This window comes from Monodelphis domestica, chromosome 6 (genome assembly GCF_027887165.1).
Source record: "Monodelphis domestica isolate mMonDom1 chromosome 6, mMonDom1.pri, whole genome shotgun sequence".
NCBI classification, from domain to species: domain Eukaryota; kingdom Metazoa; phylum Chordata; class Mammalia; order Didelphimorphia; family Didelphidae; genus Monodelphis; species Monodelphis domestica.
Genome location: NC_077232.1, coordinates 265,965,023 through 266,082,006, shown reverse-complemented (window position 1 = coordinate 266,082,006; position 116,984 = coordinate 265,965,023). Strand labels below are relative to the sequence as shown.

General features: G+C 38.3%; 1 protein-coding gene across 5 annotated transcripts; it reads right to left on the bottom strand.

Moving 5' to 3' along the window:
• Positions 1-7,983: 7,983 nt before the first annotated feature.
• On the bottom strand, positions 7,984-112,472 carry ABCG2 (ATP binding cassette subfamily G member 2 (Junior blood group)). 5 transcript variants are annotated; one of them, XM_056803169.1, is made up of 18 exons: positions 111,873-112,372; positions 109,200-109,389; positions 93,250-93,479; positions 92,204-92,434; positions 60,154-60,213; positions 58,315-58,429; positions 52,887-53,039; positions 49,456-49,613; positions 47,455-47,606; positions 35,822-35,926; positions 34,981-35,231; positions 28,341-28,423; positions 26,361-26,450; positions 20,724-20,848; positions 18,580-18,734; positions 17,695-17,784; positions 12,019-12,104; positions 7,984-9,597 (listed from the first exon to the last, which is right to left on the bottom strand). In XM_056803169.1, the coding sequence occupies exons 4-18, from the start codon at positions 92,416-92,418 to the stop codon at positions 9,450-9,452; spliced, it is 1,986 nt and encodes a 661-aa protein (XP_056659147.1). In that variant the 5' UTR covers positions 92,419-92,434; positions 93,250-93,479; positions 109,200-109,389; positions 111,873-112,372; the 3' UTR covers positions 7,984-9,449. The 5 variants fall into 5 exon arrangements, with proteins under 5 accessions (XP_056659147.1, XP_056659146.1, XP_056659148.1 ...); XM_056803168.1 differs by lacking the exon at positions 93,250-93,479 and having other exon boundaries at positions 111,873-112,472; XM_056803170.1 differs by lacking the exon at positions 93,250-93,479 and having other exon boundaries at positions 111,979-112,371.
• Positions 112,473-116,984: the final 4,512 nt, after the last annotated feature.

Sequence of the window (116,984 nt, the reverse complement as noted above, 5' to 3'; positions counted from 1 at the left end):
TGGAGGGGAAAAGGAGGAGAGAAGTTCAGGCAACATTGAGGGACTTGGTAGAGCAGAAACAAGTCCACCTCATGCAGCTTGGGGAAAAGTTCTGGCAAGGAAAAGCCCAGGGAAAGATGCCAGCAGAGCAGGGACCAGTCCTCAGCATTTAGCTGAGGGAAAGGAACTGATAGGGCAGGGATCAGTCTACTTCACAAGGTCTGAGAAAGTACCAAAAGATCAAGGATTAACTAACTCACTGAGTGAGATACCAGGGAAAGTGGCAGCCAAGGAGGGAAATCTAGCAAGACATAACACCTACAAGCCCCTTCACAGAAAGCTAGCTAGGGTCACACACACTCCCAAGTTTACACAGACAAAGGAACCTACATTAACACCAGAGCAGACAATACTCGAAGTTTGGAACAGCACTCCCTCTACACCAAAAGCAACATATAGGCAAGGTCACAAGAAAAAACCAACTGGAAATATGAACAAAAAATAAAGAAAAAAACCTGACCTTAGAGTTTTACTTTAGTGACAGGAAAGATCAGAATATAAACTCAGAAGAAGATGACAATGCCAAAATGTAGACACATGAAGCCTCAAGGGCAAGTGTAAAAGATTGTCAGGTCCCAAAAGAACTCCTGGAACTTGGAAAGAAGTTTAAAAAATCAAAATATTATTGATATTGAGAATTGATAGGATCAACAACTAAAGAAAAATTTTAATGAAGAAAACAACTCCCAAAAGACTAGAATGGGCCAAGTGAAAACAGGCAAAAATCTATCAAAGAAAACAATTACCTAAAGACTAAAAGACTAGAATTATTAGCCAAGTGGAAACAGAAGCAAAAAAAAAAAATGAAGAAAACAATTTCCTAAAGACTGAAAATGGCCAAATGGAAAAATGGAGGACAAAATAAACACTGAAGAAAACAACTTCCTAAGGTGGCAACCCAGGTTTTCCCAACTCCAATCCCAACACTCAGATCTCTGTGCCCTGATATCTCTTCTATTTTCCATAGAGAAATAGAGAATCCACTTCAATAGAGAATACTTTTGGAGCAAATAATGTACTTAATGTTACACTCATTCCAATAATTAAAGTGACAAGATTCCTAAAGCCTAACAAAATCTCCACCACCCCTACGAAAAACTGACTAACAGATCCATGAGAATATTGAAGTTGTGGGCTTCAACTGGCCCTATAGCTTACACAGTTCCTTTTTTTTTAATGGCTTACTTATGGTGGGGGGTTTTTAAACCAGTCATTTTTCAGTCTCACAAACTTTTTATATGGACAATGGTTAGTAATGATTTATAGTCTTAGTATAATGACTTAGTTTACCTCCCCAAAATGTAGACAGAGTTTTCTATAGGATAATATTACAATATTGTAACCATCTAGTCCAGATTCTCTGGCAAGAAACCTTTTCATGAAAAAGTATAGTTAAGCAAAAGGACCTGCACATTCACCAAGTCTGGCAATATGTTCCTCATTCTACATGTATTGTTCACACTTCTGCTAACAGGAAGCTTCTCTTTAAGAAGCTGTAGATTGTGCTGTGAATAAGATCAGACGGTTGTATCCTCATCTGCTACCTTTCCCCAAAAACAGATCGCCTGACACTTTTGTCTGCCTAGCAGATGGACCAGTTTCCTCTGACCTTGTGATTCTGTTCATAGGAATTCAGTAGGCTGCCGAAGTTCAGACAATCACACTGCAGAATTTAGCCACCCTTGTAAGTCACACTGTGGTGCTTTCATACTTGTTTCTTTCCCTTAATCTCCTTTTCCTTTTAGGGTCAGGACAGTGAAATGTTAGAATTGCTTTCTAACTCTTGCATACTGTACAGGAAGCAGATATTCATTTTCTTGGCCTCACTACTTATCTATAAAACAAAGAGAATAACTTCTTTACATATATTACAGGGATATCCCTACCGATTAAATAATGGAATCATCAAAAAATAGAATGTGTATTTGCCACAAACAAATGTAAGTTTCCCACAAACCTAGTATGTAGTACAAATAAGAGGAACTTGATCTAATTCCTGGCCAGATTTCTGAGGCCAGCTTATAACTTACTTCAGCTTATTCCAGGTTCCTTATGACTGTAGGTATTTGTAGTATGTATGTAACCCTGAAGTAGTGCTTCATAGGGCACAAAAAGCTACTCTCAGTCAGTAAGATCTGGGTTCAAGCGCTTCTACTTACATAATACTGACTGTGTGGACCTGGGTATGTCAGTCCCACCTTCTCAGCACTTGCAAACAACTCTTGAGACTTAAATTGCAAAGAAAATATCAAACTGCATTGATAATAATAATAATTAACATTTACACAGGACTTTGTGGTTTGCAAAAAAAATCATATGTACATTGTCTCATTTCCATCTCATTTGGTTAAGAGAACTTCTTTACTAGGAGTTCCCTATGAATGAATGAAATGTCTGCCAATTATAGGTATCCCACAAGGATCCATCTTGAGACGTCTTCTCTTCCCCCTCTTCACATGATCTCATCAGGACCCACAGATTAAATGTCCATCTCTATGCTGATAATTTTCTTACCTACTTATTCTGTTTCACATTCTGTGCTGACCTACAATCCCACATCCCTAACTGCTTTCCAGACATCTTGAATTGGATACCCAGTGGACGCCTTAAACTCGACCTATCCAAAAATTGAACTCTTCTTTCTCCCAACATTCCCCAGCTTCCTACCTTTCCTCTCACTATGGAGGGCGACACCGTTTTCCCAGGTCCTCAGGCTCACAGCCTAGGAGTCATCCTGGATTCCTCACTAACCCTCCACAACCCAGATCCATCTGTTGCGAAAGCTTACTGATTTCACCTTTTCAACATCTCTCAGACAGTGCCCTCCTCCCCCTATTCTCACCTCTGACACTACTTCCTCTGGTGCAGATCCTCATCAACTTAAACCTGGACCAATAAAACAGTCTGTTGGAATTTTCATTTTTATTATCATTGCTAGTTTAATAGGTATCAGGTAGAATGACAGAACTGTCTTAATTTGCATTTAATTCTCTATTAGTGGTTTTTAATATTTCCACATGATTTTTCTAACAACTTTTTCAAGGGCTTCATACTCATATATTGATTCCACTTACTTATTAGGAAATGGTTCTTATTTATATATTTGCTAGTTCCTTTTACATTTTGTATGTCAAGACTTTTCACCAGAAATATTTGATGAAAATGTTTTTCTATTTATTTCTTTTGAGGCAACTAGGTGGCACACTGGATAGAGCACTGGACCTGGAGTCAGAAGACCTCAAAAACTAGCTTGTGGGATGTTGGACAAGTCTTTTAACCTCTGCCTCATTCTTTAACTGCAAAATGGGGATAATAGCACCTGTTAAGTTGGGAGCATCAAATAAAATAATGTTGTTGTGAGGATCAAATGAAATAAAGTGCTGAGCAAATCATGTTACATAAATCCTGGCTATTTATTAATATTCTTTTCCTCTTTTGCTGATAGGCCTTTAAAAAGCATCTTAATTTCGTATTTACTTTTAAAAAAATATTCTTTATTTTTACTCCAGTAATAAATCTACACATAAATTTACCACGGTTACATGATTCATGTTGTCTCCCTCCCCACTCCTATAGCTGAGAAGCAATTCCACTGGGTTATACATCTATTATCACTCAAAACCTGTTTCCATATAACAATATGGAAACTTTTTTAACAATTTGGAAATTTTATTAAATGTTTTTATAACAATAATCTTTTAAAACTAAACCCCCAAAATATATACCCAAATAGACACATGTTTTCTTCTGCATTTCTATTCCAATAATTCTTTCTCTGGAGGTGGATAGCATTCATTTTCATAAGTCCTCAGAATTGTCCTGGGTCATTGTATTGCTGATTATTCCACAATGTTTCAGTTACTGGGTTCTCCTGGTTCTACTTATTTGACTCCATATCAGTTCATATAGGTCCTTCCAGTTCTTATAGAAATCAACCATTTCATCATTTCTTTATAGCACAATAGTATTCTATCACCATCATATACCACAATTTGTTCAGCCATTCCCCAATTGAGAGACATCCCCTCAGTTTCCAATTTTTGACACCACAAAAAGTGCAGTAATAAATATTTTTGTACAAACAGATGCACACCGATTTTTTTTTCATCATTGGGATAGTAGTGGTATTGTCTGATCAAAAGATATGTATTTTTTTAAAACCCTTTGGGCATAATTGCAAATTGCCTACCAGAATGGTTGGATCAATTCACAACTCCACCAGCAATGCATTAGTGTCCCAATTTTGCCATATTCCCTCCAATATTTATTATTTTCCTTTACTGTCATATTGACCAACCTGCTAGATGGGAGGTGGCATCTCAGAGTTGTTTTGATTTGCATTTCTCTAATCAGGAGGGATTTGGAACATTTTTTCCTATGATTATTTTTTTAACCCTTACCTTCCACTTTAGAAGCAATACTATGTATTGGTTCCAAGGCAGACAAGTGGTAAGGGCTAGACAATGGGGGTTGTGACTTCCCCAAGGTCACACAGCTAGGAAGTGGATGAAGTCAAATTTGAAACCAGGACCTTCCATCTCTAGGCCTGCCACTCTCCACTGAGCTGCCCAGATGCCCCCTTTTCCTATGATTATTGATAGCTTTAATTTCTTCCTCCAAGAACTGCCTTGTATTTAATTTTGAGATTTCTTTTGTTTTTATATTTTTATATGTTTTATTGCACCAACTCATTCCATTCTCCACAGAATCTTTTCCAAACCTTTTCAACTCTCTTCAGATTTCCCCATAGTCCTCTTTCATCCCACCCTCTTGGCTGGGAACTTTGCTCTATATTTTGCAGGGAAAAAAATATTGAAGCCATTTTCCTTGTCCTCCCTCTTCTCTCCTCTTCCTCATCTCATATCACTCAAATGCCTTCTGCCACTATCTCTTCCTTCGCCCTTGACATGAAGAGGTAGAACAACTCTTCTGTTAAATTCCTTTACCTACACAAGCAATCCAATTCCTGTCACTTCAATAAAATGCCCTCTTGTCATCACTATTCTCTCACTTGTCTTCAATTTTTCCCTATCTGTTGATTCCTCGATTGCCTATTAACATGCCATCTCCCTGCAATGTGACATCTCTCTGAAAAAGCCCTCCCTATCCTCCTATATCACTTCTGCCCTTTGTGGCCAAATTCTCTGAGAAGGCTGTTTGCAGTGGGTTATGTTTCTGCAGTTACTTTAAGTCCCACTGGCTCCCTTCATTCCTCACCCCAGTTTCCCTCTTCTCATTTGTTACCCCTTTCCCTCTGGGGTTTTATTAGGTTTTTTCCTCCTACATTTATCTGGTTTTAATTCTTCTCCCTTTTTTCTTCTCAGTCAAGTAGACTTCATCTTCCTCTCCTACTCTCCAACTTTTCCTTTTCATTAGTTTTTTTTTTTTGAAAAATTAATTCTCTACACTAGGTACACCAAGAATCAAGACTAAGGCAGAAGATCAATAAGGACTAGGCAGCTGGGGTCAAGTGACTTGTCCAGGGTCACGCAACTCAGTGTCTGAAGCCAGATTTGAAACCAGGTTCTCCCAACTGTATCCACTGTTACCTAGCTACCCTTTCATTAGTTTTTAAAATACATCCCCCCTCTTTTCAAAGATTTTTTTCTCACTTTCTTCATTATCCATCCTCTCTATCTACTCTACCTGAATTCTCTGCTTCATGAATCCCTATTATTATCCTAATGCTATCAAAGCTTCCAAAGCATCTATCCCGGGATCTCCCCTTGGGTGGTTTCTACCACTGCATTGTAGGACTGTCCCATGGATTTCCCTTTCCTATTGTATATCACTCTCAGAAAAATGCTAATCATTGCATTTGCAGTGAGAACATTGCTGCATGGTAAGACTCTTGCTCAACCTGTCCCTGATTATTAAACTGAACTATCATGTGTAACCTTGTTTTCTGGAGGCAATCGGTGAATTATTTCAATAGGCATTTCATTTTCTATGTTCAGAAGTTCTGGGCAGTCTTCCATTATTTCCTGCATTATGGTGTAATTGGAGGGGGGGGGAGGTTGGGGCGATCTATAATCCTTAGTTTATCTCTATACATCTTGTCTTCAAAAGCAGTACATTTTGCCTACATAGTGAGCATATTTTAAAATTAATTTTATTTTAAAATATTTTTCCATGTTTACATGATTCATTTTCTTTTTCTCTCCTCTTCCCTCTCCCCTCCCAGGGCTGACAAGCAATTCCACTGGGTTGTACAAGTGTTATCACTTGCTACCCATTTCCATATTATTCATTTTTGCTATAGATCAATCTTTTAAAAACAAAACCCCAAATCACATACCATATATACATGTGATAAGTGATGTCATACGTTTTGCTTTTGCATTTCTATTCCTATAATTCTTTCTCTCAATGTGGTTAGCATTCTTTCCCATAAGTTCTTCAAGAATGTCCTGGCTTGATGCATCGCTACTAGTAGCATATTTTTTTTTTAATTTCTCTTTTAAATTATACTTTAATTCTGTGTATTCTCATCAATTATTCTCTTTTCTTTCTTTGGTGAAATTTGTTATTGCAGATCCTAGTTTTTCTATTCTGCCCATTATTTTTGCTGAGAACATAAAATTTTGCTCTAATTAATTCTTATTTCTCTTTTAAACCTTTCAGGAATAGCATGTGGTAGTTTCTTGTCCTCAAAATTCTACATCCTCCATCTCATCTCATCTCATCTCATCATGTTAGATAATTTTCCTTTGTTCAGAAGTATTTATTTATAGATGCCTAAACTTAGTTACTAGAGCTAGAGGCTATTGTTGCCTTCTATCGTCCTTCTTTCCCTACTGACTTATCTGTTTATGATTCTTCTTTCTGAAATCTTTGGAAATCTTTTTTTTTATCCTTAATTTTTTATCCTTATTTTCCCCGTCACTCACTTTCTAACTCACGCTCCTCAGATTGCTGTTCCCTTTGGGACTGGATCTCAAAATGTCTCAGTCTTCTTCCATCCTGAGTAACCCACAGTTCACTTGGCTAGGTCGCTGCCCTGCGTGACTTTTGGGTGGTCCCAGCTGGATGCTATACTATTTCTCTCAGGCTGGATGAAGTGCTATGGCTTCCCATAACCAGGATGCTCTGCCCCCACTCCCTCTATCCCTTAGTTCTTTGGTCCAGCACTGGCAACATAGAGCTTTGTAGCATCGTTGCTATAGGGTTGTCTGCCTCTGGCATTGGCTCTGCTGGTGCTGTGGGGGGTTTGGCCCAGCACCAAGACCCTGTTGGGATAATGGAGTTGATGGTGTTATCACTGGAAGTTCAGAACTCTGCAGCATCATAGAGCTGGAGTCTCCGTGGAAAGAGGGGAAGGACTTGGTTGTGGGAGTGGGTTTTGCTGAACATCTATCATGTCCTTAACTCTGCTAAAGCAGCTTCACTGCCCTGAGAAGTGGGGTAAGGGGTGCTGAGTAAGCTCACAGGGGCTTGGGGTTTGTTTAACCTTCTTTTAGATTCTAGATGTCTGAGACCCTGGATGCAGCTGAAGTTGCTCTAGTCGGGGCACGTCGTTTTATTTTGGAAAGGCTTGCCAAGCTGTGAAAATCAGAGAAAATGTCTATTTCTTCATATAATGGCTAACCAAAGGCATCATGTCAAAACTAGGAATCTGGCTTGCCTTGTGCTTCTTTAACATGTGCCTCAATGATTTGGGTAAGAGCAGAGATGGAACTACGGTCCTTCCCAGTTTTATTATCATATATTGGAGATGAAAACCTTTTTTGGTTAACCTGGAATCGAGATGAATCCATACTGAGAGTCTCCTCAACTCTGAAACTTTATGATTTCATGATTTCTCAGGTATTGCTGACAATGACTATTGAGATTTGGGGGATCATGTTATGAGAGGAAAAGATACAGGTCTTATAGGAGATTAAAGTCTCCACAACTAGATTTTTATTATCCAGATATTGCTTCTCCAATGTGCGAGATACAGAGTCTTTGCAAAGATTTTTATTTTATTAAAGATTCAGTATAATAAATACAGAAACATAGCTTTTGTAAACTGAGGATCTTTTAAAATATATGTAGAAATTCCTGATTAATAAAATACAAATTCATTCAAGAGCATTAATCAATACATTCAACCTTTGGTAATATATATATTTTTTACCCAGTTGATAATAACAGCACAATTACTGTCATTTTGTAGTCAAAAAAAATTTTGACCACCTTCTCAGGAAAGTTGAAAAGCACCTAATTAGTCCTACTCCTTTCAATTTGTACACAACTGAGGGCCTGCAATGGCTGTATACAACAGTAAATAACAATATTCTTTCTCGTCATGTACTCTATGATTTAGCCAAAGCAGCCTTCCTGGTGATTTTGCACGCCTGTGCAAATTGCTGGCTGTCAGTCAAGTCTCACCTTTTAGTATCCCCAGCTTCCTTCAAGGCACAAATACAGTCTCCCTCAGGAGGCTTTGTCTCCTCAATCCCTAGGGTCTCCTGACCTGCAAACAAACTTGTATTTAATTTATAAATACTTATATGTGTACATATTGTTCCCCTCCAATATAGTGTAAATTTGTTGAACACAAGGGCTATTCACTTTTATCTTTGTAGCCACCGCACTTGGCACAAAGCCAAACTTCTAAAAGTTGTTTAATAAATACTTGATTAACAAGAGATTTTGGGAGCTGCTAAGTGTCTCAGTGGATAGTCAGATTGGAGGACCTGAGTTCAAATTTGACCTCAAACATTTCCTAGCTAAGCCCTAGCTTAGCCCCCATTGTCTAGCCCTTGCCCTCTTCTGCTTTGGAACCAATACAGAATATTGACTCCAAACCAGAAAGTAACACTTTAAAATAAAAAACAAAATTTGTACAACTCGTGAGTGGCAGAGCTAGAATCTCCATTCTCCTCCTCCCTATCTCAATCTCTTTCCACAATGCAACTCCTTGGCTACAGATTCGTTAGATATTATTGTTTCCTAGGAAAATATCAAATAAATTCTATTTGATTAAGTTTATTAAAGGACAATAATTTTGGTCTACTGTCATGACAAATCTAAATATATAAAATCCAGCATCCAAAAAAAAATCACCAAAAAGACCTAACTTCCCAAGACATTTCAGAGTTCCTAGTAAAGTAGCATAAATACATATTACTTATTTACTGATCAATGCCAGATCCATGAGTTATACCTAGTGTCTTCTCTACAAACTTACTGAGTATATGAACTGATAAATCGTGTAATGTCCTTAGCTTAAGTTGCTGTTTCTTTCATCATTTCCATACTAGCTTCATAGTGAATATAAACTGCAGAGACATAGTTAATCACAGTAAAATTCAATCCAATTTAACTAGGATTCATTCTTCAACAACAAAAGCCCAAACAACGAATATTTTTCAGTGATCAGAAGTGTTTTGTCACATGGAATCACACTGTATATCACGGGTGTTTTAGGAAAACTTCTTTAGAAACAGTAACTTCAGGTAAGCAATGGTCAGGAAGATGATGATCATGCAGGCTAAGGCGACGTGGTTCTGCCACAAGCCCCAGCCAGACAAGTCAATGCCTTGGTTTCTCAGAAAGTCTTCTCCAGTGCACCTGAAAGCCAACATCAACAGGAAAAGGCTTTGAGTCACCCGCAGAGCATCACTGCTTACCTCGCAGTACAACAAGGTTAATGAAATCAATTGGGATCAAGGCCCATTCAAATGGAACTGAGGAAATGTCTACCATCATCCACATACTGATGCTCCAACGATTCTGTATTGATATTATTAGCCTTCAAATGAGGAGAATGCAGAAGACGATGTTTTATTTTTGAGAAACTGGTGGATAATATTCTTTTTTTTAACTATTCTTTGCGCATGCATTTTTTTAAACTCTTACCTTCCATATTGGAGTCAATACTGAGTATTGAAGAGTGGTTAAGAGTGGTAAGGGCTAGGCAATGGGGGTCAAGTGACTTGCCCAGGGTCACACAGCTAGGAAGTGGCTGAGGCCAGATTGAACCTAGGACCTCCCATCTCTACCCAACTGCCCCAATAATATTCTTTTAAAATCAAGTTTCCCAAGATCTAGTGGAATTATATGCTAAGAAAGTTAAAAAAAAAACCCTTACCTAAAGATCCGTCAATGTATTTGGGGGGAGGGGGATGTAGGAATACTCGGTTACCCAAGCTCTTGGCAGAGGAGTAGCCACTCAAAGGCTTGATTTCCAGCTCATAGGCACAAAATCCTTCCAATCTGGGTCACCTGATCATTTCTTAGGCAGCCCAGCTCCCCAACCGCTCCATGCTCCGGAGGTTCCACTACAGCTCAGAACTTCTAAGCTCAAGAGGTCCAGTAGCCCAAGTCTCTCCAGTGCCAGGGATGAGTCACCACACCTGATCAATGTCGGTCTTTTCTGTTTTCTTTTGTTTTTTCATTTCTTTTTTTTAAGGCTTGCCTTGGAATCCCCGCATGCCCTGCCTCACAGAGCACATCAGAAACCAAAGCTGGGACACGGAGGCAAACCTTCCCATTCTTTTTCAAAAATGAGAAATGGAGGTGCTTTTGTGGCCACCCTCTAGTCACTAAGTAGCACTACGCTTGGGTTTCTGGAAGGTTTGCCACGCAATGGATGGATTCCTTCCTGGGCTCCAGTAACTATATAAATGAACAGGGCTTTGGAAGAGTCCGCTCCAGAGGTGAGGTCCAAAAGAGATGTGATGATAATACAAAATTCACACAGATTTTCTAATTTGATCCTGGCAATGAACCTTAAGGGATTATCTGAATTTTATGGACTCAGAAACCCTTGAGCACAATCGGCCCAGCTCAGGCCTGGATCTTCTCAATCAATTACACTTCTTGTAGAAACTCTTTGGATTCCCCCAGCTACTCCTGTGCCCCAGGCAATCATCACTTTACATTTATTGTGTATCTACACTTAAATGCATGAATATGGGCTTCTGGCTTACACCCTGAATAGAATCCCCAGACTAGAATCTGAGACTTCAAATCAGATCAGATCTACTAGGCAAGTCAATGAACTTCCATTTGCCTCAGTTTCCTCATCAGTAAAATTAGAATAATACATGCATCAACTTTGCAGGGTTTGTTTTGATGATCAAATGAGATAACAATTATAACACATTTCGCATAGCATGGGGTACACACAGTAGGTACTCTAGAAATGTTAGCTATCCCCATACCCTTAGGAACTCTTTCTTCTTTTGTTTTTGCCTTCACAATCTATGGCAAAAATAGGTGCCTAAAAATGCATGCTGATGGGCAGGTAAGTGGCTCAGTGGATTGAGAGCCAGGCTTGAAGACAGGAGGTCCTGAGTTCAAATTTGACCTCAGACACTTCCTAGCTATGTGACCCTGAGCAAGTCACTTAACATCCACAGACTAACCTTTACTGCCTTTCCACCTTGGAACAAATACACAGTACTGATTCTAAGAGGGAAGATAAGGGTTAAAAAAAATGCAGGGGGCAGCTGGGTGGCTCAGTGGATTGAGAGCCAGGCCTAGAGACAAGAGGTCCTAGGTTCAAATCTGTCCTCAGACACTTCCCAGCTGTGTGACCCTGGGCAAGTCACTTGACCCCCATTGCCTAGCCCTGACCACTCTTCTGCCTTGGAGCCAATACACAGTATTTGTCTCCAACATGGAAGGTAGGTTTAAAAAAAAAATGCATGCTCAAAGAATAGTTCATCTTACCAGTGTTACAGAGCAAGTTTCCATTCATTACCCTGTGCTACTATTGGTCTCTCTTGTGAACTATGTACTAGAAAGTAGCATCTCAGTACCTGTGTGTCCCTTTATATAACTAAAATACTATGAGTTATCAACAACTATCATATGCTGTAAATTACTTAATCAAATACATTATTTAATCAAATATTTAAATCAAATCTTAAACAGTGAAACCTCATATTAAGTGGATAAAAAGAGGGAAATTTTTTACTAACAAATGTGGATGAGATTTAGACTTTGGAAAAATATGATCTAATGGCAAGTAGCATACAAACTTACACTGCATATTCACAGGAATTATTTGGAGCTGTGGAGTTGAGGTTGGGACAAAAGTTTTGGCCAATAAATTCATTATGTTGCAGAGCCTGTGACATTAGAAAAAAGTAAAGGTTAAAGCAATACTAATTAATATTCAATATTTCCAAATTACCTTAACATTTACCATATTTTAACCATGAGCAGTAATATTTTTTGTTATTTTATTTTTAGTAAATTTTCCCCTTAATTACATAAAAAACAATTTTTAACCTATGTTTAAGCCAAATTCTCATCCTTCCTTCTCCCTCCTTCCTTTCTGAGATGATCAGAAATCTGATATAGATTTTACATGTGTAATAGCATAAAACCGCCTTTCATATTGGTCATAGAATATATAATCACATGAAAAATGCTTTAAATTGCTCTTGATTCATATCCCAAGTCTATCCCTCCTTCGAGTCCTTCCTCTACAAATTGAAAAGGCAAAGAATATACCAATTATACGTGTGAAATCATGCAAAACATATTTCCACATTAGCCATGTTGCAAAAGAAAAAAGGCAAGACAAATAGAATCTAAAAATATACACCAATCCATACTCATCAGTTCTCTCTCTGGAGGTGGCCAGTATTTTTCAGGACTCCTTTGATACTGTCTTGGCTCATTGTATAGATTAGAATAGCATCATCACAATATTGCTGTTACTATATACAATACTATCTTTTTAAAGAAAATCCATGCCTTAGAAATGATATTGAGTATCAATTCCAAAATAGGAGAGTGGTAAAGGCTAGGCAATTGAGGTTAAGGGACTTGGCCAGAGTCACATAGCTAGGGAACATCTGATTTCAATCCTGGGCCTTCCATCTCCAGGCCTGGCACTCTATCCGCTGAACCATTTAAGGGCACCATCCTAGAGCACCTCCTTTTAAGCTGAGATCTCCAAACAATTTTAAATCATGCCTCAAATTGATTTCTGGGGGAGCATAGCCCACCTGGGTGCAACATCAGTGATAGGATTTGGTGGAGCCAAGAGCAGTGGCAACAGGTTTGGGAGCTCTCAGCCAAGAGAAAGTAAGGGGATTGGGCAACAGGTCAGAAAGAGACTAAAGGGGAACTCCTGGGCTAGCACTTGTGCAGAACCAGATGATGTTTGGCAACTCCACTACTTATAGCCACTTTCAGGTCACAGTGTAAGGACAGAGAGGGGCACTTTCAGTCAAGAGGAAGCAGGGACCCTGAGGAATAATATCACTTGCAAGTGAGAGTGGCAAAGGAAAAACTGGATAAAGACATGAAAGTGAAGGAAGAAAATTATAGAAAGACAACATCTTGGTAAAGGGGGCACAAAAAATACTGAAGGAAAAGAAAGAATTGGCCAAATGGTAAAATGATGAAAATTCCTTTTTAAGGAGGAATTTATGTGGCTCAATAGACAGAGAGCCATGCCTAGGAATGGGAGGTCCTGGGTTCAAATCTGACCTCAGACACTTCCTAGCTGTGCAAGCCTGGGCAAGTCACTTAACATCCTCTTTACTGCCTTTCTACCTTGTAACCAATACACAGTATTGATTCTAAGATGGAGAGAAGCAGGAAGGGAGGGAGGGAGGGAGGGAGGGAGAGAGGGAGGGAGGGAGGAAGGAAGGAAGGAAGGAAGGAAGGAAGGAAGGAAGGAAGGAAGGAAGGAAGGAAGGAAGGAAGGAAGGAAGGAAGGAAGGAAGGAAGGAAGGAAGGAAGGAAGGAAGGAAGGAAGGAAGGAAGGAAGGAAGGAAGGAAGGAAGGAAGGAAGGAAGGAAGGAAGGGAAGGAAGGGAAGGAAGGAAGGAAGGAAGGAAGGAAGGAAGGAAGGAAGGAAGGAAGGAAGGAAGGAAGGAAGGAAGGAAGGAAGGAAGGAAGGAAGGAAGGAAGGAAGGAAGGAAGAGAGGAAGGGAGGGAGGAAGGGAGGAAGGGAGGGAGGAAGGAAGGAAAGAAGGAAGGGAGGGAGGAAGGAAGGAAGGGAGGGAGGGAGGAAGGAAGGAAGGAAGGAAGGAAGGAAGGAAGGAAGGAAGGAAGGAAGGAAGGAAGGAAGGAAGGAAGGAAGGAAGGAAGGAAGGAAGGAAGGAAGGAAGGGAGGGAGGGAGGGAGGGAGGGAGGGAGGGAGGGAGGGAGGGAGGGAGGGAGGGAGGACGGAAACTTCTTTTTAAAAAGCATAATTGGTCAAATGAGAAAAATGGTACAAAAGCTCACTGAAGGAAATAATTCTTTAAAAAGAATAATTGATCTTGTTTCCTTCTTTCTTTTCTTCCCAGCTCTTGGTCTAGGTTTTTGATTCCCTCTTACACCCTCTTGTTATTGAAGTCTTGCTTTGTATAAGATAATCACAGTCATAAAATCATAGCATGAGAGCAGGAAAAGACTTTAAGGGTCATCTATAGTCCTATTCCCTCATTTTACAAAAAAGGAAGCCAAAGTCCAAAAAGGCTCTCCCCAAGAGACTTATCTGAATCATCTACTCTTATCTTTAAAGTCCTTATTCAATCTGTTCTTTTCAAGATTATGTGTTAGGTTTACATGATGGGCTTGGACAGGTTTTATCCTTCCTGATCACTCACAAGAAGAGCTGAAAAGATGAAGAGTTTCAGGAACATTCCCTGGGGAATGCATGCATGCCTAAAGCCCTACTGAACCTCAGTAACAGATGCAACAATACTATTCCAATGCTCCTGTATAAAGACAAGTGCACAACAACTCACCCTTCTGAGAAGTCTACTACCAAGTACCCAGAATACCTATCACCTGACATATTCTAAATGATAAATAAATGTTTGTTGAGTCAATGAATGAAGAGACGGATAAACGTTGTAGGGAGGCAGATTCCAGTCCAAGAGAAGGTCAGTCTATCCTGCACGTATCCAATGAACACCACTACAAACGTTATGTGGAACTCCTAGGGGGCCCAAGGCACTGGTTCATGGGCCCTTCTTCCAGACCAAGGATAAAGGCAACTACTTCTTTGGCGAGTTGTTCTTGTCCCTAGCTGCCTATACCAACTAGCCCCACGCTGTGAACTACCTGTCAGAGAACCCGAACAAGAAGTTGGATATGCAACACCAGGATTCTCAGGGCAACACAGTATTACATTCTCTGATTGCAATTGTTGATTGACTGAAGAACCTCCAATTTATCACTGAGATGTACGATCTCTTGCTCATTAAGTGTACCAGAAGGGTCTGTGGTAATTAAGGATAGTCTTTTACCACCTGATGATGGCTGCTAAACCAGGCAAGATTAGGGTGAGTGGGCATAAAATAGACATTTACTGAGTGACAAAAAACCCCGCAACCTATATGTGGGCAAGTGGAAGTTTGAGAAATCAAGAAACAATAGAACGATGTCAAAATAATGAAAAAAAATTTAGAAGAAAATATGATATATCAGAATAACAACTTGTCTGGAAAATAGATCAAGGAAAGGTCATTTAAGAATTAGACTTCATAAAAACTGTGATAAGAGTCTAGATTTCAAGATACAAAAGAAAACTGCCCTGAAGTCCTAGAACCAGAAGTTAATATGGAAATTGAAAGAATTCACCAATCACCTCCTAAAAGAGACCCCAAAATTAAAGTTCTAGGAAGATTATAGCCAAATTCCAGAGCTACCAAGTCAAGGAAAAAAATATTACAAGCAGCCAAAAAGAAACATTTCAAATATCACAGAGAACAGTCAATAAAACACAACATTTAGTAGCTTCTATAGGAAGGCAATATGATATTCCAGAGGGCAAAGGAGCTGAGATTACAACTAAGAATAACTTATCTAGCAAAACTGAGTGTAATCCTTCAGGGGTGGGGAGAGAATGGATATTTAATGAAATAAAGAACTTTCAAGCATTCCTGATGAAAAGACTGGAACAAAATTTTTAAAACTGATCTTCAAATAAGTCAAGAGAAGCACAATAAGGTAAATATGAAAGAGAAATCATAAGAGACTTAATAAGGTTAAAATGTTTATAGTCCTATATAGGAAGATGATATATTTAACTCCTAAGAACTCTGTCATTATTGGGCAGTTAGATGGGCTCTACAGAAAAAAGAAGGACTAGAAATGAATCAATTACGTTGGGATGATCTAAAAAAATGAAGCAGTGGGAAAGAGGGATGTACTGGGAGAGGGGAGAAGAAGAATGGGGAAAATTATCTCATATAAAAGAGGAGTGCAAGAAAGAGCTTTTATGGTGAAAGGGAAAATGATGGGAGGAGATGGAGGGCAACATTTGAACCTCATTCTCATCTAAATTGGTTCAAAGAGTGAATGTATATTCATATATATGTATATATGAATAAATATATTGAATATATGAGAATGAGGTATTTAAACACACATTCTCTTTTCCAGAATCACTGAAATCCAGTGGCAAGACAAAAGCCAGTAACTGACGATGGTTTGGGATGTGATGAATGACCTTGGCTTATTCTAACCTCTAAGGTGCTCTACAGTACCTGTACTTCAGGGCATGTTGGAATAAATTGTTCTCATCCACTCCTTCCGTGTTAAAGAATTTTAGGAAAGTTAGATATTATAGACATCTGGAGAAAACTGAATGTAAATAAAAAGGAATATACCTTTTCTCAGCTATAGATAGCACCTTCAGAAAAAAAAATTACCATTTACAAACAAATGCAGATCACCAGAAATGTTAAATATCCTTTCTGGATCATAATACAATTAAAATTAAATTAAATAACCCATTTCACAATTTCTTTAGCCATTGCCCTACTGACGAGCATCCCCTCAATTTCCAATACTTTGCCACCACAGAAAGAGGTGCTCTAAATATTTTTGCACATAGAAGTTCTCTTTCTTTTTCTTTGATTCATGAGTATTAATTTTAAAATACATTGGGCTTCCTGAGACTTTGTACGCATGAAAAGTAACAAGTCAAATTTTTCCTCAGCCCAATCAAAGTCCATCAAGTGAAAAAAGCACTTCCTACGGGACTCCTTAGTTTTAAACTCCTCACTTCCTTAATGCAAATCTCATAAAAACACACTAGAATAATTCATACTGCCATTTCCAAAAGGAGAGCTCTATTTGTTCTCACACTCTCCTATTTCATCAGAACCAGTATCATACTGAGTAAATGAGAAGGTTCACCATGAGGTAAATGAATTCCTAAAAAGTCAATTTGCCTCAGAGAACTCAGTTGACTAATTAGAATTTACCATAATATCCAAGTCATAGATACTTCTCTTCTCCTGCACCCCCCTTTCCCCAGGGCTGACTTTCTTTTGTAAGCAGATGCTAGTATTAAAAATGGAGTTGCCCTGCATTTTTATTTGAAAACGAAAGCTTTAGGGAGTGAGTGATCTATTATCATCCATGTCCTTATTTACTCACTGAGCTAATACCTAGGAAAATCCATTCACCTTTACTTAGTCAACTCTCTCTTCCTTCACTTTCAGTTCTTTCCTATGCTAGCAGGCAGAATTGTGAGGCTGGTGGCATCTGATAGAAAAAAATGAGGTGACTATTGACCCTCGGCAGCATGGCCTGGACCATGTAGCACCCGCTCATCCTGACCTAAATGTAAAGAGAGAAGAGTCTGATTCCATAGGGAACAGCAGGCATTTTTAGTTTGTTGTTAGTGTGACTTCCTCGTTTCAGATTTCCTATAATCAGAGCCAGGATCTTAGTTATAATAAACAAAAGAAACACTTACTGTATAACCATATCGAGGAATGCTTAAATATTGGAGCCATGAAAGCCAGGGCACGATGGTTTTGAGATTTACTAACAATCCTGAAAATATCTACAAAAAGAAAAAGAGTCAGTCTTCAGGATGATGGCATAAGCAGCAGATTTCGGAAACTTAGTGGCTGTCTTTTCCTAGGGAATGGTCTCACCACCTAATAACTGTCTCCTGCTATTCTAATCATTCTGTTATGCCATGTGGTGTTTGCATGTAATAAAAGCTCCCCTTTATGTATTATCTTCTGTCATTAGACGATAAGGTCCTTGAAGATAAACCTCTGGGCCTAAGGAAGAGACATCTGAGTGGTCTCTTCATAGAGGTATGTTATATGGAGGATTCATGTTCAGGTACATTTGAGTGTCTTTCCAACCTTGAGCTCACAATTGCAAGGCAGAAGACCAAGAAGGAAAACCTCTGATCTCCAGATGACTGATACATTTTACAATTTAATATTAAAAATGTTAGTAAAAGGGAAAAAAGACAATCCTTGCCTCCATGAGATAAGATGAATTTTGTCATTTTTTAAGTCATGTGTGGAGACAATGGACAGCCTTGGGTTCCAGATGGCCGTGTTTAAGTCCTACCTCCTCTGCCACGAAAGCCAATCTCTAAAGCAGAGGTTCTGAACGCCATTGTCAAAGGCCCTAATTATGACTCTTCCCCACTAAAAAGTGAGACGGGAGCAGTGAAAGAAAGTGAGCTTGCTCTCCAATGGGCCACATTTTGCTTAGCCCAGAAGGAGCCGATCTTTCCCTTTTCTCCATGGTGCAGTTCAACAATCAGGTTCTACGTAACTGAACAAATGGAAACGCCCTACTGACAAGAGTCAAGAAACCGATGTTTCCCACTCACCATCATGAAAACAAACGAGATGGTCATGAGGATGTTGGCCACCGACACGACACTCTGACCTGCGGCGATAGCCAGGGCCATGGAACTGGCGGTGTACGAAACCATCATGAGGGAAAACATCATGATGAAGAAGGCCCCCACCTCCTGCTTCAGTCCTTAGCGTAGAAAAACAGTGAAAAAGGAAGCCAATGAAGCTGTTTGCAACGCTGCGGTCTTAAGAGAGAATGTTAGAATCAACACATGGGCACGAGCCTCCTGGCCAAGCCTTGTCTTCATGCTCAGACGGAGGCTTTACAATTGGCATGTCTGTAACATGGGAATGTAGAGCTCCATTGTAGCTCTCTCACAGAAATGAGGTAAGACTCAACTGGAACGACAATGTATGAGAAGCACTTCTCAAGCCACAGAAAAGTAGATAAAGGCCAGTCTAATCGATCTAACAGAATCCCTTACTTACCAGCAGAAGACACCGAGGGTCCACAGGTTTTATTTATTCAGGATCACATATAATTTAGTCAAAAAGCCAGAGATGGAAACCACATCTCTTAGCTCAATCCCAAATGCTCATTCTACTCCATCAACAAGCATTTATTAGGCAATTCTCTGCGCTAGGACTAGGTTTACAAAGTAGAAATGTATTTTTCTTTTGGTTTTTGCCTCTCCTTCCAAAGGGCTTACTATCTGTTTCATTTATGTCTTTATAAAAGGCATTTAAGAAAATATTTGTCTATAGGTTGATTTTTTTATCAAATATAACATACTACATTGGTAATATATCTTTTTGTGTTTGACCTCTTTTACCCTCTTAAGTATATGTTTATGTGCAAGAAAATTGTTTTTTCTGTATATCTTCCCTTAGTGCTTTACAAAAAATAAATTTGACAAAACTAACAAAAAGTGAAACCAATAAACCTATTCTCTCCACTGAATAAGAGGTACCAGAGATAAAAGTCTTATAGTAAAAACTGAAATTTCCTAGAATGAACATAGAATTAAGAAAGCAACTGTGAAGCAAATCCCTATGCTCTCCCAAATACTTCAGACTTTTTTATGTGCTAGTCCCAGCAAGGTTGTAGTCATGATTTCCCCATCCTCTAAGAATTAGGAAAAGTCTAGAGTATAGGTTTGGCATACCAAAAAGTCTAAAGGTAGCTAAAGGCCAAAGCCACTACATGGAAATGAATTTTAAAACATAATATCTCTATCAATCAGCAAATATTTATCAAGCACTTTTGTTTTTTTCAGTTGTTTCTTGTGACTCCATTTGGGACCTTCGTGGCAAAGACACTGGAACAGTTTTCTATTTCCTTCTCCAGTTCATTTTACAGATAAGGAAACTGAAGCAAACAATTAAGCGACTTGCCCAGGTAGAAAGTGTCTGAAGCTAAATTTGAACTCACAGAGATGTCTTCCTGACTCCAGCACTCTATCCCCTGTGCCACCTAGTCAACTATGAGGGGCAATAAAAGGCACTGGCTGTCTCATTAGATGTTTGGAGAATAGAAAATGATGCTTTGTCATCCATACCTAGGAAAATGCCTTAGATGCGTCTGAATTAGACTGGGTTATTCGTTCTTTTTAAAGAACTGAAAAGGACATAAATTGATACATTCTTCATTAAGTAACTTTATTCATTACTGCTTCAATATCTAATGGATTGTGATAACTCGAGTCTGGAGTCAAAAATCTAATAATAGGCCACACACTTACCTGATAGACAACTAGTCCAAATGACTAGGATTTTAATGGTTTTTTTTAAATCAAGTATCATAAATTGACCTTTCTTTTTTATTAGTTCAATATGTTAAGCATTAGTTCAGATAGTCTTATAAATAAGCTCTCACTAAAAAAGAAAAAAACTTGTCCAAAATTTAAAAAGAATATCTTGGCCCTTGCAGAAAGGCTCCAAACACCAAAGTAGGTCTACTTAAAAAGTAACTTTTTTATCTTCAGGATCAAAGTTTAATATTATAGTACATAAACAGAACATAAATCTTTTTGTGATATTATGCCTTTTATAGTACAGGGATGGGAGGGGAAGCAGGAGATACCTGGGAATTTTAATGTAATAAATAAATTTTTTTAATTAAAAAATAAGTTCAACTAATTGAGAACCTACTAAATCTTGTCTTTGTGTTACTTACCTAACATAAAATATGTTATACAAGTGAATATGATGCTTGGCAACATTCTCATAGGGAGTAAATCAGATAACACCTTCGCGAAAAAATATGAAGAAACTCTGTAGTAGCCACTGACATACTCATGTCTAAAAAAAAAAATAAAAACAATTATTTATATACATATGTACAGATTTATATACAGATATATAACATATATATATATATGTATATATATATAAAACAAGGGATAGCTTAACAATTTGGTTTTTTAAAGGTTCCATACAATAACATCACACTTTGAACAGCAAATTAGAAGACTTAATATTCAAAATGAGAAACTATTTTATTAAGCCTTCACCCAAGAAGAAATTCTAGAAAGGAGAGAGAAGAGAACAATATATACAATGACAATTGAGGAAATGAAGACAAAACCTCAAGGAAAAAAACCCCATGAATAACATTGGTACCAAATTATTCATGTCAAAGCACAGATCCTTCCTTTCTGCTAACAGAAAACTCCAAAAAGTGGCACGTGCCCTGCTATCAGACCCAATCATTTTAACTAGTATTTCCCCTTAATTGTTTTGGATTCAAGTACTTGAGGACACACATGTGGATATTTGTTGGAAAATGTAAACTTCACAATGTTCGCAAGAGAAAAGAAATTCTAAAGCACTAAAAAAAGAGTCATCAAGTAGCCTAGAGGCATTATGATATTGGTGAAAAAAGCAAAGTACCTGGAGTCAAGAGATAAGGAGGGAGCAACTAGCTGACTCAGTGAATTAAGAGTCAGACTAGAGGTCCTGGGTTCAAATATAACCTCAGACATTTTCTTAGCTGGGTGACCCAGGCAAGTTACTTAACCTTCATTGGCTAGTCCTTACCACTCTTCTGCCTTGGAACCAATACGCAATATTAATTCTAGGATGGGCCATAAAGGATTTTTAAAAAAAGAAAGATAAGGGTTCAAATCCTAGTTCTACTACTTATTTATCATGTGACTAATGAAGTTGGGGTGCACTATTTGTATATAAATGTACAACATATGTATATGTGATATATTGATAAATATATTTGTATAAATATACAAATGTTACATATTAAAGTATTTGTTTATAAATGTACATTAAGTGGGTTGGTTCAGACCTCAAAATTTCTTTCAAACTCTAAATCTAAAGAATGAAAAATAATTTTTTAAAAAATCTACCCCGTGGGAAAAAAATCACTATTTAAACTATTGTGAGTTATAACCACTGAATAATCACTAATTTTAAAACACAATATCAGTCAGCAAATTATTTATTAAATGCCTACTATGTGCCAAGGTCTGTGCTAGGTGCTATGGATAAAAGCAGAAAGGAATAAAAAAAATTCTTATATTCCCAAGAAGTTTATATTGTAATGAAAGAGGCAGTAAATACATATACAAGTATACACAGTATAAATACTAAGTTTATAAAAAACTTAAATACAAGGAAGTCTGGAAAGAGACATTCACAGTTTGAGAGAATCAAGAAAGATTGCATGCAAAAAATGGTGCCCCAGTTGTGTTTTAAAGAGAAGTGAGGCCGTGATGAGGAATTTTATGAAATGAAAACAAAGTGGGTGCCCATGGCTTTTTAATGTTATAAGAGGTATCCTGATAGGGAAAATTATATTCAGAAATTAATGTAACATAAAAATCAAAGGCATCAATAAAGCACAGTTAAAAAAACATAATTATGGTTGTTATACTTTTTTTTATTTTACCTGTCAGAAATATTGAAGTTTAAAAACAATTTATCTGATTTCAGCAGAAAATTTATGTGATATAATATATAATAATAATTTATCATTATCATGATTTTGTATAACCTTTATAAGCCAACAATAAAACTGACATTTTCTTTAAGACTGCCAGGTACTGACTACTAGCAGCTAAAGGGAGCTGTTCACTAAAACCTTCCAGGTGGGTTATCACTGATTTGAGTTCCTCCTCTTTCCCTTTGCTCCAAGGCTATTTTAGAGATTAATTATTTCTTTCTCCAGACTCCATTCCTCCTGAGCATCAGAGACTCCAATGGAGCAGGACCACCAACCTTACTGACAAGATTCCTTTTTCCATTCTGCTTGGATGCTGCCCTCCCCACCTAATATTAATCCCTGCAAAAAGGACTCCAAGATCCCTATTCCCTTTTGACCCTTGGTCCATGATGGCAAACCTATGGCACATGTGTCAGAGGAGGGCACTCAGAGTCACCTCTGTGGGCATGTGTGCTGTTGCCCCAGCACAGAGTTTGCTAGTTTGTAACTAGGAGGCCAGAGGGATGCAGGGCCAGGCTACTCCTCTCCCACTCTCCATGGGCACCCTGAGGACATTTCTCACATTACCCACCCCTCACCATCACTGCCCTAGATGGTATCCTAACCTTCTCTCCTTCTGAGAAGTACATAGAACTAGAACTAATGTAAATCTTGAAATTTCTCAGACTTGTGAATGTTAAAAATTTCCACATTGAGGAATCCTCCATTGGAACAAATTCCCTACTGGAAACATTCCCCATTTTGATGTGAGAACTCGCCAGGATCAGAAATGGGAGGACCTCTACTCCACCCGTACTTAAGACTGCTTTAGGGGAGAAAACTCCTTGCAATGGGAGGACCTCTACTCCACCCGAACTTAAGACTGCTTTAGGGGAGAAAACTCCTTGCTAAACAATGAAAGTACTTGGACCCATGCTTATGATGAGGCAAGGAGTTCTTTGAGCCATGCCTGTTTTTAGAATTGATACAATGGGATGCTAGGTACCTATAAAGGTCGGGTAGGTTTTCTCTTAATGAGATTAGTCGACACAGCAGCATTTTCTCTGGTTCAGACTTACTGAGGAGATTAGTCGACTTAGCAGGAATTCAGATGGGCAGTCCTTTGGAAAACGTCTACAGTGATTGGTAGATGTAAGGACTTAGGGGAGGTGACACAGGAAAAAAAAAACCCTATATAAGAAAAAGCAGAATCTCTTGAGGGAGACAATCCTTTTGGAGAAAGCTCTTATGAGGATCGCTTGGGAAGAATCTCTTGAGAGAGGTTCTGGAGAAGGGAAGCTCTTGGAGGACAATCTCTAAGGAGGTCTCGCTGGAGCTCCTCTGAGGGAACTCTGTCCCTCTGGAGGCTCTGGAGAGAGGCCCTTTGAAACAGTCTCTGGCTGGATCTCTCTTTGAGGAGGACTCTGGCTGGAACTCTCTCTGGTGAAATCAGCTGAGATGGAGCTGGCCTGGTGTCCCTAGAATCCTTGCTTAGACAGACCTTGTGGTGAGTGATAAAAGACTAACTGACTGATCTCTCTCTTAAGACTCAGGTCTAGGCCATGTTGGCTTAAGGCCCTTCATACTTATTTCCTTTCTCTCTCTCTCTCTCTCTCTTTCTTTGATTACTCATTGTATTATTAATTAAATTCTCTATAAAACCCAGTTGACTTGGGCATATTGAATAATTGGGAATATTTCCCTGGCGACCACCTTATATTTGATTTAAAAACCAAGACACTGTAGTGAAACATATTTTCTGTGGTCACAATTTACTAACCCTCTCTTATATCTATCACAATTTATATCTTCCACCATTTTAACTCACTACAGTTTACAACATCAACCATTTTAATTATTACAGTTTAAGCCAAACAACTATTTTAAATCTTACACTAATCATAGGGGCTGGATGAATAGGGAGTCACTAGTTGGTGTAAACCTCAAATTTCCTTAGACTTATAAATGTTGGAAATTTCACCATTGGGATATTTCATACTTGGAAAATTTCTTACTGATAGTCTATTGGAATGGGAACTCCATTGGCATGGGAGGTTCCTTCTCTTCCCTTCTTAAGATTACTTTAGGACAGAGACCCTTTGCTGAACAATGGAAAGGACTTTGACCTATGCTTAAGCATAGAACAGGAATTTCTTTGAGTCTTGATTGATTTTAGAATTGATACAATGGAGATACTTGGAATAAATCTCCACCCTATTCAGTCCTAATAGGATTGAGTAAGGGCTGCAGCCTAGATCAAAATTTAATTATTCCAATCTCTACCATACTCAAGTTAACAGGATTTAGAAAGGGCTGTAACAAAGGAGTAAAGATTTAATCATTTGAAAAATATGACCTTCAACAGACATGTGCAAAAGCCAGAAACCTCTGGGCGGTCCTGGGTTAAGCGAGAGCCTCCATTGACAGGGAAATTGATGAAGAGTGATTGGTAGATGTGAGGACTGAGGGGAGGCAACTTGGATGGTGTCCTTAAAGATAGGAGGGTCTGGAGACTGAGGAGGGTGGTTGAGTTTTTGGTCGGTGTGGTTCCGGGGCTCTGAGGAAGCTTGCTCTGAAGGAAGCTGAAGGTGGGGGCCTCTGAGACTGTTTCTCCATTTTGGACACGTGAGTAATAGGGACTGATCTTTTTTCTTTGCCCCAGCTATCTAAGGGCTTGGGCCTTTTGGCCCAGCCTAAACAGAAGGGGTATTTAAGCCCTATTCCCTTCTCTCCCCTTTCTCTCTCTATATATATCTCTAATTCCTTTCTTGCTCCTATTGTAATTAAACTCCAAAAAAGGCTGACGGCTGACTTGAGTTTTTCATTTAGGAATTACATAGCTGATTCCTTGGCGACCTTAAATTAATATATATCAGTCTTTAAAGTGATTCCCTTGTAACATTGGTAAGTGGAGAACCACTAAGACTCACCATGCACTCTGCCACTATATCCTGAGGTCCATTGGTCCTTACCATCTGCACTATTTCATTCAGACGTCCTGACATTGCCATCTGACCAGCTAATGGACTCTAAATCAGGCTCCTTTCCACTGAACCTACAACTGAACTTTTCTTGGTATGGTACCCCCCCTCCCCAGCAAAATGGGAGCTACTTAATATCAAATAATCAAATAAACATTTATTAAGCAACTATTGTAAAGGGCATGGTGTTGAAGGCCAGGGAGCAGCTCTGTGAAAAAAAAAACTGTTCACAAATTACCTGCAGTTGGTCACATTCCTTCTGTTAAATGATAGTATTTTGTATGTAAATGACAAAAGCAATAAATCTGATATCTGGATACAAAAAAAGACAATGGACTCTCTGCCCTCAAAGAGTTCATGATCCAATGGGGAAGACAACATGCAAATAAATATATACATACAAGTTATATTACAAGATAAATATTACAAGAAAATTAAAAAATATTATAAGAAAAACATTTTTTAAATTAAAAAAATATTAAAATATAAAAAATTACAAGACAAAATTTTAAAAAGGAAGGATTTTAAAGGGATTGAGAAAGGTTTGCCATAAAAGATAGGATTTAGTTGGAACATAAAAAAGCTAGGGAAGCCCAGTAGGTAGGGTGAAGGAGGATGTGTCTAAGAGATGGAATATCTTGTTAAAGAAAACAGCGAGGAGGCCAGTGTCACTGGACTGAGGAGTCTGTGGCAGAAAGTAAGATATAAAAAGACAAAAAAGGCAGAAGGGATCTAGGTTAGGAAGGGCTTTGAATGACAGAGAATTTTGTATTTCATCCTGGAGGCAATAGGGAATCAGTGGAGCTTATTAAGTAGGAGGGATGACAAGGTCAGAGCTACACTTTAAGAAAATCCCCTTAATGGCTGAATGCAGGCTAGATTAGAGGTCACTTACATAAACAGCTTTTTTTCCACCACCAAAAGCTCCACTGCTGAAACGCTGCTAAAACACTGGTTGTTGGTCAGGAAAAAGAGCACCCCAGCTCTATGAAAGAAGAAATTGTTAAAAAATTACCTGCAGTCAATCAATCACATGCCTATGTTAAAATGACAGGATTTTGTTTATAAATGACAAAAACTTAAATAAATCTGATTTCTGGTCATTAATAACCAACCCCTCATTCCACTCATCTGTGCAGCATCAAACAACACTAACCAAAACCTGAGTGAGAACACATCATTTCTGCTGTAGAAGCCAGATTGCCCCCATCTGGTGGTGTTTTTCTTTGTAGTAGATTTATAACACCCAGCAGCCCCAATCTTAAATTGAGATTAAGGTAACATTCCATGTATATGATGATATCTGGGAGATACTTCATAAGATTAGATTTTCCCGGTAATAAAACTTATTTATTCCCTTTACATAACAAAAGTTTTCTTTTCTAATTTTCAAACATTTTCGATGGAAATCTTGCTAAAAGGTTCTATGCATTTCCCCAACCTTCATAGAGTAAGCTTTCCTTTCCGGATGACCAATGCAATGATGTTAAAAAAATTACTGAATGACAGTTTGTCAAACGTGAACTACTAAGTTTTCTTGGCTTCTTAAAGAATTCCTTAACTTGCCACTCAATATCTGATGTGAAACAAAAACAAGAAACTTCCTAGAAGCATATCTAAGATTAGGGGAAAAAAGTAATGACTGAGAATTCCCCTATACTTTTTTTTTAAACCCCAATCTTCCATCTTAGAATCAATACTATGTATTGGTTCAAAGTCAGAAGAATGGTGAAGGTTAGGCAGTGGGGGTTAAGTGACTTGTCCAGGATCACACAATTAAAAAGTGTCTGAACCCAAATCTTAACCCAAGACCTCTTGACTCTAGGCCTGGCTCTCAAACCAATGAGCCACCTAACTGCCTCACCAAATAAAGCACTCCTGAACACAGCTGGGATGATATCTGTTTTTGGACTGATTCTCAAGTGTTTTTGCTGCTTATGTCTCAGCTGTGTTCCAAATAATTAAGGTTATTGGTTATATGATTGCCAAATAAGCAAACCATTATTGTGTAATACAGAAAAGTCTTACTTATCTGGAATCCAAATAACTTGATTTTCTTCCACAGGTAGAAAGTAAGGGAAATGAAATTCAACCAAGAGGATATAAAAGTCAAAAAATGTTCACAGAATGGGGGAGAATGTATATGGAAGAAGAAAAGAAAAACAACAGAGAAGAGGGGGAAGAGAGATGAAGGGGAACAAAAGGCAGATAAAGACAAAAAAGGAGGGAGAATGAAGGACCAAAGAAAAGTGGGAAAGCCAATACCATGCAGGGCAGTACACAACAGAACAGCAAGCCTGACAATCCTCTACTATAAACTCTAACCCAATCATCCTCCCATGTAGTTTCCAAAACCACCAAAGTGGAAATAAGGAAGCATCAAAGCTTTGCTAACACTAAAAAGTTGAGAAGATATTTGTGTACCACTGAAAAAGGTAAGCCCAGTAGTATTAGTGCCAAGAAATGTTTTATTTATGTCATATGGCAACAAAGCTTTAAAAAGGATAATTGATACAGTTCTTCCAGAGTTCTCATGCAGAGAAGAAACAAACAAAACTGTTTTGAACACTTTGCAGAACACTGTACTTGCTTTTTTTCTAATATAAATACAGTTTTTGTATTTTTAGGCTAGCCTGAATTGAAACTGGGCAAGAATCCCAATAATGGCAGTTATCATCCAATGAAGCAGAAAAAGTTGTCTATTCAAGTGGAACAGTAAAAAACACACAAAAAAAACGATGGAAAATTGACTACCAATTCTCATAATTCAATTTGCTGGCTCAGCTTCCTTCAACTCAGGGATGACATTTAGTCCTTTACATACTTGAAAAGTATTACAGTTCTTTCCCAGAGATACTGGAGCCAGGTTACTTACCTGTTCTGAATTCCAGTAGGATCATTCTTTAGCCCAAAGAAAATGCCACCTACAACCAATCCTAGGAAAGCTGTGATGATTATCTTCATAAGAAAAAGAGTAGGAAAGAAAGAATGTTGCAATTAGAAACAGAAACAATACCTTTTTTATTTTATATTTTTTCATTTATATTATTTAAGAACTGAATAACTATTTTGTCACTAAATTACAATAGTTTTTATAAAACATGAGGAAAATGTTGGATTCCCCCCCAAACTGATATCTATGACATTCTTCAAATCAGAGTACACTGTATGACCTTAACAGCATCTTGAATTCATGTAATGAAACGATGGGACATATTCAAACACTGGAAGTTTGGTGTAGTAATAGGGAGCATATCTCAGAGGCAGGGAGACCTTGGGTTTAAGTCCGGCTGAGAAAACAATAACAATGGACAACTTATTTGCTCCGATACTACTCTGTGTCCCAGACAATTTTTTCAGACTATAAACTGTATTGGTAAAGGAAGTATCCTCAAGTTCCCTGTACTCACAAAATCAGAGGTCTAGATAACCTCAAAAAATCATTCAAAAAGATTTTTAATGTTTTTAAATGAAAGAGAATAGATTTTTCTATTTTAAGAACTAGTAATCAGAAAAGCTGGGCTCAAATTTGACCTCACACACTTTCTGGCTTTTTGAACATGAACAAATCTCTTAACCCCTCCTTGCCTAGCCCTTGCTAGGATAGATACCAAGACAGAAGACTATAAAAAATAAACTAGCAACTATCAATCAATCAACAGGTAATTATTAAGTGGTAGTTGTGGGCTAAGCATTGTTCTTAGGAGCTGGTGATACAAAATTGAGACCTCAAAAGAAGTTACATTCTTTTGGGAGACAATATGTAACTATGCTAGTATACAAAGAAGAAATAATGTAGTTGAATTCAAGGTGGGAAGGCAATAATAGTATTTAAAATGCTTGACATCTCGGGCAAAAAGTAAGTGCAGATCATCAATTAGAGCTTTGAAAAAGACACCAAGAAACAACATTTTCATGAAAACAAAAACAAAACACCAAAGCACAATTGCCCAAAGGAACTCTGAAACATCTTTAAAGGTGTGGACCACCTCTCATTTCTGAAATGCAGACCTAGCAACTCATAGAGTACACAGCATATAAACATCCGATAAAACCTTGCCGATGTGTTCTTGGGGTCTACAATGTCATTGGTGTAGGGAATATTCAATAAAGGATCAGTAAAAATTGTCACCTGCTCTAACACTTACAATCTGAGACCACTGCTTGGGACACAGAGGTCACAGAGCCTTCTATCCAGAGGCAAGACTTGAACCAATGATTTTTTGACCCTAAGACAGACTATCTACTGTGCCATGCTGTCTTAGAACCAGAGTACTATAAGAATGTCCCGGCTTTAAAGTGCACTAAGACTTTTGGTATATCCTTGAGTGAGGAGAATGTGTACCACTTGAGTGAATTTTGAATAATGAAAGAGAAAGGTTACATGACCACGAGTTTCTCTGTGGATTTTGAAAATTGATGGTTGCGGCCAATTAGAAGGTGGTCTTCTTTATGAAACCCCAGTGTGAAAACAGGTTTTTCTCACTATTCTTTGCATGTAAAACAAGAGAGTGCCCCTGAAAATATTTAGAAGGGATTTTGTACCACACGGACATAAGTATCAGCTAAGTATCTGCCTCCTCAACCCACTGAAGGATCAGTGCCTCGAACTACACTGTCTCTGCCACATCTCTCTACCAGCCTTCCCCTGGAGGGCAGGAGAGCTCCATCCTGACCACCGATTCTCAGTGGAATCCTCCTAGGCAATCTGTATCCGCAGGCAGACAGGCAGACTTTGCTTCTTTGCCAATATCCCTCAGCCCTATCAAGCTTTCTACTCCTCCACAGACAAAGCTAAACAAATACAACAATGTATAACATGTTCGATGGGACAAAACATATGCCTTTTTATAAAGGGCATTTTCATGAGAAATGGCTTTAGGGACATAAAAAACACTTCAATTCATGTCACAGAAAAGCAGCAAGGCACAGAGAATTAGCATTACTTTTAGTCAGAAGATCATAGTTCAAGGCTCAGCCTTACCCCTTTCTAGATGACTAAAGGGAAATCACGAAGAACTTTTCTAAACCCAGTTTCAACTGAAAGATGGGAAAGAGAATCATGTTATCTTATTAAGAAAGTATTCTGTATTAAAGTTCCTTTGTTCAAGGTTCACTCCTTAGTCATTTCCTTCCCAGGCTGACCTCAATATGATCTTTTCCCACAGTCCCATTATGATATGATCTTTACCATGTCCCTCACTAGTATTTAAGGCCAAGACTAGAACTACAATGTCACTGGCATACAGAATTCTCATAGATATTTCCTCTACCACTATAGATCAGCAACCCATTCTGCCATCTTAAAAGAGTTCTCTGAGTCACCATTACTTGCCCAGAATCATGTAGCCAATGTGTCAAAAGGCTCATTTGGCAATGTCATGTGGCCTCATTAGATACTGTGAGCTTCTAAAAAGCAGAAACTATGTCCTGCCTTTCTTTGCAGCCCCAGAATTTTGCACATTGCCTGGCACATAGTAGGCACTTAACATGCTTATGACCACTTCTCCCCTCTCTATTGCTGCTATGAAAATGTGCAATTTCAAAATGTATTATTATTATTATTGAATCAATAGTATTTTTCTCCTTACATATAAACAAACAAGTTTGTTACAAATCATACAACAGAACAAAGTAGATTAATAAAATCTAGTACTTTTGACTTCTCTGTCTGGAAAATCATACTCTTTTGACTGTCTTTCTTTTCTTTTTTTATTTTTAAATTACATTTTATTTTCAAATAAAGATACTCTCTTTTTCACTTCCCGTACTTGTGCCCACATTTAGAAAGAAAAACAAAACCTCTGTTTCAATAAGTATGGTCAAGCAACACAAAATTTCTCACTGGGCATGTCTGAAAAAACCATGTCTCTCAATCTGCACTCTGAGTCCATCACCTCTATCAGGAGACAGGTGGCATGTTTTATCATTAGTCCTCTGGAAATCCTGGTTGCTCATTAATGATAAGAGGTTAGCACAACAACATTGTGTAACATTTATATGCTATATATTGTTTATCCATTCCCCAATTGATGCTTCCCCTCTTAATTTTCCCATTTTTTGCCACCTCAAAAAAGAGCATTAAATATTTTTGTACATCCTTGGAGTTTGTTTTGTTTAGAACTAATTTTCCCCTTAATTTCTCACCCTCTAATTCCTCCTCCTTACTTTTTCCCTTTTCCTCCTATTTCCTGTTGAATGAAAGGCATTTCTGGACCAAACTATATGTACATGTGGATATTCTCCTTTCTTTCGACCAGTTCAGCTGAGTGAGGTTAAAAAGCCAACTGCTTCCTCCCATCCTCCACTTTGCTTCTCTAGATGTGTACTTATGCACCCTGATGTGAGTTAATTTTCCTTGTCCTTCCTTCCCTTTTCTCTTCAATGTCTTCCATTCCCATCTCTTTCTCTCTCTTTCCAAAAATGTTCAAACATAACTGAAATACTCCCACATCTTGTTGTCTAACTGGACTCCCTCTATGAACCTTGATGATGAAAAGAATCAAGAGGGAACACACAGGTATCATTTACCCATATTTGAATGTAAACATTTTGTCTTTGTTTAGTCCTCTATCATTACTTATTGAGGTTTGTCTTTTTTATATTTATTTTCATTGCTGTGTTTATACTTCAAAGTTTCTCAAATATAGAGAGTCAAATTCATAAGAATCATTCTCCAGTTGATAAGTGTTCAAAGGATATGAACACACAGTAGGTGGCAGAAGAAACTCAAAGGTATCCATCAAATAGGAACTGGCCAAACAAGTTGTATTATATAATTAATACTATTGTGCCATAAGAAATGGAGATCAGTACTATTTTCAGAAAAGCCTTGAAAGACTTACATGAACTGATGCAAAGTGAAGTGGGCAGAACCAGGAGAATATTGTATATAGTAACAGTAATATTGTATGATAATTTGAATGATTTAGCTATTTTCAGAAATACAATGATTCAGGGTAATGATTCCAAAGGACTAATGATGGAAAATGATATACACCTTCAGAGAAAGAACTGATGGAATCTGAATACATTTTAAAGTATACTATTTTTCACTTTATTTTCTTCATGGTTTTTTTGGAAAGTGTATTCTTCTATAAAATGACTAATACGTAAATGTTTTACATGATTGCACATGTATAATTCATATCAAATTACTTACCATATCTCAGGGAAGATGGAGAGGAGGGATGGTGATAAATTGGAAATTGAAAAACTAATTTAAAAATTGTTTTTATATGTAATTGGAAAAAAATTAAAATATTATTGGGAATGCTTGGAACTTCTCTATAACACTAACAGTATAATTTTTTTCCACTATAATATTTTACTTAGTTTGCTATATAACTTATTCTTGGCTTCTAAGCCAAATCCTTTCCCTTCTATAATATTATAATCCAAGTTCATTCCTTTTAGTGGGGGTGCTAAATCACATGTGATTGTGACACATTATGGATCCTCCGTGTTTTAATTCTTTATTTCTGAATGAATGCAGTATTTTTGCTATAACCCATAAGTCCCGGATTTTGACTAGTTTTTTTCTGTAAGTTTTTATCTTGGGGTTTCTTTCAGGAGGTATCAAGTAGATTTTATTGCTAATTTACCCCCTGGTTCCAAGAGATATGGGCAATTTTATAATTTCTTGAAAAATATCTATGCTCTTCTTTTTTGGTCATGGAGTTTGAAGAGTCCAGTGATTCTTAATTTTTTTCCCTCCTCAGTCTGTTTTCCTGGTTAGTTGTTGATACTTATGAGGTATCTTACATTTTCTTTTTTTTTCAGCCTTTTGACTTTATTTTAGTATTTACTGTTGCCTCATGGAGTCATTGACTTCTATTTGGTCCATTCTAATTTTTAGGAAATTTGTTGCTCTAACAGGATTTTGTATCTGTTGTGGCAATTTTCCTTTACAATTCTTTTTTTCCATAGCTCTTGTTTCTGTTCTAATTTTTTCTTCAAGATCTCTCATTTCATTTACAAAAACATTTTAAACTCTTTTTTTCTAAATCTTCCTTCATCTCTTCTGGAAATTCTAGTTGAATTTGTGTCTCAGTTGTATTTTTCTTTAAGATAGTTTGGAGTCGTTCTCTTTTTCTGAGTTTGTGTCTTGAGTGACTATCACTATAATGGTTTTTGAGAAGGTTTGTTTTTGCCCTTTCGTACAGCCTACTTCCTCATTTCACACTTGAGGTTAGGGCTACCCAAGCAAGTGCTTCTAAAAAGAAAGTCTGGGCTAATCCTGTTGATATATTGGGAAAGGTGTGTTGACAAGCTAGGGGCCTGAAAGTTTTTAGGGTCCCCAGCTGTCTAATCCAGGACAGGATCTGATTGCTGTCGAATAGATTCTACTGGACTCGGGCCCCACAAGCCAGCAGGAGAGCATTGATCCCATTTCTCGTCTGGAATTTCCATCCTGGTTATTCCTCTGCAGGCTTGGCTACATATTGAAAGTGACACTCTACTTTGCCTGAAGTCCGAGCCACACTGCTGTTGCTGCTGGTTCCTGAACTCCCTCCTTTTTCAATAAACCACCTAGGATCTTCCTACCTGGGAATGCCACTGCTATGGGCAAGTTCCATTCTCATTCTGCCCTGGATCTGTAACCCAGGCCTGGGTAGAGGGGGAAAAACTGCCAGTCTTATCTTGTCTACATTACAATGGCCCAATATAGATCCGGGTTCAGTATGAGACCTCTTACTCCAGGGCACAATTTCTCCATAGATACTGGAGTGCTCCTCACCTGACTTTTCCCAGGATCCACAGACTTCTCTAGGTCAGTCTTCCTAGGCCAATCTAGGCTGGACAAATGACTCACTTTGACTTTTTATATTATTTCTCCATCAGTATTCAGTTTGGGACATTTTCTACATCTGTTTGCAGAGAGGGGAACTTGGCTGTCATAATTCATTTCATCTTGGCTCCATTCCTTACCCCACCTCTACCAGTGCCTATTTTTTTAAAAGCTGCATATAATCATCACAAATGCAGAAATTTCATTTTGACTGTTCAAACATGACTGGACACTATGTGGGAAACATAATGGTACATCTACAATAAGCAAGTCCAAGACGATCCAAATTTAACTTTTGTTTGTAATATATCAATCAGGGCCATCAATGCTGCTCTTGGATGGGCCCAATCAGTTTAGTAAAATGGCACAGTAGGAATAAAATCTCCAGAACTAAGGTAAAAGATACATTCTTCATGGCATAAAACTGTAGGAGAATTTAAAAAGGAGATAAAGAATAAGACTGATTTTTTTCACAAAAATTATAAGAAACACCCAAAGGAGTGACATCCTGGGAAATTCTAAAAGAGGAGGGAAAAGGAAAGAAACGGCATGAGATCAGGAAGGAGGACGAAAACCAGAATCTATAAAATCTATCAGTTATACTTCTTATTTTATGAGGACCGTAACTTTGTCTTATAGTAGAAATGGTCTCAAACAATACTTCACAATTTACTTAAGACCTGTTATGATCACGGCCATGCTTGAAAAGATGGAGCAACTTTACCTGAGCTATGGAGGCCTGTGGGCTACGCAGTAAATTTCTGAATGACCGTTTGGACACCCATTTGAGTTGATGACAAAAGGAGGTATTATACGTTATTTCATGGAAAGCAGTAGTCTTCATCTTTTTATACCCCGCAGAGAATGTATCTAGTGCTGCTTTAGTTTCCTTGAAGTAGGTAGAATTAATATAAACCTCTGCTAATTCATCTATAATGGGTTTATCTTGCTGAGCAGGTTCTGAATTTTTCTTAGCTTTGGATTAAAGAAAAAAAGCAAAGTTGAATTATTAAAAGTACACCCGATGTAAATAATTCCTCATTAGTTTCCCTAATATTCAAAACTTTACAAAAGGAAATTATTTTAAAGTTCATATTTAATTTACAAAAAATACTTAAACTGGATCTTCTCTCAATGCTCCAGAAGTGAAAGTTTATACTCTATTTTGGATGTTTTAATAAATCATTTTTGGTTATTTGCTTTTTGTTATGAACTCAAACCCTCATTTTAATATTTGGTCCTTGATATCAATTATGTGGAAACTCCAAAATCCTTATGCTCAAGTTAATTGTCAACCCCAAAACAAATTATCACCAAAACTAATATTCCATGCATATATTGTCATTGATATCTCAAATGGGGCACAATATAAGTAGCAAATATCTTACTGACCAGCCAGCTGGAACTACTGAAATTGAGACGGTAAAATTAGGTGTTTGTGGCTTATTTAACACCTATATAGCAAGACACAACCCTGTGTCTTCATGTTTCTTAACTTTAGGCAAGTAGTATGGATTTAATGCTAAGAATCTCAGAAATTCACCATTCACCTTCTTTTTCCTTACCTTCACCAGTTCCTTCTTCTCTGTTTAACTGCACAGCAGAAGAGTCTCCATTAATGATATCCAAGAAGAAATCTGCTGGATTATTATAGGGTTCACAGTGGTATCCTATAAAGAGAACCCAAACATAGTCATATTCAGTAAGTGGGGATAAAGTTAGGGAAGGGGAAGTAAGTTGGTAGTGATCTATGAGGATGAAAGGAATGACAAGGGCAAAGAGTCAAGGCGCACGGAGTTCAAAAATCTTGTCTTTCCCTTTTTATTTATTTTTCTTTCTACACAGACTAATAATTCAATAATGCAGATTCAATCAGTCACTCCTTCTTAGCCAAGCAATTCCACCCTACACTTGCCTATACACTGAAGGAGAATATTGGGGCATGAATATTTCTTCCTTCTGACATCCCCACATTTAAGAGAACGGAAACAGCCAGTGAAGTAGCTATCCTGAATCTGCTTCTTTTTCTCCTGACAACTCCTCTCAAATCTGGCAGGACTCACTTCTTGGAGTGAAAGGAAGAAATGGGGGGGGGGGGAGGGGAGGAGGGAGAGGGAGGAAAAAGGAAAAAAAGGAAGCTCCTCATGGAGCAGAAGGAGTAAGCAGAACCACCCTACCCTGGCCTGCCCTAAGGAAGGAGCAGATTTACCAAGCCACAGACATTGGGGTAGATAATATACATGTGTTTGTGTTTCTCTGTGAGTGCATGTGTTCACAAACACATATAGGTACATACACAAAACATCCTTATATATAGATTTTTCTGATATTTTCTCTCCTAACTCAGGCAAAGACACTGATATTGCTCCTTTTTCTACATAATCCACCTCAATCTAAACTCTATTTTTTCCTCCTCCAACACAGCCCCATATATGGATGAAATCAACTTAAAATGTCTATGGGAGAAAAAAAGGAGAGGAAAAGCACAAAGCATAATTCCTTCCATAATCCTTCCAGGATTTGCTTTAGGTCTTGTTGCTGATGAGTTGTGTCCTATTCTTTGTGACACCATTTGGGGTTTTCTTGGAGTAGAGTGGATTGCCATTTCCTTCTCCAACTCATTTTGCAGTAAAGAAGCTGAAGCAAACCATATTAAGAGACTTGCCCAGGGTCACACAGCCAGAGTCTGAGGCCAGATTTGTGCCAGGTCTTCCTGCTGCTGGCCACTGTACCAACTAGCTCCTTTGTCAAAGTCTACTTCTATTTAATATGATTCATTGATTCAAACATTTATGAAGGGCTTGTTATGAGAAGCTGGGAATACAAAGACAAGAATTGAAATAGTTCCTTCCCCTCAAAGGGCTCCTCCCTCAAGGGGTAATCATATATATATATATATATATATATATATATATATATATATATATTTATTTATTTATATATACATAAAGAAGAAATATACAAAATAAGGCATGATTGAGGAAAAGGAGAGAAAGTGCTCTAAGGATATCTAAGCAAAGAAAAGATACTATCAAGTGAGAATTCAGAGATCAGAACCTATTTCAATTTTATTATTTTGGAATATAGGTGCTTAATAAATGCCTATTGATTAACTGATTCAACAACAGGGGTAGGTCTTAAAGGAAGAAAGGGAATTTGAAAATTAGAGATCCAGAGTACATTCTAGGTAGAAAGACAATTTATGTAAAAGCCTTGAGGTAGAAAATGGATTGTGGATTTTGTGCAATAGCTAATAACTCAGTATGGCTGATCTAAAAATGAAGTAATATGAAAAAAGGCTCCAGAGCCAGATTATGGAGGACCTTAATGCAGGTTGAAGAGTTTGAACTTTATCTTAGAGGCCACAGAGAGCCACTAAAGATTTTTAGACAGCAGAATTGTTACATCAAGCAATCAAATTCTCTTGAGAAGAGGGAAGAAGAAAGGTTATAATGGGTGTAGGAAGGAGGTGATGGGAGGGCTGATACAGAGAGAAGGAAGTAGAGCTGATAAATGATTAGGAGTCAGATCTTAGTGTTACTACTCACTAGTTACATGACTTTGGGGAGAGCCCCTTCTTTACGGTACCTCCAAGTTCACTCACTCCGCAATCAACTATCATTCATCAATTGCTACTAAGGGAATTATATACATTTAACTTCCATAATATAAGAGAGAGAAAGAGAGAGAGAGAGAAAGAGAGAGAGAGAGAGAGAGAGAGAGAGAGAGAGAGAGAGAGAGAGAGAGACAGAGAGAGAGAGAGAGAGAGAGAGAGAGAGAGAGAGAGAGAGAGTACAATTTAAGTAGTACCAATAATTCCATCTGCTATTCTACTCTTTGAGCTGAAGTGAACATAAAATTGGCAGAAGATGGGACTTTGTTGCTCCCTTAGCCAGTCTCAGTTCCTGTATGTGTCTCACTATGTGGCATCAATCTAGATTTCCTCTTCATCCTACCTACCATGTATTCATTCTTTTTACTTGGGTAGGTAGAGCCAATGAGAGGGATATTTTTAGCTGGCTTTCCTAGCATTCCAGTTTTCTCTGAGGAGGGAGCCATTTAAGGGAAGGAACTACATCAGTTCTTGTCTTTGCATTCCAAGCTTCTCATAACAGGCCCTTCATAAATCTTTGAATTAATGAATTGTATTGAATAGAGGTAGATCTTGACAAAAAGAGCTAGGTGGTACAGTGGTCTAGAGTCAGGAAAGCCTGGTTCAAACCTTGCCTCCATACTCTACTGTCATCCCTTTGGGTCCCTTTTCCTTCATGGCCAAGGAAGAACAAACAATTCCGTGGTAATATGATCACCCTCTAATATAATAACATGTGTATAAAGCTTATTTTCCCTCTCACCAGCTCTTCTGACAAGTCTATGTTGGTTCTATTATCTTTGGTTTGAGTAAAAACATTAGCTCTTGCTGCCCTCCACATTAATAACTTAGTTGGGTTTGGTGAAAAATAAAAGTTGTATTCAATGAAACATGTTTAGTTATTTCCATAGGGAGAGTTGTGTAGTATACCTTCTTTTAAGGAGAAAAAATACCATGCTTTACTAAATCAATAATTTAAGGTACTTTTAAAAATAAATTCTTGGAATATGATGTATAGGCTTTTTAAAAATCATGACTTTCAGTCAGTTCATAATTTTTTAAGTAATATCTCTTCAGTCTATTTTCCAAGTAAGTCATTTTCCCAAGAAGATAGTTTACATTTTCTTCTGTTTTTTTTTTATTATTATTTCTTGATGTTTCAGGGAGTCATTACCTTCCACATGAACAATTTTCCATTTGGCCAATTTTGTTTTTTTAAGATGTTAGGTGCTTTTTAAGATTTAAGGTTCTTTGGTTTTTTCTTTCTTTTTTTACTTTTAATAGCCTTTTTATTTATTTTTAATTAATTTAAAATATTTTTTCTATGGTTACATGATTCATGTTCTTTCCCTTCCCACTCCCAGAGCTGACAAGCAATTGCACTAGGTTATCCATGCATTATTGTTCAAAACCTATTTACACATTATTCATATTTGCAATAGTGATCTTTTAAAGCCAAAACCCAATCATATTTTCCTCAAACCACATGATCAATAATATGTTTTTCTTTTGAGTTTCCATTCCCACAGTTCTTTCTCTAGATGTAGAAAGCATTCTTTTTCATAAGTCCTTCAGAACTGTCCTGAATTATTCCATTGCAGCTAGTAGAGAAGTCCATTATATTAGATTGTACCACAGTATATCACTCTCTGTGTACAATGTTCACCTGGTTCTGCTCTTTCCCTCTGCATCAATTCTTGAAAGTCTTTCCAGTTCACATGGAATTTCTTCAGTTCTTCATTCTTTTTCAGCACAATAACATTCCATCACCAGCAGATACCACAATTTGTTCAGCCATCCCCCAATCGATGGACACCCCCTCATTTTCCAGTTTTTTCCCACCAGAAAGAGAGTGGCTATGAATATTTTTGCAAATGTATTTTTCTTCATTATCTCTGTGGGGTACAAACTCAGCTGTAGTATGGCTGGATGAAAGGGCAGGCAGTCATTTAAAGCCATTTGGGCATAACTCCAAATTGCCTTCCAGAATGGTTGGATCAATTCACAAATCCACCAGCAAAGCATTAATGTCCCAACTTTACCACATCCCCTCCAAAATTTATTATTTTCCCTTGCTGCCATATTGGCCAGCCTGCTAGGTTTAAAGTGGTACCTCAGAGTTGTTTTGATTTGCAATTCTCTAATTATGAGATATTTAGAACACGTTTTTAATGTATTTATTGATAGTTTTGATTTCTTTACTTGAAAACTGCCTATTTGAGTCCCTTGACATGATTCAATTGGAGAATTACTTGATTCTTTTCTACAACTGACTTACCTCCTTATAAATTTGAGAAATTAGACCTTTGTCAGAGGTTTTTGTTTAAATATTTATTCCCAATTTGTTGCTTCCTTCTCATTTTGGTTGCATTGGTTTTGTTTGCATAAATCCTTTTTAATTTAATATAATCAAAATTATTCATTTTACATTTTGATTTAATGTTCTCTATCTCTTGCTGGTCTCAAATCTTTTCATTTTCCATAGATCTGACAGGTATGCTATTCTATGTCCACCCAATTTACTTATAATTTCCCTCTTTATATTTAAGTCATTTACCCATTCTGAATTTATCTTGGATGTCAAATGTTGATCTAAACCTAATCTCTTCCATACTGTTTTCCAATTTTCCCAGCAGTTTTTGTCAAATATATGGGTTTTTGTCCCAAAAGCTAGGACTTTTGGGTTTATTGTACACTCTCTTGCTGAGGTCTTTTTACCCCAAGTCTATTCCATTGATCTACCCTTCTATCTCTTAGCCAGTACCATATTATTTTGATGATCACCACTTTATAGTACAATTGAAGATCTGGTACTTCTAGGTCTCCATCCTTCATTTTTTTTTTCATTATTTCCCTTGATAATCTTGATCATTTGTTCTTCCAAATGAACTTTGTTATAACTTTTTCCTAATTCTATAAAAAAGTTTCCTGGTATTTTGATAGGTATGGCACTAAATAAGTATATTAATTTGGGTAAGATTCTAATTTTTATTATATTAGCTCATCCTACCCATGAGAAATTAATGTTTTTCTAATTTGTTAGATCTCGTTTTAATTGTGTGGAAGTGTTTTGTAGTTGTGTTCATATAATGCCTGTGTTTGTTTTGGAAAATATTTTATATTGTCTAGGGTGATTTTAAGTAGAATTTCCTAACTCTGCTGAATTGTGTTGGAAATATATAGAGATGCTGATGATTTATGTGAGTTTATTTTGCATCCTGCAGCTTTGCTAAAGTTGTTAATTATTTCTACTAGCTTTTTAGTTGAATTTCTAGGATTCTCTACATAGACCATCATATCATCTGCAAAGAGTGATAGTTTAGTCTCCTTATTGCCTACTTTAATCCCTTAAATTTCTTTTTCTTCTCTAATTGACACTACGAATATTTCTAGAACAATGATAAATAATAGAGGTGATAATGGGCATCCTTGTTTCACTCCTGATCTTAGTGGGAAGGCTTCTAATTTATTCCCATTGCAGGTGATGCTTGCTAATGATTTTAAATATATACTGTTTCTTATTTTTAGGAAAGGACCATCTATTCCTATACTTTCTAGTGTTTTCAATAGGAATGAGTGTTGCATTTTGTCAAAGGCTTATTATGCATCACTGAGATAATCATGTGATTTCTGTTGATTTGGTTATTGATATGGTCAATTACATGTATGGTTTTCCTAATATTAAGCCATACTTACATTCCTGGTATAAATTCCACCTGGGCATAGTGAATAATCCTCATGATAACTTGCTGTAGCCTTTTTACTAGTATTCTATTTAAATTTTTTTCATCTATGTTTATTAAAGAGATTGGTCTGTAGTTTTCTCTGTTTTTGGTCTGCCTGGCTTTCAAATCAGTACCATATTGATGTCATAAAGGGAACTTGGTAAAAAATAATTTATATAGTATTGGGATTAGTTGTTCCTTAAATGTTTGATAGAATTCACTTGTGAATCCATCTGGCCCTGGGGAATTTTTCTTAGGGAGTTCCTTGATGGCTTGTTCAATTTCTTTTTCTGAGATGGGATTGTTTAAATACTCTATTTCCTCTTTTCTTAATCTGGGTAATTTATATTTTTGTAAATATTCACCCATTTCACCCAGATTGTCATATTTGCTGCCATATAGTTGGGCAAAATAGCTCTTAATAATTATCTTAATTCCCTCTTCATTAGAGGTGAGATCATCCTTTTCATCTTTGATACTGTTAATTTGATTTTCTTCTTTCTTTTTTTATTAGATTAACCAGTACTTTACCTATTTTATTTGCTTTTTCAAAGTACCAGCTCCTAGTCTTATTTATTAGTTCAACAGTCCTTTTACTTTCAATTTTATTAATTTCTCCTTTGATTTTTAGGATTTCCAATTTGGTTTTTATCTGGTGGTTTTTAATTTGTTCTCTTTCTAATTAATTTAAGTTGCATGTTCAATTCATTGATCTCTTCCCTCTTATTTATTGATCTATGCACTCAGAGATATAAATTTCCCCCTGAGTATTGCTTGGGCTGCATCCCATTGATTTTGATATGTTGTTCCCCTCATTGCCATTCTCTTCAATGAAATTAGTAATTGTTTCTTTCATTTGTTCTTTGACCCACCAGTTTTTAAGAATTCAATTTAGTTTCCAATTAATTTTAAATTTGCCTTTCCATAAGCCCTTACTATGATTATTATTGCATTATGGTCTAAGAAAATTGCATTCATTATTTCCACTTTCCTACGTTTGTTTGCAATGTTTTATGACCTAGTACATGGTCAATCTTTGTATATGTGCCATGTGCTGCTGAAAATAAAATATATTTCTTTTTAACCCTATTTATTTTTCTCCAGATATCTATTAGCTCGAATTTTTCTAACATTACATTCATTTCCCTTCTTTCTTATTAATTTTTTGGTTCGATTTATCTAGTTCTGATAGGGGAAGGTTGAGGTCCCCCACTAGTATGGTTTTACTATGTATTAGCTACTTTAATTTCTCCTTTAGAAATCTGAATGCTATAGCATTTGGTGCCTATATGTTGAGTACTGATATTTCATTATTTATGCTGCCTTTCATTAAGATGTAATTACCTTCCTTATCTCTTTTAACCAGATCTATTTTCACTTTCACTTTGTCTGAGATCATAATTGATACTCCTGGTTTCTTTGTCTCAGTTGCAGTCCAGTAAATTTTGCTCCACCCTCTTACCTTTACCCTGTGTGCCTCAAATGTGTTTCTTGTAGACATCATATGGTAGGATTCTTGTTTTTAATCCATTTTGCTATCTGCTTCCTTTTTATGGGTGAGCTCATTATATTCATATTCACAGTTATGTTTACTATCTGTGTATTCCCCTTCACTTTGACTTCCTCCTTTGATTCTACCTTTTCTCTTATCCTTCTTACCTTCCCCTCTCCCTTTTTCATTCCCCTCTTACTATAGTGTTTTTTAAATGACTCCCCCCAACCTCTCCCTCCCTTGTATTGCTCCCTCCCACCAGCCCATTTATTACCCTTCTACTTCTTTATAGGGCATGATTCAATTCTCTGCCCTAGTGGATCTTTGTTCTTCCATCTCTGAGTCAAGATTTAAGTATTACCTGCCTCCAATCTCTTTTCATCCTTCCATTGTATTGATCTTCTCCCTCCTTTCCCCCATGTGCTTCTTTATGAAATATAAATTTACCCCATTTTATCTCTTTTTCCATTTCTCTTAGTATTAACCTTTTTATACCTAGTTTTTTATATATTTTTTACATTTTATCCTATACAGTTTGTCACTGTTCTCACTGTTCCCTCTAAATATGCTTCTTCTAGCTATCCTGATGATAATAACAATTTTTAACATCATCATTTCTTATAAGAATACAAATCATTTGAACTCATTTGTCCCTTAAAAATGTTTTTTTCCACCCTTCTTAATAACCTTTTGGTGATACTTTTGAATTCTGTGTTTGGGCATCAAATTTTCTGTTTAAGTCAGGTGTTTTCATTAGGAATGCTTGGAAGTCTTTTTTTTTTTTAATTAAATGACCATATTTTATCCTGCAAAAATATAGTTAATTTTGCTGGGTTGTTGATTCTTGGTTGTAGACTCAGTTCTCTTCCTTTCCAGAATATTATATTCCATTCCTTCTGATCCTTCAGTGTGGATGCAGCCAGGTCTTGTGTAATCCTGGCTGTGGCTCCAAGATATTTGAATTGTTTCTTATTTTAGCAGTTTGTAATATCTTTTCCTTGATCAGGAAGTTCTTGAACTTGACTTTAGGCATTGTCAATAGGGGATTTAATGCAGAAGTTAATCTGTGGATTCTTTCAATCTCTACTTTACCCTCTTGTTCAAGAATATCAGGGCAGGTTTCTTGGATAATTTCCTGTAGAATGATATCTAGGCTTTTTCTTTGGTCATGGTTTTCAAGTAGTCCAATAAGTCTTAAACTGGATCTATTTTTCAGGTCTGTTGTTATATCAATGAGGTATTTCATATTTTCCTCAATTTTTTCATTCTTTTGATTTTGTTTTATAGATTCTTGCTGTCCTGTGAAGTGATTCCCTTCTAACTGTTCAATTCTAATTTTTAAAGACAATTTCATCCCTGAATTTTTGACCCTCCTTTTCCTTTTGATCTATTTTTCTTTGTAGGTCATTGTTTTTATCTTTTACTTTCTTTGCCTTATTTTCAAGCTGGTTAATGCTGGCTTTTAGAACACTGTTTTCTTGTTTTAGTTCACATGCCTCTGTTTCCAGATGACCTATTTTGCTTTTTAAGTTATTTCCCCAATTTTATTCAACTTCTCTTAATTGTATTTTGAATTTTATTTTTTTTAAACCCTTACCTTCCATGTTGGAGTCAATACTGTGTATTGGCTCCAAGGCAGAAGAGTGGTTAGGGCTAGGCAATGTGATGTGCCCAGGGTCACATAGCTAGGAAATGGCTGAGGCCAGATTTGAACCTAGGACCTACCATCTCTAGGCCTGGCTCTCAATCCACTGAGCTAGCCAGCTGCCCCCTTGAATTGTATTTTGAGTACTTCCAGAGACTGAGACCAATTGGCTAGAGTTCCTAAGTTTTTGTTTGGTGTTCCTTGGTCCTCCTCTGCTCCATTTGTTCTTTGTTCTTTACTTGAACAGAAGCTGTAATTTCTTTTATCTTTTTCTGTTGCTTACTCATTTTTCCCTTCATTCCCCCTCCTTACTGTCTGTATTTTTGCTCCTCTGTTTATTTGCTGGATCTGTGATTTTGGGCTTTTCTGCCCTGAAGGGGCTTTTTCTCTGCTCTGCTGATTAACTGGATTAGGCTGATAGAGCTGATAAGTTGTATTAATGTACCCTGAGGCCAAACATTTCCCAACTGCCAGCAGAGGCTGAAGGTGAAAGTGAAGGTATGGAGGCTGAAGGTAGTTACCCTCAGTCTTCCTCTTTACTTTCTGCCAGCTGCCCAGTAAGAACCCTGAGCATCCCATGGTAGTATCAAGGTACTCTGTTGTGGTTCCAGCCTTCACCCTGGGATCACAGTCAGCTTGATTCTAGTGCAGGTCTCAGAGTACAGTAGTTGGGAGAGGGGTATTGGGATCTTTCCCTCATACCCAAGAATTTGACTTTATCTGCATACCTTCAAGTTGAATTGAGCAGGAGAAACCTGTGGCTCTGTCCTGGCTCTCTGTCCACTATTTATCCTTGCTCCTATGCTTTTCTGTCAACTCTGTGAGACTGAGCCCCTCTGCCCTCTGGAGATTTCTTCTCTGCACTATTGATAAGCTAGATTAAGCCAATTGAGCTGATCTGGAGAGCTGAAAGTGCCCTAAGGCCAAAACTTCCAAAGGTGGAGGCCTAAGATGGAAGTGTGGTAGCTGAAGGCTGTGACCATTCTGACCAGTCTGCCCTCTTCTCTGCTTCTCTCCTTCAGTTGCCTCCTTGCCAGCTATGATCAGAGTCCCAAGCTTCCCATACTTACACCTTCCTTATTTTCCTTAATCCCCAAAATTCAACCTTCTCTGCATACCTTGTAAGTTGAATCATGCAGGAGGGTCCCTCAGCTCTCTCTTCTTGTTATATTTAGTTTTCTGTCCCCCTTGAAGTCCTTTGTTTTTGATTGGTGTAGAAGGATTTTCACAGAGGAATTGACTTTTGCTGCTTTTATGCCACCATCTTGACTCCACCCCTTCTTTTTGGAATTTTTCTGTGTGAGCCTCCTTTATCAAGCTAATTGTCTTTTGATAGTTGTCTTACAACATTCTCATTTCTTTCCCCATTTTTTCCTCTACTATTCTGATTTTTAAAATAATTTTTTAGCTCTTCTATGAATTATTGATGGATTCATGTTCAATTTACATATTTTTCTTTGAGGTTTTGTTTGAAGCTATTTTGACAAAGGTGCTTTCTTTTTAACTTAGCCTTTATCTTCCCTATCACCATAGTAGCTTTTTAAGGTCAAGTTATTTTTTATTGTTAGTTCATTTTTCCAGCCTGTTTCTTGACTTTGAACCCTTTGTTAAAGTTGGACTCTATTTCTGGTGTTCAAGGGATGAGACACTGTCCTGAGCTTCAGGCTTTCTTACATTGCTGTATTCAAAGCCAGATCTGGGAGTTTGGAAGTTTTCAGTATGATCTGAGTAGAAATATGGTCACAGTTCTGGTTTACAATCTAGTACTTATTCAGGAAGAGCCCTTAACCCTTTGTAGCTATAAGCCCTATTGCTCCTCAGGTACCCTTTGTGACCTAAAATGTTCCTTTCCCTCATGGAACTAACTGCAACTCAGAAGTGAGTGTGAGCAATGGAGTTGCCAAACAGGTCCAGATCCACTATAATCACTTTCTGATGAGTTGTCCTATACCCTTACCATCTCTGGGCTGAGATCTCCAGAAGCTATTCCTGCTATTGTTGCAGCCAACCTCCAAGGTCTACAGCTTCTGTTGTCAACACATGTTCTCTGGGCCAGCTTCAACCCCCATGTACAGACCTAGCCTTATATTTAGTAAGTTGTCTTGGGCTGGAAAAATGCTCACCATGATTTTTTTAGCTCTGTTGCTCCAGAATTCAATTTTGAAATATTATTTTATAATTGTTTGGAGGGGAATGTGGAGAGAGCTTGACTAGGGGCAGTGCTTCTCCTTCTCAATTATATTGGCTTCTGGGTTAAGGAACTTTTAAGGGTTAATTTAAACTATGATTTTCACCTTATATAGTATATATACTATATGTAGTATATATGGTAATTATAGACTGTATGACATGATTCTACTGTATTTACAAAATACATGTTGGCATGAGGGGGAGGGAATATACCACAATGATTTTATCTCCCTCATTTCTACTATATAACCTGAATCAGGATTAATTATAGTAATTTTGAAGGAAGAAAGAATAGAGGATTAATAAGGGATAGCACCTTAATAGTAGTTATATTTTACTTGCATAACTGTGTTTGGGAAAAACCCATAGTAATCCCATACCACAGATTGATGACAATCTGGGAATTTTTTGTTTTATTACCACTAGTACCACTCAATTTTTTCTTTTATGATCCTGAGAATATAAACCATATCATGTGGGATTCATGTCTGGAAGGTACCTAAATCAGCTACTCCAATTATTTTCATGAGTGCATGAAAAAAAATCTACTATACCGGCATTAGCAAAGTATTCCAAGGCTTCCTGAGCAGGACCATGGAAAATCAATCTTCCAGAAGCCAATAAGGTCAGACTGTCAAACAACTTGAAGATGGAATATCGAGGCTGATGTATAGAGAAGATGATTGTTTTTCCCTGCTTAGACATCCTAAATTGAAGGTAGAAAATGGAAACAGTTAACCCAATGCAAATGTGTTTCCTTGAAGAGGATACTATTTTGAGCTTCTCTTCTAATTAATGAGAGTTTCCTCTTATCTCCTTCATACCATGCTTATTCTTTAATTTTGAAGCATATCTCACTAATAATATAAGAAAGTAAAAGCAGCTGGTTTCCAATTTTTTTAACATAAAGGTCAAGGGGTAAAATCAAAGTGATAAGAATGCACTATATTCATTGACATTTAATAATTTTGAAATTTGCTTTTTTAAAAAATTTGCTTATGATGCTTTTAATATACATTGTGTATTGTGTATTAGGGCAGCTTCTGAATCCTAAATTGTATTTATTTCCATTTGTTTACTTTCAACAGTCTCCCAGGAAAAAAGGATCAAAGGCCTAAATCAGATTCTGAGAAATTTATTTTAAATTTCTGTGCCATCAAGGAAGACTGCAATTGGAACTAGTGAAAAAAAAATGTGAAGGATGGAGGCCAAGTAGTACTAGATCTTAAATTGTACTATTAAGCGATGATCATCAAAACAATATGGTACTGACTAAGAGATAGAAGGGTGGATCAATGGAATAGACTTGGGGTAAGTGACCTCAGCACAATAAACACAAAGATCCCAGCTTTTGGGACAAGAACTCACTATTTGACAAAAATTGCTGGGAAAATTGGAAAACAGTTTGAGAGAGATTAGGTTTAGATCAACAAGAATGGGTAAATTATTTAAATATAAAGAGGGAAATTATAAGTAAATTGGGTGAGCACAGAATAGTGTACCTATCAGATCTATGGGAAAGAAAAGAATTTAAGACCAAGCAAGAGATGGAGAACATTACAAGATGTAAAATGAATAATTTCAATTATATTAAATTTAAAAGGGTTTGTACAAACAAAACCAATGCAACCAAAATTAGAAGGGAAGCAACAAACTAGGAACGTATTTTATAACAAAGGAAGGCTGCAATTATGATGACTATTTTAAGGCTAGATATAAAATTCATATAGTATTCCATATATCCTTTTACTATTTTACAAGTAATCATTTAAAACAATATTAATTACATCCCTATAATAAACCCTATACACAGCCAGTTTTTGCTCAACTAAAGTAGATTCTTCTAGTCTTCCCTTTCTCTTCATGAGGCTCTCCACAGCCAGAGCAGCTTCAGAACCTAAAGCAGAGGACCCCTGGCATGAAGTTGCACTATCAATGCTGGCACTACCACCTCTACCAGTAGTGCCTCCTGCTGCCATCTCAAGGAGCTGGGGCCAGAACCAAAGCTTGGGCTAATATGGGGTTCTGTGGTCCATTGGGAAATTTAATTTGCATAACATGAATCTATATAAAAGTGCAAACTATCTGTAATTGAAAAATTCATACAGTACCTCTACCAAAACAAATTTTTCCTATAAGATTAGTACATCAAAGATTTATTAAATACCTATCATGTGCCAAATAATGTCCAAGGGTTTGTTTGTTTGTTTTAAATCTTTACCTTTCATCCTTTAATCAATACAGTGTGTGAGTTCAAAGCAGAGGAGTGGTAAGGATTAGGCAATGGGAGTTAAGTGACTTGCCCAGGGTCACACAGCTAGGAAGCATCTGAGGTCAGATTTAGACCCAGAATCTTCCACTTTTAGACCGGGCTTTCTACCCGCTGAACCTCTGCAGGGGTTTTAACAACAAAAACCAAAAATTGCCTGCAAGAAGCTAACATTCTACATGGGGGGGGGCATTGTGTACACATGTAAATACAAAATAATTGTAGGGAGGGGGCAATAACTAACAAGTATGAGAATAAGGAAAGGCTTCTTGGGACAGCGACTTACCTCTTCAGTAGTAAAAGAACAGCATTCGCTGTACTGGAGTCTAAGCCAGTAGTGGGTTCATCCAAAAACAAGACAGATGGATCAGAAATGAGTTCCATTCCAATACTGGTCCTTTTTCTCTCTCCTCCAGATACACCACGAGAGAACGGAGTTCCTACCTAAAGCAAGAGTAAGTCATAATAAATTCAAACACTGAAGACAGTCTCAATTTGGTAAAAATCCTGTCTCAAAAAAAAGGTACAGATAGGAGAAAGAAAAGAAGAAAACATCTATTGTTTACCACATTCATAAGAGTTATTTACTTAAGGGAGGCAGCTGGATGGCTAGGCGTAGAAATGGAAGGACGAGTCTCAAATCTGGCCTAGCTGTGTGGCCTTGGGCAAGTCAATTAAACCTTTTTGCCTAGCCCTTTCCACTCTTCTGCCTTGGAACCAATTCATAGTATTGAATAAATTGGAAATTTTAAATTTTTATTTAAATTTAATTAGAATTAAAATTTTAAAAGAAAAAAAGAAAAAGAAGTACACCTTGAAGAGAGGAAAAAGCTTAACCTCAATGGATCAGAAAAAGCCTACCATGCCTATTTTTGCTTTTGTCTTTTGGGGGTTGGGGAGGTGGGCCTTGGCCCCTCAGAGAAGGTAATTGCAACCCAGTCATCTACAACAGGTACCATCAAGAAAATTCTCCTCAAACCCTTTACTCTTCAGATAATGCTATGGAATGGCTACAAATGCCCCTTGGTACATGGGCTCTATACTTGGGGCAATGGATAGCAAGAGCTTGGCTCTTACCTCTTTTTAAAAAAATCTTTACTTTCCATCTTAGAATCAACACTGTAGTAATGGTTTTAAGGCATAATAGTGGAAGAGCTAGACAACCAGGGTTAAGTGACTTGCCCAAAGAGGCCTGGATAGGAAGTGTCTTAAGCCAGGTTTGAACCTAGAATCTCCTGGATCCAGGCCTGGCTCTCAATCCACTGAGCCACCTAGCTACCCTTTCCCTTGCCTGTTTTCATTTTGGGTGGCATAGAGTCTTGCAGGATGAGTAGATAGGAATGTATTATGTATATCTCATTCTTCCTAACAAATCCATCTCTCTTCCAAATTTCCTTATTGCCATCACCAGTCTTCAATAGCTTCCAGGATCACAACTTCTGTCTCATCCCCTATGACTCACTCTCACTTGGCCTACATCTAATTGGTGGTCAAATCTTGTCATATTTACCCCCAAAACAACTCTTCCACCTGTTTTTTTCTCTATTTACACGTCTTCTTTAGGGTCTCATGGTCTGGACTAATGCAGAAGGATTCATTGGTCTCCCTGATTCAATTCTGCCCCCTTACCAACCCTTCCTCTAAAGAGCTGCCAAAGTAATCTTCTTAGAGCTCAGAATTGACCGTGGTACTCTTCTATTCAATAAACATCAGTGGTTCCCTATTCAGTTCCTTAGGTTCAAACATTATTTCCTTTTTTAGTAATCTTACCCTTTAAAAATGTGTATTTTTTATTCATAGCTGCGCTCTTTGTGGTATCAAAAAACTGGAAAATGAGGGGGTTTCCATCGAGTGGGGATTTGGCTGAACAAATTGTGGTATATGTTGGTGATGGAATACTATTGTGCTAAAAGGAATAATAAAGTGGAGGAATTCCATGGAGACTGGAACGACCTCCAGGAAGTGATGCAGAGCGAAAGGAGCAGAACCAGGAAAACATTGTACACACAGACTGATACACTGTGGTACAATCGAAGGTAATGGACTTCTCCATTAGTGGCAATGCAATGATCCAAGACAATTCTGAGGGACTTATGAGAAAGAACACTATCCACATTCAGAGAAACAACTGTGGGAGTAGAAACACAGAAGAATAAAAACATTTCCTTGATCACATGGTTCTATGGGGATATGATAGGGGATGTTGACTTAAATGATCAATCACTCTACTGCAAATATGAATAATATGGAAATAGGTTTTGAACAATAATACATGTAAAATCCAGTTGAATTGCTCATTAGCTCTGGGAACAGGGAGCAAGGAGAAGAGGGAAAGAACATCCATCATGTATCCATGGAAAAATATTCTAAATTAATTATTTAAATAAAAATGAAAAAATAAAAAAGTCTATTTTTATCTAAGATTTATAGTGGATGTAACTATTAGCATAGTAATAAATGTCCATAACTTCTAAATAAATAAACACATTGGCATATGATCTCACAAATTTGTTATGGATAGGACAAGAAATTGAAAAAGTTTGAAGCTTACTAGTCTAGACTATGAGACTGTAAATTTCTTAAGGAGTAAGATTATGCCTTTGAATGCTTTACTCTATAGCAGTGATGGTGAACCTTTTAGAGACAGAGTGCTTAGCCCTGCTCCACCACCACCACCCCTCAGACTGAGTGCTATGACCACTCCCACCAGAGATCAAGTGTGGCAAACCTCCACCTCACCTATCACCACCCCCCCCCCTTACCCACACAGGGGAGAGGAATTGCTCCCATTGGCTGCTGGACAGAGGGATAGGGGAAGTGAAGAATGTCCTCAGGTACATGGAGGAGAGGGGGAGGGGAGCAGCTCTGCCCCTCTGACTTTCTATTAAAGAACTCTGGTGGGTGACAGCAGGCATCCTTTTGGCACCCGTGCCCTAGGTTCATCATCACTGCTCTATAGCAGCCACCTAACTCTAGGCATGAGTTATTTTTTAGTAACTTATAGAGAAGAATATAGGAATACACAGAGATAAGAAAGGGAGAAAGGAATTGGAGGAAGTGAGATTGACCTAAAACAAAGGGAAGTTCATAACAAAACAAAAATTAATAATCATAAAGTAACTCTTAGAGACATAAACCTAAGACATTTGATGTAAAAGACAACAGAGTCAAGAAGCCATCAGGAATTCATATCATTAAAAAGGAATAAAAATCTACTCTTTGTTAACTTTGACAATGGTGATGTCATGGATACTGGAGATACACGTAAATCTCATTATTATCTATGATTTTAATCTCCTTAATAAAATTGTTCTTACTACTCACTGTCATTGAAACATCACACAAAGATGTAATGTGATAAAGCGTAAACACAAGTGCTATACATTATTATCATTATTTAACCTCTTTGTATTCCAGCTTTCTTATTTGAAAAATAAGGACAAATTTGTTCCCCTTACAGGCCAAGGTTGATATGAGGAAAATCTAAAAGCATTATATAAATGCGAATTATAATCACTAGTACTATAGCCTTACATGTTAATTAAAATTTTGATTTTAATATTATATAATAACTATCCATTTTATAAACTGGAATAAGTCATTTAAGAAGATCATATAGATTGTGTCACAAAAAGTCTAACTAAAAATAATGTAACTCTATAGATCGCATAACATTTGGTATTGACCATTTTCAGATTATCAGCTTGTAACCATTACCTTGGAGTCAGCTACTTTCTCCAAACCTAGCTCCTTGATAACCTTGTCAATTCGTTCATTCTTCTCATGGCTCTTCATGCTTGTGGGAAGTCGAAGTGCTGCTGAAAACTGTAAATTTTCTCTTACTGTGAGAGTGCCCATCACAACATCATCCTTATAAAAAAATGGATATTTGAAATTAATATCAGGGTTGTACTTCCCTCGGTTCCACAACTAATCAAAACTTACCATAGCTCCCAAAGTGTTAGCAGAAAGGACAAACAACCTAGAGTGCTTTATTGCTAAGTTGTCTTATTTACTCTTACTGTGCTCTGCATACTGGAGTCAGTATGGCATATAATATGCACCAGACCAACACTTTTTATTGAATCGTTTAACTTACTTACTCCCAAAGGAATGAATTTATCTTATAGAAAGAATGAATTTTAAAATGTCAACACGGCATCTAGTTTGAGATGTCTGAAAAGCAGTTGGAGATAGGTGAGTCTGGAGGCTGGGGAAGGATGTGGCTGGACAAGTAGACAAGAATAGGAAGGGGAAAAGGGTAAATTATTTCAGTTTTGAACATACTGAGTATAAGATGTGAACAGGATCTTTAACTTAAGATGCCTAAACAGCAGTTGGAAATGGGAGTTGAGAAAGGAAATGGCTGGACAAGTAGACTTGAGCGTCTTCTGCACTGAAAGGATAGTAGCAAATATTTGGGATTTTCTTGGCAAAAAACCTGGACTGGTTAGCCATTTCCTTCTCCAATTCATTTTACAGGTGAGGTAACTGAAACAAATCTGCCTAGGGCAACTCAGTTAGTAAACAACTGAGGCCAGATTTGAATCTAGGAAGACGAGTCTTCTTGACTTCAGGTGCCATCTATCTGCACCCCCAACACACATATATAGCATGAATATTAAGTTAATAAATAAAAATATATAGAAAATAGTTAAATATAAGGCCGTTCTAGAGAGACGGTTCTAAAAGGGGGCAGGGTAGGAAGGAGAGAAATCAGGAGTGGCTTCATGCAGTAAATGGTGGTTGAGCTGCAGAGATGAGGCAGAGGTAAGGAGGAAGTTGATTCCAGCAATAGGAGAAAGATAGGATCAGCAAAGTTCTCCTGAAGAATATAGCACCAGAGTTTTACTTTGAAGGAAGCGGGGTTCTATAAAGTGGAGGTTAGAAGAGAAAATAGCCTGTAGGTGGGGAATACCATATAATGCTATGAATAGGCTGGTAGGTAGAAAGTTTGAGAGAAAGTAAGAAGTGATCAGTCTTCAAAAAGAAAGCGAAGATTTGAACATTATTTGCTAGTTAAAGCAGATGCCCAGGTTGTGATCCCCAAATGGCTGAGACGGTAGTGACACAGGAGACTAGGCAAGTCTAGAAGAGGGATGGGTTTTAGGGAAAAGATAATGAGTTCTGCTTTGAGCCTGCTGAATTTGAAATGCCTATGGAACACCCAGTTCAAAATGTCCACTGGGTGATATGCGACTAGCTCAGGACACAAGTACCAGATGAAAAAATGTGGGAATCATCTATATAAAGGGGATAATTAAACCCTAGGAGCTGATGAGATCATCACATGAGATAATATAGAAGGAAAAGAGAACAGGTCCAAGGACAAGGTCTTAGGGGACATCCACCGTTAAGAGACAGAACATGGTTGATGATCCAGCAAGAGACTACTCCACCGTGGTCAGACAGTAGAGATATTTAAAAGAGAGTAATAGCATGAGAACCCATGAGGGAAGAGACACACTGATCAACATTACGAAATGCTGCAGAGGTCATCAATCAGGCACAAAGGCCACTAGATCACTAGTAACTTTGGAGTGGGCAGTTTTGATGGAATAAAGACAGAAGCCAACTTGCAAAGTTTGGAAGAGAGAAGAAAGGAAGTGGAGATACCAAGTATGGAGTTTTTTCAAGTCAAGAAGGGAAAAGACCTACAGAACAAACAGCAAAGATATAAGACCAAATGAGGGTTCGTAAGGATAGGAGGGACACGGGCATGTTTGTAGGCAATAGATATGAAAGGACTGAAGAGAGTAGGGATAAAAGGGCAATTTCCCTTGTAGAATAAAGGAAAGCATGGGGTCATAAGTACATGTAGTGGGGACTGGCTTTGCCCAAAATGGTGGCATTTTGAATCAGATATCTGAACACATGAGGAGATAATGAGAGAAGAGATGGGTTGAAGGGAGAGCTCCTGACTAATGACTTTAAATTATTTTAGCAATATCCTTGGCTGAAAGGGCAGAGGATTCTGTAGGAGGCTTGAGAAGCAATGACAATGCAGACTATAAAGAATGGGAAAAGGAATTGATTTGGGAAGAACAATGTTTGCCTTGCCTTGGTGGGAGGCACATTTGAGATTGATAAAATAGCAGACCAAAGAATTTTCAGAATTGAAAAAGAAGGAAGTGGAACACCCATGGGTGATGCCAAGATCAAGGACATAACTATCTCTCTATGTAACTGATATAGAGTTGGGGAGCAGGCTGTAGTAACCGAATGGATTGTTGCTTGGTATTACAGATGTGATCTACTGTAGAATATAGCCTGTGAAATCTACTTGTTCTCTATTAGTATCATCATAGAGAATGCTGCTGGATATAAACTGTCAGAAGACTTTGCTAAAAATGGAAAAGTAGGCATATTGGTTGGTAAATATCTGTATGTCCATTTTCTTCATTATTGATAAAACATGAGGCCTTTGGTATTTTCCCTTTATTTAAATACTTTGTGTATGAATCACTTCATGTCCTCACAGTTCTGTCCCTCCTAGCATATATTTTCTCTAAGCACATTTGGTCTGAATCAGATGCTGATCCTGTCTTTGTTCTCTTGAGTGTCAGTTATCAGAGCCTACATGTAGTGGCTCAACTGTCCTTGAAGTTTTATAACAGTTTGCTATAAAAATTTTCACACGTCATTTCCATTTTCCTTGTTTGTTGTCCTCTTTCCACTTGAATTCTGAAATGACCTTGGCATGGTTTTGCTTAGTTGGGTCTCATGCCAAGAAGACTCCCTTAAAATGGCTTCACCCTCTCTGCTTTGTGAAATAATATAGCTCATAATATTCCATTGTCCTTTATAAGATTTTATAAATAAGCTTATATTCTAAAATGCTCTTGCTTTTGGTTGCACCCTTTCTCCACCTGACAAAGAAGTTGGATTTTTGCTGTCTAGAGGGTCTTTTAGTCTCTTTTTGGCTTCCTAGTAACGGCAATTCATTTGTATAAAAATTTCTCTATTAAATTATTATTCATAATTAATGCAATAACACATTATTAATAGACATTACCTATTAAAAGACGTGATGATATCAACTATCTAGTACCCATTTTCCATTATCAATAACTTGTTTAATAGGTCAGGATTACATTGTTTCAACTGCATGCTACAGCCTTTTTCTTCTTATTCTATCTTCTAGCTTTGTATTATTTTTAGGTTTACACTCTCCTCTCTAGGTTTCTTTGCTTTTTTTTTAACACTACCCTCTCCTGGTTCTCCTCCTGTCTGAACTCTCCTTTTCAGTATACTCTTAACTCTACTGAAATTTGGCTTCCATCCCCAGCAATCTACAAAAAAAATCTCTCAATAGTCCTCTTCATTGAACAAATCTCTAATGGCTTTTCCCCCCATTCTCTCATCTTCTCTTATCCTCTTGGTACTATTTGAAACTCTCAATTACCTTCTCCTTCTGGTAATGCTCTCTTTCCTAAAATTTACTGTCTTGACTCTGCTGCTACTCTATCAGCTATTCCTAATGACTAGATTATAAGTTCTTCATCCTCTTAGCCCTCTTCTCTCTACATCTTACTTAGAAAACCATTCCTGTGACTTCAACAACCCTTTCCAGGCAAACGATTCTCAAACCTCAATCTCCAACACTGTCTTCTGAGCTCCACTCCTATCTGCCCTTTCAGACACACTGACATTTGCCTGTTCTCTCATATTAAAAACTAAGGATATTCTTCTCCCAGCCTCCCCTGGTCAGTAATAACCATTAGATCCTATCCATCCTGATGGCATGACATCTCTTCAATCAAACAAGAATTTAAGTGTATGCAAGAACAGTGCTGGGCATTTAACTAGAAACAGTTCCTGCTCTCTACTGTTCCAAGCTTATAGACCCTCATTATCAGACCTACACTTCTACAAAAGCTTGGTAAACTCTTCCTGTCTCTATTCTTTTCCCCTTCCAAATCTCCTCTATATTTCCGTTTAATTATCTTTATGAAAAGATCTGATCAAATAATCCTTCTGCTCAAAATCCTTTGTCTTTAGAGCCCACTAAATAAAGTTCAAACTCTTGTGTTTGATTTCAGTTTTCATATTTTTTTTACAATCTGAGAACAATGATATCATTCCACACTAATCTCACCCCACTTCTATTCGAATAAGCTCATGATGCTACTGCCAAATTGGACTTCTTTCTCTCTCCTGAACACACCATTTTCTGTTTTCCCGCTTCCGTGTGCTCACTCTATTCCTTATCCCTGAACCATCTGCCCTTTCCCCTCCTCTCTTTGTCTAATAAAATATGTATCTACACTTTAAAGTCCAACACAAATGTCCCCTTACTTCAGGAAGGTTTTTTCACCCATCTCATCATGAATGATCTTCATCTATCTTCTTACCCAGTGCCTCCCTCCAAAAATCCAATTCATAAAGTATAATTTCATAATATCTGTGTAAAAATCACATCTATACACTAGACTATAATCTGCATGAAGGTAGAAGCTCTTTTAGCTAAATCTTAGCATAATTTTTCTCAATGCTCTGAATTCAAGAGGTATATAATAAGTAGTGTTTTGAATTTAACTGAGTCAATAAGGTATGAGTCAACACATCACACAGTGATGAGGATGTGCTCATGTCCAAGAAAAAAAGAAAGGACGCAATTTCACATACAATCCTTTCTCTATACATTTTTGCATATGGAAATGTCCATATCTTATTGGTTTCTCAAGATAGTTTAAAAAAGAAAATGAAATTAAAAGGGAAAGCAAATACAAGAAGAAGTGAGAACAGAGGGGGAAGATAGTAGTAGTTAAATGTAATTTATCTCCTGGTGTTGATCATTTGATCATTATGTTTTCAATATCGGTTCTTTTTTTAACCCTTACTTTCCGTCTTAGAAGAGCAATAAGGGCTAGGCAATGGGGGTTAAGTGACTTGCCTACGGTCACACAGCTAGGAAGTGTCTGAGGCCAGATTTGAACCTAGGACATTCCATCTCTAGGCCTGGCTCTCAATCCACTGAGCCACCAGCTGCCCCCTCAATATCAGTTCTGTGCCACATAATCAACCAATGATGTCTCACTGAATGCCATGGCGGACTCAGCTAATGTAGAGATGACTCTAGCATAGACCTGGGAAAAGACAAAGAGCACAAAAATTACAAAGCACAACCCTCATCATTACTTACCTGTACAACATAGCCTGAGTTACATTTGAAATTAGCAGGTTGGGGAGCTCCATTTATTAAAACATGTCCAGACAGTCCATGAGGGTCTTTCCTAGCAGCTAAGACATCTAACAATCTGTAAGGAAAAAAAATTATGTTAAATCCAGGAAAACCTTTGGGGGAAGGGGGGCTTTAAAAATATAAACATAAATCTGGAATTCTATATCTAAGGCTAGATCAAGTTAGAAGATTCTTCATCAATAGTCCTAAAGCTAAATAGTATTAGGAACTAATAGAAAATGGAAATGTCTATTTTATTTAAATCCCCAGCTTCTTTTCTATTTGAATTACAACATCTCTGTATCACCTCCTAAGGCTACATTATGGCACTATAAAAAAGAAAAAAACAATTTCTCCCTGCTTCCTTCATCGTCCTTGTGTGGAGATGGGACCGGGAAGTTAGGAGTTTCCTATTAAAGGGTCATCAGCAGTATACTTCAGGAGCACAGACCCACAATCATCTGTAAAGGAAAGAGAGATGCAAGAAGTATGCAACACTACATTCCTGGAGAAACCTAGAACCATATACACAGGCCAGAGAAACAGACAGAGGAACCCTCCTGGGGGGGGAGGGATTTGTATGTGTCTAACAACCCCTCCCTGAAATTTAGTGCTCACCTCGATTATGAATGTAGGCAACAAACATTCTGGAAAGGTAAAATGGTTCATGATACAAAAAAAAAAGATTAAGAACCCCAGCTCTCTATAGTGAGTAAAAATCCTCAAACGGAGTTCAGAAATCTAATTAGTCATCAGAGAACCTATGAAGTAATCATAATTCACATTTCTTTAAAGTTTATAGAAGACTTTCCTCTCAACCACTTCATGAGAAAGGTAATACAAGTATTAACATCTTAATTTTATAGCCAAGGGAACAGAGGAACTGTTCAAGATCATGTAGCCAGTAACCAGTTCCAGACTTCAACTCCAGTGTTCTTTCCCCTATTCTATACTAACTCAAAGAAGACATTATTATCCTGAACATGGGAAGTTTGGAGTATCAGCTCAGCTCTCTTTATATGTTAGCAACTTCACGCCTAATTACGGAATGCACAAAATGTCTCTTTCTTTCAGGGTCTTCTCTTCTTTTACATTTAAAGCACAATTAAATGCTATTTTTGCAGAGTACTATTCTAGGTAGTGGGGCAAACACAGCCCCTCATGGTCTTTCCCCTGAAGAAACTGCCTTTCCCTCCACTCCCTCCTATTAGCAAAATACAAGCAATCAATGTCCTAATTGCTTCCCTGCAAAGCCCGTATAGGCCAAATCCTGGAGGTGATCTCCATCCTTATAAAAGAAATTGTTTATTGGATGGGAAGTAAGCATAACTCTAAATCAAGGATTTTTACTCGCTGGCATCTCCAAGATCAGACACTGGTGGGCAAACCCCTAAACTATGTCCACCTCCATCTATGACCTGTCCAAATTCCAGCCCTATTTTCACATTCAATCATTCACAATCCCTGCAGTAACAAACTTGCCTTGTGGCCCAGAATTGTTTTAAAACAAGTATAACTGGCACACAGCTAGATTGTCATTCAGCTTCTTTCCTTTCTTTTGTTCCTAAACTTCTCAAATGAGAAGTCAACATCACTTGCTGTTTCTTCAAATGCATTCGTTTTCCCCACTGCAGCTAGATTGTGAACTATTCAGGATTTCCCAGAACATTAGCCCAGTACTGAGCACAGAGTGTATATTAGACTAATACTTAAGAATTGAAGAAACTTCATTGTATTTTTATGTTAAAAAAAAGGAGTACTCTCATAGAAAAATGTAGCCTCTGCTTGTTTGATACTCACGAAGACTTGCCACCACCTGTGGGTCCCAAGATGGCATTGAGGCCTGGCTTCATGATCCCACTATAAAAAAGAACATAACATTGGTGGTTCACTACTTCATTGTAAGCATGATTTCATTAATTTTTTTAAATTGCATTTTGATAATACATATATAACCCAGATCAAATTGTTAACCATCTCTGAGAGCAGGGAGGGAAGGAATGGTGAGAGGCAATTTGGATCTTATAATTTCAGAAAATATGTTGAAATTTGTTATTACATGTAATTGGGGAAATAAAACATTTTGAATAAAAAACAAATAAATACAACACATTTAATAAATACAATGCATTTAATTATTAATATAAAATTATATTAAAACCCTGAAAACGATCTTAATTTTTTTTGGATATGAATACAGAAAACATATCAAAATGAGTAAAGCTTCTTTACTTTGAGAACACTATATATATTCTAACAAAACACAAGTAATAAATCCAAGTAAAAAGGCTTTCCCATAGAGTTCTTAGGAAAAAAAGTCAACACCATTACAATTCAATGATGGCTCCTACGTCTGCTATATAGAAGGAATGGAGCTTCTCCTAAGTATGGAGGTTCAAGAAAGATCAACAATAACAACAACAAAATGGAAACATTTCAATTTAATGAGTATTTGAACACCTTCTGCATTTTCAGCATAATTTCGAATGTCTTTATTTAAACTCTCATAGATATAGCATTCGTTTTATCAAGAAATATGGGGGGGGGTGTTCATCTGTCCCAGTAAATGTAATTTCAATGACAACATATAGCCAAAGGCATGTTTCCCCAGAGACTTTCTTTGGGTTAGAGGAGCATATGCTGAGAGATATAAAAGATTGCAAAGATATCTATAGCTAAGCCCAGGTCCTTTCATGGGTGGAACCCAGGAGGCTTAGATTAGTGATGCTTCTAGCCATAATGCTAAAACAAGGAGGACATGAAGCCTGAGGCGCCTTTGGTTTGCATAACTAATGGAAACCAGAGATTTCACTCACAGAACTCAGAAAGACAGTAAAAAGCAGAGACAGGATTCAATCATGAGTCTTTAAACTTCAAATCCAAAATTCTACAATTGTTATTATTTATTCTACTGTTCTGTTTTATATGGAAACTTCAAATCCACTATTTTTAAAAATACATATATGTAATATAATTGTTATAATTTATTATACTATTCTATTTTATATGGATATAATTATATTTTTTTAATCAGCAAAACTTTGCCAACCTCCTCATCTGAGTACTAAAGACAAACACCATTGCAAATATGCATTGTTAATTAAAACAAATGTCTATATCAGCCACATCCAAAATAAATCTTTTTTTGTCTCGATCTGCATTCTAAGTACTTCATCTCTCTATTCAGGGATTAGTAGTATATTTTCATCATTAGTCCTCTTGAATCACGGTTGGACATTGCACTGCCAAGAATTTCTAATTCTTTCATAGCTGTTTACCTTTAGGATATTGTTCTCCAGGTTCTATTCACTTCATCTTGCATTGGTTTATACAAGTCTTTCCACGTTTCTCTGAAAGCATCTCTTTCATCATTTCTTACAATACAATTCTATTACATCTCATCTATATACTCCATAACTTGTTTATCCTATTCCCAACTTATAGGTAGCCCCTCAGATTCCTATTCTTTACCACACCAAAAAATATAAATATTTTTATATATCCTTAGTTTGGGGGGAGTTATTTTTTTTGCTTAGGACTAATTTCTCCTTTAACTGGCCCACCTCTATGTTCTCCTCCCTCCTTCTTCCCTTCTCTTCCTGTTGAATGAAATACATTTCTATACCCAGTTAACTGGGTTTTCTTTTTTAACCGGTTCGGATAAGAATGAGAAGGAAGGTATAGTGTTAGCTATTCCCCATACACTCTTCCCCTTGTTTGTATAGATGTCTGCTTGTGCATTCTAATCATGGAAGATTATTTTCCCCACCATCCTTCTGCCCTACTTCCCCATGTGTTTTCTCCTCCTCTCTCTTTTCTACTCTTCTCAAGACAAGATAGAATCACATCCAGGCCTTGTCTAATTAAATTCAGAGAGGAAACATTTAGCATCTCCCTGGATTGATATGGAAGTAGTTTGTTCTTGTTTATTCATTTATCTTTGTTTATTCGTGTTTACCATTTCATGTTTTTCCTAATTTTTGTATTCAAACTTCAAATCTTCGACACAGTTTTGGTCTTTTCATCAGGAATGTTCAGAAGTCCTCAATTTCTATAAGATCAATTTTTCCCCCCTAAGTCATTATATTCAGTTTTGCAAGAATCTAGGAATTCTATGAATTCCGTTGTAGGCTGGAAGCCCATATCCTTTTCCAGAATATCAAATTCTTAGATCTCCACTATTTTAAAATAGTAACTGCTAAATTGTGGGTAAACTTGATCTTTGCTCCTAGGTACCTGAATTCTTTCTTTCTAGCTTCTGGTAATATTTTTTCTATAACTTTGAAGTTCTGGGTTTTGGCTATGATGTTCCCCACGATAGTCATTCTGGAATTTCTTTCAGGAGGTAACTGGTAGATTTTATTTCCATTTTACCTTCTGGTTCTAGGAGATCTAAGCAGTCTTCTTTCAAGATTTCTTTAAATAAGATATCATGGCTCTTGTTACTTGGTCAAGACATTCAGAGAGTTGTAAACCTTAAAATTTCTTAGACTTATAAATGTTGGAAATTTCACCATTGGGAAATTTCATACTTGAAAAATTTCCTATTGATAGTGGGAACTCTATTGGAATGTGAACCCCCTTGGCATGGGAGGATCCTTCTCCTCCCTACTTAAGACTACTTTAGGACAGAAACCTTTTGCTAAACAATGGAAAGGGCTTTGACCTATGCTAAAGCATAGAACAGGAAGTTCTTTGAGTCATGATTGATTTTAGAATTGATACAATAGAGATACTTGGAATGACAGAACCAGGTCTTGGAACTTACAATCTCCACCCTACTCAGTCTAACAGGATTTAGGAAGGGCTGCAGCATAGATCAAGATTTAATTATTTGAGAATATGACCTACAACAGACATGTGCAAAGCCACAGACCTCTGGGCGGTCCTGGGTTAAGCTAGAGCCACCATTGGCACAGGGAAGACATGGACAGTGATTGGTAGATGTGAGAACTGAGGGGAGGGAACTTGGATGGTTTCCTTAAAGATAGAGGGGTCTGAGGACTGAGGGGTGGGTGGTTGGAGAGGTTTTTTGCTCTGAGAGGTGGTGCTTTGAGAAGTTTTGCTCTGAAGGAAGCTGGGGGTGGAGGCCCCTGAGACTGTTTCTCCATTTTGGTCACGTGAGTGATAGGGACTGATCTCTTTTCTTTGCCTCAGCTATCTAAGGGCTTGGGCCTTTTGGCCCAGCCTAAACAGAAGGGGTATTTAAGCCCTATTCCCTTCTCTCCCCTTTCTTTCTCTCTCTCTCTCTCTCTCTCTCCTTCTCTCTATCTCTAATACCTTTCTTCCTCCTGTTTGTAATTAAACTCCATAAAAGGTTGACTGCTGACTTGAGTTTTCATTTAAGAATTACATAGCTGAATTCCTTGGCGACCTTAAATTAATATATATCAGTGTTTTAAAGTGATTTCCTTGTCACAGAGTCTAAAGATTTTTTTAAACCCTTGCCTTCTTTCTTAGAATCAATACTATGTAAAGGCAATGGAAGTTAAATCATTTGTCCAGAGTCACATAGCTAGAAAGTGTCTAAGGCCAAATTTGAACCCAGGACCTCCCATCTCTAGACCTGGCCCTCAATTCACTGAGCCACCTAGCTGCCCCAGTCTAGTGATTTAAATTTTTTTTTAATTATTTTTTCTTTTCTGGATTACATGTAGATAGAATATATCTTTAAACCCTTACCTTCCATCTTAGAATTAAGTCTCAGTATTGGTTCCAAGGCAGAAGAGTGGTAAGGGTTAGACAATGGGGCTTAAGTGACTTGCCCAGGGCCACACAGCTAGGAAGTGTCTGAGGCCAGATTTTAATCTAGGATCTCAAATCTGGCTCTCAATCCACTGAGCCACCCAGCTGCCCCAAGATACAATTTTTAATAATCATTTTCTGGCATTTTGTGATCCATGTTCTCTCCCTCCCTTTCTCTCTTTCTTCTCCCCAAAATAGCAGGTAACACGATATAGGTTATATATGTGCTATCATGCAATATGTATTTCCATGTTCATTATGTTATGAAAGAAGATGCATATTGCTTATATGAGAAAAAATTCATGAAGAAAATAAAAGGTGACAAATGATATGCTTCAATCTGCATTCATCAGTTTCTTCTTTGTTAGTCTTTTTCGTTAGTTCTTTTTTGTCACTGGCTCCCCCATTGCTGATAATAGTTAAGTCATTCATTCAGCTGCCCTACATTATTGCTGTTGCTGCATACATTGTTCTCCTGGTCCTGCTCACTTCACTTTGCATGACACAATAGTATCTCATTATAATCACACACCATAAGTTGTTCAGCCATTTCCCAATTGATAGATATCCCTTTGGTATCCCGTTCTTTGCCACTATAAAAACAGGTGCTATAAATATCTTTGTACAAGTAGATCCTTTTCCCCTATCTTTGATCTTTGGGGCATACAGACCTAGTAGGGCGATTGCTGGTTAAAAGGATTGCAGTTTTATGGTACTTTGGGCACAGTTCCAAATTGCTACACAGAATGGTTATAATAGTTCACAGCTCCACTAATAGTGTATTAGAGCCCCAAATTTCCCACATCTCCTCTAACATTGATCATTTTCCTTTTTTGTCAAGTTAGTCAGTCTGATAGGGGTAAGGTATACCTCAGAGTTGTTTTAATTTGCATTGTCTAATTAATAATGTTTTCATCATTTTTTCATATGACTAAAGATAGTTTTAATTGCTTCATCGGAGAACTGCCTGTTCATATCTTCTGATCATTGATCAACTAAGGAGTGACTTGTATTCTTGTAATTTTGACTCAGTTCTCTATAAATTTGAGAAATAAGTTCTCTGTCAGAGACATTTACTATATAAAAGATTTTCCTCAGTTTTTTCCCCTTCTAATCTTAGTTGCATTGGTGTAATTTGTTTTTGATTTAAAGTAGTAAGAATTATCTAATTCACATATCATAATGTTCTCCATTTCCTGTTTGGTCATAAATTCTTCCCTTGTCTCTATCTCTGACAGGCATACTATTTTGTGTTCCCCTAATCTGTTCATGGTATCACCCTTTATTTCTAAATCACATACAGTTGTTCCATATCTAATTCTGTATTGCAGAGTTACACTTATTGGGGCACATCATTGGCTTATGGAGTGAAAGGCGACCAACCACAGCACTGTGTTCAGTGTCCTGAGTACTGATGGGCTTGGTGACTACAGATTATTATTAAGAGTATGGGAAAGGTTTATAGGAGAGTGGGAAGGGTTTATATAACACTGCTATTTTGTGGATTTTCTCCTATTGCGGAGGTCTCTGAAACATAACTCCCATAATAGGTGAGGGATAACTGCATATTCATTTTGACTTTATTTTGGTATATGGCAGTTCAACAATTTAAAATTTATTTTCTCCTCTGTTTTCCAGATTGGTTCTTTTTGCTGAGATTGTTATTTCATTTTTTTCCCTTTTTTCAGTTTTTTGAATTATTTTGTTCTTGTCTTCTATTTGGCTCACTTTAATTTTCAAGCAGTTCCTTGTTTAGGAAAGGTTTTACTCTTATGCCAACCACCTATCTATTTCTTCCCAATCCTTCCTTTCATATTTCTCTTTTCTTTTCCATTTTCTCTCAAAAGTTCTCAGTTCATTTAAAATAATATTTTAAACTCTATAATTTGTGAATTATCTCTTCTAGATGTTCTGGTTGAGTCTAAGCTGAAGCTGTTTTTCTCCAAGGTTTTCCTTGTAGATGCTATGGAAACATTCTCTTCTGCATCTGTCTCAAGCATCCCTGCTGCCATCATAACTCATTATGGTAATCATTTATACATTTGCTCATTCTTCTAGCCTGCTTTCTGCCTTTAGTCTTGAGTTAGGCTCATGGCCTCTACCAGATTTCTTGGCTGGCTCTGTTGCCATCTTGGAGGGTATTAGTATTTTGTTATTTCTAGATCTCAGAGACAAGATAGGGACCGGTGAGCTTTAAATGGTCCCAAAGGGGTTTGATCCAGGACAAAGTCTGATTGTTGCCTGAAAGTCTGCTCCTGGGTTTTGGTCAGAACATAAGTAGACCCTGAGACCCGGCTAGGAGATTCTGAAGGTACAGAGTCATTGAACTTCAGACTCCACCATGGACTGGGATTCCTTCCTCTGAAAGCTGAGCTACATGCTGGAACTGAGACTCTGTTCTGGTTACATGGTTCTGAGCCTCACCTCTATTGCTTGCTTCTGAATCTCCTCCTTTAGCTCTATTTCCCTCTTCCTTTCTCAGTACACCTTCCAGGGTTTCAGGAAATTCAACCCTATGAGCAAATATCTTCTCAGTTCAGCCTAGATCTGTGACTAAGAACTAGGCAATGGTGGACAAAACTGTCAGTTAGCACCTATCCTCATAATGGTGGGGATATAGGTTTGGGTGCACTCAGTTTCAAGTCTGGGACCTCCTCTGCCCCAGTGTAGAGCCTCTCCCTAGGCACAGAGATGCTCCTCAGGCAGGGTACTCCAGTCCCAACCCAGTCCCCAGGGCCCATAAATTTCTCCTATCTATCTCTCTATGCTGGGATCTGGGCTTGAAGAAGGGTGCATTGTAACTTTTTCTGGGTTTCTCCATCAGAATTTAGTCAGGTACATTTTCTAGATTTGTTCAAAGGAGTTTTGTGGAGAGGAGCTCAACCACGTTACTTCTAGCTACTCTTCTACCCTCCTAATATCCTTTTCAAACTTCAATTAATGACAAATATATTGGAGAAGATGCAGTAATACAAAATCATTTCACAGTGCATATTACATAGTCCTGTGTTCTTTTTTAAAAACTTTTTCTTTATTTAAAGAAAACAAAACACCGATTAGGTAAATAGCACCTGAATTAGTATTCCCACTATTCAATGAAAAAATTGATGTTTAGAAAAGTTAAAGGGGATAATGACAGAGCAGAGGCAGCAACTGAGAAAAACTGGTGAAGTAATGAACTCGTCTAATCATTCTAGAGAACAATCTGGAAACATACCCAAAGGTGCCATGCTCTATGAAACTGTGCCCACTTTTCAACACTAAGTTTGTATCACAAAGAGATCAAAGAAAGGGGAAAGGACCTATATTTATAGCAGTTCTTTTCGTGGTGACAAAGAATTAGAAATTGAGGGAATGTCTATTATTAGGGAATGTTTTATAGTATGGTTGTGATGGAATATTTGAGCTACAAGAAATGACAATGACAGAAAAACCTGGGAGTAAGATGGCAAAATAAGATATGAAATTACATTGCTTTCCAAATTTGTCCATTAAAAAAATAAAAAATGACAGAATCACTTCTAAAAGCAGCAGAAATAGATGAGTTAAGTCTGACACAGAGAATTTAACTTGGAAAGATAGTCTCTCCCCTCACCTCCCTGAATTGCAAAATACCCTTGAGCAAATACCCCAGAATCAATAAACAGTTGTATAAACTAGCAGTTTTGTCAAGTTCCCTTGAGAGCCAGCACCCCAGAGCCTGATAACCAGTGGAGTCAACCAAAAAGCCCTGCAGTCAGCAGTACAGGCTGCAGCCTCTCCTTGAAGATTCCTACCCACATTCAGTTTGGAGAGTAGGTGGCTTGCCAAACACCACTCATTCCTGGGAAATGCTGGATGAAAAGAGAGCACACACTGGGAGTGCAACTGCTGAGGGCCAGGGCCTTGCTGGCTGCTGTCACTCCCAGAGCAACTGAGTCCCTGACTTTGGTTCCAGGGAATGGAAGTAAGCTGGGGACCACAGGAACTAACACCGTTTGCTTACAAGTGGCAGAATAGCCAGCTCCCCGGGTCACGGCACCTGAAGTCAATCACAGACTCGAGTGTGGAAAGCAGAGACTACATCTGGCCCTGGATAACACACACTGGAAGAACCGAGTGGGGCTCAGGAAACAACAGCACAAAACCCCGAAACTGAGACACTAATGCCCACACCTTGGGAATAGAGCCTGACTATAGGGTAGTCTACCAGATCCTAATTTTTTTTAATGAGTAAACAATAGAGAAAGACCCCAACTACAGACAACTCCTAGAGGGACAGAGAAGAAGAGTCTTTAAATTCAGAGGACAGTGAAGTTAAAACACTGACTCATAACATGCCAAAGAAAAGCATCAAATGTGAGAAGCCCAAAAAGGTTTTGGAAAAGCTTCAAAGAGACTTTAGAAACCAAATGGGCCGGTGGAGCTGTAGAAAAGGTACACAAACTCACCTGATCTCTACCAAATTACCCTCCCAACAACTATGCTATAACACCTCAAAATGAATTCTAGAGCAGCATAATCCAGAAAAAGACAGGGCAAAAAATACCCCAACAACTAAGACCAGCACAAAAGATGTATTGGACTACCGCAGAAGTGGAGCACAAAGCAGCTTGCCAAGGCAGGCTCCACTTCGGCAACAGGACTTGGGGATGGCAGAGAGGCTTCTGGAGCTCTTCTGGAGCTCAGAAAACAAGGAGGTCACTAGGCTGGCTGGGAGTACAAGATCTATATCACATTGACCATCTGAAGATTCAGGTGGCAATCCTGGCTCAAGATCTCAGGGTGAGGAGGAGCACTAGCACACAGCAGGGACCATAGTCACACTTCTAAGGCAAAAAAGGAGTGCTTGTAGTTACTCATAGACCAGCACACAGGCCACCTTGGAAGAAATAAAAGCAGATAGATCCTGAGAGCTAGCTCTGAAGGCAGATGGACAAAGAACCAAAAGCTTGGAATAGTGCTCCCTGCATCACAGTTCTAGAGCACTGACTTTAAAAGAATTTTAAATTAAAAGAAAAGAAAAAGGATGGGGAAAAAACAAACAACAACAAAACGGAACTCAGTGTAGAAAGTTATTTTGGTGACAGGGACAACCAAAACACAAACTCAGAAGAAAATAAAATCAATACTGCTGCATACAAATCCTCCAAGAAAAACAGGAATTGATCTCAAGCCCAGAAAGATTTAATTCAAAAAGGATCTTTAAAATCAAATGAGAGAGACAAGATGGCGGCTTAGAGAAAGCTGAAGTTCAGATCTCCGGAAAACCCTTCCCGACCGATCTCAAACTAGAAGCTCCTAAGGCACCGAAATTCAAAACGATCAACAGCACAGACCCTGGGAACCCTCCTCCTGGACCTGGACCCGGTTCAAAAGGTACGGCTCCCCTTAAAAGCCAGAACCCGAGATCCCTCGGACCTCAGGGGTAGGAGCGCAGAGTCCAAGGCTCCCGGAAGCGGCAGCCGCGCCGGGCTCAGAGAGCAGGGTCTGAGGAACAACAACCCTCAGGGTCTTCTACCCAAGTCCCAGTCCGGGTGAAAGTTACTGCCTGGGGCTTCCGCTGCAGAGAGCCGGTAGGTCCGGGTGAAAGTTACTGCCTGGGGCCTCCGCTGCAAAGAGCTGGTCGGTCCGGGTGAAAGTTACTGCCTGGGGCCTCCGCTGCAGAGAGCTGGTCAAAACAACAGCAACCCTCAGGGCGGGCAAGACAGCCTCACGGGCTGGATCCTGCTATCCAAGTCTCAGTGAAAGTCTGTGCTCTCGGAGCTTGGGGAAGCGGCAGCCCATCCCCCCGCAGGCCGACGAAACAGCCTCACGGCCAGGGATTCTGAAGGCAACTTCCGGAAATCGAGCCAGGGGGAGAGTGTGGCCTCGTGGTCCGACCCTTCCATTCCAGTTCCAGTGAGGCATATTCAGTTTAACCCAGGGAACGCTCATAGAACCAACATCTGCCCAGGACCAAAGCCACTGATCACCAGACAAAGACAAGAAAAGCCAATCCTCCACGTTCAGAGATGACAAATTCCACAGAAGCACAGAAGCCCCAAAACACCAAGAAAAATAAGAAGAAAGGGGCGATTCTGGACACATTCTATGGAGCCAAAATACAAAATACAGAGCAGATAGAAGAAGATATACAAGAAAATTCTCCAAAATCTTCCAAAGGAAATAGAAACTCTCCACAAACCCATGAAGAATTTGAATCAGAAAGGACCAAAAAGATGGAAGCCCTCTGGGAGGAAAAGTGGGAAATGATGCAAAAGAAATTCACGCATCTACAAAACCAGTTTGACCAAACTGTAAAAGAAAACCAGGCTTTAAAGCAAGAACTAATAAAGCAAAGCCAAAACACCAAGAAATTAGAAGAGAACATAAAATATCTCACCGACAAGGTGATAGATCTGGAAAACAGGGGGAGAAGAGAAAATTTAAGAATAATTGGACTCCCAGAAAAGCCAGAAATAAACACCAAACTGGACATGGTGATACAAGATATAATCAAAGAAAATTGCCCAGAGATTCTAGAACAAGGGGGCAATACATCCACTGACAGAGCTCACAGAACACCTTCTACACTAAACCCCCAAAAGACAACTCCCAGGAATGTAATTGCCAAATTCCAAAGCTATCAAACAAAAGAAAAAATCCTACAGGAAGCCAGAAAAAGACAATTTAGATATAAAGGAATGCCAATCAGGATCACACAAGACCTTGCAAGTTCTACGCTGAATGATCGTAAGGCATGGAACATGATCTTCAGAAAGGCAAGAGAGCTGGGTCTCCAACCAAGAATCAGCTACCCAGCAAAACTGACTATATACTTCCAAGGGAGAGTATGGGCATTCAACAAAATAGAAGACTTCCAACTTTTTGCAAAGAAAAGACCAGAGCTCTGTGGAAAGTTTGATACCGAAAATCAAAGAGCAAGGAATACCTGAAAAGGTAAATATTAAGGAAAGGGGAAAAATGTTATCTTCTTTTACTCAAACTCTCTTCTATAAGGACTACATTTATATCAACCTATGTATACTAATATGTGGGGAAAATGTAATGTATAAATAGGGGGTAAAGAAAGACCAAATAGAATAATGGTTCTCACACAAAGATTCACAGGGGAAGGGGAGGGGAAGAAAACTCCTATAAGAAGGAGAGGAAGAGAGGGGGAGGGGTTACTTAAACCTCAATCTCAGGGAAATCAACTCTGAGAGGGAAAAACATCCAGATCCATTGGGATCTTGAATTCTATCTTACCCAACAAGGGTAAGGAGAAGGGAAAACCAAGGGGGGGAGGGGGAGAGGGAGAACAAAAAGGGAGGAAAAGAGAGGGGGGAGGGGGAGGGAACAAAAAGGGAGGGACTAAAAAGGGAAACATCAAGGGAGGGGACAAGGGGGACTGATTCAAAGTAAATCACTGGACTAAAAGGTAGAGCCGAAGAAGAAAAGGTTAGAATTAGGGAAGGCAATCAAAATGCCAGGGAGTCCACAAATGACAATCATAACTTTGAACGTGAATGGGATGAACTCACCCATAAAACGTAGACGAATAGCTGAATGGATTAGAATCCAAAACCCTACCATATGTTGTCTTCAAGAAACACACATGAGGCGGGTTGACACCCACAAGGTCAGAATTAAAGGATGGAGTAAGACCTTCTGGGCCTCAACTGATAGAAAGAAGGCAGGAGTGGTAATCATGATATCTGATAAAGCCAATGCAAAAATAGACCTGATCAAAAGGGATAGGGAAGGTAATTATATTTTGTTAAAAGGGACTCTAGACAATGAGGAAATATCATTAATCAACATGTATGCACCAAATAATATAGCACCCAAATTTCTAATGGAGAAACTAGGAGAATTGAAGGAAGAAATAGACAATAAAACCATACTAGTGGGAGACTTAAACCAACCATTATCAAATTTAGATAAATCAAATCAAAAAATAAATAAGAAAGAGGTAAAAGAAGTGAATGAAATCTTAGAAAAATTAGAATTAATAGACATATGGAGAAAAATAAATAGGGATAAAAAGGAATACACCTTCTTCTCAGCACCACATGGCACATTCACAAAAATTGACCATACATTAGGTCACAGAAACATAGCACACAAATGCAAAAAAGCAGAAATAATGAATGCAGCCTTCTCAGATCACAAGGCAATAAAAATAATGATTAGTAATGGTACATGGAAAACCAAATCTAAAACCAATTGGAAATTAAACAATATGATACTCCAAAACCGTTTAGCTAAAGAAGAAATCATAGAAACAATTAATAATTTCATCAAGGAAAATGACAATGGCGAAACATCCTTTCAAACCTTTTGGGATGCAGCCAAAGCGGTAATCAGAGGCAAATTCATATCCCTGAAAGCTCATATTAACAAACAAGGGAGAGCAGAGATCAATCAATTGGAAATGCAATTGAAAAAACTCGAAAGCGATCAAATTAAAAACCCCCAGCAGAAAACCAAATTAGAAATCCTAAAAATTAAGGGAGAAATTAATAAAATCGAAAGTGATAGAACTATTGATTTAATAAATAAGACAAGAAGCTGGTACTTTGAAAAAACAAACAAAATAGACAAAGTACTGGTCAATCTAATTAAAAAAAGGAAGGAAGAAAAGCAAATTCACAGCATTAAAGATGAAAAGGGGGACAGCACCTCCAATGAGGAGGAAATTAAGGCAATCATTAGAAATTACTTTGCCCAATTATATGGCAATAAATACACCAATTTAGGAGAAATGGATGAATATATACAAAAATACAAACTGCCTAGACTAACAGAAGAGGAAATAGAATTCTTAAATAATCCCATATCAGAAATTGAAATCCATCAAGCCATCAAAGAACTTCCTAAGAAAAAATCCCCAGGGCCTGATGGATTCACCTGTGAATTCTATCAAACATTCAGAGAACAGTTAATCCCAATACTACACAAACTATTTGACATAATAAGCAAAGAGGGAGTTCTACCAAACTCCTTTTACGACACAAACATGGTACTGATTCCAAAACCAGGCAGGTCAAAAACAGAGAAAGAAAACTATAGACCAATCTCCCTAATGAATATAGATGCAAAAATTTTAAATAGGATACTAGCAAAAAGACTCCAGCAAGTGATCAGAAGGATCATTCACCATGATCAAGTAGGATTCATACCAGGGATGCAGGGCTGGTTCAACATTAGGAAAACCATCCACATAATTGACCACATCAACAAGCAAACTAGCAAGAACCACATGATTATCTCAATAGATGCAGAAAAAGCCTTTGATAAAATACAACACCCATTCCTATTAAAAACACTAGAAAGCATAGGAATAGAAGGGTCATTCCTAAAAATAATAAACAGTATATATCTAAAACCAACAGCTAATATCATCTGCAATGGGGATAAACTAGATGCATTCCCAATAAGATCAGGAGTGAAACAAGGATGCCCATTATCACCTCTACTATTTGACATTGTACTAGAAACACTAGCAGTAGCAATTAGAGAAGATAAAGAAATTGAAGGCATCAGAATAGGCAAGGAGGAGACCAAGTTATCACTCTTTGCGGATGACATGATGGTCTACTTAAAGAATCCTAGAGATTCAACCAAAAAGCTAATTGAAATAATCAACAACTTTAGCAAAGTTGCAGGATACAAAATAAACCCACATAAATCATCAGCTTTTCTATATATCTCCAACACAGCTCAGCAGCAAGAACTAGAAAGAGAAATCCCATTCAAAATCACCTTAGACAAAATAAAATACCTAGGAATCTATCTCCCAAGACAAACACAGGAACTATATGAACACAACTACAAAACACTCGCCACACAACTAAAACTAGACTTGAACAATTGGAAAAACATTAACTGCTCATGGATAGGACGAGCCAATATAATAAAAATGACCATCCTACCCAAACTTATTTATCTATTTAGTGCCATACCCATTGAACTACCAAAATACTTCTTCACTGATTTAGAAAAAACCATAACAAAGTTCATTTGGAAGAACAAAAGATCAAGGATATCCAGGGAAATAATGAAAAAAAACACATATGATGGGGGCCTTGCAGTCCCAGACCTCAAACTATATTACAAAGCAGCAGTCATCAAAACAATTTGGTACTGGCTAAGAAACAGAAAGGAAGATCAGTGGAATAGACTGGGGGAAAACGACCTCAGCAAGACAGTATACGATAAACCCAAAGATCCCAGCTTTTGGGACAAAAATCCACTATTCGATAAAAACTGCTGGGAAAATTGGAAGACAGTGTGGGAGAGACTAGGAATAGATCAACACCTCACACCCTACACCAAGATAAATTCAAAATGGGTGAGTGACTTAAACATAAAGAAGGAAACCATAAGTAAATTGGGTAAACACAGAATAGTATACATGTCAGACCTTTGGGAGGGGAAAGGCTTTAAAACCAAGCAAGACATAGAAAGAATCACAAAATGTAAAATAAATAATTTTGACTACATCAAACTAAAAAGCTTTTGTACAAACAAAACCAATATAACTAAAATCAGAAGGGAAACAACAAATTGGGAAAAAATCTTCATAGAAACCTCTGACAAAGGTTTAATTACTCATATTTATAATGAGCTAAATCAATTGTACAAAAAATCAAGCCATTCTCCAATTGATAAATGGGCAAGGGAAATGGATAGGCAGTTCTCAGATAAAGAAATCAAAACTATTAACAAGCACATGAAGAAGTGTTCCACATCTCTTATAATCAGAGAGATGCAAATCAAAACAACTCTGAGGTATCACCTCACACCTAGCAGATTGGCTAACATAACAGCAGAGGAAAGTAATGAATGCTGGAGGGGATGTGGCAAAGTAGGGACATTAATTCATTGCTGGTGGAGTTGTGAACTGATCCAACCATTCTGGAGGGCAATTTGGAACTATGCCCAAAGGGCGACAAAAGAATATCTACCCTTTGACCCAGCCATAGCACTGCTGGGTCTGTACCCCAAAGAGATAATGGACACAAAGACTTGTACAAAAATATTCATAGCTGCGCTCTTTGTGGTGGCCCAAAACTGGAAAACGAGGGGATGCCCATCAATTGGGGAATGGCTGAACAAACTGTGGTATATGTTGGTGATGGAATACTATTGTGCTCAAAGGAATAATAAAGTGGAGAAGTTCCATGGAGACTGGAACAACCTCCAGGAAGTGATGCAGAGCGAGAGGAGCAGAACCAGGAGAACATTGTACACAGAGACTAATACACTGTGGTATAATCGAACGTAATGGACTTCTCCATTAGTGGCGGTGTAATGTCCCTGAACAACTTTCAGGGATCCAGGAGAAAAAAAAAACACCATTCATAAGCAAAGGATAAACTATGGGAGTGGAAACACCGAGAAAAAGCAACTGCCTGAATACAGAGGTTGAGGGGACATGACAGAGGATAGACTTTAAATGAACACTCTAATGCAAATACTATCAACAAAGCAATGGGTTCAAATCAAGAAAACATCTAATGCCCAGTGGACTTACGCGTCGGCTATGGGGGGTGGGGGGGAGGAAAAGAAAATGATCTATGTCTTTAACGAATAATGCTTGGAAATGATCAAATAAAATATATTAAAAATAAAAAAAAAAAAATCAAATGAGAGAGGTAGAAGAAAATTTGGCGAAAGAAACAAGAGACAAGAAAATCATAAAAAAAGTCAATAAGTTGTCAAAGGAGGTGCAAAAAATACCTAAGAAATTAGTGCCTTAAAAAACAGAATAGGCTATGGGCAAAAAACTTAAGAAAGGGGAGGGCCTCCAGGGTTCATTTAAATGTGAATGAATCAAAGAGATTTTAGTCTATTTGTAAAACAAAAGAGTACAACAAATGTTTCTTGCAAGTTCCTACACAAAAAAGCCACAAGTTAGGTGACAAAAGGAAGATGATTGAAAATACCCCAAAACTTCCTCCAAGGGTTGTCTCTGATCTTTATCAGGTATCCTTCCTGACTCTCAGGATTTCTATTCTACTTGAGCAGATTTTGTGATCACTAGGAACTTTTCAGTCTGCCTGTCGCCTTTTCACTGCATGAAGTCCAAAGCTACGTGACATCTCTCAAAGGTTAAGGGAAGTTCAATTCCATAACCAAATAATTTCAACCCCAAACCAATTTCTCTTGTAGAAGGATTCAGTACAAATCAGGCACGAGAATTATTAATTATATAGACATAAGAGTGATCCAAGAACACCTTGCTCATTGGAATCAGCTTTTGAATATGTATTTATCATTGCCATGACTTGTCATGTCTGAACTCCTTCAGTTCCTCTCAACTTACAGAGGACCAGAAGGGTGAGGTGATAGAATGTGGGAAGGGACCATGAGGAGGATATGTAGATTAGGAGAAAAACTGAGGAGGGAGATTTTAAATGCAGGACTGCAATATAAGGAAAACTATCAATATAATTGTTATGGGACTATCTAAAGGAATTAATGCAGAATGAAATGAGGAAAACCAAGGAGACCACTGTGCATAGTAAAGTAATGTAACAATCAATCATGAGAGACTTAGCTACAATATAACGACTCAGTATAATTCTGAAGGACTCATGAAAAATGCTATCTACCTCCAGAGAGAGTGCTGATGAAATCTGAGTATTAATTAAAGTATAATTTTCTAACCTTTTTTTTCCTTACTTTTATTTTGTGAAGTGGCTAATAAGGAATGTTTGTTTAGCATGATTTCACATGGACGTTTGATATCATATAGCTTACCTTTTCAGTGGTGAAAAAATCAAATATTGATTTAGAATTTTATATTTAATTCCATTCTGTAATCAATTGTATTCTACAATTGCCTGATCTGTTGTCTCTGAGTTAAGTTCATAATTTCCTGAGTCCAGAAGCTGTTTTCCTCTCTTGAGTTAAATTTAAAATTCAGCTGCCCTATAAATCACCTGAACCCAAAGAAATACTCTATTTCTATGAGGCCTTGCATAGCTAAGTACAGCCAAGAGATCTTCTATCTTACTAACAAGTCTTACAGAAGGCAGGTGGGTGCCATAAAGTCTATTCAACGAATCTGCATTGGAGCTACCTACAGGAAACCAATGTATTCTATCTTAAATCAGAGTTGCCTCAAGAAGTACTTCTTTCCTCTTGGAAAAGGCATCAAGGATTTACTAAATGGGGCAGTTTCTGAGTTCCTCTGGACCATCTGCAATTTCATCTTGGTTATGCCTCTGCAGGAAATGGTAAGAATTAAATCTCCTTGCAGAGCGAGAGGAGCAGAACCAGGAGAACATTGTACACAGAGACTAATACACTGTGGTATAATCGAACGTAATGGACTTCTCCATTAGTGGCGGTGTAATGTCCCTGAACAACTTGCAGGGATCCAGGAGAAAAAAACACCATTCATAAGCAAAGGATAAACTATGGGAGTGGAAACACCGAGGAAAAGCAACTGCCTGAATACAGAGGTTGAGGGGACATGACAGAGGATAGACTCTAAATGAACACTCTAATGCAAATACTATCAACAAAGCAATGGGTTCAAATCAAGAAAACATGTAATGCCCAGTGGACTTACGCGTCGGCTATGGGGGGTGGGGGGGGGGGAAGAAAATGATCTATGTCTTTAACGAATAATGCTTGGAAATGATCAAATAAAATATATTTTTTAAAAAAAAGAATTAAATCTCCTATTATTTCCCCACCCTTTATTCCTTTATACCTAATTCTCTGTCACCACTCTGATCTCCAACTTCTCCAGCTTCCAGATCTCCAGCTTCCAATATCTCCAGCTTCCAGAACTTTATCATTCAGGGTCTTTGGGCGAAATACTCCTGTATTCTCCAGCTTGTCCAATACCAACCCTGGCTTGCTATTTGCATGGTCCTAACAGAAAAAAGTCACAACCCAAATATATGTTATCTAATCTCAACTTCAACAATCTTTCTATTTCAGAAGGGATTCTTTAAAAAACAAACAAACAAAAAAACCCTTACTGGCTGCCTTACACTCGATACTATGTCTAACTTCCACAGCAAAAGAGTGATAAAAGCTAGGCAATGGGGGTCAAGTGACTTGCCCAGGGTTACACAGCTAGGGAGTGTCTAAAGGCCACATTTGAACCCAGGACCTCCTGCCTCTAGGCCTGGCTGTCAATCTACTGAGCCATCTAGCTGTCTCCATAAGTAATTGTTTATTTTATATTACTCAGCTGCTATTCCAAACATGCTCTTTTCTCCTCAAGTCTCCCTCCCAATCCACAACTCCACCACCTACCATCTCCACCAAGGGCTTCTCTTCACTAGGCCAAACAGTAAGCATCCTCTTTCTCCCCTTATCCCCACAGCCTCTTAATCTCCTCCTCTGAGGCCTTATCCTTTACTATGGCCTGATTAAGGTGACCCTTCTCATTCACCACTATCTTCTGCAACAAACTGACCAATCTCTCCCCAGTTACTATTTCCTTCCCAATCACCTACAAACAAGCTCAAATCTCCTTTAGCTTTAAAAACTCCTCAAGAGATCCTTGAAAAGAATCAAGATTCTGCCCAGCTATAATCCTCTATCTCCTTTTCACAACCAAATTCCCAGAAAAAGCTGTTGCTTTTATTTCCTCTCCTAGAGGTTCCTTACTTTTCTTTGGCAGTCTAGTGAAACCCCTTTTCAGAAGAATGTTAATAAATTCACACACAAAAACCCCCCACAGAATTATAAACCAATTAAATTATACTGAATTAACTATTTTTTTTTAAACAAGTTAATGCAAGTCAGAGGCAGAATCTCTATTCTGTTACTTCTCAGCCCTTTGCAATCTGGCTTTGAATCTCATTCAATTGAACTGCTCTCTCCAAAGTCCTCAAGATCTTGTAATTTGCCAGATCCAATGATTTGTTCTCAGCCCCATCATTCTTGACTTCTCTTGTAGCACTTGGCATTATCACTGTCTCCTACCAGGCACTCTCTATGCTGCGTTTTGTGGTCTCTCTCTTGGTGCTTGACTTACACATCTGACCACTTCTCAGTCTCCTCTTCTAGATCATCATCCACATGCCCTAACTGGGTGGCACAACTTGGTCACAGAGGCTCTTCTCTTTTTTTCTTTCTAGTCTCTCATTTGATGATGTTAGTAGCTTCCATAGGTTTAATGATTATCCATTTTGTACATGACTTCTGGATCTACTTAGTCAATCCTGGTCGTTCTTCTGAGCTTCAGTCTCACATAAAAGTTTACTGGACATTTTGAACTAGATATCTATCCTACAGGCATCTCAAAGTCAGCATATCCAAACCAGAATTTATTATCCTTTCCCCAAACCAAGTCTTCTTGGAAATTTCCTTTTACTGACAAAAGTACCACCACACTTATTGTCACCAGGTTCACAACATGGTGATAACCTTAAGTCATCACTCTCACCAACCCACATAGCATTCAAATGCAAAATCTAATTGTTTTTACCAAATTCCATGCACACTGTCACCATCTTTCTTCAGGACCTCCATAAACTCCCTCTTAAACTATTGTAATGGCCTTTTAATTGGTTTCCTTGCTTCCAGACTCTTTCCACTCCAAAGCACATAGCTACCAAAGTGACTATCCTAAAGAACTGGTCTAACAATTTCATTCTCCCATGCAATAAACTCTAGTGGGTCCCTATAACCTCTAAGATCAAATATAAGCTCTTCATATACACATCATTTCATTTCCCATCTCCATGCTTTTGCTTTCTCCCATGTTGGGACACATCCTCTTCCCATCTTCCATCTCTTAGAATCTCTGGCTTCCTTTAAGGAGTAACACTATGCATGAAATCTTTCTAGGTCCTCACAACTGCTAGCTACCTTTCCCTTGCCCAGAAATATCATGTGTCTGCTTTGTGTATTATATACACATGTTGTCACCCCACTGGAATGGTGGGTCCTTGCGGATGGTAACTTTCTGCTTGCTCATGGCTATGTGCACAGCAGGCATGAGATACACTCTGGACTCCTACATCAATAAGCATTTGTTTCCCACCCATTTTAATTATAGTCACATTTATCTTTATGGTGATGTTCAGTGCTAAGTCCAGTGAAATCTAACTCTCTTCTTAAAAGAAAACTACTTCCTTTAAAGGTTTTTGCTGTTAAAAAAAGTGTTTTTGTGAATACATTATTGAGATCAGTAGATCAAAGGGTAGGAACGGTTTCACAACTTTTCTCTCTTAAGGTACTCTTGGCACAGTGGATGGAGATCCGCTTCTGCATCAAAAGACCTAGGTTCATTTCTGCTTCTAAAATATCCTGGCTATGTTACCCTGAGTAAATCAATAACCTTAAGTCAAACTCTAGAACAGGAAAACCAGCAAAAGGTCAGGCAAAACAACTGTCCGCCCAAAGCAATGTAAGATGTTGGCTGGAAAGGTCTGTCTCAGGAGAGTGGTGGTTGGCTCTCAGCATAGAATACCTCAGAAAGCCAGAAGCAGGCCCTGGAGGCAGCTGCATCAGTGGCAGAAACAACTTCAGGAGTCCTCAGTACAAAACTTCACTGGAGTTGGACAACTGATCAGAAGATTGCAAGTTGACCCTTTGCTGGCAATGGGTGTTAGACCTTATTCCATTGCAAATAGGCCGTACCAGGTTGCCAGTTAGTGGGGACCTTGCAAACAGTTCCTGGGCAGAGAAAAGTGCTTGTGATTACTCACAAGGGAGCCAGGGCATTGGTCTCAGGTACAAGGATGAAAGGAGCTTTACTGCTTACAGTCATAGGAAAGCAGGTGCCCAAGTCACAATTATAGAGACATAAGGAAATGTGACCAAAGGGGCACAAGGACCCTTATCAAAGTTCCAGTATAGAGTGATTGGACTAGAGCACAGTGTAAGAGAACAGGCTCAACCCCACTCCTTAGATAATGCTACCCTGAAAGAACCAAAAACTTACAGCCCTTACAGCCCCCCCCAAGAAAGAGTTCTGAAAATAGCAGCACAAAATACCTGATATGTGGTACAGTGCCCCCTTCAACCTAGGAACAGAGTCCAACTTTAACAAAGAGTTAAAAGTCAAGAAAAAGGCTAGAAAAATGAGTAAACAACCAAAAAAAAATAACAAGACCATAGAAAATTACTTTGGACTTCTAGGAGTCAATACAGCAGAATGAAGAAAATAATTTCATAAAATGTAGACTTCGTCAAATGGAAAATGAGGCACAAAAATTCACTTGAGAAAATAACTTCTTTAAGAGAACTGGTCAAATAGAAAAGGAGACACAAAAATCCACTGGGGGAAAAAATAATAGCTTAAAAAGTAGAATAAGCCAAATGGAAAAAGAGATACAAAAGTTTAATGAAGAAAAAATTTTCTAAAAACTGGAATTGGGCAAATGGAATTTAATGACTCCATGAGACAACAAGAAACAATATCAAAATCAAAACAAAATCAAAAGAATGAAAAGAATAGAAGGAAAAGAGAAATAACGTTTTGGAGAAAACAACTGACCTGAGGAATGGATCCAGAGTGATAAACTAAAAATTATCAGACTACTTAAAAGTCATGATCAAAAAAAGTGCTTGGATATCATATTACAAAAAATCCTCAGGGAAAATTGCCCTGATTTTCTTGAAGAGGGGAAAACAGGAGGCAGAGTCAAGATGGCAGCATAAAGACAGCAAAAGTTCAGACCTCTGAAAACCTTTCCTTACCAAATACAAACTAAATGCTCCTAGGGGACTGAAAAATCAAACCTAACAACAAGACAGAGCCAAGGAACCCTCATGCTGGACTCAACTTAAAAGGTATGCCCCCCAAAAGCCTGAATTTGAGAACATTGGGGTTTAAGGAGAAGGAAGAAGGAAGGTTCCAGGACCCCTCCCCCACCTAGAGCACTAAGCCTCCAACAGTAGCTGGAACCTCTGGGCAGGCAAGGGTGCTGGTCTAGAGGGAGTACCTTGCAGGCAAAGTTGTGCCAGGCTCAGAGCGTTGAACACAGGTGGTGGGGAGGTAGCTAGAGAAAAAGCGCAAAGTGGGTAGCCTAGTTGCAGTACCAAAGACACTCCATATTGCCCCCCCTTCCTGAGGTTTTGGCCTCAGGGCACATTCAGATCAACCTAGCTGGACTTAATCCCATCAAAGCCTTCAGAGAGCAGGGAAACTCAAGCTCCAACACCCCTCCCCCACAGACTGCACTGAGAGATTTACTAAGTTCCAAGAGTGAAGGCTGACAGAAAAGCCCAAAACCTGAGATCCAACAAAAAAACAAGAGGAGCAAAAACACAAGCAACTGCAGAGAGTAAAGAAGGGGTAAATATGAGCAAACAATAGAAAAAAGAAAAAAGAAATTACAATCAACAGCTTCTATATAGTCAATGAGCAAAGAGCAAATGGAACAGAGAAGGATGAGGGAACACCAAGCAAAAAAAAACAGAAACCCCAGCAAATTGGATACAGGCTCTGGAAGAACTCAAAATACAATTCAAAACACAATTAAGAGAGGCTGAAGACAACTGGGAAAAGAACCTAAAAAGCAAGATAAGTCATCTGGAAAGAGAAAACAGTGTCTTGAAAGCAAAAATGAATCATCTTGAAAATGAGGCAAAGGAGATGAAAGATGAGGCAAAAGAGATGAAAGATGAGGCAGAGAAGATGAAAGATGACCTCCAAAAAAAATCAGACCAGAAGGAGAAGGATGACCAAAAATCCAGGGATGAAATCCAGGCTTTAAAAATCAGAATACAACAATTAGAAGCAAGTGACTTCACAAGGCAGCAGTACACTATGAAACAAAATCAAAAGAAGGAAAAAATTGAGGAAAATATGAAGCACCTCATTCACAAAACTGAAGATTTAGAAAATTGTCCCAGGAGAGACAACTTAAGAATCAATGGTCTACCAGAAGAACATGACAAAAGGAAAAGCCTGGAAATAATACTACAGGAAATTATTCAAGAAAACTGCTCCAATATTCTAGAACAAGAGGGAAAAGTGGATATTGAAAGAATCCACAGATCACCTCCTGTACTTAATCCCCAACTGACAAAACCCAGTAATGTTATAGCCAAATTCAAGAACTGCCAGACCAAGGAAAAAATATTACAAGCTGCCAAGAAGAAGTCATTCAGATACCATGGAACCACAGTGAGGATAACACAGGATCTGGCTGCATCTACATTGAAGGACTGAAAGGCATGGAATATGATATTCCAGAAAGCAAGGGAACTAGGTGTACAGCCAAGAATCAACTACCCAGCAAAACTGACTATATTCTTACAGGGGAAAGTATGGTCATTTAACAAAGTAGTAGAATTCTAAGCATTTGTAAAGAAAAGACCAGATCTGAACAGAAAATTTGATGCACAAACACAAAACTCAAGAGAATAATCAAAAGATATTTAAGAAAGAGGGAAAAAAGAAAAAAAACCCAACTTTTTTTAAGAGAATCAATAAGTTAAAATAAGTATCGCTATAAGAAAAGAGGTCATTGGTAAATCTTAAAAATTATTATTGTCACCTGGGCAGCTAGAAGAATTACACTTAGAGGGAACAGTGACAAACTGTATGGGATGAAATGCCAAGACATAAATATGTATATAGATATATGTATGCATAAATACATATATATGTGTGTATATATATGTATACAACTAGAGCTAAAAAAAGAGGTTAATACTAAGAGAAATGGGAAAAGAAACAAAATGTAGTAAATTTATATGTCACAAAGAAGCACATGGTGGGAGGGGGGAGAACATCAAAACACTGAAAGGGTAAAGAGGTTGGAGATAGGAAATAGTCAATTCTTACGTGCATTGAAATTGACTCAAAGAGGGAAGGACAATCAAATACATTGGGGCAGAGAATTGATTTGTGCCCTATAGGAAAGTAGAAGGGTAACAAATGGACTGGTGGGGAGGGAAGCAGTACAAGGGAGGGAGAGGGTGAGGGGGGTAGTTTAAAAAGACTATAAAGAAAATAAGAGGGGAATAAGAAGGGAGGGGGGTAGAAAGAGAAGTAAAATAAGGGTAGGAATTAGGGAGAATGATTAAAAACAAAACATTGGTGTAGAAAGAAATAGTGAAAGAAGAAAAGGCATGACTAGGAGTAGAAATCAAAATGCTGGGAAATACTCAGCTGGTAATCATAACTCTGAATGTGAATGGAATGAACTCACTCATAAAAAGCAAGGAAATACCAGAGTGGATTAGAAACCATAACCCTACCACATGCTGTCTAAACAAGAAACATACACAAGGAGTACACACACACAGGGTAAGAGTAACCTGAGGTATCACCTCACACCTAACAGATTGGCTAACATGACAGCAAAGGGAAGTAATGAATGCTGGAGGGGATGTGGCAAAGTTAATGCACTGCTGGTAGAGTTGTGACTTGGTCCAACCATTCTAGAGGGCAATTTGGAACTATGGCCAAAGGGTGATAAAAGACTGTCTGCCCTTTGATCCAGCCATAGCACTGCTGAGTTTGTACCCCAAAGAGATAATAAGGAAAAAGACTTGTACAAGAATATTCATAGCTGCACTCTTTGTGGTGGCCAAAAATTGGAAAATGAGGGGATGCCCTTCAATTGGGGAATGGCTGAACAAATTGTGGTATATGTTGGTGATGGAATACTATTGTGCTTAAAGGAATAATAAAGTGAAGGAACTCCATGGAGACTGGAACAACCTCCAGGAAGTGATGCAGAGCGAGAGGAGCAGAGCCAGGAGAACATTGTACACAGAGACTGATATACTGTGGTACAATAGAATGTAATGGACTTCTCCTTCAGTAGCAATGCAGTGACCCTGCTCAACTTGGAGAGATCTATGAGAAAGAACACTATCCATATTCAGAGGAAAAACTGTGGGAGCAGAAACACAGAAGAAAAACAACTGCTTGATTACATGGGTCAAGGGGATACAATTGGGGATGTAGACTCTAAATGAACATCCTAGTGCACACATCAACAACATGGAAATAGGTTTTGATCAAGGACATGTAATATCCAATGAAATTGCGGAGGGAGGGAAATAATATGATTCTTGTAACCAAGGAATAATGTTCTAAATTGACTAAATAAATTAATAAAAAAAAAGAAGAGGGGAAAACAGAAATTGAAAGCACCTGCCAATCACCTCTTGAAAAAGAGCCTAAAATAAAAACTCCTAGAGCTATTGGGCAGAGGGGTGGGTGAAGTGAGCAATGTCCTCAGTGAGTCTAGAGAGGGAGAGGTGTAGTATTCCAAGCATATTCACATCTAAGAAATATAAATGATGTAAGGTTATTGTGTCTTCAGACACAAGGTTTGAACTCTGATATTTGTGGGTGGACTCTTGACCTAGCCATGCTGCCTTTGCTCAAGGCAAACTCAGTAACATTTGATGCTGAGTCAAATTCCAAAAGGTGTCATCATTACCATCAGTCCAATCTGAATTATCTATGCTTTGTTACATATTCGTATTCACTGAGTACCTCCCAAGCCACATTGAAATAAATTTGGAGGGCGGCCCCATGATTTCTCCTCTCTTTCCTCTCTTGGGCTTTGCATTCTCACTCTTGATATGCTTACCCTATTTTCTTTTATTTCCACGTGTTCCATTTTAGTTCTTATATTTTCCTTCCATTTTCCTACCAAGGAGAATATTATAGGGGATCACGCCTTCCCTATTCAGAAATACTGACTTGTCTGTGTCTCTCATTCTTCATCCATATTCTCAGACTCCTTGCTCCTTCTCGAGCCCCAACCCACAATGGAAAAATTTCTTTTTGTAGCCCCCGCTGGACGGGAGGTTACAAGAGGAGAGTAGCCTGAGGTCTCTGCTCCCCTCTGGCTCTGCCACCAATGAGCCACCCACCTTACCCCTATATGCTCCCATTGGGGAGGGGCAAGTGATGTGAAAAAATGTTGTCAGACATGATGGAGAGGGGGAGGGGAGCAGTTTCAATTGAGTCCTTCTGCCTTTATAGTAATGAACTGGGGGATGAGTTGGCCATATGCTCACAGAGAGGGCTCTGCATGCCATCTTTGGTATCCATGGCATAGGTTCACCATTACTGGCTTAGAATATGATATTCCAGAAAACAAAGGTGCTAGGACTACAACAAGAGTCACCTATCCATGAGGGCAGATGGGTGGATCAGTGGGTTGAGAGCCAAGCCTAGAGACGGGAGGTCCTAGGTTCAAATCTGACCTCAGATGCTTCCTAGCTATGTGACCCTGGGCAAGTCACTTGACTCCCATTGCCTAGCCCTTACCACTCTTCTGCCTTGGAACCAATACACAGTATTGATTCTAAGACAGAAGGCAAGGATTTAAAAAAAAAAGTAATCTTTGACAGTCTATGTTAAATGTATGGATATTTATAATAGAAATTGTCCAGATTGACGGAAGAGGAAATAGAACACTTAAATAACTCCATCTCAGAAAAAGAAATTGAACTCCCCAGAAAAAAAAAAATCCCTAGGATCAGCCAGATTCAAAAATGAATTCTACCAAACAATTGAAAAACAATTAATTCTAGTACTATTTGGGAAAATAGGCAAAGGAGAAGTCCTACCAAATTCTTTTTTATCACCAATATAGTGAATAATGGAATCCAAGGTAAAAGAAAATCACCATCAGGTGGGGTCAAGCCCAAGCCAAGTGACTCTAGTGTAGTAGCAGCCCATGCATGAGTCTTCTCAAAAGGAGGGTGTGATACAGTAGGAGAGGCTTCTGGAGGCAAGGAAAGTCACTCCATTTGGGCTTAGTCCCCACCTGAAGTGGATTGTCTTTTACCTTAGGGTCCATTCAGTCTGAAACTGCCAGCCTGAGATTCCCTCGAGGGTGGATTCTCCCAGGAACAGGGAACAAGGACAAGCTTTGGGGTCTCCAACTTACAAGCTAGTCCTAAAACTTGGGATTCATCAGATCTTACTAGGCCACAAGTTTGAGGTTTCTAGACTCCATACTGACAAGCGTAACCCACAAAAAGACAATGTGAAGTAATTTTTCAGCCCAAAACAACTTAGAAGGCTGGAAGTGGGGCAACAAGCCCTGGGCACAACTGAAGCAGCAGCCAAGGGTTCTGGAGCACTCGCCACAGACAGTAAGGGGCTGGGGGGGGAGGTGTCAGACAAGGTGATTACAGGAGTCCCTTTGCTGGATCTGGGTGTAAGACTCCTGCTGCATTGCCCATATGGGCAGCCCTAGGGCACAGGTGCAGGGTGAGGAGGAGCACCAGCATACACCAGCACTTACAGTCACAGAGGAACAAGGGGCCCTGGTCACAGTTTGAAGGGATGAAAGAGTGCTTCAGTTTATTTACAGCACAGGCTAGGAGAGTATTAAACACACCTCTCCTTACATCATACCACCTTAGAAGAACTAAAAGCAGATAGGTCCCCACTACCAGCTCTAGCAACAGCCCAAAGAACCTGAAGCTTGGAACAATGTTCCCTTCACCTCAGCCATAGAACCCAAATGTAGCAGCTTCTACATTAAAGGATCTGAGAGCCTGGAGTATATTTCCCGAGTGCAAAGGAGCTAGGAGCTAAGAATCTCACTTACCTAGAAAACCTGAGCATAATCCTTCAGGGGGAAACAAAATGGGTATTCAGTGAAATAGAGGACTTCTGATGAAAAGATCACAGCTTAATGGAAAAACTGTTAGAAAGAGGTGACAATAATGGGATGATATAAAAAATTAAATTAAATTAAGGCATGAGAAAGAGGAATGAACCAGAAGGAGGAAGAAGAAGAAAAAAAGAATAGGGTAAATCATGTCACATAAAAGAGGCATTAAAGAGTATTTACAGTAGAGGGGAAGATGGGGCAGATGAGGAGGAGCATGTAAACCTTACTCTCATCAGAAGTGGCTCAATAAAGGAAGAACATACATGATCAATTGGGCATAGAAATCTTACTCCACAGGAAAGTAGGAGGGTGGGGCGGCACTGATAGAAAGGAGGGCAAATTGGGGGAAGTGGAGATCAGAAACTAAATGGAAGTAAATAGGATGGAAAGTAATCACAGTAATCATAATGGTGCAAAAAAAAAATTTAAGTCTATCTAATCTAATAAAGGCCTAATTTCTCAAATACAAAGAGAAATGAGTTAAATGTATAAGAAGTCAAGTCATTCCCCAATTGATACATGGTCAAAGGACATGAACAGGCAGTTCTCAAAGTAATTTAAAGTTCTCTATTGTATAATTATTCTAAAATGCAGTTTAAATTCTTTTGAGAGTAGTTTAGGATAGGAAACATGCTACCTCTCCGAATCTAGAAAGTGAACCGTTTGGAGAAGGCATTATTAAGATGCCTGCACAGACCACACACTATACCAGAAGATACAGAGTGAACTTTGGGATGTGGTAATTTGAACTGTGTGGGATTGAAGTACATTTGTTTTGTATGTATACTCTTATGCCAAAGGGGACTTTTTTTGTCAATTTGCCTAACAACCATGGGGTTTGTTCTCTTTTCCTTTTATCCCCAAATTATTGTAATTTAAAAGCTGGTTATGTTTTCAAGATCCATTGGCTAGACTATTCTTCCACAGATCTGGGGGGGATATGTAATTGAAAATCTGTTACTCTAAAAACTACATTTCCCAGGAGCCCACTGACTTCCTGTCATTACATATTTCCTGTAGACAGGGGATATTAGGCAGTGAGGTGGAGGGTCCTGGCCTCTCTTTACTTCCTGTCAGGGACTGTGGTGGTAAGCAGGATTTTGAACTGGCTGATTAGCCATGGGCACGTGGTTTTTATTTTATATCCCTTTTATTCCTTTACTTCTAATGATCATTAATAAATCTCTTAAAATATAATAATTTTATTATTTGAGATTAAATTTAATTTTTATACTATAGTTGTGCAAAAAATGTTCTTAATCACTATTAATTAGAGAAATACAAATTAAAACAATTTTGAAGTTCCACTCCACTCCTATCAGATTAGCTATTATGACAGAAAAGGAAAATGACAAAACTTGGAGGGAATATGGGAAAGCTGGGACAAGAATGCATTGTTGAGTTGTGAACTGATTTAATCATTCAGGAAAGCAATATGTGCTTTCTATGTGCCCAAAGGGCTATAGAAACAGTACATACTCTTTGATCCAGCAATATTATTACCAGGCTTGTATCCCCAAAAGATAAAAGATAAAAAACAAACAGGAAAAGGATCTAAATGTACAAAAATAAAGCAGCTCTTTCTGGGGGTGAGGCAAAGATTTGAAAAATGATGGGATTCCCATCAACTAGAGAACTGCTGAGTAAGTTATGGGATATGATTGTAATGTAATACTATTGTGCTGTAAGAAATGGCAAGCAGGAGGAACTCAGAAAAACCTGGAAAGCTGAAACTGAGTGAAATAAACAAGAACATCGTACAGTGACAAAATTACTTTACAATGAATAATTGTATTCTGGGCAATAGAATGATCCAAAACTATCCCAAAGGACTCATGATAAAAAATGCCACCTACTTCCAGAGAAAAAGAATTAAATATGAGTCTAATCCAAAGCAAAATGCTTTCATTTTCTTAATTTTGCTTCTATTTGACTTTCCTTCCACAAAAGGATTAAGATGGAAAAATGTTTTACATGACTATATATGTAGAACCTATATGAGATTGCTCTTGTCTCAAGGAAGATAGAGGGTTGAGGGATATGAGAGGAGAGAATTCAAGACTCAATCTTTTTTAAAATGTTGGAAACTGTTTTTACATGCAATTGGGGGAAAAATAAAAATGTAATACTTTTAAAAAACAGATGGGATTAGCAGATATAATCAAGTTCAAGTACCCTTTTTGTTTTCTTAGTTTGTCCTTTTATATCGAGGCGCCAGCCCAGTACCCCAGCCTTTAGCTAGTACATCAGGTTTCTCTCAATCATTTTAGACTGTGGCTAATGCACGTGACAGTAATGTATTCCCCTTCTCCAAAATCTAAATAAGCACAATGCATTCTGTAGTTCAGCAGAAGTCCCAGGACTGAGGTTCTGTGCATCTTCTCAGATTAATCTTATTACCCCAATTAAAGACCCTTCACTTTGGTAGTTCTGGTTTTTTTTTTTTTCAGATTGTCAGTTCCAAGGCAGAAGGACAGTAAGGGCCAGGCAATGGGAATTAAGTGACTTGCCTCAGGTCACCCAGGTAGGAAGTGTCTAAGGCCAGATATAAACTCAAAACTTTCCATCTCTAGATCTGGTTCTCAATCCACTGAGCCATCTGGCTGCCCTTCTCCTTTAAAGCCTTACCTTCTCTCTTAGAATCAATACTGTGTATTGGTTCCAAGGCAGAAGGGCTAAGCACTGTGGGTTTAGTGACTTGCCCAGGATCCCACAGCTAGAAAGTATCTGAGGCTAGAATAGAACTCAGGACCTCTCATCTCTAGGTCTGAGCTCTGTCCACTAAGCCATTTAGCTGTTCCCCACAAATTAAATGTCAAAGTGTCTGTAGGTAAATATTTTCCTCAGAAGTCTGATTTATTGAATATTTACCAACCCCCCCCCCATATCACTCTATAAACATTTCTTGAGATAAGCAGGCGGATAAAAGAAAGCTCAGGAAATGGAATCATTATCAAGATTCATAGTGGTCTACATTCACTGTCTCATTTGCGCCTCATACCAACACTGGGACGGACAGAGCTGTTGAACGTTATCAGTTCCACCACACAGGCTCTCCCTCTGTCCTCGTAACCCCGCTGCTCTAGTTCATGCTCTGAGCACCTCTCACCTGGATTACTGCACTGTAGTCATTTCTTCCCCATGCGCCTCCACCCCCCACCCCCTCTTTGCAGTTCTAAGCAAAGCTATTTAACTGAACATAATTACATGTTGGCAGTAACAAAGCGCACATGAGCAAGCCCTCAATCACTGACAGGGAATGAACCAGATTTTTTAATTTTTCGAATCCTATGATGTCAGAACTTTCCAAACGAACCCCACCCTTCACTGGTCATTTGGTCATTTGTGTTGTGTATATAAAATACATATTAAAAAATTGCTCAGTGGATTGAGGGCCAGGCCTAGAAAAAGGAGGCCCTGGGTTCAAATCCAGCTTCAGATACTTCTTACCTAAGTGATACTTAACCCCCATTTCCTAGCTCTTAGTGCTCTTCCGCCTTGGAACCAATATAGTATTGACTAAGACTGTAAGGGTCTAAAAAAACCCCAAAACTTGCTCAGTAAGAAGAGTACTATTGCCCTTGGGCCCCTTTCTTTAGTTTTTCATTTCTCTGATGCTACAAAGTGCCCCCTCACTTCTTCTAGATCTTAGGTTCTCTGGCTTCCTTCAGCACTCAACTTCTGAAATCCCACCTTCTAAAAGAGACTTCTCTGGGTCTCCCCAACTGCTAATGCCTTCCCCTCAGAGATTACCATCTGGTTATTCACATATTATCTTTCTTATCAGAATATGAGGACAAGGGCTTTTTTTCCACAGCACCAGTGTTGGGCAAATAGTAAGTGCTTAATTTATAAAAGTTGTTGCTATTCTGAGAAGGGGCCCATATGTTCATGACATGAAAGAACCTTTGACTGACCCCAACTTCCTTTTTTTTTTCCCCTAAACCCTTACCTTCCATCTTAGAATCAATACAAAGTATCAATTCTGAGGCAGAAAAGCAATAAGGGTTAGACAATTGGGGTCAAATGACTTGACCAGGGTCACATAAAGCTAGGATGTGCTCCTTGAGGCCATATTAGAACCAAGGACCTCTCATCTCCAGACCTGGCATTCTATCCTCTCCACCATCTAGCTAGCTGATCCACAAAGATTATTACTAATGTAAAATCAATAAGCAGTTATTAAGTTCCTACTATGTGCCAAGCACATATGCTAAATGATTGAGATAGGGAAAAAAAGGCCAAAAAACAGACCCTGCCCCCAAAGAGCTTACAATCTAATGGGAGAGACAGCATGCAACAACTTTGCATTAATAAGATAAATACATGATAAATTGGAGATAATTTCAGGAAGAAAGGCACAAGGTTGAAGGAGAAGCAGGACTAAAACTTTGAAGGAATCCGAGGAAGCCAGATGATAGAGATCAGGAAGGGAAGAATTACAGACATGGGGATCAACTACCAAAAATGTTTAAATTCAGGAAATGGATTGTTGTGTTCAAGGACTAGCAAGAAGTGGCTTGTGACCCTCCACACAAGATTCATGGACTTACTTGACATTCTTGAGTATTTCTTTCTTAGTAATCTTCCGACAACCTATGAAACCAGTCTTCACTTTCACTTGATAGCAGATATTATGAAAACTCAGCACAGTTGCAACTTCTGGTTGTCTCTTCATTCCTTTGTGAGTTCCTAAGGTGTTCTCAACTGGGCCATTGGTGTTTGTTGGTGTCGCTGGGACTACGACTTGAATCTCAAGGACTGACATTTTGTAGTCTTTGTTTCTATAATGAAAAGGAAACAGCTAATGATGACACAATAAGATCACAATCTCATTAAAAGAACCAAAAAATAAGATAAAATGAAGATTCCATATCAGTGAAAGAACCTCAGTCTTCGGTGAGCCAACTTACCCCTACCTCTTAGAAACACAAGTGACCATAAAGGACTGTCGTCAAAGAAATTAAAAGCAAACAATTATATTACATTCTTGGGTTTTATCTAATAAGGAAATAATGATAGTAATTGGTCCTGTATCAGAATGTAAAAAGTATCTACAATGAATCAATCCTTTACTCTTTTGAAGGAAGGTCTAGAGAATCTACAGGAATACAGCCTTGTATTTTTACTGACAAATAAGTTCTTATCCTGTGTCCAAAGGAGGGAAATAGATTAGCTCCAATACTAACAATCTATGCTTTAATACTTTGGCAGACGGGGTTTACGTGGAGCAGGGAGGGCAGGGGGACTCAATTTGGAGTCAGAGGTCCCAGGTTCAATTCACAGCTTTGCCACTTACTTATTAACCAGGTGACCTTGAACAAATCCCTTAACTTCTCTAAATGTGTTCCTTTATGTATAAAATGGGAGGGTGGAGCCTCTAAGGTCTCATTTAGATCTCAATCTATCATTCCCTGACCTTCATTCTGTAGTCTCTTATTGAGGGTAATGAAGGCATCTCGAGCAAAGAGTTGGGATCAGGAGACCTTCCCTGAGATCACCTAACCTCTTAAGAGTTTCTTTTTCTGTAAAATGGAGCAAATAGTACTGGCCTCAAAGGATTATTTAGAGGGAAAGTGCTTTGAAAACTCTCAAGTACCATATGAGTCATCTGAGAATCTCTCTGAAACATTCGGCCTCTTGGAGCACGGGTCCAAAACAGGACAGGCTCCCCAGGCAATGTCAGAGTCCAAAAACACCACCTCTTCCATAGATCTCGCGTGGCTAAGGATCAGGCACTCTGCTCTGTTCGGGGCATACCAAGCCAAAGTGAATTAATCCTTCCATTTCCACTCTATCAGGAGACACCAGGTACACACAGAAAGATTTCTAAGGAAACAAGGAATCACCAAAGTCATTTTATGAAAATGGAGCATGAATCTTGGACTACTGTGTATGAGAAACAACAAGGTCAGCTTGGTTGGAAAGGGAAGTTGCAGTCAATTCAAAAAGGACTTTAAATGCCAAAAAAGAGGAATTTTATATTGGATTCTAGAGGCAGAGGAAGCTATTTTAATTTCTTGACACCATCAGACCTGGCCTTTAGGATGAACACATTGTCAATAGGATGGATGGAGGACAGGTTACAGAGACTTGAGTCAGGAAGTACAAAAACACAGTTTTTTTTTTGAGGTGGAAAAGAATGGAGATCTGAGAATGTGCCCTTAAATTGGGGAATGGATGGATAAATTATGGCATATAAATGTGATGAAATTAGTATTGTGATGTAAGAAATGACAAAGGAAATGAATTCAGAGAAATATGGAAAAGTTTTTATGTAATAAAATTTATGTTTGGAAAATTCCATAGTTCTCAAATGAAATGAGCAGACTCTAAATAACAATTTATACATTAACAGCAATACAGAAGTGGTAAACATGTTTGAAAGATTTGGGTACTCATCCGCATAACAACCAACTTACATCTCCAGAGGACTAAGGATGAAATGCCACCTAGGGACAGCTAGGTGACAGTGTTAAGAAGATCTGAGCTGAAATCCGGCCTCAAATATTTACTACCTGTGTGAGCCTAGCCAAGTCATTCAGCCTGTTTGTTTCAATTCTCTCTGTAAAATGAGGTTAATAATAGTATCAACTCTAGGGTTGTTGTAAGGATAAAATGAGAGCCATTTTAAAGAACTTAGCATATTGTTAAATGCCAAATTAGGTTTATTGTTTTTTCACCTCCTAGGAAAGATTTACTGAGATTGCAAAATGAAACTTTTTTGGGATATTGCTAGTTTGGAATTTTTTAATTTTTTTGTAAGAGGGTTGGGATTTTTTTAGTCCTCAAGTCCAGGGCAGGGTTAGGGTAAATGTTAACAAAAGGACAAAACTTCTCATAGGACTTTTGCTTAAATACTTCTGGAGCAAAGCTAAAAAGCCAGTTCACCTCAAGAATTCTTGTAAAATTATTTGTGCCTGAAATTTTGGAAAACTACTCAGAAGAACTTTAAATTGAAAAGAGAGAAGGTAAAAATCATATATACATATATATATATATATATGTAACAGAAAAAGAACACAAATGAGATTCTGTAATACATAGCAAATAAAATCCAATAATAAAAGCTATGACATATTAATTATGAGTAATGATAACAAAATATATGAATAAAAAGAGACTAATGCTAAGAGAAAATGTCAACTTTGTAAAGTTTATAGAGATTATGGATACAATTCATCACTGAAATAGGGCGGGCGGGGTATGTAAGGTATTCCATTTTTTTCCAAAATGAAAAAATAGATAAATACACTAGAGATAAAAAGATTAGGGAATGGGAGAAACAGAAGTGATATTATTATTAGACACACTATGAACTACCTGGACAGAAGGAGGACAGATATATAGAGTTTAAGAAATATATCACATCAAAGAACAAAGGATGTCCATCAATAGGGGAATGACCGAACAAGTTGTGGTATATGGTTGTAATAGAATACTATTGTACCATAAGAAATGACAAAAAGAATGAGTTCAGAAAAACCTGGAAAGATTTCTATGAACTGATGCAAAGTGAAGTGAGTAGCAACAGGAGAACACTGTATATGTAACAGGAATACTGTATGATGATCAACTGTGAAGGGCTAAATTATTATCAGCAATTCAAAGTTTCACATTGATCCCAAGAGAATTGTAAAATTTTTGCAAAATCTAAGATTTAAAAATTTTTGAGAAAATTTTCAAGAAAAGAAGCTTGCTAACTCCCAAATCAAGAAAAGTGAACTATTTGGAGAAAGTGCCATAAAGAAGCCTGCAGAAAATGCACACTGCATTGAAGATCCAGAATGAACTTTGGGTATAATTAATTGAACTAAAGGGGGCTGAACACATTCATTTTGAGTGTGAACTCTATTGCCAATTACACTAATTGGCTTTTTGCCAATATGCCTGCCAATCATTGGCTTTGCTCTATCTTTTATTTCCCTCTGATCCCCAAATTATTGTAACTTCCTCTTAGAAAGTACAATATTGTATGCACCATTAGCTTTGGGGGAGGCTAGGCATAAAAATCTGGAAGATTTAATCATGTTCGTCTCCCAGTAGAATCACAGGGGTGTTAAGGGTTAAAATTTTGGGGTAGGAGTTTGATTAAAGTACAGAGAGCAGTTTGGTAACCTAGCAATACTTATTTCTGAGGGAAAATTTGGATAGGAATAGGAGGAAGGAAACTGAGATTATAGCTCTTAAATCTTATACTATGTCTAAAAATCCAAAACCTATACTAAAACTTAAAAGAAACCCTAAATCTAACTGCCTTCTTGGGCAGGGTCTTCTTGCCTGGCAAAGTAGGCCTATATCAACTATACTATTCCTATCTGAAATATTCTATCTATCTATCTACATATTCTAATAAAATAAGCCTTTATCTCCTCCAATCTCCTTAAACCAGTACCTGAAGCCAAACTGTCAGAAGTCAACTGCCAGATCCTCTTGACTCAGAGAGACTGACACAGAGCTCCTCAGAACTCTTGGTCCCTAGGAAGTCAGAGAGAAAGAGTCCTCTGCCAACTGAAACCTTTCCTTAAATATGATCCTCCTCTCCAAAGTAACGGAATCTTCACATAGACACCTGTCAGCTAACAGGCTCTTACAGAGAAATCTCTTTGTCCCCTTGTCTCTTAAAGAGACAGAAGGAAAAATTAAGAAATTAAGAAAATTATTTCAACAGGGAGGATTATGAAGATAGAATTAACTCTCCCTTTGTCTATTTTTAATAAAATCAAGAACTTAAAAGTACCCCTCTTTAGCACCTAGCTAACCATTAAAGTAAGAGAGTTCACAAGTCACTTACTAGCTCACACCTCCAAAGTCCCAGTATTAGGCAAATTGGGAGGCTGTGATTGGTTCCTGTGAAGTAGGAGGGCAAAAGGAAGTCACTTCAAGAAAACTACTTTTAAAAGGCCAGCATGTATGCAAGTGGGATGTGTGATAATTAAAATGTTTTGGGAGCAAGGGAAATATATAACAATTATGACCACTGAAATATGGTTTCTACTGTGTCTTGGGTTTATATAAATATAAGATGGTTGCCAGGGAATATATTCCCAATTTATGAATATGCCCAAGCCAATTGGGTTTTATAGAGAAATTTAATTTATAATACACTGATTAATCAATAGAAAAAGAGAGAAAGTAAGAAAGGAATAAGAATGAATAAATCAGTCAGTTGGTTTTATCACTCACCCAAGATCTCTCTAGGTAAGGCTTCTCATGCCAACCTCAGGCTCTACCTTCAAGAGAGCCTCCTTTCAAGAAATGTTTCCAGAGAATTCTCCTCCTTCAGAGCCAGCCTTCTCTCCTGGTCCTCCCACAGAGCAACCTCCTCAGTCCTCCTTCAGAGCCACCTCGCTCAGAGCAAAACCTATCCTTAGAGCAAAACCTCTCAGAGCAAAAAACTCTCCTCCTTCTCTCTTCGGACCCCGCTATCTTTAAGGAAACCATCTAAGTTCCCTCCCCTCAGTTCTCACATCTACCAATCACTGTCAATGTCTCCCCTGTGCCAATGGTGGCTCTAGTTTAACCCAGGACCGCCCAGAGGTCTGTGGCTTTGCACATGTCTGTTGTAGGTCATATTCTCAAATAATTAAATCTTGATCTATGCTGCAGCCCTTCCTAAATCCTGTTAGACTGAGTAGGGTGGAGATTGTAAGTTCCAAGACCTGGTTCTGTCATTCCAAGTATCTCTATTGTATCAATTCTAAAATCAATCATGACTCAAAGAACTTCCTGTTCTATGCTTTAGCATAGGTCAAAGCCCTTTCCATTGTTTAGCAAAAGGTTTCTGTCCTAAAGTAGTCTTAAGTAGGGAGGAGAAGGATCCTCCCATGCCAAGGGGGTTCACATTCCAATAGAGTTCTTACTATCAGTAGGAAATTTTTTCCAAGTATGAAATTTTCCAATGGTGAAATTTCCAACATTCTTAAGTCTAAGAAATTTTAAGGTTTACAGATGAGAGGAGGAGAGGGAAAGAACATGAATCATGAAACCTTGGAAAAATATTAAAAATTAATTAAATAAATAAACTTCAAAAATTTATAAATAAATAAACAAAAAGACCAGCCCAAGCATTCTGGGATTCATTCACTCTGCATCAGTGAGCCAAGCTGGAGGAGCTCTCTTTCCTTTCTTGACTTTTGGAGAGACTCTTCCCATGGATTCCTCATTGGTGAGTAGAGCTAGAGAGACACCCTTTTCCCTTTGGAGTCATTCTGCATTGGTGGAACTCTGGCTGAAGATACCACCAGGATTTCCCCGGGTCAGGACTTGGGGAAGCCTCTGCTGGGGGGGGGGGCTGAGCCAAACTTCACTAGAACAGCACTTAGGGCTGGTAGGCTAGATCAGGCTTTGTCTCCTTCCTATATTTCCCACTTTCACTATCTCTACCTTGTTGTAAATAAAAGTTGTTAATAGTCATTTTGACTTAGGGGCTAATATTTTATCAACAGTGACCATATCTCATTTTTATTACTCTTATATTTAGTCAAACCTAATTTAAAATCTTTCAGACTCATGATGAAAAATGCTATCCAGTCAAAGAAGGAACTGGTGGAGCCTGATTGCAGATCAAAGTATACCATCTTCCACTTTATTTCCATCATGAGCTTTTCCTTATATGTTCAATATGTGTCCTCTTTCAAGGCATGAGGGATACAGAAATATGTATTGTATGAAAGCATGGATATAACCTATATCAGACTAGAAGGAAGGCAGAGAATCTGAATCACAAGATGCCAGAAAATAATTGGTAAAGATTATTTCTACATGTAATTGAGAAAACATTTTTTAAAGTTAAAAAAGTAAAGGGAAAGAAAGGAATATGCCACAAGCCTAGCAATTATCTAATACCAATGATCAAGTCATCTAGTGTCCTAGCCCTTCACTCTGTGATAAAAACAGAACAATGAAAAGATTATTTCTTATCTTGCCTTGACCAATTCTTTTTTCAAAAAGGTAGCTAATTCTCTTAGATCTGCTTCTGACTAAAAGGCTGCTGAAGAAGGAATGAAGGTAATTAGGGAGGATATGACCATTCCATAATATAATTTCTGATAAAGAAGGTATGAAGTACCCCAAAGAACTAAAAATTCTGCAAGGCAAGACATCTTGGGGAAAATTCTGAGAAGTTCCTGAAAATGAAACTCTGAAGCAACTAATGAGCAAGAAGGAGAATATCCAGGTTTAAAACTTTAAAATACATGGGGGGGGGGCAGCTGGGTGGCTCAGGGGATTGAGAGCCAGGCCTAAAGATGGGAGGTCCTGGGTTCAAATTTGACCTCAGATCTTCCTAGCTGTGTGGCCCTGGGCCCATTTCGAGCCCTTACCACTCTTCTGCCTTAAAACCAAAACATGGTATTGATTCTAAGGCAGAAGGTAAGAGTTAAAAAAAAATACATGTAGGAAGTCAGAACCAATCACAGGAAAATAATAAAAAATGGAGCATAATTTTAGAAGAATCATATTAATAGTCAGGATTAGCCTTTTAAAAAACCTTCAATATTGAAGGAAAGAGGATGGAAAAGGGATAGGACTGATGTTTAGAATGGATGAGATTGTCCTTTTGGTTCTATTTACTCTGTCAAGGAGAATGATCTATGGAATAAAAAGATCCATAGGATCCCTATCAGTTTTAGCAGATTATTAAGGGGGGTCTGCAACACTAGAAAAGTTAAGAATCTCTATTTTAAAGAAAAAAACTTTGAATTTCTTTGATTAAATTAGTGTTCAATAAACACAAATAACAATAGAGCCCATTTCCCTATTTTCCTATTACCCTGGGGGCAATTATATGGGGGCAGTGGATAGAGTGGACCTGGAGTCAGGAAGATGCATGTCCAGTTCAAATCTGTCCTCAAACACTGACTGTGTGACCTTGGACAAGTCACTTATTCCTATTTCCTTAGTTTCATCATCTGTAAAATGAGCTGGAGAAGGAAATGGCAAACCACTTCAGCATCTTTGCCAAGAAAACTCTAAATGTGATAACAAAGAGTCAGATACAACTGAAACAAGTGAATAATAACAACAGTTTCCCTGGGGAGTTCACTAAAAGATGATCTAATCCATCACATAACAGCTGGGCAGATTCTGAAGAACTAGTTCAACTTACTAAAAAAAAATTTTTTTTTTAGTGCAAATGTTATTCTTATGAATTTCCTTTGCCTAATGAATTTCCTACCATAATTTAATTGATCAGAATAGTCAAACCACCAAAAAAAGGTCAAAGTACCAGAACCATCTTCCTCTAAGCACAAAACTTCCTAGAAATGGCAATACGGAGTATCTGTGATTGCAATACCGCACCTAGAATGCAGCGGCTTTCATCCAGCATTATAAAACTGTAACCAAGTTTATTCAGTTTATACCACACCACGCCTCCGCTGCACTCTGGCCCTCACTATCTCCTGACTTATCCGTCAAGTATTTACTAATGGCCCATTAGCAGGATGCCATGCTAGGAGATAAGAATGTGAAGTTGAATAGTAACAGAAATGTGCTCACAGTGCTTAAAATGACATTTGTCCCAGCAAATTATATTTTTAAATCTTAACTACAAGAATGACATTAAAATATTAAAATGATGATGTATTTGACACAATTTCTATTTCACATGATTATACAGTCGACACAAACTTTCTATTTCACATGATTATACAGTCGACACAAACTTTCTATTTCACATGATTATACAGTCGACACAAACTTTCTATTTCACATGATTATACAGTCGACACAAAATTTCAGTTTCTCTATACGTCAAAGACCTAACCTATTTGCTTTCATGTGATAATGCAACAAGAGGACAAAAGAATGGACACTAGACTAACAATCAATGAACCGGAGTTCAAACTCTATTTTGCTCCTTACTTGCTATGTGACCTCAGACAAGAGACTTAACCCTTCTAAGTCCAAGTTTCCTTATCTATATAAGGAGGGTTGGACTAAGTAAGGCTCTCCAGGTCTAAGCCAGTGTAAAAATTAAGCCCTTTCATATGATCATCACTTGAAAAAAAATGAGTTTCGGAGAACTATCTATCACTCATGACTTCTAGTTTTAAGGATGAATCTGCATGTATTTTCTTTTCTTTTTTTTTTAAACCCTCACCTTCTGTCTTAGTATCAATGCTGTGTATTTGTTCCAAGGCAGAAGAGCTATAAGGCTAGGCAATGGGGGTGAAGTGACTTGCCCAGAGTCACACACCTAGGAAGTGTCTGAGGCCATATTAGAACCCAGGACCTCCCCTCTCCAGGTCTGGCTCTCTTTCTAAGCACTTGTGTCAGACACTGAGCTGAGCACTGAGAATATAAATACAAAAACAAAAGAAGACACGGTCTCTGCCCTCTAATGGGGGAAGATAATGAAGAATGAAGAAATTAACACGAAGAAGACTGTTATTTTGCCTTTCCTGGTATCCCTAGGGGCTCAGTACTTTCTAGGAGCTTAATAAATGCTTCTAAGAGGAACCAACCAACCAGAGGGAACAGCAATAAGGTGATGTGATCAGGGGGAAAAGAGAAGAAAATGGCTATGATGTGATGGAGAAAGAGGTCCAGGGAATCAAAAAGAGTTGAAAAAAAATGATGGGCTCTCAGCCTTGGGTCTGTGAACTTGTTGTTGCTATTTTTAATATTTTGATAACTGCATTTCAATACAAATGGCTTCCTTGGGAATTCCATGTATTTTATTTTGACCAGTTAAAAAAAAGTAACTCTAAGAAGGCTTCCATATGCTCCACCACTGCTAAAGGGGTCAATAATACGAAATAAAAACATTTACCTTGCAAGTGCTTAGCACTTAGTAGGTGCCATATAATAACAAGATGAAGAACCCCTATGTCTATCTTTATGGACAGATTGACAGATACACACACATATACATGATAACAAAGTAGATAAAGTATTATTTAAGCACTTACTGTGTACTAGACACTGTGCTAAGAGCAAGAGACAACAGAGACAAAAGTCAAGCACTGCAATAGTATAGAAAACAAAAAGTTCTAAGACACAGACCTCTCTGGAGGACTTCCAGGAAGATGTGTACCAAAAAGGCACAAGATGAGAAGCTATGAATTAGTTAGAGCTGCACTGTGTAATGCAGAGAGAACAAACAAAACTAATTTACTATTATGATAATATAATAAAAGTCAAATGGAAACACAAATTAAACTTACATTTATTTCTCAGTGCTTACAATCAAAATTTTTTGATCCATGAAAATATTGGCTAATATTATCTATTAGACCAGTAGTGTAGAAAGGGATTCCCTGCTGGCTGCATATTGACTTCAAAGAACACAAACTAACATTATCTACACCTTGCAGTATTTTATTTATTTTGTTAAACATTCCTATTAATTTTTTAAAAATCTTTACCTTCTTTCTTAGAATCTATATTGGTTCTAAGGCAGAAGAGCAGTCAGGGATAGGCAGTGGGGGTTAAGTGATTTACCCAGGGTCACACAGCTGGGAAATGTCTGAGACCAAATTTAAACCCTGGACCTCCCATCTCCAGGTGTGGCTCTCTTTCCACTGAGCCACTTAGCTATTTTAATTTTAATCTGGTTCATCTACACACACTCAGGAATTTTGTGAGTTTGACACTCCTCTATTAGCCAATTAAAAACTTATGCCACCATTTCCTAAGAGCTTCCCAATAGATAGACACACTGCATAATGGTCCTCTCTCTTTGTCAAGCAGCACTGCTCTCGAGGGAACAGAGGAGCTAGTCTCAATTATGACCCAAGAACACACGAGAGGCTAGGGGGTCTCTGGTACATTCCTTATTCTTCTACGCATGGGCTTAGCTGCTTACACCCAAGTTCTAATTAGTGGTTCATCTAATTGTTTACCAATTGATTTGACTAATATCTAAAGAAATAAGCCAGGGGGGTCAAGGAAGGCAAACGATAAGCCTCACCTCCAAATTCTGCTCTCTGCCTGTTTTCCTACAGGCTCTTAGGTAAAAACAATTTTTTACATTTTAAAATATGGTTTTATTGAAACAGGCATGTTCTTGTCTACCTCTGCTGTCTCCTTGTGGCAGCCGAGTTAAGGAATTGCAACAACAAAGCTCTCAAAATGTTCCACTGCAGCAAAGAGAGCTAAAAATCACAGCGACGCAGCTAAGGCTGTTAGGTGGTATAGCAGATAGAGCACTGGATCTGGAGTCAGGAAGCAATGAGTTCAAATCACTTAAATTTTGTCTCATTTTCTTCAAATGTAAAATAGGAATAATAAAAGCACTTACCTTCTAAGTGCTTACTTAGTACTTAGTAGATGCCATATAAATGAACATTCCCTTATTAAAGTTGGACAAGATTTTCAATGTCACATATATCACTACTGATGCATACCAAATCATGTCAAAACAAGAGGAGAAAAAGCTTTATGATGATTTTTTGAGCTTGGATTCAAATTTTTCTACAAAAGAGCTACCCACAGTCACTACTATCAAACATTGAATGGCTTTGGAAATTATCTTTTACTGCAGTCTTGACTATGTTTCTTAATGAATTCAACTTGAAATTACAAGGCAAATGAGCAATTACATCTGAAACGTGTTGCAGTAAAGTCAATTTGATGACAGCTAAAAATGAATCACAAATATAAGAAGCTATTTCATATGCTTCCCACCTTGTCAAAAGTCAAATGATGCCCATTTTCACCTAAAACTGCAGTGGATATAGTTTCCAAGGTTTCCTGCATTGTTTTTCCAACCTCAAAGCAAGTGAAAAAGAAATTTCCAGTTTTCAAAATCCATTCAAGAGAAGCATAAAAGGTAAGTGTGAAAGAGAAATCAAAAGGGATTCAATAAGGTAAACTCTGTCCCTTTCTACCCAAGATGATAAACATACCTCCTAAGAACTTTATCTTTATTAGGGCAGTTATAATACTTAGAAAGACAGCATGGGAGTGAGTCATTTAAACTGGGATAAAATAAAAAATAAAAAAAAACAACAACAAGCAAATGGGCACAAAAGAGAGAAGCCCTGGGAGATCAGAGAAGAGAGAATAGGAAAAATAGGTTTATGAGGAAGTTTTTACAGTGGAAGGGAAAATGGTGGCAGGAGGAGAGGTGTGAGAGGAACATTTGAACCACATTCATATCTAAGTTGGTTACAAAAGGAAAAAAATATATACACACTCTCAGTTGATAATAGAAATCTATCTTACCTGATAGAAAAGTAGTCCACAGGAAGGGGATAAGAAAAATTGGGCCAATATGGTCCAAAGTAAAACAGACTAGAGGAGTGACAGGATAAAAAAAAGAGAAAGAAGGATAAACAGAAGAAAATAGAATGAAAGGAAATGCAGGTAATAATCATAACTGTAAATGTGAATGGGATGAACTCACCCATAAAACAAGTGGAGAACAGAATAGATTAGAAACCAGAATCCAAAAGAATGTTGTTTGCAAGAAACACTTCAAAAAAAGAGACACACAGAGTTAAAATAAGGCACTTGAATAGAATCTATTATGCTTCTACTGAAGTAAAAAAGGCAGGGTTAGCAATTATGATGTCAGACAAAGCAAAAGCAAAAACAGACTTAATTAAAAGAGATAAGCAGGGGAAACTAGTCTTGCTAAAAGGCATAACAATGAAGTAATATCAATATAAGACGTATATGCACCAAATGGAATAGCATCTAAATTTTGAAAGGAAAATTAAACGACTTAATTATAAGAGGAAATTGGGGGCAGCTAAGTGGCTCAGTGGATTGAGAGCCAGGCCTAGAGACAAGAAGTCCTGGGTTCAAATGTGGTTTTAGACACTTCTAGCTGTGTGACTCTGGACAAGTCACTTAACCCCCCTTGCCTAGCACTTAACACTTTTTTGCCTTGGAACTAATACAGAGTATTGATTCTTACAGAAGGTAAGGGTTTGGGTTTTTTTGTAATCTAAATAATCTAATCCTAAAGAAAGAGTAGGTCAAAGAATAAATCACTGGTTTTAAGACAGGGGGTAAAAGTTCAATAAAAGAGGAAATTGCCAGCAAAACTATAGTATTACAAAAATTTCAGTTTCCTCTCTCTGAGCTAAACAAATCTAATCATAATACAAATAAGGAGGCCAAGAAGAAGTATAAAATCTTAGAAAATTTAGATATGATAGAACGCTGGAAAAAACCTAATGAGAATACAAAGGAATAATCCTTTTTTCTATGCAGTACATGACATTTTAACAAAAACTAACCATGTATTAAGGCATAAAAATTTTTCAAACAAATGCAGAAAACCAAAAATAGCGAACATGTCCTTTTCAGACCATAATGAAATAAAAATTACATTTAACAAAGCAATAGCATAAATTAAAAGCTAATTAATGGGATAGCTAGGTAGCTTAGTGGATAGAGAGCAAGGCTTAGAGACAGGAGGTCCTGGATTCAAGTCTAACTTCAGATACTTTAGTTTTGTGGCCCTGGGCAAGTCACTTAATCCCAGCTACCTATTCCTTACTGCTCTTCTAACCTGAAATCAATATAGAATGTGATAGGAATGTTTAACAAAATAAACTGAGACTCTCAGATGGAAGGAATTTTTTTTAAGCAAATCCTAAAGAATAAATGGATCACAGGCAGCTGGGTGGCTCAGTGGACTGAGAGCTGAGCCTAGAGATGGGAGGTCTTAGGTTTAAGTCTGGCCTCAGATACTTCCTAGCTGTGTGACCCTGAGCAAGTCACTTAACCCCCATTGCCTAGGCCTTACCATTCTTCTGCCTTGGTTCAGCCTTGATTCTAAGATAGAAGGTAAGGTTTAAAAAAAAAATGACTGAATGAATGGATCAAAGAATAAATCAAGGAAACAATCAATAATTTCATTAAAGAGAATGACAACAATGTGATAATATTCCAGAATTTGTAAGATGCAGCCAAAGTAGTGCTTAGGGGAAAATTTATGTCTCTAAATGCATAAATCAGTAAAATAAAGAGCACATCAATGAACTGGGCATGTAACTTAATATGAAAATAGAAAGAGAAATTTAAAATCCCCAATTAAACACTAAAATGGAAATCCTGAAAAAAAATCAAAACAGAGTTTAACAAAATTGAGACTAAAAAACCTTTGAACTAATAAAAAGGAAGTTAGGCAGACTTCAACTCCTGGAAAATTGAGGTAGGAGAGGGGGTAAACCAGAAGGAAGGGCAGGGAGTCAAGGGATGTAGAGACACAGTAAAACAGGTTGGGAAGTGGGAATGATGCTGCTCTCCTCCACTCACAGCTCCTTCCACACCATTAGATACACAATAAAAATGGCCCTTTATCTTGACAAAGACCTGAAGTTCTTTTGTGAAAGTATATGAGTTACTGGAAAGTGGTACAATTTTCTGTTTAATCCTTGTTTCTTGGAGGAAATCCCAGAGAAAGAAGTTCAAAATTCAACTTATGTTCAAAATGTTCCCTAATACAGTAGTCCTCCCTTATTTGTGGTTCTGCTTTCCTTGGTTTCAGTTACCCACAGACATCCCAGAGGAAGGAAGGAGACAGAAAGGGAGCCGCCACCTGATGAGGGAAGGGGCCAGCACCTGCCACCCACAACATCAGTTCTTTTGCTTTTTGGAGAGGTTTTTAATGTATTTTGGGGGGTGGAAGGGGTGGGAGAAGGCCTCAGAATTCAGAGCCAATGGGCAGGGGCACAGGGACAGAACATATATATAGAAAAGTTGACACAGGTGTTTAAAATTAAAATTTAAAGCAAGAACTATCCATAGCTTCAGACATCTGTGAGAGGGAGAGAGTAGGATATCTTAGAATGTATCCTCTACATATAATGGAGGATTTACTAGACAGTTCTATATAATAATGTACAATGTATTTTATTATTATTGTATGTAATGTTGGTAAATTTTATCAATTTAACTTCATTATAAATATATATGTATATATAAAGAAAATCATGTTATTTATATGGTTGCTAGGTGTCTCTTATAGCCATGGTTTCAGCCACACACAGTAGGTCTTGAAACATAACTCCCCACCCCTCCACAAAACAGGGGCCCTAGTATATATCAGTTGCACTGGAATAAATTCACATTTAAAAAATTGTTATAGCAGAACTTCTGTATTTGTTCTTTTAAGTCAGGGAAAAATCATGATTTTTATTCTTCTTGATCCCCAAAATTCAATTCCTTCCAGCTATTTTGAAGGTAAAGCAAGTTCTGACAAATTTCCCTAACAGAACTTAAAAGGCGATTTAAATTAGCAGGCTGCAAGGCCTAAAAGACAGTTTACTGCAATCATCTACAAGATATTGCTTTTAAGGGCACCCCACATTCACATTAGTCTTTCCCAGGAAAGCTCATGGTTAACAATGTCCTCTATTGGCATCACCAAGAACCACCAGCAACATGAAGGCTAATCATCACCGCTCACCTGGGGGGGGGGGGGGCACTTCCCATCCTGCACTTTACAAGCTCATTATGTTCTAATCCTACAAACCATCGTGGTAGAGGCCTCACTGAAGCCAGTTTCCTAGGATTTTAGGTTCAACATTAGAACAGAAAGAGACTTAGAGATCATTCAGCAATTAACAAATAAACTTGGCCCAAGCTGGAGAAGATGACATTGAGGAAACCTTGAGTTGAATCTGATGGGCAAAGCTCCCTGCCCAGAGCTGACATCATTTTTTACCAGACAAACGTCAGACAAACTACCAGGAATTTGTGCCCAGTCAAAGGAAGCATGCACCTAGTGCCCAGAACCAGAATCTAGCCAATGGTCTTCAATACCTTTTCAGGAAAAATTGGCCTAACCAGCACAGAGGAAATAGGATGTTACTCCCACACCACCACATGAAAGACAGGATAATCACATTCATAATGGGAGAATTAGAAACAAAGGTAAAAGTTACCAAAAAGTAAACAAATCTAAGCTAAATAAATACTGACAACAGATCCCAATTGGCACAAGCAATGTATCCCTTCGTCACATTATTTGAATTTGCACTGTATTATTTCCATTGAGTGTAACCCATCGTCATATTTCATATAATTATAACTTCAAATAGTGCCAATTCAAATATGCCCCAGAGGATTCATTATTTACACTTATTGCAGCTTACCTATAGTAACAATTAAAGCTATCTATGAGGAGGAAATGGGGAACTTTAGTCAATGGTAGGTTTTCCTTCATGGAAAGCCTTCAAACAAAAGATGGATGACCACCTATAGGAACAGAGAGAATTCTTGCTCATATATGGGTTGTATGAGACCTTCTGACTCTCCAGTTCATTGATTCTTTAAGTGGCCCAGCTTTGGCAATTATGTAGACATTTCAAGGACAGGACGAGGAGAGAATGAATCTTTAGAACAAAACACACAGACACACACACACAGAGAATATAATATTTTATTGAACTGTTTCCCAATTACATGTAGAACTAATTTTAACATTTGTTTCCTCACCATTTACAATCCAAATCCTCCCTCTCCAATATAGCAATTAATCTGATATAGGTTATACACATGCTATCATAGCATACATATTTCCATATTCATCATTTGTAGAATACACAGCTTGACTATACAAGAAAAAAAAATAAAATAGTAGGCTTTGTTTTCAATTCACTCCATTAGAATTCTCCTTTTTAATGTAGTCATTTTCCTGTCATACTAATCTAAGTCCTCATTGGCCAGTTGCTTTTTTTCCCCTTACAAATCTTATCTTTTCTCATTTTGAGGTAAACAATTTTAAGACAAGTTAAAGTATTTAAAGATCGTATATCCCCATTCATTTCCACATTCAGATTATATCCAAGTGGATTTTTTTCTCCTCACGTTTATCCTGATTATATTTTTCTCCTACCCCTCATTAAAAAGGTGGACTTATAAAGGGCTTTAACAGAAGGTATGCCCTTTGATCCAGCAATACCACTACTAAGTTTGTACTCCAAAGAGATAATAAAAATGGTTGTACATAGCCATGCTTTTTGTGGTGGAAAAAACTAGAAAATGAGGGCATCTCCTTGATTGGGGAATGGCTTATCAAATTGTGGTATATGATGGCAATAGAATACTCTTGTGTTTATAAGGAATGATGAACTGCTTAATTTCTATGTGAACTGGAAAGACCTCTAAGAACTGATGCAGAGTGAAAGCAACAGAACCAGGAGAACATTTACTACGTTATGGCACAATTGAATATAATAGACTTCTCTACTAGCAGCAAAGCAATGACCCAGGACAATTCTGAGGGACTTATGAGAAAGAATGCTATCCACATACAAAGAAAGAACTGTGGGAGCAGAAACGAAGAAGAAAAATATATGATTTATCATATGTGTATATGATTTGGGGTTTTGGTTTTAAAAGATTACTCTAGTACAAAAATGAATAATATGGAAATAGGTATCAAGTGATAACACGTGTACAACCCAGTAGAATTGCTTGTCAGCTCCAGGAGGTGGGAAGGAAGAGGGGAGGGAGAGAACAGGAATCATGGAAAAATATTTTTAAATTAATTAATTTTTAAAAGGTGGGCTTAAAGTTTAATTTAAAAAATAAAATAATTAAAAAATTTTAAATTAAAAAAATTTTAAAAGATGGGCTTACCTGAAAGACTTAGATGAACTGATGCCGAGTAAAGTAAGCAGAACCAAAAGAAATTACACCGCAACAGCACTATTTCTGGATGAACAACTGTGAATGACCTGGTTGCTCAGAGCAATGAAGTGATCCAAGACAATCCCAAAGATTCATGATGGAAAAATGCCATCTACCTTCAGTGAAGAACTGATGGATTCTGAAGGCAGACCAAAACATACTATATTTCACTTTCTTCTCTTTTTTCTTTGACATCTCTTCCACAAAATGATTAATATGGGAAAATGTTTTACATGATTGCACACGAAAAATCTCTATGAGATTGCTTACCGTCTCAGGGGGAGGGGAGGGATCAGAAAAGTGAGATTTTGGGAGTTCATTTTTTAAATGAATGATAAAAAATTGTTTTTACAAGTAATTGGGGAAAAATAAAAAATTTTTAAAGGTGATTCTAGAGAGAGTTAAAATGCGAAAAATACTTTCTTCATTCTACTTCCTCCCTCCTTGCAGGTGGCAGCAAGGGAAAAAATAGCTTGTCTTTGAAATTTTAATCTTCTGCACAAAGATGGCATACAGAATAAAGCATCATAAGGGCAGCATAGGAATTCAGGTTGTTCAGAGTCCCTTTGAAATAAAGTCTACACCTTCCTATAGCTGTGCTACTAAGGAACAGACAGGCCAGGAAGGCCTGTACCTGTAAAGGAAACATAAGACCTTAATGACCAAGAAGAAGGCCAGCAAGAGACCCAGTAATTCCTAGAATTCCAGTACTGTAGTAGGTGCTGTAGTCATGTCTTATTTCCACCATTCTTGTGACTAATACATAGCTATCGCTGTTCCTCCAATACATGAAATGCTGAATAGAATATACCCTCTTAATTGCTAACCACAGAGCCATTCCCAACCCCTACTAGTTGGCCATTACCAAGATTCTAATTAAAGTCAATATATGAGGTGCTGAGAATCATATTTTGCTAAATAGGTGCCTCTCCCCATACAATTTACCTTTTAGTACTCACATTTTCCCAGTCCACCTTACACATATACTCATAGGTTACATATGGTTGCATGTAATCGTTTTGTTATAATTTCACTTATGATTTAAAAATATTTATATTCTCAATCACATTCTACTTAGCTGGAATTCAATAATTTTTAAAATGCTCATCTTAAATTTGGCTCTGGATGGGAAACCAATAAACAAGTATTTATTAAGTCCTTACAGTGGGTAAGGTGTTATTCTGCTCGGTACTAGAAATAGGAAGAAAAATGAAGTCGTCAGTTACCCCAAAGGGCTTTTAGATTCCAGAGCGAAACTAAGTACATAGACAAGGAGCAGTGATAGGAGTTGGCACGGGAGCTGGGCTTTGAGGGAAAACCAAGGATTCTAAGAGGCAGAGAAGAGCAGGCATTCCAAGGAGTCTGATTTTCACGCAAAGGGTAATTTATGGGGCAGTTAGGTGTCTCAGTGGATAGAGAACCAGGCATAGAGATGGGAGGTTCTGGGTTCAAATGTGACCTTGGACACTTCCTAGCTGTGTGACCCTGGATAAATCACTTAATCCCATCTGACTAGACCCTTACCATTCTTCTGTCAATATTGGTTCCAAGATGGAAGGTAAGGATTTAACAAATAAATATTTTTTAAAGGTTAATTGAAGAAATTAAATTGTCAACATTCTGGAGAATCTTTCTTTCCATCGGTGTCCAACACCGCTATCTTTGGAATTGTCATCTCCCCTCAGCTCCCCAGCAAAATCATTCAGCTTTGCTTAAACTTTGGGCCATGGCCACAGTTTAAAACTCATGCACACAAGTGGTGAAATGACCTGCTCCCTGTCTGATTTTTCTTCAGTATATTTGGGAAACCCTTATCGCATCTGAAACTAAACATTTTTAATTTCCATCTAGTGCTTAGGGCAAAACGCCTAAGTTAACCAAAACCCAAAACATCCTACGGCACAGTTTCTCCATTTTCCAAGGTGTGGAGAAAACAAATTACAAACACTGTCCTAACTGAAGCTAAAAGGTTTAGAATTTTCATTTAGTATGCTTGAGGGCAAGTAAAAAAAAAAAACCAAACCGCCAAAGTTAACAAAAAACAAAACATCCCACGAAACAGTTTCTCCATTTTCCAAATGACAAGACCAGAATAAAGCTCTAATACAGCTCCCATTTTAGAACTCCATAAAATAATCCATGACAAGATAAACCAACTGTGATGCGAGTGATTTCACCTCTGGGTTATCCGAGGTCAGTAAGCAGTAGCCAGGGTACAAAGTTTCCCCCATCTGCCAATTTCATGGTGGAACTGATCCCGCCCGGGCCAGACGGGCAATTAACAGGGACTTGCTCCAATCTTCGGAAGACTTCCGGACAGAAACTTCCGAAATCTTGCCGTGGGAAGCTACAAGTAGCGCAGCCCTAACCCCAGCCCTCCTCCTCTTCGTCCTTCCTCTCCTCCTCTCGGTCTGGTCATTACAAAGTCTAACTAACGCTTGCTGGGCGCTTAGTCCTAGAACGGTTTTAATTTAATTTGTTGACATAGCACGTGCAGGACAGCCCGAGCGATTTGGGGGCTGGAGGGCGGCAGCTCCCGCCCCCACCCCCGACTCCCCACCTCCCCGGCACCTCTGACCTATTTTCCCTACCCTTTGGCTAAGATGCCCTGCCACGACTCACCTCGGGCAGCGGAGGCCAGGGACGGAGGGGCAACGCAGGCTCCTCAGAGCACACAGGCCAGCCCGGAGCCCCGCGAGTACAAGCTGCCTCCTCTGGATGTACTCACCGTTATCCAGTCGCGGTAGGAAGAGGAGGAGGAGTGAAAAGGAGGAGAGAGAACTGGAGGAGGAGCGGGAGGAAGAGGAGGAGGACGAAGAAGAGAAGGAGGAGGAGGAGGAAGAAGAGAAGGAGGAGGAGAAGGAGGAGGAGGAGGAGGAGGAGAAAGCCGGCACCGCAAGGGGCAGAGGGCGTGGAGGGACCGTAGCCGGGATGAGGAAAAGCTGCGGCTCCTGATAGGGACCGGAAAGAAGTGGAGGGCCGGCGGTGGAGGGGTGGGTGCCCTGAGCTGGCCGGGACCGGGTTGGGCTGGGTCCGTTTATCGCCCCGAAGCTCCGCGGGGAGGCTGCCGAGCCACACCCAGACAGACCAAGCCTCGCAGGCTGGACTCCTCACCGGAGCCTGCGGCTTTCCGGGTCTCCCCATTTAGGAAAGAGAGGGCCCCGCACCGGCCCGGAGGCAGCTTCCCCAGCTCAGCTGAGGCCAAGGACCAGACCACGAAAGGCAGTGGGGGTGGTCAGAGAGCCAGGCGGGACTTGGCACTTTAAGTCAATCGAGTCAGGTCAAATCTGCAAGCATTTTCAAATCCCTTTCTCAAGGGTCTGGGGGTATAAAGAAAGACATAAAACAGTCCTTGAACCCTAGGAACTCGCAATTGAGGCAGAGGATCCGAGGCACAGTCTGAGAACAATTATAAACCAAAAAGGAATCGTTGGAAGCAGCTAAGTGGCTCAGTGGACTGAGAGCCAGGAGATCCTGGGTTCAAATATGACCTTGGACGTTTCCTAGAATCTGGACAGGCTTCTTGCAGAGGTGATATTTGAGCTGAGACTTTATGGAAGCCAGGAAGTAGAGATGAGGGAGGTCCAAATTCACCAAAGCAGGTGAAAATGCTTTAGGGTCCTGGAGATGGAATGGTGTCTGGTAAGAAGCAAGGAGGAAGAGGCATCTGGGTAGCTCAGTGGATTGAGAGCCAGGCCTAGAGATGGGAGGTCCTAGGTTCAAATTTGGCCTCAGACACTTCCCAGCTGTGTGACCCTGGACAAGTCACTTGACCCCCATTGCCTAGCCCTTACCACTCTTCTGCCTTAGAGCCAATACACAGTATTGATTCCAAGATGGAAGGTAAGGGTTTAAAAAAAAAAAAGAAGCAAGGAGGAAAGGGGCAGCTGCATGCTCAGTGGATTAAGAGCCCAGCCTAGAAATGGAAGGTCCTGGGTTCAAAGTGTCCTCACACACTTCCTATCTGTGTGACCCAAGTCACTTAATCCTCATTACTAAGCCCTTACCACTTTTCTGCCTTGAAACCAATCCACAGTATTGATTAAAAAGAAGCAGTAGAGGCCAGGGTTAGTGGAAAGGTAGCAAGGAGCCAAGTTAGGAAGTATTTTAAAAAGTAAAGAAAATGTTTTTGTATTTGATTCTTGGAGATAATAAAGAAACAGTGGAGCTTATCTAGAAAAGGGGGTGACAGTCAAAAGAGTGTTTTAGATTAGTCTGACAGCTGAGGGGGGATGGGGAGACTATGTGGAAGACTATTGCAGTAGTCCGGGAGTGGGCAAGAGGGTGAGGGAGCAAAGGTGGTCCCTATGAGAGATGCTGTAAAAGCAGAGTCAGCAATACTTGACAATAGGTTAGGTTTGGGGGAGGAGGAAGACAGAAGGGTGGAGGGTGGCAGCTAGGCTATGAACTTGGGTGACTGGGAGAATGGCAATAGCCCAAACAGGAATAGGGAACTTAGGAAGATGGAGTTGGGAATGAAAAAGAAGTTCCATTTAGGACATAGTAATGCTAAGGTTTCTCCTCTGAGCCAGTACTCAATAGAGTTGGAGATGTGGGCAGGAGAGAGATTAGGACTTGATAAATCATCTGCCTAGAGATGACACATGAATCCATGGGAGCTGAATGAGCGCCCAACAAATAATTTCATCACCCAGGAGAGAGAGAGAGTCAAGAAAACCCGAAGAAAAGAAGATATCCAAGAGTACTTACCAACTATGGCAAAGGCCAAGAAGGATGAGGACTAAGAGAAAGCATTCGATGTGGTTATTGGTAACTGGAGAGGGAAGTTTCTGTTGAATGATTCAGGAGGCTTGCATGTATTTGTACTAGCCAGCTAGCTATTTGTCTTGGGCAGAAGGGAAGCAACCAATTAAGCAGGGAGAGATTGAAGATTAGTGAGAATATGAATGTTATTGGAGGTAGCTAGGTGGCTCAGTGGATAAAGCGTGGGGCCTGAGTTCAAATGTGGCCTCAGATTGGGCCATTTCCTTTCCAGTGTCTTTGCCAAGAAAACTTCATGGACGGTTTTGGTATGATGTGGATCACAAAGAGTCAGACGTGTCTGAACAACAACATAACATTATGGAGGGAGTAATCTTCCAAAGAAGACAGGACGAAATGGGATCATTTGTGCATTTGGCAAAGAGAAAGGCCCCCTCATGGATAATAAGGGAGGGCGACAAGGCGAAGGCATCCTATCCTGCTTGCCTGGCCCCCCCCTTTTACCTTTCCAGGCTTCTTACTGTATTCTACTCTGTTCCCACTTTTGCCCTGCCCCCATACTCATCCCATTTTCATTGACTATTTCTCACTTGTCTGGAACTTTACCCCTCTTCATCTCTATCTCCAGACTTCCTTCAAGTCTCAACTAAACTCCCACTTTCTGCAGGAAGCTTTTTTTTCTAGCCTTCTAAACCTTCCTCTTCAATCTGAGATTATGTCCAGTTTACCCTGGGCATATCTTGTTTTGCTTCCCTCATTAGACTAGGAGAGCAGAGATTGGGTTTTTTCCCTTTATATCCTTAGCACTTAGCACAGTGCCTAGCACATTAATGAATGTTTATCGACAGAATAAAGAGAAACGAGGAAGAAGAAAGGAGGAAGGAGAAAGAGGTCTGGGGAAATGGCCTCAATTTTTTCTCTCAAAAATGAGAATCCATGGGAGGTTTGAAGAGAAGGTAAGATCACTGGGTACTTGAAGGTTTATGGTTCTGTCTAGGACTAGGACTGTCCAGGGTCCATCTGGGAGTTCCTTGACAGCAAGTTCCCAAGGGATCAAAGTAAATTTGGGGGTTCCATAAAACCAGGTTGTCAGTATAATACTGTGCATTTTAATTGCCTGTGTTTGCCTTTTCCACTTAGGAAGGGCCAGGAATGTGCCTTTTGTGCATTTGTGGATGGTCCCTCTTACCCCTCTCAGCAGGATGATGGCAACTGAATCTTTGATTTTCATTCTCATATGAAATTCCCTCTACCAACATAGGTGCCAGCCTTCTCTGGAGAGAAGCCTTAGGAAAGCTAAAGTGTTAGTCTTAAGAAAGTTGCCTAGAGAGCTAAGGGTTTATAGGATCATACATTTGGTGCTGGAAGAGATCTTTGAGGTCAGTGAATCCACAACACCCCTTCCCAGCTCCTAGTTTGCAAACAAGAAAACTAAGGCTACAAGAATTTAAAGCTTCTGCCCATGGTCACAGCCAGTGTGGATTAGAGACAGGATTTCTCTTGGCTTCAGGGTCAGCTCTAGCCTTTCCTTCAAGATGCTTCTCTGTTATGCATAGAGCTACCAAAAGGTTAAACTAATGTCCCCAAAATATTCTTATCCATCATCAAGTACTTATTAGGCACCCACTTTGTGCCAGGCACAAGGCATACAAGAACAAAAATCATAGTCCTACATCTAGAAGAGACTATTGATCTCATCTAAGCCAACTCCCACATTTTACAGATGAGAAAACTAAGGCCCAGAGAAGTTGCCCAAACTAATATAGTAAGTGACAATTGGAACAGTCCCTTCAAGAAGGTTACGATCTCTACTTTGTTTGCTTTAGTTTCCTCATATATAAAGTGAGCTGGAGAAGGAAATGGCAAACCACTCCAATATCTCTGCCAAGAAAACACCAAATGGGGTCACAAAGAGCCAGGCAGGGTCATAATGACTAAACAAAAATTAAGGTAGGTTTTCCCAAACACATTTAATAAGTTACAAATATTGCATTTAGCCAATTCTTATGAATTTGATATTTTTAAAAATCCAATTCTAAAAATTTATGATTAAACTGTCTCAGGGACTAAAAGTTCTGTTTTTCAAGTTGGGTCTGAATACAAATCAAAGCATATCCTTTTTCACTTTATTTCCTTCTTTCTTGTATGCCCAAAGGGTACCTTCTTTCACAACTTAATGGATATGGAAATATGTATTGCATGAGAGCACATGTATAACCAATATCATATTATTTACCATCTTTACCCAAACTTGGTACCAGACCCAGGAATATCAACAGGAAGAAACTTTAAAAATGCATGAGATCCTGGCTTGTAAAATGAGCCCTTTGGTCTCTTTAATATTATCAGAGACTTCAAAAGGGGGGAGGAGGAGAATGATTTAAAAGGTTTATAATTATTAATGTAATTTTATATGGAAAAACATCTCTCATTTTGAGAACTTGGTACCAAGCATACTCAAGATCCATATACCCCATCTGAAACATTGGGAAGTCAATCAGATAGATAGATAGATGGATAAAGATATAGATATTAATAAAGATATAGATATCCTAGTTCTTAGAGAAAATAGTCTAATCTTATCTCCCAAGGTTTACTACTCCATTAAATTTAAAACTTTAACATTCTTATTTTATTCTCTTTTTTAATTTTTTATTAATTTTTTTGTTTTCTTATTCTCTTTTTAAGGATATATATATATATATACATATATATATAATCATATCATCTTGAAGGAATGAGAAGGAAAGGACCTAATCTTATACATGTATATATAACTATGAGAAAAAAGGTAAAAAGCCTAAGAGCTCATTTACATAATTATATAGGATATGGAGTTCACAACTATAGATGAACAAGAATAAGATCTTTCATACTTAGATCCTATCATAACTCAGATGTTAGTATTAATCAATAGCTCTAATATTGCAATGACAAACTTTCACTGTTTACCTGCCCTGATGACAAAAAGTTTACAATGAAAGAAAAACAGGGACACGGTTATGATAATAA

Excerpts from the sequence above, each read along its gene's own strand:
- ABCG2 (XM_056803168.1), bottom strand. The coding sequence starts at position 92,418 with ATGTCAGTCCTTGAGATTCAAGTCGTAGTCCCAGCGACACCAACAAAC. Across the intron at positions 49,614-52,886 it reads AGAAAGTAGCTGACTCCAAG|GTAGGAACTCCGTTCTCTCG; the intron begins GTAATGGTTACA and ends CTCTTGCTTTAG. Across the intron at positions 12,105-17,694 it reads TTCCTCGATATGGTTATACA|GCTCTGCAACATAATGAATT; the intron begins GTAAGTGTTTCT and ends CTAATGTCACAG.